Source organism: Schistocerca nitens, chromosome 5 (genome assembly GCF_023898315.1).
Source record: "Schistocerca nitens isolate TAMUIC-IGC-003100 chromosome 5, iqSchNite1.1, whole genome shotgun sequence".
Classification (NCBI taxonomy): Eukaryota; Metazoa; Arthropoda; class Insecta; order Orthoptera; family Acrididae; genus Schistocerca; species Schistocerca nitens.
In genome coordinates, this window is record NC_064618.1 from 776,734,564 (window position 1) to 776,878,742 (window position 144,179).

Here is a 144,179-nt window from a genome sequence, read left to right on the forward strand (position 1 = left end):
ACACGGGACATTGCGAGAGCCGGTGGACTGAGTCAAAGTAGTGTCATGCGCATACTGCATCGCCACCGCTTTCACCCGTTTCATGTGTCGCTACATCAGCAATTACATGGTGATGACTTTAATCATCGAGTGCAATTCTGTCAGTGGGCATTAACAGAGAATGCGTTGCAGTTCTACCTGTTTACCGATGAAGCGGGTTTCACAAACCACGGGGCAGTGAATCTACGGAACATGCAATACTGGTCCGTGGACAGTCCTCGCTGGCTCAGACAGTTAGAGCGACCTCATTGGTCCTCACTTCATTGCAGGGACCCAAACAGCTGCAACATACATCGGGTTTCTACAGAATGATCTGCCAACGTTGCTCGAAAATGTCGCACTGGAAACGCGTCGACGTATGTGGTATCAGCATGATGGTGCCCCTGCACATTCCGCAATTAACACTAGGCTGACCCTTGACAGGATGTTCGGCGGGCGTTTCATAGGACGTGGAGGACGCATAAATTGGCCAGCCCGTTCTCGTGATCTTACACCTCTGGACTTGTTTCTGTGGGGTACCTTAAAGGAGAATGTGTACCGTGATGTGCCTACAACCCCAGAGGATATGAAACAACGTATTGTGGCAGCCTGCGGCGACATTACACCAGATGTACTGCGGCGTGTATGACATTCATCACGCCAGAGATTGCAATTGTGTGTAGCAAATGATGGCCACCACATTGAACATCTATTGGCCTGACATGTCGGGACACACTCTATTCCACTCCGTAATTGAAAACGGAAACCACGTGTGTACGTGTACCTCACCCCTCACGGTAATGTACATGTGCGTGAGTGAAAAAGACCAATGAAAAGGTGTTAGCATGTGGACGTAATGTGCTGTTCCAGTCTCTTCTTTACCTAAGGCCCATCACCGTTCCCTTTGGATGCCTACGTAAATCGGTGCTCTCCGATACACACGATCGAACTGTGTTTGTTTATACGTTCAGATGTGCTAACAAAACTAACGAGGTTCCATTTAAAAAACGTAGGTTTGTGTTAAAAAAAATACTTCCGTGCATTTTTTTATGGTTTGTATTAACCAATTACACTAGCCCCTCTCCTCACGTTCGGTCTGTGGAATCGATTCGTCGGTATTTGATGTGGTTTACGAACTATATCCAGCGGTAATGTTAGGTGACTCACCCTGTATATTATTGCATTTTCAGCTGTTTTCAATATTTAGATTATTGTTCAAAATGGCTCTGAGCACTATGGGACTCAACTGCTGAGGTCATAAGTCACCTAGAACTTAGAACTACTTAAACCTAACTAACTTAAGGACAACACACACATCCATGCCCAAGGCAGGATTCGAACCTGCGACCGTAGCGGTCGCAGCGGTTCCAAACTGTAGCGCCAGAACCGCTCGGCCACCAGCGGCCGGCTCGATTATTGTTGACAGTCGGAAAGGTTGTACGTGTTTTGGAGTGCTCGACGAATTTTCGCTTTCGAAAAAGATGGATCAAAGATTTTGTATTAAATTTGGTAGAAAAATGGAATGAAGTGCAGCATCGCATTCGAAATTTTGACTGTGGCTTTTGGCGAATATACTATGAGGAACACGGGTTTACGAGTGGTATAAACGTTTCAGAGGGGGTCGAGAAGACGTTGAAGGCAACGTACGCTCGTGGACGCCTTAGCATATCAATATGGAAGAAGTACAGAAAATGTTTCACCCAAATCGCCATCAGAGAGGTTGATGATGATGTCGGCATATCCTTTGCTCTTGCCAAACAATTTTTTGCCTATTTTGGGTATGAAACGTGTAGCAGATTTTGTTTGAAATTGTTGAACTTTCTACCAAAACCGATGTCACGTACACATCGCTTAGGAATTGCCGAATAAAGTCGACAACGGTCCAGAAATTCTTAAGAAGGCTATAGAAGGTGACGAGACCAGGGTTCAATCGTTCCAATGGAAATATGCCTGAAGATCCAAGACCGAAAAATATTCGACGAGTTCGATTACATGTGAAAATTCTTGTCACAATGTTCTTCGATTACTATGGGGTAGTGCAATACGAGGTACTGTCTTGTGGTCGTACGGTCAATGAGGAACACTACCTGAAGCTATGCGCCATTTCCTCGATGCAGTCCGAAGAAAAGGAGAATTGTGGCAAAACCACTCGTGGATATCGCGTCACGATAATATTCCCGCTCATACCTCAGTGTCTGTTCCTGATTACTTTGTCAAAAAACAAAGCCGTTATGTTTCCTTAACCAACGTATTTGCCGGACATGACCCCATGCGACGTCTTTCTTTACCTGAATCTGAAGAGAACTATGAAAGGACGTCTTTTTGCCACCGTTGATGACTCGCTGAAGGAGTTGAACACAATAAATGAGTTGCGGAAGTGCTTCCAAGATTGGAAAAAGCGCTGTCACTAGTGCTTTATTTCCGAGAGGGATTACTTTCAATGGATCAGAGTTGCTATTGATGAATAAATTAAGATGTTTTTAAGAAAAACAAAAATTCCTGTTACATTTTGATCACAACTCGTAGATTTATCTTTTCATTGTGTCTGTCTTCACACGCCGTGGTAAGTGGTAAGGGCGACGGCCAGCAGTGCGTAACGGCTGTTCAGCAAATGTACACTGGTAAGCGGGGACAGAGCCGGCCGTGGCTCTGAATGCGCCCCAAATTAAAATTTAGCACCGGCCGTATTGTTGATTGTCGGGTCTATTAGCAGCGCTAATAGGAGCACCTCATTTGTCCGTATTGACGAGGCTGCAGCTGTTAGCTCCGCGCCGGCTGCTAGCTGCCTGTGACGTCACTGAACTCAGCCAGTAGCAGCCGCCTGGCGGTACAGTACGTAAGCACTGGAGGCGAAGTCGGCTTAATGCTGTGTAACCGTGCGCGTTGCCACCTGCAAACGACATGGACTTACTGTGCGGGTCTGTGAACCACTTAATGATGCTCAAACTACTAGACTGCGTATCTGGCAGAATAAAAAAGGAAAAGAAATTAGAAAAGTTATAAGATCGCTGGGAGTGTGCTTTGAAACGAGAACCTCCTTTATCCAGACTAGGTAGGACAGCACATAATCCGGATTACCGAAAATTCAGATAATCCAGGAATATTCTGCTAAATGCAAAATTTCCAATACACACTAAAACAAACAAATCTTTTATTTTAGCACTAACTAGAAACACTTTTATGGCACATAAACTCTGTGTTTACTGTTGTCTACTAATGTTTATTGAATGAAACAACATATTGAGCAGCCCCAAGATAGCCAATAATATTGACAATATTTCCATTTTGCACAATAATATTGACCGTCTAGGAATGTGACTGAGAGAGGTTGCTCTATAATACAAAGAACATCAGAAACTTGGGAAATATATGGTGCTGCCTGGAACTATGGTTTCTGTGGAAAGTGCTGGCAGTATCTTCGACAGTGTCTGAGGTGCTACACGGACCAAAGACGTTAGGTGAAGAAAATTTTGCAACATTGTCCCTGGGAACAAGGTTAGGTTTACTGTTGTGTCGAAAATGAGTTCTAATCAAGCTGAAAGAACGGTATTCACTGTGTTATGTATTCTCGTCTTAGTATTCGCTGATAATGTTTTAAGATGTGCACCTCACTGAGGGAATATGTGCATTTCCTTCCCACTGCTGTTCTTTCCTTGACGTCCTTTTGTATACTACTGTCGCTGGTCTCATGTATTTGACATGGTGAACTCTCTTGAACCTCATGACATCCATCTCAATAAATTCTTCCTGCTATTGTCTTCTTCCTAACAGCATGAATTCCGTTTTGTCTTCATTTACCTTTAGAACAGTCTTCTGTGAGTAGCCAACCATTTTCTGCTATATTTCTTTCATATCATCGTTTGATTCACTCACATGCGAGACGACTGAAGTTACCATCATGTGTACTCGTGTCCATTCCTGTTGCCTACATTCCCTTATTACTTTCTCTCAGATCATGTTGGATAGAACACATGAGACAGCATCCCCCTATCTCAGGCCTGTCTCAATCACGAACACTTCTCATATGACGGCTCGAAAATGCATTGCTGCCCTTGATCCATCCAAACTAGTTTTCACCCTTCTCATTAGCTTCTCAGGGATTCTCAAGCCTCGCAGTGCGATGCATAGGCTATTCCTGCGAATACTGTCCTTATTGTTGTTGTGGACTTCAGTCAATAGACTGGTTTGATGCAGCTCTTCATGCTACTCTGTCCTGTGCAAGCCTCTTCATATCCTAATAATTACTACAAATTACATCCTTCTGAATCTAATTAGTGTATTCATCTCTTGGTCTCCCTCCAACATTTTTAACCTCCACGCTTTTCTCCAATAGTAAATTGGTGATCCCTTGATGCCTCATAACTTGTCGCACCAACAGATCCCTTCTTTCTAGTCAGGCTGTACCACAAATTCCTGTTCTCCCAGATTCTATTAAGTACCTCCACATTTGTTGCGTCATCTACCTATCTATTCTTCAGTATTCTTCTGTAGCACAACATTTCGAAAGCTTCTATTCTGTTCTTGTCTACACTGTTCATCGTCCATGTTTCACTTCCATACAAATACTTTCAGAAAAGACTTCCTGACACTTAAATCTACACTCGATATTATCAAATTTCTCTTCTTCAGAAATACTTTCCATGCCGTAGTCGTCTACATTTTATATCTTTCCTACTTCGAGAGTCGTAAGTTACTTTGCTCGCCAAATAGCAAAACTCATTTACTACTTTAAGGGTTTCATTTCCTAATCGAATACTCACAGCATCACCTGATTTAATTCGACTACATTACATTATCCTCGTTACGCTTTTGTTGATATTCATCTTGTATCCTCCTTTCAAGACACTGCCCATTCCGCTCAACTGCTCTTCCAGGTCCTTTGCTGTATCTGACAGAATTATTACGTCGTCGGCAAACCTCAAAGATTTTATTTCTTCTCCGTGGATTTTAATTCCTACTCCAATTTTTCTTTTGTTTCCTTCTGCTTGCTCAATATACAAACTGAATAATAGCAGGGACAGTCTACAACCTTGCCTCACTCCCCTCTCAATCACTGTTTCCCTTTCATTCCCTTTCGTGCCCCTCGGCTCTTATAACTGCCAACTGGTTTCTGTACAAATAGTAAACAGCCTTCCGCTCCCTGTATTTTACCCCTGCCACCTTCAGAATTTGAAAGAGAGTATTACAGTCAACATTGTCAAAAATTTTCTCTAAGTCTACAAATGTTAGGATATTTGCCTTTCCTTAACCTATCTTCTAAGATAAGTCGTAGGGTCAGTATTGCCTCGCGTGTTCCAACATTTCTAAGGAATCCAAACTGATCTTCCTCGAGGTCGGCTTCTACCAGTTCTTCCACTCGTCTGTAAAGAATTCCTGTTAGTATTTTGCAACTATGATCAGAGTTAGGTTATTTCACTCCAGTTGGAGTTACTATATTCTTCTTGGAGTCAGAACGTATTTAATCTGTATGAAACATCTTGCTGACCAGATGGAAGAGTTTTTCACGGCTGTCCCTCCCAAGGCTATCAGTAGTTCTAATGAAATGTTGTCTACTCTCGGGACCTTGTTTCGACTTAGGTCTTTCAGTGCTCTGTCAAACTCTTCATGCAATAGCACATCTCCTATTTCATCTACACTTACGTCTTCTTCCATTTCCATAACATTGCCCTCAAGTACATCGCCCTTGTATAGACCTTCTATATACTCCTTCCACCTTTCTGGATTCCACTCTGTGCTTAGAACTAGCTTTCCATCTGAGTTCTTGATACTCATACAAGGCCCGCATCTCGTGGTCGTGCGGTAGCGTTCTCGCTTCCCACGCCCGGGTTCCCGGGTTCGATTCCCGGCGGGGTCAGGGATTTTCTCTGCCTCGTGATGGCTGGGTGTTGTGTGCTGTCCTTAGGTTAGTTAGGTTTAAGTAGTTCTAAGTTCTAGGGGACTTATGACCACAGCAGTTGAGTCCCATAGTGCTCAGAGCCATTTGAACCATTTTTTTTACTCATACAAGTGGTTCCATTTCCTGCAAAGGTCTCTTCAATTTCCCTAGTGGTAAGTGCATCTAAGTTTTACCCTGATCAGGATATAAGACGTAATTGAAAGATAATGTTAATCATAAATAGAGAATTTCGAGTCAAAACAACTTTCAGCCGTCTAATAGTTATTTTAATGAGCAACCTGTTTCGGCTATATATTACGCGCAATTCAGGCCCCCTGACCGACGTGCAGGAAGTTTCCATCCTCTGGTCCAGTCAAAATAGTAAATGTTCATGATAACAACAGTGGCTCCTGCGACCGCCGTCACATTCATACCACTTGCAGAGACAGTGACAGTAATAATGCTAGGCATCATCTACAAGGAGAAACACAATGAAAATCAAACAATAAAAATCTGTCACTTCAATCGTCGCATCCGGGGATCTGGAAAGAAACACAAGATGCACAGCGAACACCGATGTGGGCAGGCTGAAACAGCTTCTGTAAGCGGTACAGACGACACAAACAGAGGATCCAAACTTCCAGGAAAGAACAATTTCTCAACTCAGGGAAGAATCTCATAGGGCACGGCCGTAAGAACAGAGCCCGAAACGCCGCCAAACTAGATCGCACGCCACGGCTCGTACACAGGAAAGAGGTGCCCTTTTATCGCACCGAAGTCAGCTAGTTGTAATCAACGTTGTTCTCTGCATCTACATCTACATCAACATCTACATAGACATTCCGCAAGCCACAATACGCTGCGTTGCCGAGAGTAGCCTGTACTACTATTAGCCATATCCTTTCCTGCCCCACTTACAGAGTGAGAGAAAAATTATTGTCTGTATGCCTCTGTATGAGCCCAAATTTCTCGTACCTTATCGTCGTAGAATATATGTTGGCGGTAGTCAACTTCAAAGGTCGGATAACATACTGGGATCTATTACTTAAAAAGTCTACGAGCCACTCACATATGTGTGAACTTAATACATATCCTCGAACCTTCGACAACGGCCTACAATGGGGCACCGTGTCAAATGCTTTCTGAAAATTTAGAAATAGGAGATCTGCCTGGTTGCCCTTCGTTTATAGTTCGCAGTATGTCATGAGAGAAAAATCCAAGCTGAGTTTCGCACGAGCGATGCTTTCTAAAACTATGCTGATTCGTGGACAAAAGCTTCTGTCTCAAGAATTTTTTTTATGTTTGAACTGAGAATGATTCTGCAGCAAACCGAAGTTAGGGATGTTGGTCTGTAACTCAACGGGTCCGTTATTTTACCCTTCTGACCTATAGGAGTCACCTGCGGTTCTTTCCAGTCGCTTCGGACTTTGTGCTGGGGGAGAGATCTGCGATACATACAAACTAGGTGAAAGGTCTCTGTTGGATTCCTTTCATGTTAATTTCTTAAATCTGTTGTCATTTACGGCATAAATTCCTCGTCTAAATTTACTGTGGCTTTTCTGACTATCTGGGAGGAGACTGAGTAGTGGAACGTGTTACTTTTACACATAAACAAGAACGATCTGTCACACTACTACACTTTAAAACACAGTTTATACGTAATTCATGTCACACAGTCTCATACGGAACCTACATCCGCTTTCTTTTATATACTGTATATGATAAGATGCTGTCATCCCCCTTCCCTTCTGTGTGAGAGGATGAATGAGCAAATGTATTTCTAGCTGCATGCTTGAGGGTAGCAGACAAGCCTGTCTGCTAGAGAACAGTAGTACCAACGTCGGAACAGGTAGCTACGCTTTCTAAAAGCAGAGAGGTTTCTATTCTTAGTATGGTCCTGTCCGTCCCTTGTCATGTTGGTATAGGGAGCTGCCTCTCTGACCACTTCCGTTAGTATTTGTAAAGCACGCTCGGTAGGAGCCCAGCAGGTCAGTCGGTCCGTGGCGAGCGTCTGAAGTGGTAAGACCTCCGGCTAAGCGCGTGTCTGCTAAGGTCGTAGGACAATGGATTTCTTAAGTTCAGCCTAACTGAAAATTTAATCACCTTTATTTCAGGTTTAGCTATAAAATATCTAATGTTATCTTAAATTGCTACGCAGTGTGATTCGAGTGTACAGTTCAGAATATTCCAGTAGTTGCTTTGTCACTACTTTGTGAGTAAAGTGGAACCACGTGTTGATCAGTAACTCTAACTAAGATCATCAATCTTAAATGCGAATTGTGCGTGAGATTATAACGTCTCGTCTTGACAATATTTTTCAATAAAGCAACTTTTTTTTTATGTTCAACCCACGTGGGGTGTACTTTGTGAGACCAGTACCACGTGCTTATACAATTGTTTGACCCATTAGGTTAATAGTAAGACGATAGTAACCAGTTCGAGGTTTTTCTTTTGTAAATTGAGTTTCGATGTAATTTATTTTAATTATCAAAATTATTGTGGAGTTACACTCTTTGTGTAAACCAAGTTGACCACGTGAAGCATGTGGTGTAAGCATCAAAGTAGCCCTCAGCTATTCTTTTGGGGAAGATTTCACAGAGAGTTAGTATGAATTTAGTATACCAGTGTGTGGTAATTTCATGACGGACAGGATTGCGCTACGAACGTAACTTCTTTGGGTGAAAATTGAATCGGTTGGTTGTGGTTAATTTCCTCTTGCATATGTTTCAACGTTCTTCGTGTGTTATTTTATGAATGCAGTTTTGTATGTAGTCTCCCAATCTTGGCTCCCTATTTGATGTTTTCCGTAAGATTACAAACTCACATTTACACAATCCTAAATAAGGCACCAGTTTAGTTATGAATCAAGTTTAATATGCTGAAATTTCAATGATCAATGTTAAAATAAATCTCCAAATATAAACTGATTTATTTATTTTTATTTAAATTCTCTTTTATATATATATATATCACCGGTTATCGTATGACTATTAAAAGATTATAATTAATGTTAGTATGGTTGGGAATTTGGTAAGCTAGACTGGATAACTGGTGGAACAGTTGCGCGGTAATGCAAGGTTAATTTCCTCAGATAGCTCACAGCTTTTAACCCACTTTTCTGGTATTGAATATCAGCACCGCTTTCATAGCAAATTAAAGCAACAACGTTACATAGGTAAGGGGCCAATGCGCTAGAGTACTGTTTGTAAGACGTATGTGATCACTTATTTGCTTTTAAATCTTTCAGTTGTTTCACTGCGCCAGGGATCCTTATTACTATGTCGCCCATACTGTATGTTTGTACGATTTTCCTGCGTGAACGATTTCCTGAATGCAAAATTTAAAACTTCGGACTTCTTTTTACTGTCTTTAACTGCCACAACAGCCTGGTCAACAAGGGACTGAATGGAAGCCTGAGACCCTCATAGCAATTTTATGTAGAACCAGATATTTCTCTGTTTTTCTGTCAGATCTTTTTCTGAGGTATGGCGATGGTACTTGCTGCATACTTCGCGCGTAGATATTTTCTCAGATGCACGAATCTTTACTAACTTTTGCTTGTCGTTATTTGTGCGTTATTTTTTAAACCTAAAGTGCAATAGCCCCTGTATCCTCAGGATCTTCCGAATTTCGCTGTGAAATCATGGTGGGTCTCTTCCATCCGTTATCCACTTCTAGGCACAGAACTCTCCAGACCACAATTTTTAGTCTGCTTGAGTTTTGCTCATAATCCCCCAACCTCCATCTTACTGGAACTAAGTAACGTCAGTTCACTCTCTACAACTTAACTGCTCTGTCTGGCAGAAACACTTTCCTATCCTTCTTGACTGATTTATTAACTTTCGTAACCTTAATGACATCATGATCGCTAATCCCCGTTTCTATACTGACAATGTTGATAATATACGGCCTAATGGTAGCTGCAATATCTAAGATATTTCCATTGCGTGTGGGCTGTCGAGCTAACTGCTCTAGACAGTTTTAAGAAACTGTGTTCGAAAGTATTCCCGTATTGAACCCTCCACAATGAAGCCACAGACATACCACTCTATCCCTCGTAGGTTAAAGTCACCTTCAACTCGTACTACCTGATGTATGTATTTACACGCTACTGACCGTAGAATGACTCGAAAACTGTCACAGCGGAATCAGGTGTCCGGTAAAAACATCCAACAATTAACTTGGTTTCACCTACACTTGTTCTACGCGATCAGATAACTTCAATGTCGCGCTTCACTTCGACCTCAGCTGGTTGCAACGATTCCCTCAGAAAGAATCGATCGAAACACCGACCAACGGCACGTGTCAACACACGTTTCCTCCTACCCATTTCCTTCCTCCTCGTTCCAGGTGACTGTCCGTTCCACGCTCGCACACCTCGCAATCATTTCAAACCCGGCGGCCAGAGGGAAAACCAACGAGAGATTTGATCTACAGACCACAATCGATACGAGCCGAAACAGCCCTTATCTGAGGCCTGTCTCAATCTCGGACGTTTCTGATGTGACCAATCCATACAAGTTTGCAAACTTCTGACTAGCTTCTCAGGAATTCTGAATTGTATAGGCTAATCCTGTGAATGCTGTCTCATGCACGTTGAAAATCAAATAACAGACTGTAGATGTTGTTGTTGTTGTGGTCTTCAGTCCTGAGACTGGTTTGATGCAGCTCTCCATGCTACTCTATCCTGTGCAAGCTTCTTCATCTCCCAGTACATACTGCAACCTACATCCTTCTGAATCTGCTTAGTGTATTGATCTCTTGGTCTCCCTCTACGATTTTTACCCTCCACGCTGTCCTCTAATGCTAAATTTGTGATCCCTTGATGCCTCAAAACATGTCCTACCAACCGATCCCTTCTTCTAGTCAAGTTGTGCCACAAACTTCTCTTCTCCCCAATCCTATTCAATACCTCCTCATTAGTTACGTGATCTACCCACCTTATCTTCAGCATTCTTCTGTAGCACCACATTTCGAAAGCTTCTATTCTCTTCTTGTCCAAACTGGTTATCGTAGATATCTTTAACATAATCCCGGTGCTTTCGATAAAATTGTCTTAGAGTGAAATTGTTACCTGTTGTCGATCGGTTTGTTCGAAAGTTAGGTTAGTATTCCTGTATGTTGTTCTTTATCAATGGTTCGAAGATAATGATAGTACTTTGTAGGTCACATTCGGCAAGCTGACGCCTCTGTAGTTAACACATCCCATTTTGTTCCCCATCTTGTATACCTGGCATATTGTGACCAGTTTCCAGTGTTTTGGCTGTGTCCCATTCTTCCGTATCAACTGGATCAATTCAAATATCTCTTGGTGCTAGCTCTCACGTCCCTCTTTGATACATTCTCCTTATATTCTGTCCCACTCTGGACCTGTGTCTTTTAACTGCAGTCTTAACAACTTCTTCAGTCACTTCTTCAGTCACTTCCCGTTCTTCCTTTTTTTTTTTTCTCCCCGCCGTGGTGTCTGCAGGTAGCGTATCACCTGGATCTGGGCGATTCAGGATTACTGAGAGGTAGTCTCTCCGCCTTTTCACAATTATTTCCTTGTGACTTGATAAATGCCATTGTCAATCCACAATTTTTTTTGTTGATTTGTAGACAATTGGCGAACCGGACCGATTAAGGTATTACAGTACAGGCGGACGTTTTTATTTTCTATCAACTAGAGAGGGAATTTTGCGTCTCCTGAATGGATTGCTACAGGTCATAACTGAACCTTGATGTCGCTTCTTATAACTCATTCTTTTGCTTCGCCGCGACGGGTTAACCGAGCGGTCTAGGGCGCTGCAGTCATGGACTGTGCGGCTGATCCCGGCGGATGTTCGAGTCCTCTCTCGGGGAATGGGTGTGTGTGTTTGTCCTTAGGATAATTTAGGTTACGTAGTGCGTAAGCTTAGGGACTGATGACCTTAGCAGTTAAGTCCCATAAGATTTCACACACATTTGAACATTTCTTCGAATCCGTTTCACTCACGCACACTCAACACGAGGGCACAAAAGAACAATATCGGTATAGCTTCTTAACTCTCTAAGGAAGAGATCCACTTTGACCGTAGTAACAGAAACTGGAAGCGCGCGACAGGCGATATCTATGCTACCTGTGATGCCAACATAACAGCTGCACGTATACCATACCGTACCAATTGTAGACCCCACGTTTTCCTGGAAAGGAAAAAAAAAGAATCCGGATAAATTGGTTTAATGAGTGCTGGATAAACGAGTTCCTTGTCTAGTCGCCAAATTGATCACACTCTGCGGACACAACTTGAGAAATGACACCGGTGAGGCAGAGCGTCCGTCTGGAGGCTTTCTACCTTTTCTGCGCCCGCGAGCGCAGCGGGCATACCGAAGAAAGTAATTCGAGCGCGCGCCCTTCAGAGAGCGTTCCAACAGGCCCCATGCGAACGGCGCCGCGTGCTTTGTTAGCGCAACAGCCGTAAGTTCCCTCCTCTCGGGCGAAATCCGCCGAGCCACTTCTCCCTCGGCCTCCTTTCGTCGTCGTTTTATCCCGACTTGCTTTACGACCGGAGATAAAACCGCCGATGCAGATGAAATTCTTGCGTGCTCGCGGCAGCCGATGGCCTGGGGTGGTACCGGGAGGGGCGGCCCGGCTCATTTCGCCGCAGGTGGCAAGTGGCAGCCCTGACAGCGGGGAAACCCCGCCAGAATTATGCACCCTTCTCACGTCCCCAGTGCGCCGGGAGGGGGCGGAGAAAACCACGGAGGGCTGGGGCCTCTGGAGTGAGAACGGAGGCCGGCCGCGCCTGCGCTAATTGCGTGCACGTTAAGAAAGCTCGCCGCTGCAGAGTTGGCCGCCACTCGGTTCGCCGGTTCTTCCGACTCTTGTCTGCTCCCCGGCCACGCAGGCCTCGTTCCCACCCCTCGCGCGGAAGACGGGAACACTGCAACAGGAATACCAAATTATCTCCGGTGCAGTAAAATAGCTGGCGCGGCGGAGACGGAGTTCACAAATTAAGGTTTCTGAGTGGCGGACTACCGCGTAAAAGGAGGAGAGTTTTTACGGGAATGTCAATCACTTGCAGTGGCAATACATACAAACCAGCAACGGGAGCAGTGAGTTTGATATGTTAGCGGGAGCGCAACAGATATCTGCGTAATGGAGAAGAGCTATTCAATAACGGGCTTGGGACACTTGGGAGGAGATCCGGCCGAACAGGTAGCGGGCGGTCTACAGGGACACCAAACAGATGGCGCACCGCAGTTAAGTACTGCAGCTGTAAAGATGGAATTACCCGGTGTGCGGACATTTGCCACGCCGTACATTTGCCACGATTTTACCTGCTCCGAACGGTTGGGTCCCCCCTCCCCCCCCCCTCCTCCTCCTCCTCCTCCTCCTCGTCACCCACCACCCGGCCAGCAGTAAAGGCGCTTGCTGAGCATTTCCGCTGGTTTACTTAACATAGGACCAGAATCTCTATGGATTTTCCGCCACATTTCTAGAGAGAGTTTCGTTGTGGAAACTATTAAATGCATCTCGCATTGAAATCCGCACCAAATTTCGAGCCTCAGTAAAACTTCGCCAGTCTTCGACATTTTGCGCTCATCTAAATTATACGTGCCGTTTTCGGTGCTCCTGCAGCAGCTTTCTGTCGTGTTTTGTGTACCGTGGAGAATTAATTCCGTCTGTTATTAATTTATTTGGTATGAATCTCTCGAGTGCTGTTGATACGATTTCTTTGAACTTCAACCACATATGGTCTTCACTTAAATAGTTTGGAGGGATAGGAGACTGTCTCTTAGAAAGACGTCAACCGAATTTTTAGTTGCTTTTATAGGTAGATATATTTCGCATTTAGTTTTGGTGAATTGCTTTGTTACGAAATTGAGCCTCGCTACGACTGTGTGTTCACTAATCCCTGTATCCGTCGTGATGCTCAGGATTATTTGTGGCTAAGAAGTCAAGTGTGTTTTCGTAACCATTTACAGTTTGAATGGCCTCGTGAACTAATTACTCAAAATAATTGAAAAAAAACAAACATTTAGAACAATTACAGAAGTTGTTTTCTATCTGCAATAGGGTCTGAAAACATATTTTTGTCAACATACGGAAGGTAGATTGACGTCTATGCCAACTATAATTGTATGAGTAGGGTACCTATTTGCGATGAAACTCCAGTTTTCTTTGAAATGTTCAGCAACTGTTTCATCTGAGACGGGGGGTCGGTAAAAGGAGCCAGTCATTAATTTACTCCCGTTGTCGAAGATAACCTCTGCCATACTAAGTCACAGGACCTATCTGCTTCAATGTCGCTTGTGAGCTGGAACACACATTACATTATTTTTCCTGAAGTTGTGCTTCTTGTTTCTGTTGTAGTGGAGATCATTACGATTACGGCTTTTCCCTCCAAAACCTCGGATGCTTGCTCTGTGACCCTGTAAATACCAGAGCTAAACAATGTAGAACAACAACATACGTTACAAGCATATCATTCCGTATTACTTCATTTCCTTATTTCTAACATTTTCAAATTTTACGTCGACTTTAGATGACATTTCAATCATAGAAGTTCTTATCTCTGTTTATGAACGTACTTTCAGTCATGTTTTGAACATTGTACCACTACACTTTATTAACTAATGTCTCGCCGCAAGGGACATAGGATTTTAGAGAGTAAATTAACATGGAGTATATCGTTCTTCTTCTCAAACATTCACTTACCCATTTCTTCTTTCCTTATTGTCTTTTGGGCATGCAGTTGTAGTAATTAAAGTAGGCACAAATGCAGTGATCAAAAAGAAATAGAGTACATTCGCATTCTCTTTGCATCGTTCCTTTCTTGTTGCTCCCAGGGTGATGGACTGTTTCTATCGCAATCAGTAAGCGTGAAAGGAAGCTACCGTACAGACAGTGCATGATACTTGCTTTCCGCACCCTCGGCAGGCCTCCTCAATTTTATAAATGGCACCTGTACTATAGAAGACGCCGGCGGCCATTTGCAGCAACAAGCATCAATACTCAACTAAAGATTTATTCGGTGGTTTTGATCAAGTTAGAATTAGAATATTATTATAATGAAGTTTTAATACCACCTTACAGAGTTTATTAAATGAAATATGCCCATGAGTGGGACATAGACAGGTGATTAACTGAAATACGCATACCAAATATTCTGTGAAATGATAAGGGAATATGGTGTGGCTGGGAGAAGTCACTGTAACATATTTATATAATAACACAATCACATTTATTCAATAAATATTACCATCTCAAATATTCCAACTCTCTTATCACGGAATGCTGACGTGATACAAATAGTATAATATCTACGTAAACTTAGTTAAACATCCGGCTAACATGTGCCGTGAATCGGCAATGACTTCCGCCTGCACATTTCTATCATCATTTAGCCACACACACACACACACACTCACATTCACTCTATTCATTTTATCTAACAGATAAAAGAGGAAGGTTCCCATACACCAAGTGGGACAACATTGGGAGAGAGCACGTGGTTCCCACTGTAACGTTAATTCGGGCAAGTCCCGTCTTCACGTTTAACTAACTCCGCGAGTTTTACTGGATATTATGAAGGAACAATTAAATCACACGCGTGAATTTACACAGAAGATCCAGCTCGATCACGAAATGTGATTACGCCGAGCTGAAGCTTCTCACCAAGAAATGCACGGGGTCTGCGGACCACGTGTTACCAATCTCTCCACAATCAGTAGTCAATAAACACATTTAAATAAAATACACTTTGCATATATACTTCACACTCACACTGAAATTCAAATTGAGCAGTTGTGAGTATTACTCGGCAATAAGCGCCTGTTCACTCCCAAGTGCAGTGAACACAATTCCCATGAAATTATTTGGGAAAAGAAATCATCTCCCTATCTCTCCTAACCGAGATGATTCTAGGAAATACCATAGTGGCTTTCCTCGGCAGGGAAGCTGCTTCCAAGTTCAAAGTGAACATGGAATTCTAAATCTTCACTAACTATCGGAGCGATAGAGCAGAGCGTGCTTACTCACCCAGGTCTTCCCAGCAACAACCCCGATACTGTATCCCTCATCCGGGTCCACACATCGTGGCCGCAAGAGCTCAAAGATACCGCACACGGTTATTTGCCATCCTAACGAGCGCTAATGACGCGCGTGGATCTTATGCCTCTCTGGTCCAGTGCAGTCGCACTCTACTAGATTCGAGGTTGGCTACACTTCCACTATGCCTATAGCACACCCACAGCCGATATCTCACGCATACCTCATCACACGTTCGCATTCACACTTTGCAGTCAATTACCATATTTAATGTTAAAATGATCGTCTATATTTAAATAAACCTATCTTACTAATTATCATCAGGCTCTTCCCTGAGTGTCGGAAGGGCACTCAGGTGTCTTTAGTTGTGGGGTCGAGCCATGTAGCGGCTTACATGGAGCCGTTACATAACCCTCCCCTTCTGACGAATAAATGGGCAGCAAGTGTCCTTGCTTTTGGAAGGGTACTTTCAAGCATTTTTTTTTCTTAAACCTAGTGGTTTGAGGTGTGTCATTTATCTATCTGATTCTTTACTGAGTTTATTACACATCCTCCTCATCTGTTCCGTAGAACATAGTATTCAAATTCAAAACTCAGACTTCAAAATTTAACATTCAAAACTCTCACACATGGTTATCTCATTCTGAGAGCATTATGCAGCTATTAACACATAAACATATGGGCCTATGCCCCTCTTAAACATCATCATTGAAACATATACAATTTACCATTAATATTTCAATTTAACACAAATTTTACCTATCATCTAGGCCAAGCATCCGTTTTTCAAATGTAACATGAGTGAAAACTTTAAATTTTTCGACAAACATAATCAGTTCTTATATACTAGACATTTAAATCTTTGTGGGTACTTAAATTATTAAAGTCTTGTTGCCAGTGTGTCCCACTTTGAAATATTTCACAAGATCTATCAAAACACATAAATTCTTGAAATTGCACAATTTAAACAAATTATATACTGAATTGAATTTCATACAACATATAGATATGTTGGTATTAAGCTTGTGGGCATTCAAATTCTTAGCGTCTTTTCGCATTTGTATCCCACACTGAAACATTTGCGAAGCATAGAAGACATACCAAATCTATTAGTTAGAGAAATTTTCAGTAAATCACATTACATCTTTAAGCAATTTCGTTCGTTCACTTCTGGTTTGATGTGTCAAAGTTTTTTCTTTATCTCTTTCCGTATTTACTTTAGGAACTAGCAATAATATATGCAAAATCAGTTCTGCTGAAAAGTGAACACACGCGCTACATATTGAATGTACGTGGCACTTTCAAACACCTTGCACTTCACTATGGGATCGGGGCACTTGTAGGACCACAGTTTTGGGCTCCTTGGAGGACAGGGGAGGAAGTTATTCTGCAGGTGTCAGCGACTGCAGGCTCTCCGTCGATCATGTCGGCCGCCTCCTTGCATCAGGCCGCTCCCTCACCTTTGTCAGCTCCGCAGGACCCATGTTGCCTCGCGTTGATGGCTGCCTCAGGACGTGGTGGCACGCGTTTCCGCGTCAGGTGGGCGTCGACCTCCAGGGCAGATTAGCATCCCCCTAGCAGTCGTCGCCACGTGCCGCATCGTGAGCGCCCGGACCCGATATGTGAGCATATCCGCAAATATTGCCGACAGCCACACTCCTGGCGTCACCCCCTCGGTAACGCCACTCGCCTCTCTCTTCCGTCTGCAGTCCCGGCATGTCCGACTCAAGTGGTGAGTTTGACATGCCTCTTGAATCGGTACTGCGGACGTTGTAGGTGTGGTGGTGACGTTGTTGACACGCCGCCACTGGTGCCACGCCCCTGGCGCGCACCGGTTCTCCTTCCTTGATTTGCTGCACCGCGACGCCTGACCTGGATACGCCAAGCTCGCCTCTTGCGGGTGCTGCAGTTTCCATCCCGGGTTTGTTTGTGACGATGTCTACCAGGCGTGGCAGCGCGTCACCTCACGGGTCGTCCATACGGACTGCCCGTTACTATCTGCTGCTGTGCGGCGCCCTCAGAGTGGGGGGCGTGTCACCTGCTGGCGCGGGCGCTCGGCATATGTAGGTCACCGCCGCTCGTTATTCGTCTGTTTCGTGATTGCGGCCGGCTACCTGAGTAGCCACCACTTTGTTCCTGCATGTGGGAGGCCCGGTAATCGCCTCCGGCGCGTGTTGACACAGTCGCGGACAACGGCCGTCACTTAAGGAATCCCATGTGCCGTGCGCTCGCCCGACGTCTAGCCGCTAATTGTTCAAATGGCTCTGAGCACTATGGGACTCAACATCTTAGGTCATAAGTCCCCTAGAACTTAGAACTACTTAAACCTAACCTAACTAACCTAAGGACATCACACACACCCATGCGCGAGGCAGGATTCGAACCTGCGACCGTATCAGTCCCGCGGTTCCGCTAATTGTTGCATCGGCGACCCGGTCTCCTCGGCTGCATTCTCCCCTGGTTGCTAATCTAAACTCAGGGAAGTTTCGCTATACCGATACATTTCAGACCAATTTCCCATCACAGTCCCCGACTGTTCTCAGCAACCCATAAGGTCTTCCTACATTACTCAGATTCTATTTCTCTCTCACCTTCTCCTACTGTGCCTTATGGGCGTTATCCTTCCAATGGTATTTTAACATGGCTTTTAATTTAGCCGCCTTTTCATACCTGAATCATTATCCTATCAATTTACAACAAGTTTTTATTCCTTATTTGATCCCTCAGTGGCTTTATAATAGGGATATTTTAATCAACATTAACCTACGATATTTTCTTTACTGATGGACAAGAAATGGATGGAACTAGAATTCCATTTGTTTTAGATTATGATCTATAGTATTCTTAAGACTAACTTATCACACTTCCACGTCCTTCAGTCATTCATTTCTCACTCTTCTCACATAAATGCAACATACACACATAGGCACTCTTTACTAGCTACATAGCAAGCATTCCTTGTGACGTCACACATTTCGCATCCACAATTTCTCATGTAGGGCAACCTTCCCCTCTAGTTTACAGTACATGCGCTACTGTAACAGGTATAACCGAGAATTAACTACAAAACATGCACTATTGTAACAACTACGACACTTATAATTAACAACCAAAACATGCCTTTTAGTAACAAAATCCTACACACACAATTACCGCTACTCCCACTACAACGGGTTTCTACGATAACTTACACCCTTTTTCATTTGTACACCTCATTTGAGGTTTTTGCATCGTTCCTCTTCATTCTGGTTACCGCTCCTTCCTGTAACACAACTTCTGGATACGGATTAATCTTTCTCCTTATATATTTATCTCCTTCTGGACTAATTTCGTCGTTACTCTCCTTACTTTCATGTGCGACTTGTCTGCTCATTGATCACTTGGTACATCTTATTGCTCGGAATACAATTTATCCTAATCCATTTTACAAACAACATATACAATATACTCTAAATCTATTTTACCTTTCTTCTGTAGTACCACAGTTTTTATTCAATTAGGGGTTTCACGTTTGATACGTGATGAAGCCCTCTCGATTTTCTCGTCCTCAGTGTCTGTACTTCTATTGCGTTCGGATGAGGGATACGGCACACACGGTACGGACCATTGTACAGGCTTAGGAACTACTTGCAGATTCCCTTACCTCTGTTTGACAGTTTGTGTGACCGAACCCACACCTTCTGTCCAATGAAGAATTTTATTTTTCTCGTTTTCTTTTGGTACGCCTTTGGCCTCCGGTCTGCCGCACTCCTGATATTTTCCAGCGCGAGATCAACGACCTCCTTGTGTCTTGGTTGTCTTTCCTTTGGCGAAGGTATGACTTCCCTGATTCGATTAGGGGGCTCCTTATTCTTTAGCACTAACACTGGTGGCAACATCGTGGAGGCATTTGGCAATTCATTTAAGATCTCCTGAAACGCCTTTAGGTGTATGTCCCACGTGTTATGCTTCCTATGACAGTACAGCCTGCACAGCCGCACTAATTCCTTCATTATTCTCTCGGCGGGGTTAGACGATGGGTGGAACAAGGATATAAAATTCGGCTTTATTTTCCTCTGCCTCAACATCCGCAGCCAATGTTTAGATCGGAACTGCGGTCCGTTATCCGATATCACTCGTTTCACCGGCCCGACCTCGCGCACGAAATCGTTCGCGAATCCCGCCGCCACCGTTTTCCCCGTTGCTTTCCTCAGTGGAGTAAGGCAAACGAACTTTGACGTCAATTCCACGGCTACAAGAATGAACGCATAGCCAGATTTCGTTCGAGTTATTGGCCCGAACAAGTCCACCGCGGCGACCTCTCGCAACCTGCTTGGAATGATCGGGTACATCGGTGCAGCAAAAGATGTGGTGGGCGGTTTCGTCCTTTGGCATGGTTTACACACTCTAATTACTCGCTGTATCCTCTTTAGCATGTTATTGAAGTAACAGGCCTCTCGTAACTTCTGGAAGCACTTCCGTGCTCCGAAGTGTCCGTAACTTACAAGGGGACCTCCCCATCGCACCCCCCTCGGATTTAGTTGTAAGTTGGCAGAGTGGATAGGCCTTGAAAAACTGAACACAGATCAATTGAGAAAACAGGAAGAAGTTGTGTCGAACTATGAAAAAAATTAGCAAAATATACGAACTGAGTAGTTCACGTGCAATATGTAACTTTAAGGGTAATGTGCAGTCAGGAGCGCCGTGGTCCTGTGGTTAGTGTGAGCAACTGCGGATTGAGAGGTCCTTGGTTCAAGTCTTCCCTCGACTGAAAATTTTAATTTTTTTGTTTTCAGACAATTATTATCTGCCCGTCTGTCCGTCCGATGCGATCACTTTTTTGTGAGTGATAATCACATCCACAAGAAAACCTAAATCGGGCAAGGTAGAAGAATCTTTTTACCCATTCCCCAAGTGTACAAGTTAGGTGGGTCGACAACATATTACTGTCGTGTGACGCACATGCCGTCACCAGTGTCGTACAGAATATATCAGACGTGTTTTCCTGTGGAGGAATCGGTTGACCTATGACCTTGCGATGGATTGTTTTCAGTTCCCATTGGAGAGGCACCTCCTTTCGTCTACTAATCGCACGGTTTTGCGGTGCGGTCGCAAAACACAGACACTAAACTTATTACAGTGAACAGAGACGTCAATGAACGAACGGATAGATCATAACTTTGCGAAAATAAAGAAAACAAATTTTTCACTCGGGGGAGGACTTGAACATGGACCTTTCATTCCGCAGCTGCTCACACGAACCACAGGACCACAGCGCTCCTGACTGCACATCATCTTTAAAGTTGCATATGTTGCACGTGGACTACTCAGTTCGTATATTTTGCAAATTTTTTTCATAGTTCCACACAACTTCTTCCTGTTTTCTCGATTGATCTGCGTTCAGTTTTTCAAGGCCTATCCACTGTTCCAACTTATAGCTAAATCTGAGGGGGATGCGATGGGGAGGTTCCCTTGTTAGGTGCATATACCACACTAGCTTATTTATTAGCTCCTCAGGTATTACCACCAGCCATCGCGGATCTTCTATGCTCCGTTTCCGGAAGAAGATTCCGTTCTCTATTCGGTAGTACTGCATAATAGCAGCTTGGGACCTGTCCTTCCACTTCTCTTTCACCTCCTTTAGTATCGGGACCTTCTCTTGTTCGCGCCCGACATTCATTAGTGACATCGTCACAAAGTTTTCGAACGTGACGTTTTTCAGGTAGAGAATACTGAAATTATTCTCACCCGGGTCACCGTCTATGACGTGTTTTAGGCCTATCGGAGCCCGAGACAACGCATCTGCTATCAGGTTTTTTTTCTCCTGGAATGTATTTAATTGTGAAATCGAAACCCTGTAGATACAGCGCCCAGCGAGCTAACCTGCCGTGGGCCAACTTTGCCGACATCAGAAATTGTAATGCCCGATGGTCGGTGAACACTTTAGTATTTCTCCTATACAGGAAGTACCGAAATTTGCTAAACGCAAAGACGACAGCGAGTCCCTCGAGTTCCGTCACCGAGTAATTTCTCTCTGCCCTCGACAGCACTCTACTCGCGAAAGATACGGGCTTCCATGTCAACATATCCTTCTCGTCTTCCCCTTGGAAGAGAACCGCGCCGAGGCCGTTTAACGAGCTATCCGTCATCAGATAAAATTCCCTACTCAAATCTGGATGCGCGAGAATCGGTGCATTCACCAATGCTTTCTTTAACCTCACGAACTCATTCTGTGCTTGCTCGTCCCAGTACCAGATCGTGTTCTTGCCAGTAGGCGCGCAAAGACGTGGCGTGGACAGCACACTTAGGTTTACAAATTTCTTAAAGAAATTCGCGACTCCTAAGAATCCTCTTAGTTGTCGCTTGGTCGTGGGTCTTGGGAACTCCGCAATTGCCTTGATTTTGTCCGGGAACGTTTGTATCCCGTCCACCGTAACTATATGTCCAAGGAACTTTATCTTCTGGCACCCGAACTGCGACTTTTCCAGGTTTACGGTTATTCCTGCTCGTTCGAAGGCGTCTAATAATCGATTTAATACTTCATTATGTTCTTCCCAGGAACTTTCCGAGATTAATACGTCGTCGACGTAGACCGTAATTCTTTCACGCAGGTCTTCCGGAAGGATGCTGTTCAAGCCTCGTATGAACGCTGCCGCCGAAACATTCGACCCGAACAGAAGCCGTTTCAATTGGTAGCAGTTACTGTAGCATAAAAACGCGGTATATTGCCTACACTCTTGCTGCAGCACGATTTGCCAGTAACTAGCTCGCAGGTCTATGGAGGATAACACCTTCACTCCACGAAACCATTGCCTTCCGGTCTGTCTGTTTCTGCCTTTATTACCGTATTTATTTGCCGAGAATCCAGCACCAACCTCACCGATCCGTCCCTTTTCGGTGCTACTAGGAGTGGTGAGTTGTATGTACTCACGGCGCGTTCTATAACGTCTTGTTCTAATATCTTCGCAATCTCCTTCTTGACCTTTTCTTTATGCGGTAGTGGAATCGGGTATGGCCTGACGAAGAACATTTTATGTTCTCGTATTTGGAATTTGTACTCGAAGTTCCTTATCGCACCCGGTGCGTCTGAGAATATTTTCTCATGGTTCCTCAGAACTTCTAATAATAGTACACGGGCATCCTCTGGCATGTCTCGTACATTGCGCATGCTTTCCTCAATTATTCGCTTGAAGACCTCATCCTTTCCATGCGTGGAGGACGGTAAACTCACGCCATTTACACAGTTTATGAGGATCTCCGGCTCAGGGCGCAATTCCGGGTAGGTGAGAATTCGTAGGCAGCTAGTTTCTGCTCCATCCCGTAGGACCCAATTATTGAACTTTAATTCTACAGGGTTTCCGTCTCTGTTCAGAGACATGCTGCCTCCACCCAGGTCTACAATTGCCTGGTGAGCGCTCATAAAATCCATCCCGAGAATCATTTCTGTGTTCATTAGGGGCACAATGAAGAAGTTTGCCTCGAACTCTTCGCCCTGGCATTGGAACGTAATCCTAGTCTGCCACTTGACTTCTACACTTTTCCTGTATATCGCTCCCTTCACCTCTGTACCTCTCAACGGCAAAGTCGGCAAAGTTCCCGCCTCCTCGCATTTCTGGAATGCGGCCTCACTAACGATCGACTATGCAGTCCAGTGAAATTCCTTTCACCGAGATCGCAATTACTGGGCTGACGGCCGAAATCCGGTTATCCGTCTGCTCCTCCAGTAATGTTTCCCTAATGTCGTCCTGACCAATGTACCTTATCTCGCGGTTATTCGTTATCGGGGGTCGACTAAGGTTGTCTCCCTCGATTGGCACAGGTCATAATGTTTGATTTCCTCCTGGTTCTGGAGCATTCCTCCGTGGATCGGCCGATCTGATTTCTACGTCGTCGGTGATATTTTCCCTTCTCTTTCTCCCTGTGGCCTGTTCGCTTCCTTCACCCCTATTTTGTGGTGAATTCGCACGATTCCCGTGGTTGTTCCTACCTTTATCCCGGTTATCGTGCCCGTCGGGCCGGCCATTGTGTCCCTGAGGTTTGTAGTAGCCATGCTTGTTACCATTTTTCCAATTCTCCTTGTATGGCTGGAAACTGAGAGCTGCATCAAACCAGTCTCAGGACTGAAGACCACAACAACAACAATGGCTGGAAACTGGTATTCACATGCTCCGCTACATGTGAGCTTGTACGCTTCCGCGTTTTACTGCGGCCGCGACTCACTCTCCTATTTCTTCCTACGTCCTCTCCTACTGCGGTCTGTACCCTTTTCGGTATACATTGTCCTATATCATACTCCAATTGTTGTAGGAGTAATTTAAACGACTCTGAATCGTCCTTACAACGCCCGGCTAATATGATATGGCGAAGCTGCGCTGGAAGCTTCATTATACACAGCCTTATCAATTCACCCGGACTGTAAGGGTTGTACAAGAATTGGTTATTCTGCAACATGTTTTCAAACAGTCTTGCAGGACTCGCGAAACCAGATTGACCAAGACTCGGCAGCATCATTATCTAATGTTTCACCCGATCTTGCGCAGCTTCGGACCAATATGCCGAGATAAATTCACGCTGAAATTCCTTCACCGTTTTACAATTTCTCGCTATGGCTCTCATCCGTACTGCGGGTTCAGCCTCAAGATGCCCGCACATGAACTCGATTTTATACTCATCCGGCCAACTGGGCGGAAGACAGAATTGGTACTGTTCCAAGAAGGCCCGTGGGTGGATACCGTTCACAGAATTTCTAAAGACTTCGAACTTCCGTACGGAGAGAAAGTGCTTATAGTCGAAGCCCTCCACTTCCCTTCGGTATGGATCTGCGCACGGTTTTAGGTGTCGTTCCCGACACCTCCCTACATTTCTGCGTTCGCTAGCCTCCTCGTAATCATCCTCGTGTCCGGAATCGCGTCCCTCGCTTTCGCACGCGCCCTTGCGCACATGGTTCTCCCTCTCGTCACCGCGAGTGAGGAGATTTTCCACGTGGGCCATGCGTTCACATATGTCATTGGTAACTATCCGTTGCCGCCTATTGACTTCGCATTGGCCTTCTTGAAATTTCCGCAATGCCTGTATCTCCTCGTTATCCCTCGAGTTCAGAATTGCAGCACTCTCGCTTCCCTCTGATATTGTTAAGTCCGCAACCTTCTCCGTGAGTTTTACTAACTCCTCCTTTACTTTCTTTGTCTCCTCGCTATTTAATGTCTTAACCGTATCTATCTTTTCCTCAAGATCCACAATTGCTCTACTGGTTTCGTGAACCTTTTCTTGCGTTGCTTCTACTGCTTTTACTCGCGCTATTACCTCTTTCTTTTCGGTAATGCACCGTTCCCTTAAAGTTTGGAGCCCCTTTTCTAATTTTTCATTTCGATCCTAACTTTTTTTTGTTCCTTTTCGAGGGCGTTTAGTTTACTGCCAACCACTTCGAATATCTCATTAACGTCCTTTCGAACCCCTTCGATTCCGGACATCGTGCCCTCGAATTTCGCTTCCTGCCTTTTATTATATTCTTCCTGCCTTTTGTTATTTTCTTCTAATCTGGAATTTACTCCGCTTAAGATCGTTCTCGCGTTCTTTTCCATCATTTTGACCAATTCGGTCATCCACGTGTTACTATTTGTGTCTGCATTGGTCGGCGCATTTCCGCTACTCGTTGCATTCTGTAATTCATCTGCGGTCGCGCTCGGGTTCGAAGTCCCGCTATTTGGTGTGGAATTGGCCTGCTCGTTTTCCAAGTTCAACATTGCCGTAGCGCCGCTGAAATCTTGCTAATTCCCATTGCCTGCCTTGTCTCTCTCCGCGGCTACCAGATTGAGGATAACTTCCTCCTCACCCGGCCGGTTTTCCCTAGCACCGCTCCTCGACCGAGCGCACGTGTCTCCATTCTGGACACTAGGCTTACGTTTCGGGCTAAGTGCCTAAGTAACGGCTTCGCTCGCGGAAAACAAACTTCCTACTTTCGCTGCACGAATCGCGACAAATTCTCGCAGCTTAACGTAAGTTAATTTCACATGCAAACTAGTACATTTATTTGGTCACACGCAAACTAACACATTTATTTAGTCACACGCAGCCTAACACGTTTGAAATTCCCCCAAACTACATGGATAAATACACACAAGAAAATTGCCCCCAAAATCACACAAATAATATCACAAGCAACGCAATATATTCAACGCCGTATTCTCAACGCTGGTTCTATTCACAAATAGGAATTGTGAATCTTGTGGAAATTTAATTTTCTTAGCACATCCTAGCAATCTCCCAGCATCACAAAGAGTTCCTAAACTGAACGAGATCCTAGGCTAAAGAGTCGCCATTATGCATGATGCTTTCCGCACACTCGGCAGGCATCCTCAATTTTATAAATGGCACCTGTACTATAGAAGACGCTGGCGGCCATTTGCAGCAACAAGCATCAATACTCAACTAAAGTTTTATTCGGTGGTTTTGATCAAGTTAGAATTAGAATATTATTATAATGAAGTTTTAATACCACCTTACAGAGTTTATTAAATGAAATATGCCCATGAGTGGGACATAGACAGGTGATTAACTGAAAGCCGGCCGCGGTGGTCTCGCGGTTAAGGCGCTCAGTCCGGAACCGCGCGACTGCTACGGTCGCAGGTTCGAATCCTGCCTCGGGCATGGATGTGTTTGATGCGCTTAGGTTAGTTAGGTTTAAGTAGTTCTAAGTTCTAGGGGACTGATGACCACAGTTGTTACGTCCCATAGTGCTCAGAGCCATTTGAACCATTTTTTTGATTAACTGAAATACGCATACCAAATATTCTGTGAAATGATAAGGGAATATGGTCTGGCTGGGAGAAGTCACTGTAACATATTTATATAATAACACAATCACATTTATTCAATAAATATTACCATCTCAAATATTCCCTCTCACTTATCACAGAATGCTGGCGTGATACAAATAGTATAATATCTACGTAAACTTAGTTAAACATCCGGCTAACATGTGCCGTGAATCGACAATGACTGCCGCCTGCACATTTCTATCATCATTTAGCCACACACACACACACTAACATTCACTCTATCCATTTTATCTAACAGATAAAAGAGGAAGGTTCCCATACACCAAGTGGGACAACATTGGGAGAGAGCACGTGTTCCCACTGTAACTTTAATTCGGGCAAGTCCCGTCTTCACGTTTAACTAACTCCGCGAGTTTTACTGGATATTATGAAGGAACAATTAAATCACGCGCGTGAATTTACGCAGAAGATCCAGCTCGATCACGAAATGTGATTACGTCGAGCTGAAGCTTCTCACCAAGAAATGCACGGGGTCTGCGGACCACGTGTTACCAATCTCTCCACAATCAGTAGTCAATAAACACATTTATATAAAATACACTTTGCATATATACTTCACACTCACACTGAAATGCAAATTGAGCATTTCTGAGTATTACTCGGCAATGAGCGCCTGTTCACTCCCAAGTGCAGTGAACACAATTCCCATGAAATTATTTGGGAAAAGAAATCATCTCCCTGTCTCTCCTAACCGAGATGATTCTAGGAAATACCATAGTGGCTTTCCTCAGCAGGGAAGCTGCTTCCAAGTTCAAAGTGAACATGGAATTCTAAATCTTCGCTAACTATCGGAGCGATAGAGCAGAGCGTGCTTACTCACCCAGGTCTTCCCAGCAACAACCCCGATACGGCCTCCCTCGTCCGGGTCCACACATCGTGGCCGCAAGGACTCAGAGATACCGCACACGGTTATTTGCCAACCTAACGAGCGCTAATGACGCGCGTGGAGCTTATGCCTCTCTGGTCCAGTGCAGTCGCGCTCTACTAGATTCGAGGTTGGCTACACTTCCACTATGCCTATAGCACATCCACAGCCGACATCTCACGCATACCTCATCATACGTTCGCATTCACACTTTGCAGACAATTACCATATCTAATATTAAAATGATCGTCTATATTTAAATAACCCTATCTTACTAATTATCATCAGGCTCTTCCCTGAGTGTCAGAAGGGCACTCAGGTGTCTTTAGTTGTGGGGTCGAGCCATGTAGCGGCTTACATGGAGCCGTTACGACAGAGGGATCTGTATTTATACTTGGCAGAACTAATTACATAGTGACATAATCGTCTGAATTGCTTCCGTTTCCCAAAACTTATAAATATTTCCATTTCGGAAAAGAATCTCTGTATTTGGCCAAGATCTCGGAGAAGAAGGTCCCTTACGTACTGGTTGTATCGAGTAAGATGTGGAGACGGCGGTTTGAAAGCGGACAGAAGTTGTACGAGGAAGGGCGTCCCATACCTGAGGGATCGCTACTCAAGCTAGCTGCCGAAGGGGCAAGTGTGGCAAATGTCCGGCGTGGCAAATGTCCTGCGTGGCAAATGTCCGGCATTCGAATTCCCCAGAAACAACTTAGTTTTAGGCGAAGACAGCCATACATGGATTCCGGACGTCGCGGCTAATTAAGTGCGAAAACACGTGCCAAACGACAAAAGGCGTGCAAAAGGAACGGACACTCCAATTTCTTCTGTTTACGCCAAAGAAGTAGGACCGCTGTTCAGTGAAGGATACGACATACGCACATCACTGCCGTCACACGGGAGTGCAAAACGATCGCTGCAACGCATCAGGCAAAAAAGCATGGGATCTACACAAGATCCGACCGATGCTACAGGAATATTTCCGCAAGAACATCATTTACTGATGAATGATGGGAGCAAATTTTTACTTGCAGATGACGACAGAAGTTCAAATGATAGGATATTGGTGTTCGCCAGCGAAAGGGGAAAATCCTGTTTAACCGACTGCAATTCGTTCTTTGTCGATGGAACGTTCAAAAGCCCCAGTACGCAGTTTGGACAGTTATTTATTGTTCATGCCGATATTTCTAGTTCTGAGGAAGATACAAACACAGTTCCAACCGTGTACGCCTTGCTACCCAATAAACAGCGAGAAACGTACGATCGCTTTTTTACAGCTGTTAAGAATAACGTACCTGGAGGGAATCCTGTAGCTATCATTATGGAATCTGAAGCTGTTTCCTGATGCAAAGATTAATGGCTGCAACTATCATTTCAATCAGTGCTTGTGGAGGCAAGTGCAGAATAGTGGCCTTGTTGCTGCCTACAAGGAAAACAAAGAAATTCGTTTTCACATAAGACTGTGTTCCGCTTTGTCTCACATTCCCCTGGACATGTTAGATGATGGGTGGCTATGCATTCAGGAGAGCATGCCAGATAATGAAAAACTGCAGTTTTTTTACTACTACTTTGTTGAACAATGGCTGTATAATGAAGACATGCCAAGTGATATATGGAACTGCGAAAGAAGGTGTCACCGCACCAACAATGTTTCATAAGAATGGAATCGGAGGATAAATACATTAATTTCGAAGGATCTTCGAAACTTTTACTGCTTAGTAAAATTCTCAGAGAGGAAGCAGAATATCGTGGGCACCAATTTGACCGACTAGTTTAAATGTAGATGGGAAAAGAAGAAAGAAGTCCGTAATTAAGACAGATGAGATAGTTTCTAAGGCCCTTACAAGACTCCTAGTTGACGGCATTATAAAATAATATCTTACTTGCGTGGCCTATGCACAGAAATTACAATGAAAAGGAAATGGCTGAAGCTACAGCAACACCTGTAAATACTGAAAAGGAATTCAGTTCACGCCGATCGCCCTGTTGTAAAAATTGTAAATAAATAATCATCCTGTAAATATTGTAAATAAATATAATGGGGGACGAAGAGAGACTACCTCCTCGTGGTGTTCCTTGGAAACGACACAAAACCAGCTAAATGTCTCTTGCAAATTGTAAAAGATTCACTAATGAAGTCGGAAAAGTCATAGCATTTCTATCACAATCAGCATTTTTGTGTAGAGAATTTTAGAAACAATTCTGTTTGAGTGGACAATGAATACATCCTGTTTCAATACATAAATTGCATACCTTAACGCTAATTGCTAGCGTGACTCACATTAGACCTCAGTACACTTCCGTGCGAGGTACGGGAAAATTAAGGTTTATTTTGAAATGATTACAGAAAAAATTTTCTACCTAGAACCAAATTCTTTAGTTGGCTCCTCTTAATATATGGTAAAAGGTTGCCACTCCTATCATATCAAATTTTGGGTGAGGGTTGAGAGATGGAAAATATTTTCGGTTTATATAGTTTCTGTAAAATACATCGTTAAGTATGAGGCTGAGCGAAAATTATACCCTATGTAAGATTAATCAGAAAAAAGATCCAATTAAAAAGGTCTTACGCAACACTGGGCTGCAACTAATGGTTGACATGATATCGTGGGGGAAAAATCAGCTCCGATTTCTAATTTGACTAAGGCCACTCTTCCTTGCCCAAAAAAATTCTGAAATAGTCAAACCTGGCTGCACTGGAGGAGTGTGAATGTCCCTCGGCAGTTGCCCGGGCCGGCAGAAGCCGAGCCCTCAGTCACACCAAGCGGCAGCAGGTAGTGGCCGAGCAGGTAGTGGCACAGCATTTTCGACACACCCTATGCCGGTCCCTCAGCATCCCGGATTTCTCACAAGTGTCGCCACATTCCAGTTTCTCACAAGTGTCTACAACTCTTCAGTAATATGACTGTATTAACAAACATGGTGTTTCACAATTCTTGTTGCACACTTCTAAAGATTGTTGAAGGGACTTCATCTCAAAAAGTAGCCTAGCTTACAATCTTAACAACAACAGTGCAAGTAAATGTATTCCTCTGTCAGAGGTATCAGAACGGTTTTCGCTTATAACTGTAAAGGATGAGCCAGACAATAAGGGATTTTACTTTATTATATGAGCCTCAAACCGGTAACTTCATTTTTCCATTACGGCCAAGCCACGGCCGGCAGTGTTAGCTGCCTGTAAATTCTTTCGTCCCACGGTCTAGTAACAGGAAGTCAGCACCGAGGAAGGGCACCTTGATCACGCGCCTCTCTCGTGTGCTTACGAGGTAACGCCGCCCCAGGCGTCGCTTAGCAGGCAACGCTCTGGAAAGTTCCATGCCGCTCGCACGGTTTGCTCGGTCCTGACCAATCAGGGTGGAGGAAGCCGCGTGGTGCGTCGAATATACCCGGCCGCCTGTCGCCGGGCCCGCTCTCTTGCATTCTTGCTCACCCGCGAGTCGGATGCGCGCCCTGTAGCAGTGAACATCCCCCGCTTCTCCCGGTGCTACGGCACTGTGGACTTAGTTTTGGCAGACGACCAATTTCGGTAGCTTCGCGAACAATGTTCGCCAAATTGTAAGCTCTGGCTCACCCTCACCTCCCTAGGCCTATGTAGCCCCTTTCATCATGCTTTAGCCAATAAATGGCCTTTCTCTAAAATTTACACTATTATTCCACAACGCCCACCGCCTGCCCATACCCGCCATCCTGTACAATTGGTGTCAGAAGTGGGATTGCGTTCCCGTAGTGACTTTGTCGCTACACTAAATTTCTCCCGGCAAAACGTCGTACACATCGCGCATGGAATGCGCCAACCGGTCGCCACGTTTGCTCCACGTGGGCCGTGGCTGCTCCACTAAACACGCACAGGGCGCGCGCTGCAGCGAGGCAGCCCACGCTAGTCAGCCACGTGAGCCGGACACCGCCGCGCTGCCTGAGTTGGAGGGGCCTGCGCTGCGCGACCGGCCGGGCCACCGTCATCCGCCGCCGCACCAGCCGCCGCCGCCGCGCCGCCCACCGTCGCCCGCCGCTGTCACCGACGCGCCAGGGGCCTGCCGCCATCGCCGACCGGCCGAGCCAGCGCCGTCCGCCGCCAATACATCTGCCGCCGCCCGAGGGTCCGGACACCGCCGCCACCGCCCGCTGCCGCCCGCCGACCACCGACCACCGCCGCCGTAGCCACTGCACCACGCCGTCGCCGCCACCACTGCGTCGCACCGCCTCTATCGCCATGTAAGTCGCCGCGATGCTTACAACTATAGCTTCGACGATCTTCCGCCGCTGGATTGAGAATCTTTGTGGCCGTCCTTTTTTTGTAACGATCATTACTTTTTTCTGGTCACTAGCGTCCCATAAAATTGTAAACATGCCGATGGGAACACGAGCGACGGAACGGGATACCCCCGTAGAGGCACCTGCCTCGCAAGACCCGCTCGAGGCCATAAATGCGCAAATGCGCCAGTTATTCGCACAAAATCAGGAGCTACTTGAGCAAAACCGCGTCTTGAAACAGACGCTGGAAGCTAGTGCGCGAACTTCCATACCTGTGGCTAGCTCCACCCCTGTAACAAATGCTCAAACAGAGGCAACTAACACTAATTCTGTCTCTAATACAAACGCCACAATTTCTGCTAACATGGCGACTGTAAGCAATTTTCCTGCGGCTGATTTCATTCCCACCTTTTCTGGGAAGTCCCACGAAAATGTGGCTATGTTTTTACAAAATATTCGTGATGTGGGTCGCACGTGTGCCTGGCCGGACGATCTATTGGTCAATGTAGCCAGACTGAAGTTGACAGGGGAAGCCCGAATGTTCATAGAAACGGTGGACGAATTGCGTGACACGCACGAATTCGAAGTATTGGCCCGCGGATTGACTACGCGTTATTCCGATACCAGAGGTACCGCATATTACAGAGATCAATTATCAACCCTTAGGCAGAAGCCTAATGAGGATTTTGATGCATTTGCAGATCGCATACGAGCAGTGTCTTGTCGTACCTACAAGCTAGGTGAAAATGCCAGTGAAAACAGAATTTTGCGCTCAGAAGCCGAAGCGCGTGCAATTGATGCATTTGTTCGCGGTATTGACCCCCGCATCGGAGGAGAAGTCAAAGCAGCCTCCCCCACTTCTCTGTTTGAAGCTGTTCGTTTGGCAATGCTTCGCGAAGAGGTATTGCGTTTTTGCGCTGCCGCCCCGTGCCCATCGGACCCAGTACCGGTCCCAGCAAAAGAAGTATTTTGTCAGCGTTGTGGGAAGCCCAACCATACGGCAATGCGCTGTCGCGCGCCGTATTGCACTATTTGCCAGACAGTAGGTCATGCTAATAATGTTTGCCCCACAAAGTCACCATTTTCAAATCAGATGCGCGGCCACCGCCGCAACGTGGGGTCGAATCAGGGAAACGCTTGGGGGGCAGGTTCCGCCACCCACCCGCGCCCCCGACAAAAATAATACACCCGGTTAGGACCGAAAAATGTAAAGAGGTGGAACACGTTAGTCTATTTGGCGTACTCGGGAACAAATTAATTAGAATTTTAGTTGATACTGGTGCTCAAGTTAGTGTACTGTTTGTGGAGAAAAATGATCGGAGGGTGTTACAGCCACCCCGGTACCATATCAGTGGTCTTGGAGAGGAAGTAATTGTCCCTGCAGGTTCGTGTGTAGTGAATCTGCAAATCGACGAGGGTAAATATAGTCAGAGGATGGAGGTAGTAAGGCTAAAGAAGGGTGAATTTGACATCATACTAGGGAATGACTTCCTGCACCGTTATCAGGGGATAGTGGATTATCGAACGCGAACTGTGCAGTTCGGCGAAGCAATTCACCGATTTGCCAGTGCGCACCCCCGTCAGACGCGAGGGAGCTGCGAAAGGCGCCGTTCGCAGTCTCCCATAAAACCGCAGATGTGGGCGATAAAAACCACTGACCCTGTGAAGATAAAAGGCGGAAGTGGAAAGATTACTGGATAGATGTCAAAAATCAAGAACAGCCCGAGACAGACATTCTGGTTGACCCGCTCACCCAGAACGATGTTTTAGATCGTCAGTCAGTACATATAAAGAGAAGTATCTTTCGACCGGAGAGGAGACAGAAGGGTTTTGCGATACCAGTAAGTATAGATAATTTTGGTGTAGAAGATGATGTGATACCGAAGGGTACTATTGTTGCCAGTGGTCAGGAAATTTTTGAGGAAATAAGAGGAGCTGAGAAGCAGCGAAATAAAGATGAGAAAGGAAGGAGAAGAAAGAAATGTTCAGTTAGAGAAGTGCGATATGTCGCGTCGACGTTAAGGAGTCAGTTAGCAGAGATGTTAGGTCATTTAAACAGTGAGGAGAAAAGGATGTTGCAGCCAGTATTAGAGGAATTCTCGTGGTTGTTTGAAGAGAGGCAGTTTCTACCGGCTACGGATTTGGTTCAGCACGAAATTCCGACCGGAGAAGCTCGGCCAATTGCACAAAAACCTTACCGTATACCATATCATTTGCAGTCTGTAGTTGAAGATACGATTCAGCAGCAATTATCTGCAGGAATCATACAACCCTCCTCGAGTGCGTGGGCGTCCCCCGTGGTCGTTGTGCCAAAGAAATCAGTAAATGGGGAGAAAGCCTATCGCTTATGTGTCGATATGCGGGCAGTAAATCGGGTAACGACACCAGACACATATCCGTTACCGCGCATTGATGAAACATTGGACCGATTGGGCAATTGTAAGTATTTTACCACCCTTGATTTGCGTTCTGGGTACCATCAAATCCCTGTTGCACCCCAGGACCGCCATAAAACTGCTTTTGTTGTACCTACAGGATTGTATGAATTTGTAAGGATGCCATTTGGATTGAGAAACGCCCCTGCCACTTTTCAAAGATTTGCAGACTTGCTGCTGCGTGGGTTGAAACCTACAACATGCTTGGTGTATTTAGATGACATTATTATTTTTTCTAAAACGATAAAAGAACATGCAGAAAGACTGAGGGATGTTTTGCAAAGGTTAAAAGAAGCTCATTTGAGTGTAAAATTAGAAAAGTGTGCTTTCGCCCAGTCACAAGTACAATATTTAGGTCATATAATAAGTGGAGAAGGTGTCAAACCGGACCCCCGTTTGACCACCGCAGTAAAGGAATTTCCAACACCGACAAATGTCAAAGAACTACAGTCATTTTTAGGCCTTGCAAACTACTACAGACGTTTCGTGAATAATTATGCCACCCTTGCTAAGCCCCTGACTAATTTATTGAAAAAAGGAGTTAGTTTTATTTGGACCAAAGAATGTGATAAAGCTATGCAACAAATTCAACATGTTTTAACTAGAGCCCCTGTACTAGCGTAGCCGGATTTTGAGAAATCATTCATACTGTCAGTGGACGCCTCAGATTATGCTGTAGGAGCCATCCTGTCACAAGAGATAGATGGCGAAGAACGACCAATTGGTTATGCGTCTCGACAGCTTAATAAAGCAGAGTCAAATTACAGCACAACTGAGAAGGAACTACTAGCACTCATGTTTGGTGCAACTTATTTCCGATGTTATTCGTATGGGAGAAAATTCACTGTCATCACTGATCACGCCGCGTTACAGTGGATGTTGAGCTTAAAAGACCCTAGTAGTAGGCTAACTCGTTGGGCTTTGAAATTGAGCGAATTTGAGTATGAAGTGAAACACAAACCGGGCAAGTTACATCAGAACGCCGACGCATTAAGCCGAAAAGTCAGAGTGATCGTAGCTAATGACGTTTCTATTGAAGAATTAAGGGAGGCTCAGCAAAGAGACGTCGAATGTCAGAAATATGTGGCTTTGCCTGAGTTTTCTGTTGAAGATGGAATTTTATATCGAAAGACCCACTTGAGTAAACAGGCAGTAATCACGAAAGAATTACGTTCCAAGATTATCGCACAATGTCACGATAGCCTGCAGGCATGTCATAACGGCCTTCGAGCCAAAAATTGCCGAATAGCCGCCCGTTATTTCTGGGCAGGAAGACGGAAAGACGTGCAAAAGTATATACAAAATTGTCTACCTTGCGTTAAGAGATCATTACCACCTCGAACGAAAGTGCCTTTACAGCAGGTACCAGAAGCCACTTTTCCCTGGGCAGTAGTAGCAGCAGATATTGTCGGTCCTTTCCCTGTGAGCCCCCAAAATAATCGGTATATTCTGTCCCTTATAGATCATTTCTCTAGGTTCTTGATTCTCATTCCTATACCAGATATGTCCGCTGAAACAGTAGCGCGTGCTTTTGTCACCCATTTGGTGTTACCATACGGAAGCCCTGAAGCTGTACTCACAGACCAGGGTACGAATTTCATGTCTGCGGTATTTACCGAAGTTTGTCAGTTATTGCGAATTAAAAAGTGGCGAACGACACCGTTCCACCCAAAAGCAAACGGTCGCCTGGAGCGAGTCCACCGCACCGTTATGCGCATGCTGTCTTACTATGTTAATAAACATCACTCTGACTGGGACAAGTATGTTCAATACGTTACGTCAGCATATAACAGCCGTGTCCATGAAGCTACAGGGTACTCACCTTATGAAGCAGTATATGGCCGCCCTATGAATTCGCCTTTTGAAATTGACAAACTGCCCCCTGGAATTAAATCCAAAGATGTGAAAGGTCTAGCTCGACGTCTAAAATCCATTTGGAAAAAAGTAAGAGGGAACAATGCCCGAGCCACCGCCCAACAGTTAAAGAGAAGTAATCAAAAAGCAAAAATGCCAGAGTACAAAGTAGGAGACCTAGTATTGTTGAGCAATCCAGTCGTAAAAAAGGGAAGAACCAAAAAGTTTACACCTACTTATGAAGGACCGTACCGTATCATCCGGCTTACTTCACCAGTAAATGCGGAAATTCAGTTAGCGGAACGGACAGTGATCGTTCATTTTGACAGATTGAAACTGTATAAAGGACCCGAGCCACCCCCACCTAACAGTGAAACCGGGCCTATTACGCCAGTAGTTCCACCCAAAAAAGCAAGAAAGAAGGTAATACAACCGCCTAGACAGCAACGTAGATGTGCTCTAAGGTCAAACCCCTATGATTTGCGTTCCAGAAAGTAGGTCTGAAATGGTATGTAAACAGTTGGAAAAGTCCTGCATGCAACAAGAGAATTAATTGACGGAAAACACCGTAGTTACTATACATTTAATTAAATTGTGCATGTTAGTTATAAGTAGACTTACGAATTGGCAACCATTGGTAACTGGTATTAGAATTTATGACGTCACATGCTAATGGAAGTGATGGAAGTTATGTAATCATTTTGTCTTGTTTTTTAATGTCTCCAGTAATGTTATCGTAGCAGTCGAGAATTAAAAACACAACCATTTTTTAATCATGGAATTAAGGGGAAAGTTTTCCTTGTCAAAAGAACACGTAGAGAAAGAATCAGTTAATCTTGTGTATTTCAAAGGGATTCACATTTCACTTATTAATTTAGTGAATAGTGCACGAACACAGGTATTAAAGCTTTACCATAAAAACATGATACTAATACGCCTTCGTAACTGCCAGTAGATCAGTGACTACATGCAGCCGTCTACCTGTACTTTGAAAGACGCCCTATTACATGTATGTTTTGCTAAATGATCACACCACGATAAAAACATGAATAAATACGTCCAAGTTAAACAACCAATATGTTACTCTAAAGTAAGTCTTCCTCAAGTGCTATTTTATTGTTTTCATGATGCGATGTGAACTGACGAGGTAAGTTTTCTTGGTACCACGTATTTCTGTATATTAAATGCCACGGAAGGAGTCGCGTAAATACCGCCGCTGTTGTCTACAGCTGTTCACATGCGGCGAGTCCCGCCCCTCCCTGTCAGCTGGCGACGCGGCCCCCTTCCCTTCCCTCTCACCAGCCTGCCGAGAGAGCGGCCATTGCAGTTCCCCCTTCCCCACCCACCGCCTCTGTCTTTGGCGCGTACAGTATCTGCACCTTTCCCCTCGCCCCTCCTCTCCACCCACCAATCGCCCTGCACGCCGCGTGCGTCAGCCACGCTACACCTTCGTACGTTGCAGTTTAAACAGCAAACCTAAAGTGATAGTTATAGAAATAAACTCGCCAGCTTAATATCGCCCTGCAGATTTTACTAGTCTGATCTAAAGATGGGGATCTACTTGTGTTGTCGGAGAGAGAACTTTTTCTGGAGAACATTGACTAAACCATCAGGATTAGTAAACGTTGGAATTTCAGATCGATCTCCGGCTATGTTGGATCACCACCACGGTTAATAAACGGATCTATATGGCGTCAAGAAAGCCGGCACTTGCCGCTATATCTGTCCTGTAAACGACCGCTGTGTGGGAAACGCGTTAGCCAAGGAGTTGGGTTTGGAATGCCATCGCAAAATACAGTTTATCTAGAAGCCTAACACCTGCCAGTTACCTAAATTTTAGAAGAACAGAGTGTTTAAGTAAAATAATTGGAACCCGATAGTTTTGTGACTTCTAGCGATTTAAGTTATTAGAGTTCCTTAGAAAAGAACATTCTCCATGCATAACTGTCGTGAACAACATAAGATAACTCTGGAAGGAAATTTTGTGACAGTACCGAGAGACTAAGCTCCACGTGTAGTAAGAGGACGGACCAAGCGTGAACGCCAGTTATGCTGCCTAGCCAGTGAAACCGGACGCAGCCCTACTGTCAGCTGTGCTGTCAGCAACTTACAATCTCACGAGCGCGACGCGTGTCGCACCTTAGCACCTCAAGCTGCACTGAATCTCAACACAGAAACTCTTAACCAATATATAACGAACCCTCTGAATACCTTTATGCACATTTTCAATAGTCAGGAACTTACTTTGCTCCCTACACACTTTTTGTATGACAAATGAACTCTAATTTTATTAAAAACCAAAGCACCGACAGGTAAGTCATATCGACGTCTTCGAGATGCAACCAGCTTCGTCGAGCCGCCAATTTTGATTATATGGAAGCAGGTAAGTGAGAGAATTAACAAAAGGAACAACAATCATATCCCTGAACGATTGACTGGGTGACCGATAATCACAAATATTTGCAAAAACAAATCAACACAGCAAACAGCATATCACATGTTTAATAATTATTGGTCTGTTCATTGAAGGCGACACAAAATCATTTTTCATCAGAATCCTCTTGAAGGAAGTATTAACGTGACATTACACTACGCCACAGCATTACACATTACTTAATGACAGTTTTCTTGTGGGTAGAAGTACCAAAGATCAGTTGGTATGGAAATGCAAACGAGAGCATAAAGGAATACCAAGGGATACGTACACTCATTTTGCTACGAAATGTAACTGAAGGATAAGGAAGTTTTGTTTGAAGGAAATATTATTTTAAACTTTTGCTTTTGTTGCGGTTTTGCCATGTCTTGGATCACTATGACGAGTTGCCAATTGCTTATGTCAAATTGCTTTTGTCTAATTACTTATGTCTAATTACTTGTGTCCAATTACTTAAGTTCATGTATTATCTTATTGTTGTTCATTTTGACTGTTTTATTACTACCTATTTAGAGAATTTTGCTAAAGTTTTGCCAGCACCAGTAATTTAGTGTTTGTATCAACCTAGTGTTTCCATGTGTCACTGTGTTACTAGATTGATGAGGATAATCATTTTGTAGGATTTCAAGTATGCTAGAGTAAGTTCCCGAGTACTGCCAATTATTTTTTTAATAATAATGATGTCGTAAGTGATAAATTGTTTTGGAAGAGTAGTTTAGGATGTAACCATGCTTTATTTTGATTTGTATTTGAATGTTTATCTGTAGGGACATACCAAATGCCTACCCCGTGATAGATAACGTAAACAGAGTGAATCACACCCACAGAACGAGCAAGCTTTGGCCATATACCTAGTCTGTTGGATGAACAAGAGAACCACCCGCGAGGGCACGTACCTGACGTGACGCGGTTGGCACCCGCGCGGTCCCTCAGCTGTCTGTGTCGTTTCTTCACTTTTCCGTTTCGCGACATAGTCTGTTCTACCCACTTTCATCTTTCCACTATCAACAGAACAACCCTTGAAGAGTCATGCACCACCCGCAAGGGCACGTACCTTACGTGACGCGGCTGGCACCCGCGCGGTCCCTTAGCTGTCTGTGTCGTTTCTTCACTTTTCCGTTTCGCGACACAGTCCATCCTACCCACTTTGAGCTGTCAACTTTCAACAGACACAAAACTATTCAGCCCAGACTTTGATCTTCCATCTCTAAGAAGAGTTCACGAGAACAGTGTTCCGTGCTCTCTGACGACAGCTGATCAGGCAACATCAGACGCTAACCGCGTCTAGCCCGCAGCTAAACGCCAGTAAGCGGAAATCTCTGTTCAAAACCTTGAGCCTTCTTTGTTTCCCCATTGTATTTTCCGAAGGAATACCGACTATTGAAGTAGTAGCATTTAACTGTATGACGTGTCCCAGGACACTGCGATACAAGCAAGGATAGACGGAGTTTTAAGCAACCAGCTGGGCCCGAGGAGGCCAGCACTACGGAGTTACAGAGACGGCGAGTTGAGTCGCAAAATGTTGAGAGGATGAAGACGGCGAATTTGGTCGCAAAGGAAAGTTAGTCGCAAGATGTTGAGAGGATAAAGACGGCGAATTTTGTCGCACAGTTAAGTTTTTTTTTTATGTGATGGAAGTCGAGTTTGAAGAAGTATGAAGTAGCTATCTTGGAGTCGCAGCATTGTCATGTACACAGTTAAGTAGGCGATAACGTCGTGTCAACGATGCGCCGTGCACTAAACCTTCATAATGGAAAAGTCCTTCAGAAATTACGCTCAAATTATATTCTAATTCAATTCCTTACACTTTCCGTTTCCAATGTGGAAATCTCTAAATTCTCGTCGAGTTTTGTTCTTCTCTCATTAGCAACAGCCTTGACATCCAACAACACAATCTACACCCCACCTGCACAAAACTGGTGTCACTTTTCTTTGTCAATTTTACTTGATATGTTCAGCAGAAATGTTGATGCATGAGAAACTTCTCATAATGTGAACGTTATTACACGTAGAGAGTCAGCCCAAAGAGGAACTTAACTTACTTTGTTTAGCGATATGGAATATGCAGCAAAATAATATGATATTTGAGTTCTTCAATTTTATATTTTCATGTATATGTAACAATTATGTTTGAGCTCAAATGGACTTCATAGGAACTTTGTTATGAACCAATTTACTAATGCATAAAGTAATTTTAAACAGTAGCCGCTGTAACAACGCATCTAACATGATGTCACGCGTAATCCCACTTCTATTTTGTTTGTCATCGGTGAATAAACCATATCGATTATGCATATCTATTTCCCTGTGAAGAGAGCGTAAAATACAGACAGCGCAGTGAACAGCGTCGGTGGGCTTCATCGCTCTCTCTCGCTCTTACATCTGACGCATGCTTCCTGCGCCGCGCAGGTGCGCACTTCGCTTCTCAGCTGCCGCGTGCAGCTCTGACGCGGCGCTGCCTTTTGAAGTTATCTGCCGCGCACCTTTCTGACGTAGCGCGAGATTGGCCTTGCAGTCAGGTGCTACTCTGACGTAGCCTCCGCGCAGATCTTCAGCAAACGGTTCCTGTCGGAATGCCATTAATAACCTTTCATGCCACTACGCCTTACTTAGTATTCGCACCCCATTATGTTTCTTATACCTGGGAGCATTTTCGTGATTCCCTGCTTTATCTAATAAATCAAATCATCACCTATCGTCAATTGATGACTTGCTAAAACATAAAAAAAGGACAAATTTCTTACGTTCGCCTGTTGGCACACTTAAATGAATGGCAAACAGCCACAAACTAAACTAAACAAAAAAGAGAAAACATGAACCTATCAGGCATGTGCCCTCCCTTAGTTTTAAGAGTGCAATGGTAATATCACCTAATGTGGAAAAACTAGTGTAGTGTAGTGAAGTGTTCCCTTAGTGATAACTCCCTTTTCAACTGTGTTTCGAGCGTGTGAACCTCCCCTCATACCCCTCCTGCGCTGAGTTGCAGTGCACGGACCTGGCCACGGCCACGCCCCCTTCCCGCCGGCAGCATGCGCGCTGCCCGCTGAGGACAACACACCACGCCGCCTCGTGCCACTCGCCCTCGCCGAGACTCATCAGTGGTGATATGTTTAAATTTTCAACTTATTTTAACAAAAGCAAAAAAAAGACATTTTCACTTCAACTTAGCAACAAGAACACTTGGCATGTTTACCTAATTCACACTGCTATGTTTTGTTCTAATTTTGATTTGACTTTTTATGATGTTATGATGTTTTATGATGGTTCTTGTATGCAAACAATATTGTTGATGTAAGTCCCCTTGCGACCCTTAGGAGGTCTTTAGAGTCTCTATACCCTCCCATAGATTAAGACCCCTGCCGTCTTCTGTGAGGGCCGTTCTTAATCAAGTGATGTTCACTTTCTTTTGCAAGATAAATTTGTTTACATTCAAATAATAATTGCATTGAGCGATTTCACATACGTTCTCCGCTCCCACGGAAGGGGGAGGAATGTAAAGGATGAGCCAGACAATAAGGGATTTTACTTTATTATATGAGCCTCAAACCGGTAACTTCATTTTTCCATTACGGCCAAGCCACGGCCGGCAGTGTTAGCTGCCTGTAAATTCTTTCGTCCCACGGTCTAGTAACAGGAAGTCAGCACCGAGGAAGGGCACCTTGATCACGCGCCTCTCTCGTGTGCTTACGAGGTAACGCCGCCCCAGGCGTCGCTTAGCAGGCAACGCTCTGGAAAGTTCCATGCCGCTCGCACGGTTTGCTCGGTCCTGACCAATCAGGGTGGAGGAAGCCGCGTGGTGCGTCGAATATACCCGGCCGCCTGTCGCCGGGCCCGCTCTCTTGCATTCTTGCTCACCCGCGAGTCGGATGCGCGCCCTGTAGCAGTGAACATCCCCCGCTTCTCCCGGTGCTACGGCACTGTGGACTTAGTTTTGGCAGACGACCAATTTCGGTAGCTTCGCGAACAATGTTCGCCAAATTGTAAGCTCTGGCTCACCCTCACCTCCCTAGGCCTATGTAGCCCCTTTCATCATGCTTTAGCCAATAAATGGCCTTTCTCTAAAATTTACACTATTATTCCACAACGCCCACCGCCTGCCCATACCCGCCATCCTGTACATAACTTTCGATTCATTCGTTTCCGATGCAGGGACCCTCACCTCAAATTGATATACTTATCCTTCTCCAATCTCCTTGAAAGTCTGTAAAATCATCACGGAAGCACCCTGTATATACTCGTACATACATTTACAGGCGCCGGCGCCTATGACGTTGACGCACTTAGCGTTGTTGGACGACGTTACCGTACATGCTTTCCTATGTAAAACTTGATCTACTAAGTCGCCTCTACAACCTCCAGAAGTGCGTAACATGAATTGCATAACACACTGTATATATTTCGCAACCGACTGCATAATGCACGGCGAAGAGTAGGTCCTATCAGCGTTTCCGACGTCCTTTACTACTTCAAATGGGCAATAGCCGACGAAAAGCTACTGCCACCATAAAATCGACGAAAAGTAATCTATTAAAAAAAAAAAAACAGTAATATATGCTTGGAGCCTTTCTAAGAGCCGAGGTCCAGTATTTCCGATCTGATTGTGAAAGCGTGTAGACCTGACGTGGTTTAAATGCAAAGATTTAACACCGACGCCTTTTAGAGGACATTGGGTTGTTGCATAAGCTCGTAGTGTTTCGTTCTGCATGTTGGTATTCCGTTTGACACTGGTCCATTTATCGACTTTAATTTTTTGTTTGTGGTTCAGTGTTGGAAATTTGTGTTACGGTCGTACGGGACCAAACTTCTGAGGTCATCGGTCCCTAAGCTTACGTACTACTTAATCTAACTTAAAGTAACTTACGCTAAGGACAACACACACCCATGCCGGATGGAGGATTCGAACCTCCGACGGAGGGAGCCGCGCGGGCCGTGACAAGACGCCTCAGACTGCGCGGCTACCACGCGCGTCCTCAGTGTTGCTATTTGAGTTTACATGTATGTCATTTTGAGGTAGTGCGTGGAGGTGTGGACGGTAGAAACTGGTTTGTCGAGTGGAGAAATCAGAAAATTTCCGACGTATTCTTCTCTTCGATTTAAAAATGGTTCAAATGGCTCTGAGCACTATGGGACTCAACTTCTGAGGTCAGCAGTCCCCTAGAACTTATACTTAAACCTAACTAACCTAAGGACATCACACACATCCATTCCCGAGGCAGGATTCGAACCTGCGGCCGTAGTGGTCGCGCGGTTCCAGACTGTAGCGCCTAGAACCGCTCGACCACCCCGGCCGGCTTCTAGGTATGTTCTGAGGAAAATAGGGGTAAGCTATAGGGAGAGCGGCATAAAATGTAACATGTAAAAGAGCCCAGAGATGAAGTCCTCTGAGTAAAAAGGGTGTACGTCATGTCCTTAGTCGTTCGCCCATATTGTTAAATCTACACAAAGAAGCAATGAAGGAAATATAAAAAGCTCAAGAGTGGGATTAAAATTAAGAGTGAAAATATATTAATGATTAATTCGCTGATGACTTAAACATCGTGATAGCGAAGAAGAAGTACTGGGTCTGTTAAACTGAATGAACAGTCTGATGAGTACACAATATGGACTGAGAGAAAATCCCAAGAAACACGAAAGTAATTGGATGTGATAGAAAAGAGAACAGCGAAAAACTTAACATCAGGATTGATGGTCACGAAGTAGATGAAGTTAAGTTATTCGGTTACCTAGGCGGGAAAATAACCCATGACGGACGGAGCAAGGAGGACATGAAAAGCAGACTAGAACTGTCGAAAACGGCATTCCCAACCAATCTAAGTGTACTAATATCAAACACAGGCCTTTATTTGAGGAAGCAATTTCTGAGAATGTAAGTGTGGATCACAGATGTGTATAGTCTATAGTAGTGGAACACGGACTGTGGGAAAATCAGAACTGAAGAGAATCGACATATTTGACATGTGGTGCTACTGACGGATTTTGAAAATTAGAAGAAGTGATAAGGTAATGAATGAGGAGGTTGTACGCAGAATCGGAAAGGGAAGGAATATATGGAAAACACTGACAAGAAGAAGGGACAGGATGATAGACCATCTGTTAAAACAGCACTGTGGCATTCGATTCCGGCGCCAGCAGCCGCCACCTTGAATTCCCACCGAATGACGCCATCGTCAGCCTTAATGGTGTCTTTATGTTAACATAAGAAAAAAAAACCGCAACTCCCTGTACAAAGACTTGCGCCCATCCACAAAAGATAGTGTTATGCATCTTATGCAGTAGTGATGCTGTTGCTTTCCCGAGGCTACTGGTTACACTGGTGGCATTATTGATAACAACGTAAACGTCTTAGAGATGCCATCCAAGAACAACGACCAGGAATACATCATGAAGTTAGGCTACTCCACGATAAGCCTACTCGCATTCTGCTAGACTAACAGAAAACACTGTACAGGAGTTAGTTTAAGAAGATATTCCACATTCACCTTCTTCACCTGATCTCGTGCCCTCATATTTTCATCTTTTCGACTCTTCATTGAACAACCTTCACGGAACTTCCTTTTCAGATGAAAATGGGCTCCTAACATGGCTCGGTGAGTTCTTTGCCTCAACACCACATTATTTGTACAGTCGCGAAAAAAAAGCTACTCCAGCATTGGCAGACTTTTGAAAATACTGAAGGTAAATACATTATTGATGATGAAAGTCTCTGATATGAGTACTGTAGTTTGTGTGAAACATATGATAAAAAGCTGCGAACTTACGCACCAATCCAATATAGGCCAAATAAATTAATAGTAGGTATACTGATTGCCCATGCTACACAAAACAGGTTAAAATACAGTTGCAAAAACAACGAAAAAAGCATAACAGTTTAAAAGAACGCAATATCTCCAATTTAAGCGCACGTTTACAGAAGGTTGAAATTTAGCGCGAACTTCAGCGCCAGATGCATTTTGTACAACGAAACTCTGCCTCGAAATATGGAAGAAAAACCACAGCTGTTTTTGGCATGTGTGAAGTACAGCGCTGGCAAGATGCAATCAATACGTTCACTGTGCGATAGCAGTGCTAATATTATGGATGATGGTACCACTAGTGCAGAAATTCCTTCTCAAAAGAAGTCGAAGTAAATATTCCAGAATTCGAATCAAGAACAACTGCCAACATGAATAACTTAAACGTAGATATCCTTGTATTGCGAAGCAGCTTACACCACTTAATAAACGAAAGTCCTCTATTAAAGATCTTATACGAGTTAGGTTCCTTTCAGAATATGCCGTCACAATAGCTCCATACTTAGCAGTCACATACAACCGTCGCTCGTCGAAAGATTCGCACTTAAAGACTGGAAAATTGCGAAGGTCACACCTAAACTCAACAATGGAAATAGGAGTAATTTGCTGAATTACAAACCCATATCACTAACCTCGATTTGCAGTACTATTTTGGACGATATATTGTGTTCGAACACTATGAACTACCTCGAAAGAAAGATCTATTAAGAGACAGCCAGTATGGATTCAGGAAATATCGTTCTTGTGAAACACAACTAGCTCTTTATTCTCAGGAAGTAATTAGTGCTGTCAACGGGAGACGTCAAATTAGTTCCATATTCTTAGATTTCCGGTAGGCTTTTGACACCTTCACTCACAAGCGACTTCGAATTGAACTGCGTAGTTCTAAAGTATCGTCTCAGTTGCGTGACTGGATTCGTGATTTCCTCTCAGAAAGTTCACAGTTCGTAATAGCTGACGGAAAGTCGTCGAGTAAAACATAGGAACAATCTGGCGTTTCTCAAGGAAGTGTTATAGCCATCTCTTGTTCCTGACCTAAATAAACCATTTAAGAGGTTCGAGTCCTCCCACGGTGTGTGTGTTTGTCCTTAGGATAATTTGGGTTAAGTAGTGTGTAAGCTTAGGGGCTGATGACCTTAGCAGTTAAGTCCCATAACATTTCACACACATTTGAGCAAGTCATTACTCAAAGGCGCTATTCGCCGGGGCAAGATCTTCTCGTTAAATTTCAATCACCAGCTTTCTCCTCAGAGTGTGAAAATACTTTGTTGGTGACCATCTACGTAGGAAGAAATGATCATCGTAACAAAATAAGAGAAATCAGAGCTCCTAAGGAGAGATATAATCGTTTATTCTTCCCGCGTGTTGCTCGAGAGTGCAACGGAAGAGAAACACGGTAAAGGTGGTTCAATGAACCCTTTAGCAGGCACATAAATATGAATGGTAGAGTAATCATGCAGATATGTAGATATGCCTCTGCATATTTGTTTATATACGTCTTTCTGTTGCTGATTAATAGTTACAGCTTTGTCACTGCGAGTTTTCCACAAAAACGTGAATTTCTCTTCCTCTGACGCAGATGTACTGGTACCAGAAATCCAGATGTTAGCCCATTATTAAGAAGCATTCTACTGGAAGTTTAGTTATATTTTTAATTATCAATATGTCGTTTCCATACATTCGATTACGAAGCTAAGCCTTATGGCATGGTTGGCTGAGAAACTCAGTAGGTAAGGTTCAGCAGCCTAGATTTTTCGTTTACTTCACACATAATGGCTCCTTTCTTTCGCGAAGTATGAGAGATGCGAATTCACGTATGTGCGAGGAATGTAGGTGGCTATAGCGGGTGCGTGTGTAGTGTGGTATCGTGTTTGTGTTGGATGATCATGAGAGAAGGGAGAGGGTGAAACCCATAGCTGCCACTCAGGCTGCTCCTCTCGAATAACACAAAGGGGGCCTCCGAGCTTAACTTCCCCATGCGATGGACAATGGACAGATCACCACCAACAGTGTTACATGTCCTCACTCCATGAAGCACTGCGGAGAAGGCTGAAATTTAATCCAGGACATTGGCGTAACGTCAGGCGGTCATTAACACTATGCTTCTTCCCTCCTCCACGTTGCCATAAAGGCAAAGGTAAAGTTGCCAAGAGCGAGTGACAGACCCGGTTGGTTACCCATCAAAGTGCCGGGCAAGCCCGGCGTTGATTAACTTCGTAGCTTTTATGTGCAGACAAAAGTCTCTGTTAGTATTTACAGTAGCTCGATCACAGTTAACTGAGGCGATTCTCACTGTTATTTTAGAGCGAAGAAAACAACTAAATCTTCCTGCAACGTTAAACTGTGTGTCGAAAGAAACTCGAATCTAGTGTCTATGGGGGTTATGCGAACTTTCTTTTTCTTTTTATATGAGATATCAAAGCACGACTCACCATCCGCCCTAAAGCTATTCGTCGCAGTCTTAACATATGTGCTATCAATCTGTTCCTGTCAGTGTTGTCCATTTTTCAAATGTGCCTTCCACAACTAATTCTGTGGAGAACCTCCTCACCTTTTCAGTCCACCAAAGTTTCAGCTTACTTCTGTAGCACCACATCTAAACGCTTCAGTTTCCTTCTTCCCTGTTTTACCCATAATCGATGACTCGCTTCCATGCCATTCGGTGCAAAGATGCTTATATGGCCGTCGGCTGATTTCTGTGATTTTGGTTTAGAGCATGCGGTATCGCAGTACATCTTGTTTTTGGTTCCCAATTGCATACAAATGTCGCACGATCTTAACTTCAAGCCAGATGACTAACGGACGTCTGTCAACCCTTAGGAAATTCTGGGTTAAAGTAGGACTTACGTGTGTCGCCAGTACACTCTTTTTGGACAGGACCGCCCTGTTTACCTGTACTCATTCTTTTCACGTTCATCTTATAACACTACTGTCCGCTACTGTTCTACCATAACATTTAAGTTGGAGTCAGATGGTATAGTGAAACTATCTTGTAAAAGCAATTATGGTATAAAGAAACAGTGCAGTGTTACCCTCTGAAAGGAATTTTGTTATGTTGACCGTGATGTACCTAACGGAGGTGGCTCATCGGAAATGAAAGTCAGAATTACGTAAATATTTAAACAGTAACAAACAATAATTTACCTATGCACACTGTCCAAATGATAATAAAAACGATCGCAAGCCTGATTAGACATAACAATGAGTTACATTCTTGTTCAGGAAAATAGATATAAATAACTTTAATGGACAGACACAGCCTATACTTTATCACACGAAAGTGCAATGAACTCTGTCACTAGCAGATGTTACCGCTAAAGAAAGTGCTAACAGCTATAGATGAACAATGCTAATTGCGTAAGTACAACAGTTAATGATATCCACATTTTGCTTTCAAGGCTTGGTCAAACTGAAAGATTTCAATAATATTACCATTAAAGTGCACTTTAGAATCATAAATTGGACATAGATTTAGTATCACTTTTCAAAGACTTTCCTATCTAACAAGACATGTTAATAAAGTTCACTGTAAAATTTTAAACTGAGAATAGGTTTAGTGTGTCTTTTACCAATTACTTTTCTAACTGACATGAAAAAAAAGGGTTTCACTAGCAAACTATTTCTCACTGTCCTTTGAATGAAGGATTTACAGTTTTCATAGATAGTGGCCTTTCTATTAATTGCTATACATCATGAGCATAAAGGACAAACTGTGGATACTGTTACACTATTAATATGCACTTTCAGTACGCAAGAGAAACAAGTACTTAGCAAGTATGAGTATATAACTTTCCACAATTGCAGTTTTCAACTTTTACTACAGTGAGACACAAAATTGACATATTTCTAAGATACTGACTCACCTTTTGCGATTTACAACAGGCAGCAATATGATCATTTACTAAGCAAAACTTCATAAGCCTCAGTTTTAAGGGCTTTTAATTTTGAAGTTCACAGCAAAGTGTTATAATACCTGTTTGTACTAATTTATTACTTCAATTTCTATTTTTCACTTTAGTTTTTTAGCAAGCCGACAAAATGTAACAAGCAGTTTTAATTGCAAAATTACTTTCAGCAAACATATTTACTTTAGCTCACTCTTTTGCCACATTAGCTTTAAATTCTTTTTACTATTGTAAGCAGGCTGTTTAGGTTTTTATATTGGTAACGCCACGTAGCGCTCTGTATTAAAATCACAAGCTGTGCTGTGTGCAGTCTGTGGCCAGTTTGCATTGTTGTCTGCCATTGTAGTGTTGGGCAGCTGGATATTAACAGCGCGTAGCATTGTGCAGTTGGAGGTGAGCCGCCAGCAGTGGTCGATGTGGGGAAGTGAGATGGCGGATTTTTTGAGAATGGATAATCTGGAGGTGTGTCCATCAGAAACAGTACATTTGTAAGAATGGATGTCATGAACTGCTATATATATTATGACTATTAAGGTAAATACATTGTTTGTTCTCTATTAAAATCTTTCATTTGCTAACTATGCCTATCAGTAGATAGTGCCTTCCGTAGTTTGAATCTTTTATTTAGCTGGCAGTAGTGGCGCTCGCTGTATTGCAGTAGTTCGAGTAACGAAGATTTTTGTGAGGTAAGTAATTTGTGAAAGGTATTCGTTAATGTTAGTCAGTGCCATTCTTTTGTAGGGATTATTGAAAGTCAGATTGCGTTGCGCTAAAAAATATTGTGAGCCAATTTAGTGTTGATCAGAATAGGTAAAGAGCAAAATGTCTGAGTGCGTTCAGTTCTGCTCAGCTGTTTGAAAATCAAATAATGTAAGAGGTATATCAGCAGAGTAATTAATTAATTTTTCTAAGGGGACGTTTCACTCTGTTCAAGAGGCATTAATTAATAAAACACTAGGCTTTAATGTTCTTTCAATAAGGACACTCGGTAATCACTTTAGCATGGGAAGGATCCTAAGTGGAAATCTGACAGAGGATAATCCAAGGTAAATTTACATAAACAGTCTTTTGGTTTCCCTTATAACTGAAAACAAATAACTCATCCACATGAGCTGATCCCTTCACTGTACATTTCTACAATTCCTTGGTTCCTTTTGAGTGATTGCGCAACGTGGTGGTGAGTGCATGTTGGTGGGTGGATTTGCAGGCGGAAATGCTGGACTCTGTCATTTCTTGGTGGCGATGATAGATACCAGTTCCAGAATAGTTCCAGCTCTTCATCCATCCATCCGAGGCATTGGCACATTGGAAAACGGCACGAAAAGTCTCTCTCGGCACCAGCACAATACACAATTCTTATGTGAGCAGTTGACAGTTTGGTAGCTCGTTCCTGACTGACTCTCCCTTCCACCTTTCTATCCATGCCAACCACATTTTGCGCGCGCCACACTGTCCCGTTCCCAAGGGGAACCACACCACCTTTTACATACAAATTAATTAAAAGCCCTAAATGAATGTCAGCAGTTTACATAACAGCAAACAATCACTTTAAACAAAACATATCGGTTGCACATACTGGTAGTTCTACATAAAATTATTTAAATAAAATTATTCAATTTTGAAGATAATCAATGGGATTATATGAGAAAGACAAAACATATCATTTGCTCATATTGTACATATTACAGAGATTATCCTTCCAACAATCTAAAAGACATCAAAGTTTTCAGCTGAGAAAAGCTTATACATGTTTTATACAGTATTGAATTAATAATAATTACAAAAGCTCAGCTATATAATCTTGAATTAACAGAAAACAAAAATCAATCAGTAAACAGTTAGGTAGGGTCTGAGTTGTGGTGTTACAACCTTGCTTCGTCCGTCATGTTCCGTCGGCTTACAGAACTAAACTTCATTTTTACGGTCCACATTTAGCTAAACGTAATTAGTTAAACGTATTAATCGACGACAGTAATATATCAGTCCAGTCATATTAATACGATCGGCTAAGAACACATGGTGCGAACAGCTCGATCGATGTGGTCCCACGGATTCTCGATCGGGATTGCATCCGAGGAGTTCGGTGGCCAGGAGTGTATGGTAGACCTATGCTGGTGCTTTTCAAATCACATACGTGCACTGTCTTGCTGCAAGATGCCATCGTACCGAGGAAAAAAAACTAGATGTTGGTCTGGACCGTACCGAGGACTGTTGGGGGTGTTTGCTTTCAGACGTTCCACAACGTTCACGCCAGCGGTCTTACATCCGACGGAGCATTGAGCATCATTCATCTGAAAAGCCTGCCTGTCACCACTCAGTCGACATCCAGATGCGTTTGCCGCTGATGAGCAGCAATCAACATGGCTGCATGAACCAGGCGTCTTTTGTGGAGGCCTATACGCAGCAATATTAGCCGAACGGTCGTTGAGGACACATTGTTGATAGCCCCCTGTTGCATCACATCCCTGCAGGCCGCCCCCCCCCCCCCCCCCGTCATCCATGGCCCATGGTCCACATCTGCATCGGCGCTGATTTCGAAAGCGCCATTTTGCCATGCATGATGCCACCATGGCGACTTAGCCGTTTCAGAAATGCTTACAAACTTGGTCCGAAAGCCAATTATCATGTCCTTTTGGAGGTCAGATGAATCGCTTCGTTCCCACATTACGACAGTGTCCTCCCAACACGCCTTACACTGAAGTGACAAAACTCATGTTATAGTGATATGCAAGTATACGGATGGCGATAGTACATAAAGTATAAAATGGCAGTGCATTCGCGGAGCTGTAAAAGATGATTCACGTAGAAAGGTTTCCGAAGTGATTATGGTCGCACGACGGCGGTTAGCAGATTTTGAACGCGGAATGGTAGTTGAAGCTCGACAGGTGGGATATTCCATTTCAAAGATCTTTTGGGAATTCAGTATTCCGAGATCCACAATGTCAAGAGTGTTCCAAGAACAACAAATTTCAGGCATTACTTCTCACCACGCGCAACACAGTGGCCGACGGCCTTCGCGTAACAACAGCGATCACTGGTGTTTGCGTAGAGTTTCAGTTCTGACAGACGAACAATACTGAGTGAAATAACAGCAGAAATCAGCGTGGGACGTACGACGAACGTATCCGTTAGGAAAGTGCGGCAAAATGTGGCGTTAATGGGTTACGGCAGCAGGCGACTGACAGGATTGCTTTTGGTAACAGCACGACATCTCCTGCAGCGCCCGGCCCTAGGCAACTGCAACAACGTCGCCTGGTCAGATGAGTCCCGATTTCAGATGGTAAGAACTGGTGGTACAGTTCGAGTGTAGCACAGCCCACACGAAGCCAAGGACCCAAGTGGTCAACAAGGCACTGTGCAAACTAGTAGCTCATCCATAATGGTGTGGGCTTTGTTTACATGAGATGGACAGCGTCCTCTGGTCCAACTAAAGCGGTGAAGCGTCCCCTTAGGAACATTATGAATGACAGTGCTGGAAAAACTCTTACGTTATTTGATTTTCAAACAGCTGAGGAAAACTAAACGTACTCAGACCGTTATCTCTTTAGTTATTCTGATCATCACTAAACTGACACAAAATATTTTTTAGCGAAACGCAATCTTACTTTCAATAATCCCTACAAAAGAATGGCCCTGACTAACAATAACGTATGTTGTTGTTGTTGTTGTGGTCTTCAGTCCTGAGGCTGGTTTGATGCAGCTCTCCATGCTACTCTATCCTGTGCAAACTTCTTCATCTCCCAGTACCTACTGCAACCTACAACCTTCTGAATCTGCTTAGTGTATTCATCTCTTGGTCTCCCCCTACGACTTTTACCCTCCACGCTGCCCTCCAATACTAAATTGGTGATCCCTTGATGCCTCAGAACATGTCCTACCAACCGATCCCTTCTTCTAGTCAAGTTGTGCCACAAACTCCTCTTCTCCCCAATCCTATTCAGTACCTCCTCTTTAGTTATGTCATCTACCCATCTAATCTTCAGCATTCTTCTGTAGCACCACATTTCGAAAGCTTCTATTCTCTTCTTGTCCAAACTATTTACCGTCCATGTTTCACTTCCATACATGGCTACACTCCATACAAATACTTTCAGAAATGACTTCCTGACACTTAAATCTATACTCGATGTTAACAAATTTCTCTTCTTCAGAAACGCTTTCCTTGCCATTGCCAGTCTACATTTTATATCCTCTCTACTTCGACCATCATCAGTTATTTTGCTCCCCAAATAGCATAACTCCTTTACTACTTTAAGTGTCTCATTTCCCAATCTAATACCCTCAACATCACCCGACTTAATTCGACTACATTCCATTATCCTCGTTTTGCTTTTGTTGATGTTCATCTTATATCCTCCCTTCAAGACACCATCCATTCCGTTCAACTGCTCTTCCAAGTCCTTTGCTGTCTCTGACAGAATTACAATGTCATCAGCGAACCTCAAAATTTTTATTTCTTCTCCATGAATTTTAATACCTACTCCGAATTTTTCTTTTCTTTCCTTTACTGCTTGCTCAATAAACAGATTGAATAACATCGGGGAGAGACCACAACCCTGTCTCACTCCCCTCCCAACCACTGCTCCCCTTTCATGTCCCTCAACTCTTATATACTTTTCATGAATCACTTACCTCACAAAAATCTTCGTTACTCGAACTACTGCAATATAGCGCGCGCCAATACTGCCAGCTAAATAAAAGATTCTAACTACTGAACGCACTAGCTACTGATAGGCATAGTTACCAAATGACAGATTTTGATATAGAACAAACAATGTGTTTACCTTAATAGCGTTCAAATGTCATAAGATATATATAATTTTGTGACATCCAATTAAACAAATTCCCTTTTTCTGACGGACACACGTCCAGATCGTCCGCTCAAAACTCTGGCATCTTCCTCCCTACTTCCACCACTGCTGGCGGCTCACCTCAAACTGCGCAACGCTATGCGCTGTTCACATCCAACTGCCCAACGCTACACATGCGAATATTCCAACAATGTGTCCACCCAGGCACAGACTGCACACAACACAGTCAGCGATTTTCATACACAGCACTACATGACATTACCAACATAAAAACCTAAACAGCCTACTTACACCGTTCATTAACCGAAAATGGTTATGATCGGTACTTCGAGACTATTTGCAGCCAGCCATGGAATTAATGTTCGCTAACAATGAAGGAATTTTTGTCGATGAACAACTGTTTACGACTGGTTGGTAGAACGTTCTGGACAGTTCGAGTGAATGATTTGATTACCCAGATCCACCGCCAACACTTTCGCAATTATGAACGAATACAGAGGCAGCATGGCTCAATATTTCTGCGTAGGACTTCCAGCAACATGTTGAGGCCATGCGATTTTGAGCTGCTGCACTACGCCGGCCAAAAGAAGGCCCTACACGATATTACGAGATATTCCATGACTTTTTTCGCCTCCTTTGCTAGTGCTGCCACCTGCTGAGTGTGAGTGGTTATTGAACGTTGACCTCAAACATAATTGGTGATTACATGAATGTGACTGGTCTGCGTACGTTGAGCGCTTGGCAGAGGGCGGAGTTGCTTACGTAGTATTGGCGAGGCATCGTCTGTATTCAATTGCTAAAGGCAGGTCGGTACCGAGGTGGAGAACAGTGGGTCCGCGGAAGCATTCGGCTCCAAAGGCTCGGAGGGTAAACACCTGACCACTAATTCCCCGCGGCTGCCGGATTCCGCCCACATCGGCCCGTCTCGCTAGTGAGCTGCGGCGTTGATTAGGCCCTCGGCAGCGTCGGGTTCCTCGGCTGATTCTGCAGACCGCCGCCAGGGGGTGGGCGCCCGCACTCGCCGGTCCAGCTCCCTTCCCACCCCCCCCCCCACTCCACCCTCACCACCCTCTTGTCCCTGGATAATCAAATCGGAATGGGCCCGTTGTTTCGGCGGCCGCATTCTGTGCACCTCGCAGGGCTGAATCGGCCATTGTCTGTGGCTCTGAGCCGCGCTTTGTATCGGCGCCCGCTTACTGCGCTGATCTAGCCGGGCCTTCTTCCTACGGCTTCCTATAAATTAGTAGCGGTCGGCGCTGATTGATCTGCTCCACCTCCTCCCCCCTCCACCCTTCCTGCTTCAGCCTGAATACGCCTGCGTGCGCGCCTGCGGTGCCCGCTCACGCAATGCCGTGCGTGGAACAACAGGAGATACCGGTTCCGGGGTGGAATAATTCAGAGAGCAGTCGTACCGAGTATACTGTGTGTGGCTCACCTTTCAACCACAAACCTTTGTTCCGTGAACACACTTAAGGCGACTCTAGTAGCACTACAAAATACACTGACAAAAATGGAAATTGTTACACTTTCGACCGAACATTTCCAAACAGATACACCTTTATTTTGGGATGCTTGTATTAAAACTTCATCCACCTCCTCCATGACTGACCGCGGCTGGGAGATCTCTGTTGTGACCGAGCGATAATTCTGTCGTCAGCTGGAGCTCCTGGCAGGTTCATCGATGTCGTAATAGACTGTACGGCAGGAATCAGAAGAAGAGCAGTCAATAACATATCGGAGCAGTGGGGACTCTTAGACATATAGAAGCTGACTCCCCCAGAGGAGAGAAACTTAATGGGAAACTGGGGACAACACCATTCAAAACCAGCTACAATATCCACAGGCTGGTATCCTGTAATAGGGGAACTGTAAGGGATGATCAAAAATGAATCCCAGCATTGAGGCCGTCATCGCACTGACGCAGCAGACTCAAGATACTCATTTGGTAAAACAATGTCCAGCTGTGTGAGCAAGTCCCCAACTGCCTGCGGCACATCCTCATCCGACAGGAGTCATCAATCCTTGAAGGCAAATTTTTAAGGGAGCGAACGCGTGGCAGCCGCATTGGAAGAGATCAAAACGACAGGGTGGGTGCTCAAGTGCCTCCTACTTCCGTTGGCCTTACTTCTGCGTTACGACACACAGGGTAACGAACTGCGCGGGGTCCCTACAGTGGCCACGCGAAGAGGTGGCAAAGTCTCCTTAACGCCGAGCGCGACTGCTGCAGCCGTCATTCGACATGTACTCATAACAGGTGCTGCTTGGTCTAAATTGGTTGGTCTAAACTGTCAAGCGGCAGTTGGTGCTTCGAGTGGCTTGCACCCAGAGATTATACCGAAATTGAGATGGGGTGTTTTCTTGACATGGAGTTTGCATAAAAGGAGGCGATAGCTGTAGTGATACGGTTTTGCTCTTAGCCGTAATCGTTCCATCTACGTGCTGCGTGACCATCCGACGGAAGTTTGTCGCCGGCCGTAGTGGCCGAGCGGTTCTAGGCGCTTCAGTCTGGAACCGCGCGACCGCTACTGTCACAGTTTCGAATCCTGCCTCGGGCATGGATGTGTGTGATGTCCTTAGGTTAGTTAGGTGTAAGTAGTTCTAAGTTCTAGGGGACTGATGACCTCAGATGTCAAGTCCCATAGTGCTCAGAGCCATTTGAACCATTTAGAAGTTTTCCGACGAGTGAATCTCGGACTCTGGGCCTCGGGCTATGAAGGAATGTACTTTGGTGCTCGGCTTGCCATGCGGCGATTGGTGAAGAGCATTTCATTTCACTGTAAGCGTCATACGAATTTCACCAACACAGTGGAACTCTATCGAATCTGGTGAGAGTGGATTTTTTTAAACTTCAACAAGTTGTAAGTGACTCGGTAAGGACTCATTTCCTTGTAAAGCACCTGATCGTGCTTCGGGGGAAGTTAAAAGTGAAATTAGTTGCATGTTGTGGTTAGTTGAAACGTCTGCCACGTAGCCGTTTGTATTGCTTTGCCAATTAGTCAAATTTTGAGAGCAGCAGCGCTAGAGGCCGTTAACATGTTGCCCCTCTATATCTAATATGCTGACAATAATCATTTCGTGGAAGCTGTTCTAAGGTGTACTTCTATGGAACCTCATGGCTTTTGACGACTGTGGGCAAAGTGTGTTGTTGATCATTGAAGTAAGTCTTTGTTTTATACTACATGAATAATTTAATGTGCACCTTTTAATGTCCTGTTGTATACCGAGTACTGATTATTCATGTAAGTGTGCATCGCGCTTCTATATCGAGCGTGAAAGTTCGCTACTGTTTGGAGAACGAAAAAAAAAAAAAATGGTTCAAATGGCTCTGAGCACTATGGGACTTAACATCTATGGTCATCAGTCCCCTAGAACTTAGAACTACTTAAACCTAACTAACCTAAGGACAGCACACAACACCCAGCCATCACGAGGCAGAGAAAATCCCTGACCCCGCCGGGAATCGAACCCGGGAACCCGGGCGTGGGAAGCGAGAACGCTACCGCACGACCACGAGATGCGGGCTTGGAGAACGAATTTCATTTTTACTGCTAAAAGATATTTGCTCCAACTGTATGTGTTTCCTTTTATGTATTGATTTATACTGATTGTTAGTAACTCTGATATATTATGCTATAGTAAATTGGCTGCTGGCGTGGGTTGCTTTCGTAACTGAATTATGAAATTACATCATCATTTTTTGGAAGCCGTTATGTCAGTGATGTACCATTCCACTAGATCGGCGTGCTTACTTCAGAAATTCATATGGTTCTTTAATAATTTCATTTTTCTGTTATTTGTTGACTGTAAAGATCATGAAGTATAATTCGAAGGCAGTGTCACGAGATTTCTTGGAAGTCAAACATTGATTCTGATCTTCTTTAACGTTTAATACTGAATCTCATTAAAGGTAATATGTTAAGATTAAACACGTTTGTCAGAATGTTATACCTCTGGGAATGAAATAACAGTAGTGAAAGACTTTTGTTTCGTGCCCTAGCACCTTCCACTCTCCACTTCATGCAATAGCGTCAACTCAAAATGACTTGACCAGTTGTGCAGGAGACGGAGTGGGCCAAAATCCTGAAAGCTGATGTAGATGAAGATGATGAAGTTAGTAATGAAAATTTCATCCTGATGCGACCGTTTCTCAATACAGAATGAAAGCCATTCCTGTATAAAATGTTCGGAATGAGTTGCCTGCATGATAGGTGTCGGGTATGTACGACGGCGTGATGAAAACCACTGCTTATGAATATTTTATTTGACACGTCTTAAGGCTTTTTACCTAAAACAAACTTCTAACGTCCTACATCCATACTCATCTTGACGACGAGCACATTTCTCGCGGTGACAGATCTATTTATTTATATCGTCACTCTAGTGTATCTGAGCGTCCGCAGCTCGTGGTCTTGCGGTAGCGTTCTCGCTTCTCACGCACGGGGTCCCGGGTTCGATTCCTGGTGGGATCAGGGATTTTCTCTGCCTCGAGATGACTGGGTGTCCTTCAACATCATTTCATAGTCATTGACTCGCATGTCGCCTAAGTGGCGTCAACTAAAAAGGAGCTGCAATACGGCGGTCTAACTCCCCCGCATGAGACCTCCCGGCCAACAATGCCATACGATCATTTCATTTCAGTATATTTGAGTTTGTTGACGCTTTCACCGCTTCATCACTAACAAAGTTAAGTCCTCGGACGGGTCCTTTAAATTTTGGTAACAGCAGAAAACCCGTTGGGGCCAAGCAGGGCCTGAATGGAAGAGATCGCTGACAGTGAACCCCAGGCGCGGGATCTTTCGGACGTCACAGCGCTCTTGTGTGGTCTGGCATTGTCATGCTCAAGGGACAGGAGGCCCCGAGTGTGGACGAACTTTCGAATCCGCACCTCAATTACAGCACGCTGTTACCCACCAATTGACGTAGTTACGTTATGCACCCGAATGTTACACGCGACAGTTCGGAACCCTCTAGCGGTAAACGGTTGCAAATATATACACGAATAATAAAGCTGTATTAGGTTAATAACAGTTGTTTTATCTGAAAAAGCCTTAAGGGGCTCCGGAACGACCTATACTTGCAATGTTAAAATAACGCTTATAAATTACATCTTTCCTCACAAAGTATTTGAGGTAGGAAGTTGAACTTTTTACAGATTATCTATTGGAATATGGGCTACAACTTAACACAGGGATTTTACAAAATTTTAGTTCAGTTATTAAAGATGATTTTTTTCAATTGTAATGAAAATTCACAACATTTTTTCCAATTTTTTATTTATATATTCAAAAATATACAGTTTTTTGGAAAAAGGCTGTGTTAAATTATGCAGAAGGTACTGTGTAACATTTACTGAAAGTTTGAAACAAATATGTTTGGAAGATCCTTAGAAAACATGTAATTAGTATGAGAAAATACAAGTTTTCGGAATCGAGCGACAAAGATTGGTTCAAAAATGGCTCTGAGCACTATGGGACTCAACTGCTGTGGTCATAAGTCCCCTAGAACTTAGAACTACTTAAACCTAACTAACCTAAGGACAGCACACAACACCCAGCCATCACGAGGCAGAGAAAATCCCTGACCCCGCCGGGAATCGAACCCGGGAACCCGGGCGTGGGAAGCGAGAACGCTACCGCACGACCACGAGATGCGGGCGACAAAGATTGGATTAACTTTTTAGTGCATTCCAGGTCCATAGGATGGATTATCTTCATCCTCTGCAAACTCCTCCTCCAGCTTCCTCTTGTTCCTCCTCCTGTTTACTCTTGCTTGTATTTCTAGACTCTTTACAGCCCTGTCTGCAGCCCGAAGGCGTTCCTTGTCTAAAGCAAGCATCGCTCGTACCGTGTTAGAACCTATCTTCATTCCCATATTTCTAAATACCTTGCACCTTACAATGTTGCCATCATTAAAAGTCGCAACAGCATCATACACACCAAAGTGAAGTGTTTCTATTCCAACAAATACAATCTTGGGGATTCTCGACCATATAACACTATTTACACTTTCATTGGGGTTTTGAGTTTTTCCGTGAATACACTTTTTCAACAGTTCAGGTGCTGCTAAGTCTCTGAAAATAGGTTTTATCACCTCCATTATTGCATGAGGCAGACTATGCTTATGAGTGTACACTTCACCAGTTAGCAATCCTTTGTTATATTTACACCAACTGTCTTCTTCTTTGGGACACAAGCTATGTTGGGGATTTTCATCGTCTTTATTGTTTACAGTAATAACACATACCTTTGGCTTTCTAACATTTCTCCTTTTCTTAAAAGCCTTCAGAGGATTTCTAATAACTTTACTTTTACTCATTATTATACTTCAACAAAACAGAGACTCAAGAAACAGAATTAATTACGAATATTTTCGAGATAACGACAGAGTAAATAAACATGAAACAATCGACAATCACACCAGCGATATATATTGAACCATCACAGGTTAGCCACAACACATACTTTATCTCACATCACTAAAATGTACAACACGGACGTTAATAATAACACCATTTGACAGCAGTTTAACAGCGCCACAGTTGGTCACGCCCATGTAGAACACATTTCAAAAAAAATTTAAAAATAGTTGTTGTCTTCGGAATTGAATAAATTATATATCTATTAAAAGGTAATAGTCTGCAGATTCAGAAAACGCAAAAAAAGTAAAAATTGAACTTTTCATGATTTAGAGCCTTTCCGGAGCCCCTTAAGAGTTTTCACGTAGAAAATTCGAAGGCACTACTGTTCAGCATAGTCTCGTACAACATTAGTGAAACCTTCCAGATGGAAATCATACGCTCACAGGACGTCTACCTGCACCTTATCACCACCCGTCGAACATTGAAAACGGTCGTATCAGTGGCTTGGGAGCCTTCAGAGAGTATGATACCGTCGTATGTAAGGATTTGCATTTCGCATCTGACCTCTGTTCAGGACTGTTAGCAGTGGTGTGGAGTGTGTGCAGTTGGAATGATGTTGGACCCCTGATAAGACTAGATACGACTCAGACAGGTGATACGTACGTAAGCATACTGTCTGAATACCTGCATCCATTCATATCCATTGTGCATTTCGGTGGACTTGGATAATGCCAGCAAGACAATGCGACAACCCACACGTCCATAACTGCTGCAGAGTGGCTCCAGGAACATTCTCCTGAGTTTAAACACTTCCGCTGGCCACCAAACTCCACAGCCACGAACATTATTAAGCATATATGGGATGCCTTGCAGTGTGCTGTTCAGAAGAGATTTCCGCCCCCTCGTACTCTTACGGATTTATGGACAGCCCTAAATGATTCATGGTGTAGTTTCCTCTAGCACTACTTCAGACATTGAAAGGGTACATTACAGCCTGACATTGAAAATAGGTACAACACTTTTCGTTCTTCTTGTCAGAACAACACATTTTTTGTAATAATATCTCAATTTCATTTAATACACCGAAGCCGGATACCAGCGTAGGAAAGAAGGACAATTTATTTATTTAATTGATCACATGTGCACTCCCACAAGATAAATCCCTACATCAAATTTGGTGAGATCTGTGAAATGAATGAATGTATGGTCGTCTGCTAACCGCAGCTAGTGAATGTGCAATGTATGATCATGTTTGAGACGGTCCCTAGGTCACCTTTGGTGGAACCAAAGAGATGAAATTTACCTGTGCTTTGAGCGCCTGAAATGTGGCTGACCAATACGGTAGCATGGTGCTCCCCTACCTCAGCGGAGGTGCGAGATGACCTGAAGAACAGCCATGTTTCAGCACTCTGGGGCTGGATCTTGTGTTGGTAAGACCTGTCTTAGGTGTGCTCTGTAAAGACAAAAGAGTGGAGAGAATGGTACACATGTAAAATACTTAAGAGTAGTTTGGAATAATTATTTCTCTATTTCAGGAACTTTTTTTTTGGGGGGGGGGGGAGAATTAAATGACAGGCAGGTAATATTAAGGTGATGGTAGTAATCTTAGGAAGTGACCAACGGTCACAATGAAACCATGTGTAGCATTAAGCTCAAATACTTGTGAGTGCTAGTACTAAGTTGAAATACTTGCGAGTGCCACTACTAAGTATAAATACTTCCGAGTGCTAAAGTTAAGCTGAATTACTGGCGTGTGTACTATAAGTAGGAAATATTTAAGAAACGGCGCGTGCAGGACTTGAAATTAGAGACGAGCACTTCCACGTGGTGAGTACTGTGTGAGTCTCAATCTGTGTATGAGACAAAGGATGAAGTGAAGTACTCGTCCAAGGTATCAGTTGAGTACTTGCGTGTGTGACGAATATGATCTTAATATTACTTTGCCTGTTATGTTTCCGCGTGACGCTAGATTCAAACTCTAATACTCTGAGAGAGAAGCAAGGTGAGTCAGCCGGTTATCCAGCAACGCCACTTGGCTTGCATTGCACAGGAAGACGTGCATATACAGGGTGACTCACCTAACGTTACCGCTGGATATATTTCGTAAACTGCATCAAATACTGATGAACCGATTACACAGACCGAACGAGAGGAGAGGGGCTTGTGTAATTGTTTAATACAAACCATACAAAAATGCACGGAAGTATGTTTTTTAACACAAACCTACGTTTTTTTAAATGGAACCACGTTAGTTTTGTTAGCACATCTGAACATATAAACAAATACGTAAACAGTGCCGTATGTTGCATTGTAAAATGTTAATTACATCCGGAGATATTGTAACCTAAAGTTGACGCTTGAAACCTCCGACGTTCAGTTGCGTGTTGTAATAAACACAGGCCACGGTCGGCGAGCAGCATCTGCAGGTACATGTTTACGATGACGACCGTGTTTACGAGTGTGACTGTAGTGCAGTGTTGTGGTTTGGTCTAGCTGTCGCAGTGTCCGCATGTAGCGCTTGCTGCTACTGTTATTCTGCATTCGTCTCCGCACGCAGACCAACTGTAGCACACCGTGTTACCAGACTTCTGTGATAGTGTAGTGTTGTAGGAACTGTGACCATGGTGTATTCGAACTCTGAAAAGGCGGAGATGATACTCATCTATGGCGAATGTCGACGAAATGCAGCTGAAGCCTGCAGGGTGTATGCAGAACGGTACCCGGACAGAGAGCATCCAACGTGCCGCACATTGCAAAACATCTACCGCCAACTGTATGCAACAGGTATGGTCGTAGCACGCAAACGGGTCCGTAACATGCTTGTCACAGGAGAAGCGGGTGCAGTTGGTGTGTTAGCTGCTGTTGCCACGAACCCACACATGAGTACACGGGACATTGCGAGAGCCGGTGGACTGAGTCAAAGTAGTGTCATGCGCATACTGCATCGTCACCGCTTTCACCCGTTTCATGTGTCGCTACATCAGCAATTACATGGTGATGACTTTAATCATCGAGTGCAATTCTGTCAATGGGCATTAACAGAGAATGCGTTGCAGTTCTACCTGTTTACCGATGAAGCGGGTTTCACGAACCACGGGGCAGTGAATCTATGGAACATGCATTACTGGTCCGTGGACAATCCTCGCTGGCTCACACAGGTAGAGCGACAGCGACCGTGGACTGTAAATGTATGGTGCGGAATCATTGGCGACCACCTTATTGGTCCTCACTTCATTGCAGGGGCCCAAACAGCTGCAACATACATCGCGTTTCTACAGAATGATCTGCCAACGTTGCTCGAAAATGTCCCACTGGAAACGCGTCGACGTATGTGGTATCAGCATGATGGTGCACCTGCACATTCCGCAATTAACACTAGGCTGACCCTTGACAGGACGTTCGACGGGCGTTTCATAGGACGTGGAGGACGCATAAATTGGCCAGCCCGTTCTCCTGATCTTACACCTGTGGACTTTTCTCTGTGGGATACGTTAAAGGAGAATGTGTACCGTGATGTGCCTACAACCCCAGAGGATATGAAACAACGTATTGTGGCAGACTGCGGCGACATTACACCAGATGTACTGCGGCGTGTACGACATTCATTACGCCAGAGATTGCCATTGTGTGCAGCAAATGATGGCTACCACATTGAACATCTATTGGCCTGACATGTCGGGACACACTCTATTCCACTCCGTAATTGAAAACGGAAACCACGTGTGTACGTGTACCTCACCCCTCATGGTAATGTACATGTTCGTCAGTGAAAAAGACCAATAAAAAGGTGTTAGCATGTGGACGTATGTGCTGTTCCAGTCTCTTCTGTACCTAAGGTCCATCACCGTTCCCTTTGGATCCCTACGTAATTCGGTGCTCTCCGATACACACGATCGAACAGCGGAGGAGTGGTACTCAAGCGTCAACTTTAGGTTACAATATCTCCGGATGTAATTAACATTTTACAATGCAACAAACGGCACTGATTACGTATTTGTTTATATGTTCAGATGTGCTAACAAAACTAACGGGGTTCCATTTAAAAAAAAAACCGTGACAACACCGTCCTACATCACGCTCCGTCCAAGAGTCACGCCAGCTGCCATTCCCTGGGGTCATTTTCTTCTACAACCAGCACGACATGCCTCTAAATGCGCTTCTCACTAGCCACCACTGCCCTCCTCCGGTATAAGTCACACACGCTCCACACATTTAAAGAAAAGAGTACGTGAGGGAAGTGTAGATATCGAACTGGCGCCAATTGGTTGTTACACGTGCACGAGACACTAACTATTGATATCAATTTTCACGTTTATTGAATTTCTGGGCTTGTGGCTTTTTTAATATGACCATCTTCCCCTAATTAACGTTGCCAGCCGCTGTGGACGAGTGGTTCTAGGTGCTTCAGTCGCAGGTTCGGATCCTTCCTCGGGCATGGATATGTGTGCTGTCCTTTGTTTAGTTAGGTTAAAGTAGTTCTAAGTTCTACGGTACTGATGACCTCAGATGTTAAGTCCCATAGTGCTCAGAGCCATCTGAACCTAATTAAAGTTTGCCTGTTAAAGAGAAATTAATTAAGTCAATGTCCCTGTAATAGTTAAAGCCCTGGATACCAGAATACATTTTCAGTTATTTTAACACTTTGGCGCCCTAAGTGATTCTGAAAGCCATCAACGTAATAAATAAACGACACAAAATGTGGGGAATCGATGTTGCAGTCATATGCAAATGCATTCTATAGATCTGCATGCAAAAAACAACATCAAATGAAGCGTACATCTACGCAGCTGACAGAAATGCTGAAGCACCGAGAAACTTGAATTGGTGTCAATGTAAGCTCGTACTGGTCCACACGATTGGTGGATATGAAAACGGTTAGAATTACAATTTCCTCTGACAGTTAGAACAGCCACCAAAGTGCATTCCCTGTGTTCACGTTTAGCGCTGTTACTACTCCTGATAGTGTAACCAGAACCTTACAGAGTTTGAATGGGGAATCACTGTGGGACCCCATATGGCCGGCTGGTGGAACTGTACAGTATCCACATTTGTTGGACCCTTGGAAGTGGTCCAATGTTGGAATGCATGGGAACGTGATAGCAGGCATATCCGTCATCAGTCGACGTCATCTGACCACCACAAGCAAAGGTAACCGATTAAGCACCAATCTCATTCTAACTCCTTCACATTTTCGCCTGCCATACAGAAACAAGTAATGACCTCCCTGCAACATTCAGTGTCATCGTGCACCATTGACTGGACACGAGCAACAGCCGGACAAGGAAATAAGTGACCCTAGGGTGGACTGCTGTTAACAAAAAATGGCTCAAATGGCTCTGAGCACTATGCGACTTAACTTCTGCGGTCATGAGTCGCCTAGAACTTAGAACTAAGTAAACCTAACTAACCTAAGGACATCACACACATCCATGCCCGAGGCAGGATTCGAACCTGCGACCGTAGCGGCCGCGCGGTTCCAGACTGTAGCACCTTTAACCGCTTGGCCACAAAGGCCGGCTGCTGTTAACACTATGACACAAATGCTTGCGTTTGGAGTGGTGCCGAGAATGGGAATGTTGGATTGCTGATGAGTGGCGTCGCTTTGTGTTCTGTGATGAATCGCAGTTCTGCGCCACTCTGCCTGAATATCGACATCGAGTATGACGGCGAGCTCGGGAGATGTCCCGGTGTTCCGTAGATTAGGAGAGACAAAGCGGTGCTACTCCTGGTCTCATGGTGTGGGAAGCCATCGGGTATAAGTTCAGGTCGCGGCTGGTAATGATGGAGGGAACTATGATGGCACAGTCTACGTCCACGGTTATCCTGCGTGTCCATGTGCCATCCCCCGTGAGGCAATATCATGGTGCATTTCTCAACAGGACAATAATGGCGACGTTTCTATAAGAAATCTGCGCCATCTTGAAGTACTCCACGCCCAGTAAGATCCCCCGATTGGTCGTAGACGGAAACCGAATAATTGCACGCATCGAAGTCAGAGAGATGCAACATCAGACTGATTACTCAGGTCACACAGCCATCTTCTTTGCAAATTAGACTTTATTCTGCAGTAACTGCAGTTACATCACATACTCCATCAACTCGTAAGCTTCATTTCGTTTTCCCCTCTCTTTCTGCGCACTTCATCTCGTATATTATCACGTTTACCTACTTTCTGCTGTTTAACATATTCTTGTGCGTGTGCCGAGCATCACAGGTATCGCAAATTCGAAACAATAGTACCATATATGTTCACTAAATCGCAATAAATATTTTTCTGGTGCTCAATAAATTATGAAAAGAGAGACGTGTTATGAGATAACAAGCAGGCAATGATATACACACATCAAAAAAAGTTCTGCATCAGCCCAGTTCGCAGAACCCCTGAAGGCAGACGTTGACTGTGGATATTGTAACACAGAGACAGTCTATTTGACGGTTCAGAAACGTCACTAAACCCACCCAAAGATGTAAACAACCATGTATGAGCAGTGCCTATTGGACTGAGGGGTCCGACAGCCGATCAGTTCCACTCAGTCCACGGAAGGAGGTACACGGCTCGTGTTGTCTGTAGTTCAACCATGCCTAGACGGTCAATACCGCGGTTCAATCGCGCCCGAATTGTTACTTTGTGCCGGGAAGGACTGTCAACGAGGGAAGTGTCCAGGCGTCTGGGAGTGAACCTAAGCGATGTTGTTCGGACACGGGAGGAGATACAGAAAGACAGGAACCGTCGATAACATGCGTCGCTCAGGCCGCCCAAGGGCTACTACTGCCGTGGATGACCACTATCTACGGATTAAAGCTCGGAGGAACCCTGACAGCAACGCCACTATGTTGAAAAATGCTTTTTGTGCAGCCACAGGACGTCATGTTACGACTCAGACTGTGCGAAATCAGCTTCATGATGCGCAACTAAGCCCCCGACGTCCATGGTGAGGTCCATTTTTGCAACCACGACACCATGCAGCCGGCCGAAGTGGCCGTGCGGTTAAAGGCGCTGCAGTCTGGAACCGCAAGACCGCTACGGTCGCAGGTTCGAATCCTGCCTCGGGCATGGATGTTTGTGATGTCCTTAGGTTAGTTAGGTTTAACTAGTTCTAAGTTCTAGGGGACTAATGACCTCAGCAGTTGAGTCCCATAGTGCTCAGAGCCATTTGAACCATTTTTTTGACACCATGCAGCGTGGTACAAATGGGCCGAACAACATGCAGAATGGACCGCTCATGGCTATCACATTCTCTTCAGCGATGAGTGTAGCATATGCCTTCAACCAGACAATCGTCGGAGGTATGTTTGAAGGCATCACTGTCAGGCCGAACACCTTACACACACTGTCCAGCGAGTGCAACAAGGTGGAGCTTCCCTGCTGTTTTGGGGTGGTATTACGTGGGGCCGACGTACGCCGCGGGTGGTCATGGAAGGCGCCGTAACGGCTGTACGCTACGTGAATGCCTCCCTCCGACCGATAGTTTAACCATATCGGCAGCATACTGGAGGCATTCGTCTTCTTGGACGACAATTCGCGCCACCATCGTGCATATCTTGTGAATGACTTCCTTCAGGACAACGACATGGCTCGACTAGAGTGGCTAGCATGTTCCACAGACATGAACCCTATCGACCTTGCCTGGGATAGATTGAGAAACGCTGTTTATGGACGACATGACCCACCAACCACTCTGAAGGATCTACGCCGAATCGCCGTTGAGTAGTGGGACAATATGGACCAACAGTTCCTTGATGAACTTGTGGACATTATGCCACGACGAATACAGGCATGCATCAGTGCAAGAGGACGGGCTACTGGGTATTAGAGGAACCGGTGTGTACAGCAATCTGGACCACCAGCTCCGAAGATCTCGCTGTATGGTCGTACAACACGCAATATGTGGTTTTCATGAACAATAAAATGGACAGAAATGATGTTTATGTTTATCTCTGTTCCAATTTCCTGCACAGGTTCTGGAAATCTCGGAACTGAGGTGATGCAAAATTTTTTGGTGTGTGTAGTTCGTTGCCTATGGTGATGTCAAGAATCGTTGAATCGTCTATAACACTGTTAATCGCCAAATTCGCGGTAGAATGGAAGTACATTATTCTGGTCACAAGATGGTTTCGGACCGAGATCCCCACTACTAGCATCAATTTACAAGCTACCAAGCTATTTCTTCTAAAGAGGAGTATAGACTGCGGTTCTGAGGCACAGTGCATTAAAGTCAAGGGGTGTTTGTTATGCGGAAGGACGAGTATATTCCACTGCTAACCTGTTCAAGAATACTATAAATCGATCTCTGTGGGGAAATTCACTGGGCTGAATGCTAGACACCAGCACACAAACAAGCACTGGGAATGGAAATGAATATGTTGCACTGACGATGCATATTACATGGGTGGGCGAAACTGAAAACCAATATGAGGCCAGGGAATGGATAAGTATAACAACATTTACCAACAAATTGAGGGAAACAGGCTTCAGGTAGTATCGGCGCATCACACGAAGCGGTGAGAAACCAGTGACTAAGGCTAGTATCCGCTACAGTTCAGGAAGGTTTGGAGTCCATGAGTATCCGAAGAAGTGATGGTTAGACAAGGTCACGCAAACCCGAGGATGCACTCGCGGGAGGTTTGCTGCACTATGCGAACAAGGAAGTGCATCTTGCATCATTGTAGTACACACGACAGGTAAAAAGTACTTGTCCATGACATGGTACGGATTTGATTCCTACCTCACATCAAAATATTTACATATCACGAACGTAGCTTAAACTGCTAACCTTTTGCTAGTTCACTTTAGGGGAATGTAGTGATACCTTTAAGGATGTACCAGTCGCTTTTTTGCTGCTGCCTTTTGTCATCTGAGCCAGCTTTCGATCTAGACCGTACACAAGTAATAATTGGCCTACGGAATGGTTATTATTTGCACTAAACGAAAAGGTGAATGATTAAAGACAAATAGATTACATTAATTTATCTATTCTTTGAAACTCTTATGATTTACAAAACTACACTACCGTGCGCTGGTCAAACGTAATTCTTCATACTGACTGTCATACCGAGAGAAACAGACATGGAGTGGATTTCACATATCAGTGAAGGCTCTATTAACTGTGATGCTTTGCTGTGAACAATTGATATGAATCTTGCTAAAGAGATGGAAGATCCATTAAAGCGTAAATTAGGTTATTAATTACTTATTTTAAGTTATGTCTGGTAGCTGATCAAAATGTCGATTACCATGATGGCGACAGCACATTATTATATTCTCCAATTTTCTAGCAGACGAGTGTGAACGCCATGAAACGTGATGTGTCCCAGGAAATGCTGACAGGTTTCCGGCGGACTGCTTTTTCAATAGCTGCTGCAAAGAGACAGTGATGAATTAATTAGTAAAATAATTAATCTCTGATGGTTTCCTATGTAACGCATTATGACTCATCTGTCACTTCAGGCTTTACACGGACAGACCAACGTAATTTTGCGTAAATTTATAGTTGCAAAAACCAAGGAAAGCACAAAAATCTGCTCTTATCTACTTATTTACGGTAAATAAATTCAGATCTAAGTAACTTATGTCAATTAATTTTGTGAAATGTAATTATTATTTCAAAAATAATGTTTCAAAGAAATAGCAGCAGTCAGCCTGACTGCGATCGATTGGAATACGTCTTTTTCTTTTTCTTTTTTTGTTTTAGAAGGTAAGTGGCGGAATTCAGAAATGCAGATGATAAACGGGTAGTCATTCGCCAAATATATTATACTAGAACTGACATGTGATTACATTTTCACGCAACTTGGGTGCATAGATCCTGAGATATCAGTACCCAGAACAACCACCTCTGGCCGTAATAACGGCCTTGATACGCCTGGGCATTGAGCCAAACAGATCTTGGATGACGTATACAGGTACAGCTGGCCATGCAGCTTCAACACGATACCACAGTTCACAAGAGTAGTGACTGGCGTATTGTGACGAGCCAGTTGCTCGGCCACCATTGACCAGGCGTTTTCAATTGGTGAGAGATCTGGAGAATGTGCTGGCCAGGGCAGCTGTCGAACATTTTCTGTATCCAGAAAGGCCCGTACAAGACCTGCAACTTGCGGTCGCGCATCATCCTGCTGAAATGTAGGGTTTCACAGGTATCGAATGAAGGGTAGAGCCACGGGTCGTAACACATTTGAAATGTAACGTCCACTGTTCAAACTGCCGTCAATGCGAACAAGAGGTGACCCAGACGTGTAACCAGTGGCACCCCATACCATCACGCTGGGTGATACGCCAGTATGACGATGACGAATACGCGCTTCCAATGTGCATTCACCGCGATGTCGCCAAACACGGATGAGACCATCATGATGCTGTAAACAGAACCTGGATTCATCCGAAAAAATGACGTTTTGCCATTCGTGCACCGAGGTTCGTCGTTGAGTACACCATCGCAGGCGCTCCTGTCTGTGATGCAGCGTCATGGGTAACAGCAGCCAAGGTCTCCGAGCTGATAGTCCATGCTGCTACAAACATCATCGAACTGTTCGTGCAGATGGTTGTTGTCTTGTAAATGTCCCCATCTGTTGACTCAGGGATCGAGACGTGGCAGCATCCCAACGTGCTGGACCCCAACGGCCTCGTGTCACTAGCAGTCGAGATGACAGGCATCTTATCCGCATGGCTGTAACGCATCGAGTCGTGGCTGCACGATCCGTGATACGAGGCCGTTGGGATCCAGAACGGCGTTCCGTATTACCCCCCTGAACCCACCGATTCCATATTCTGCCAACAGTCATTGGATCTCGACGAACGCGAGCAGCAGTGTCGCGGTACGATAAACCGCAATCGCGATAGGCTACAATCCGACCTTTATCAAAGTCGGAAACGTGATGGTACGCATTTCTCCTCCTTACACGAGGCATCACAAGAACTTTTCACCAGGCAACGCCGGTCAACTGCTGTTTGTGTATGAGAAATCGGTTGGAAACTTTCCTCATGTCAGCACGTTGTAGGTGTCGCCTCCGGCGCCAACCTTATGTGAACGTTCTGAAACGCTAATCATTTGCATATCACAACATCTTCTTCCTGTCGTTTAAATTTCACGTGTGTAGCACGTCGTGTTCGTGGTGTAGCAATTTTAATGTCCAGTAATGTATTTATTTAGTGGGAGAGAAAGAAAGAGGTTACTCAAAAAGTTTATATATTTCTGTTGTATTACAGAAGGATTAGTCCCTATTGTGAACAGATACGTGAAGCAAACACCAATCGATGCATTACACTCAAACTGTCTCTGTCTTATCCGTACTTACGTTGTGGCTAAAGTACAGTCTCTTGTAATGTCATGATGACGTTGCTTGGTTCCTGATGTGGAATATAGTATCGTCGAACTCTGCAGGAGATGGTTGTCCCATCGGCTTTGAATGTATACACGAGGGCTATCTTTTTCTCAACCCCCAATCGCTCCCAAAATCTAAACCACAGTGAAAAGTAAAAAGAAAAATGCTTTTCTTGCAACATTTAGCTGTGCCTCCCAGCTTATTCTCTGCGTAGTCGCTCCTTAGATTCTGTCGCGGCGTCGTAACATTTTTCTAAAATCCATGTCATAGAAAGCTCCCATCTTCCTTAACTTCATCTACTTCATGACCATTAAACGTGATGTTAAGATTCTCGCTGTTCTCCTTTTTACTACTTCTCATTACCTTCGTCTTTCTCCGATTTACTCTCAGTCCATACTGTGTACTCATTAGACTATTCATTCCATTCAGCAGATCATGTAATTCTTCTTCACTTTCACACAGGATAGCATCGTCATCAGCGAATCGTATCATTGATATCCTTTCACCTGGAATTTTAAATCCACTCCTGAACGTTTCTTTTATTTCCATCATTGCTTCCTCGATGAACAGATTGAACAGTAGGGTGAAAGGCTACAAGGAATTTAAATAGCACGGAATACACACTTAATAACTGCAGATACACAGTTACATAATTACCTACTTCTAATCATGTAAGTGTTACAACCGGACATCACTAAATGTCAGCGCTTCTCGTGGCCTCTCCGTGGACACAGAAACCTGGCGGAGCAGAGGACAGCGATTCCAGTAGGTGTGGAGAAAGAGGCTTCTGTAAGTCAAGAGGAACACTATTTGAGTCCCTGAGCAGCTTACGCTTGCACCTGCTGGTTTGCTGCTTCGTGTGTGTGTGAGAGAGAGAGAGAGTGTGTGTGTGTATGTGTGTGTTGTGCGATAGGGGTTCCGAAAGACGAGATTATCAGCGATCTTACTAAATTAGTAGAAACGAATGGGATTAAAATGGAAAAAAATGTGAGAAAAGAGATAAGGAAACAATTTAAAATAAAATCACACTCACCGTCATTCACTGCCACCTTGCACGATAGATCGTAATGATGTGGAACGAGTCATTTTACATTCACTTAGCAAATCAATTTGTACATACGGACACTTTCTGAACATTTCTAAGTCTTTTTCTTTACAAAAAGAAAAAAGATACACGGATCTTAATTAATAATTCGTACCCACCATGTTTTACACATTACAATAATAGAAATGCTTCTAGGGAATAGAAGTATTTGTCAAGCAGAAAATTTCTCAGTTTGTTATCAAATTTTACTTTGCTGTCTGTCAGACACTTTATACCTCTGCGTAAGTAATAAAAAAACTTTTTTGCAGCGTTGTGCACCCTTTTTGAGCTAAAGACAGCCTTATTTGGTATAATGAACCTAATGTTTCCTTTCGATATTGTAACTATGTACATCATCGCTGTTGCTGAACTGTATTGGATTATGTACAACAAACTTCATAAGGCAATAAAGATACTGTGAAACAGTAGTCAGAATGCCCAGCTGTTTAAACTGGTGTCTACAAGATGATCGTGGGTGAGTGTCACATATTTTTCTTACAACACGTTTTCTCGCAATGAAGACATTCTTTCTTCAAGATGATTTACCCAAGAACATTGTTCCATATGACATTATTGAACGAAAACTTGAAAAATATGTCGACTTCCTGACTTGTCCCTCTCCAAGATTTGCAATGATTCCAAGCACAAATGTGCCTGAACTAAGTTGTTTCAGGGGTTCCAAAATGTGTTTCTTCCAATTTAAATTCTCATCAATATGGACCCCCAAGAATTCTGAAGTTTCCACCCTATTTATTATTTCCTCAATGTATGGTTTCCTTATCATGGGTGTAGTACCTCTAGACGTAAAGAAATGAGTATGGAGTGTCTTTTTCAAATTGAGAGTGAGACCATTCGCAGAAAACCAGCCAATGATACTTTCAAGAACTTTGTTTACTATTTCCTCTGTTTCTGTACGTGGTTTGGGTTGTTTACAATACTAGTGTCATCTGCAAAAAGAACTAATTCTGCTTGTTGGATACTAGACGAAAGATCGTTTACATATATGAGAAATAATACTTGGCCTAAGATTGAACCTTGGGAAAACCCATATATAATTTCTCCCCAACCATAATTATGTCCCCAGACTATATTGCTTGAATTACTAAGTACAAATTTCTGCAGCCTTTTGGTTCGATATGACATTATGCATTGTTTGGTTATACCACCAGTCCCATGAAACGTCAACTTCTCTAGGAGAATACTGCGATTCACACAGTGAAATGCCTTAGAGAGGTCGTAGAAAATACCTACCGGAGTTACTTCATTCTTTATTGCTTGTAAAGTCTGGTGAGTGAACGTGTAAATGGTATTCTGAGTAGGGCAACCCTTATGAAACTCAAACTATGATTTGTTAAGGATACTATTATTGCTAAGGTGAAATACTATTCTAGACACCATCATCTTCTAAAAAATGTAGGAGAATGCTGCCAACAGTGAAACTTGACAGTAGTTATTGACACCTCTCTTATCACATTTCTTAAGGAGGAGTTAAACAACGGCGTATTTCAGTTTCTCTGAAAAAATGCCCTGAGTTAGTGATGCCACACAAGACTGAGTTTATACATGGGAACAAACTTTTATTTCGCTTTTGGAAACACCGTCTAAATCAGATGAGCTTTTGTTTCTAAATAGAATTTCAGAAGGAGAAGCTGGTAATACACTCATATGACTGAATTTTATGAAAGTTACATTTTTCAACATACTGCTGTGATTTCGCTCTTGAACTGTTTTTCTCTATGCTTTCTACTACATTTAAGAAATAATTATTAAAGGCATTTGTTACCTGTGACTCATCATTTACAGCCCTTCCATTCAGTTCAGCAGTGATGTTAACTCGTTCTGTGGCTTTACGGGCGATAGTTTTCTAGGCATCTTTGCGTGCCCAGTGTGCACTTACAACTGAAAAGAGCGACGTGACGCTGTCAATGAGCTTTCTAGAGATACTGACGAACACATCTGTGCAAATCGTAGTCGGAGTTTTGCTGCGGTTTCAATTTCCGCGCCGATGGGACTTTACTTTCCGAACAGGCTTCGTTAAATAGATTCACTGGTACACGTGGGCTGGCTGATCACTTTCCAAAAACATGATTGATCCAGCCACCCGAAAAAAAAACGCCTCCTTATATTTTAGAGAACAAGGCTGACAATTCACAAAACACATTCGTTCGATTCTCAGTTAAAACAGAGTTCAAATGTAGCGGAAAATGAGTTGCCACCCTTTGGTCTGAAAATCAAACACGGTCTGCTAAAATATGGCGTATTGCGATCTGTAAGCCACAGGTATCATACATTGGAGAGTCCCTTCCCTGGTACGAGAAGGCATGTCTCATAGGAGATATGCCATGGCCACGTTGTGGACTTTACTACCAGCAGATTTGTCTGTTGGTGGCTGACACACACTCCATGGCTGCTACCTCCGCCCTTCTGTTCCCCCAAAATACCCGTGTGCCCTGTTACACAGCACAAAGATACCTCGTTCCCCAGCCTTTGTAGGTGGAGGAGGACGTCGTGGATATCCTGAACTACTTCATCTAGTCGGGAAAAGCGTTGTAGAAAGAGAAGGGCACTCAGGGATTCTGTATAGTGTTCAATGCTATCGACAAAGATTTCAAATGGATTCTTTATTTCTGGATTTCCAGAAGGCTTTCCATACCGTTACACACAAGCTGCTTGTAATCAAATATCGTGCTTATGAAATACCGACACAGTTATGATACTGGATTCGCGATTTCCTGTCACAGAGATCATACATATCTTAGTAATTGACGGAAAGTCATCCAGAAATACAGAAGTGATTTCTGGCGTTCCCCAAGGCAGTATTACAGGCTCTCTGTTGTTCCTTATCTACACTGAAGAATAAAATAAACTGATACACTTGCCTAGTATCGTGTGTTGTCACCGTGAGCACGCATACGTGCCGCAACACGACGTGGCATGTCTGAAGTGGTGCTGGAGGGAACTGACATCATGAATCCCGCAGTGCTGTCCGTAAATCGGTGACTGTACGAGGGGGTGGAGATGGCTCCTGAACAGTATGTTGCAAGGCAGCCCATATATGCTCAATAATGTTCATGTTTGGGGACTCTGATGCCCAACGGAAGCGCCTACACTCAGAAGAGGGTTACTGGAGGCACGCTGTAGCTATTCTGGACATGTGAGGTGCCGCACTGTCCTGCTGGAATTGTCCAAGTCCTTCGGAATGCACAATGGACATGAAAAGCTGCAGGTGATCAGACAGGATCTTCAAGTACGCGTCACCTGTCAGAATCGTATCTAGACGTATTAGGGGCCCCATATCACTCCAACTGCACGCACAACACACCGCTACAAAGCCTCCATCAGCTTACTGACATGCAGGGTCCATGGATTCATGAGGTTGCCTGCATACACCTCCATCCACTCGATACAATTTGAAACGAGACACGTCCGACCAGGCAATATGTTTCTAGTCATCAACAGTCCAATGTCATTGTTGATGGGCCCAGGTGAGGCGTAAAGCTTTGTGTCGTGCAGTCAACAAGAGTACACGAGTGGGCCCTCGGCTCCGAAAGCCCATGTCGATCATGTTTCGTTGAATGGTGTTCACGCTGACAATTACTGATGGCCCAGCAAGGATATCTGCAGCACTTCTCTGCAGCCATCTTGGTCCCATTGTAGCAGAATCTTCTTCCGGCCGCAGCGATGTCGGATATTTGATGTTTTACTGGATTCCTAAAATTCACGGTTCACTTGTGCAATGGTCGTACGCAAAATACCCCACTACCCCTGTGTCCCATCGCTTGTGCGCCGACTGTAACATCACGCTCAAACTCACTTAAATCTTGATAACCTGCCATTGTAGGTGCAGTAACCGATCTACCAATTGCGCCAGACGCTTGTTGTCTTATATAGGCGTTGCCGACCATAGTGTCATATTATGCCTGTTTACATATCTCTGTATTTGACTACCCATGCCTATACCTGTTTCTTTGGCGCTTGAGTGTGTATAAAATATTTAGGTGACAATCTGAGTAAGAGTCTAAGTTTTTTTTTTTGCAGATGACGTCTAGTCAAGTCGTCAGGAGGTCAAAACAAATTGCAAAATGACTTAGAAAATATATCTATATGGTGCGAAAATTGGCAGTTGAACATAAATAATGAAAAGTGTGAGGTTATCCATGTGAGTGCTAAAAGGAATCCTTTAAATTTCGGTTACATGGTAAATCAATCCAATCTAAAGGCCACAAATTCAACTAAATACCTAGGAACTACAATTACAAATAACTTGAATTTGGAAGAACACATAGAGAAGGTTGTGGGTAAGGCAAACCAAAGACCGCATTTTATTGAAAGAACACTTAGAAGATGCAACACATTTACTAACGAGAGTGCCTACACAATGCTTGTCCGTCCTCTTTGGAGTATTGCTGCGCGATGTGAAATCCTTACTAGACAGGGTTAACGGAGTAGTCGAGAAAGTCCAAGGTACGGCAAAACATTTAGTATTATGGAGAAAGAAGGGAGAGAGTGTAACTGATATGATACAGGATATGGCGTGGTTATAATTTAAATAAAGGCGATTCTCGTTGCAGCGGGATCTTCTCAAGAAATTTCTATCACCAACTTTCTCCTACGAATGCGAAAGTATGTTGTCGATGCCAATCTACAAAGGGATTACCCTAATAAAATAAGTAAAATCAGAGCTCGCACTGAAATATATGGGGGTTCGCTTGTTCCGCGAGCTCTTCGAGAGTAAGATAATAGAGAATTATTGTGATAGTGGTTCGATGAACCCTCTTTCAAGCACTTAAGTGTGATTTGCAGAGCATCCATGTAAATGTAGTTGTAGATGTAGATGTGTACAAGCGAGGCAATGAGTCTACTGGCCAGCAATGAACACTGTGCAGAGAGATCAGCGGTATCTTGTGATGCTTTGTGGTTAGTGACTGATGGAAGACTGGGAGTGTGGATGTGTTCTGTTAAAGAGAGTTATTTTATATGGTAAATTACGCCCCACGTACGTGATAAACTGTGTTACACAGAAAGTGATACATCGTGAGAGCAACCGATATAACACGTTTTGCACTAAGAAAAATCACCGTGTTATTTGATCTGAGCGATGATCGGTGCGTATATGTTATTGTTGGAGTTTATTGATGTAGTAACCAAAACCAACCGCGGGAACGCCTTGGGCTGCGGATCGGAGCCGCCAAGCGGGGAAGCCGACGGCGGTGGAGCACGCACCACCGGGTAAACACAAGGACGAGTGGGACGACAGACCAACGACAACAGACAACAACTGACAACGACCGACTATGACCGACACGACAAGGAAGAGATAAACAACGGAGGCTTGTAGAAACTACAACGCCAAACACCAACAGTAAATCCACTCGGAACCAGAGCCAGGCAAATGTCAACAACGAGCTACGACCAGAGCGCAGTACCGCCGAGATAGAGACGCAATCCAGAGCGAGTACCAGACTGACTGGACTAGGGCAGAGAGGGTCCCTATATACGAAACCGGAGGGAGCGGCTATTGACAACAGTCTGCACATGGTGTAACGGGGGCGCCCTCGCTGCGCGAGATCCGCTGCGCGGAAGAGTCACAGCAGACGCAGAGCCCTCTATGGGCTGGCCACGTCCATTTGTTCTGGTGCGTGTTCAACTTCTGCGGCGGGAGGCACTAGATTCCCCCCCCCCCCCCCCAAATTGGTGCATAGGGGCGTAAATGCCCCGGACGATGCAGAGGCGGGTGGAACGAGGGCACGGGTTGTGATACGTCCGGTGGGACCACTGGGGTGGGGAGGGCTGACTGTCTGCAGCATTCATCCAGGTGTCACCAGAGGACAGGGGGTCAGAGGGCGTCTCTATACCCTGGCGAGGTGGCAGGGGTGTCTGCAGAGCCGGCGCGGAGATGGAGGTTGAAGGTAAGGGCTCCGCCTCGAGGGACATTTCCGCACCAGGAAGCAGGGAAGGCGGTGGGGGAGGAATCAATGTGGGGGCCTAAGGGCGGAGTTGGTTATGGTGGCGACGCCCGAGCCCCCTGTGTGTCTGTACGGTCGTCACACGCCACCCAAGAGCCGCCGTCACCGTAGCGGGCGTCCATGCAGGTGTGCTGCCATAGGAGCGGGCCCACACGGCCATGCCCGGGGCGTAGCACTGGGAGGGGCGAGAGCGGGGCCCAGAAGAGGATGGTGTCAGCAGGTGGAGGAGGGTCCGACGTTGTCGCCCGTGAAGGAGTTCGTCAGGACTATGACCGGCCACCGGCGTAATGCGGGAGGTGCTTAGAAACAAGTTGAGGGCTGATATGGTGGCCGACGGCTCCACTGATTTCATTAGCTGCTATTTGAAAGTGCAGACCAGGCATTCCGCCGCGCAATTGGATGAAGGATGGAAGGGGGGAGAGCGAACGTGTTTGATACCGTTAGCTGAGCAGAAGTTGTGGTACGAGGACGCCGTGAATTGGGGCCCGTTATCTGTGACCAACGTGTGAGGAGGGCCTTCAATGGCCAACACCTGGGCCAAGGCGGTGAGGGTGGCGTCAGTGGTGATGGACCCAATGCGGACCACATATGGGTATTTGGAATAGGCATCAACGATGAGGAGCAACATGGAGCCTAAGAAGGGGCCTGCAAAATCTAGATGGATCCTGTACTAGGGTTGGCTGGGTGTTGGCCTGGGCGCGAAAGATTGTGGAGGACTAGCCTGATGACGCGCACACACTGTGCAACCACGGACCAAGTACTCAATGTCTCCATCGATCCCTGGCCAATAGACATGTCGTCGAGCCAACGCCTTCATGCGAGACATCCCCCAGTGTCTGCGGTGTAATAAGTGCAGGACTCGGTGGCGTAAGTCCGGAGGGATGACCACTCGATGGTCGTCCGAGTCCGTGGACAACAGGAGGACGTCCTCCATTACGGAAAGTCTGTGGGGGACGTGACACCACGGGCTGAAGTAAGATTTCAAAAGTCGGGTAAGGTAGAGAGGCCAACCATGGGTCACATAGCGGAGGACTTGCCGCAGAATGGGGTCCCTGCCCATGGAAGCGGCGATTTGCGCAGCCGTTAGAGGAAATCCGTCGAGAGTCTCCCGGTGGGCAGAGTCGATGTGGAAGCACAGGACTTCCTGCTGGTCAAACGCCGGAAGGGGTCCTGCTGGGAGACATGACAAGGCATCTGCATTAGTGTGTTGACTGGTGGGCTTATAGCGGATGGTGTAAGTATAATTACGCAAAAACAACGCCCAGCGCTGAAGACGCTGAGCCGTCCGTTCTGAGAGGTGCGAATGGGGCCCGAAAAGCGACACTAAGGGCTTGTGATCCGTGAGGAGGGTCAACTACGCCCCAAACAGGTATATGTGAAATTTCTGAACTGCAAAAATAATGGCAAGAGCCTCCTTTTCGATCTGAGAGTAATGCCTTTGCGCAGGGGTTAACGTCTTGGATGCATATGCCACAGATTGTTCTGACCCATCCTCATTCCTGTATGCCAGGACTGCCCCAATCCCGTACGCTGAGGCATCAGCCGCCACCACCAAGGGACGATCCGGCGAGAAAGATGTAAGGCAAGAGGCCGTTTTCAGCATCGTCTTCAGGCAGGTGAAAGCCTGATCGCAGGTAGAAGTCCACGTTTAAAGAACCCCTTTGCGACACAGGCGATTAAGGGGATGCGCGATGTGGGCGGCTTGGGGTAAGAACTTTAAGTAATAATTGACTTTCCCCAAAAATACCTGGAGTTCGGATAAGGTTTGTGGACGGGGGAGGGCATCGATGGCCGCGACATTGCGGTCCGAAGGGGGAATGCCATCTTTACTGAGCCAGTGTCCTAAGTACTCCACTTCTGGTTGAAAAAAAAACTGCACTTCTCCAGTTGACAGCATAAACCCGCAGCCTGCAGGGCGTGAAATAAGTTACTGAGGTTCCACAGATGTTCCTGGCATGTGCGCCCCGTGACTAAGATATCGTCGAGGTAATTGACACAAGCTGGTATTGGTTGCGTAAGTTGCTCGAGATTCCGCTGGAAAATCTCAGTGGCAGAGTAAATGCCAAACGGAAGATGCTTGTTTGTTTAGAGACCGAAAGGCGTGTTGATGACGACGATGGCCTGTGATTCCTCATCCAACGGCAATTGGTGATAGGCTTCTGCCAGATCAATCTTAGAAAAGTACTCGCCACCTGCCAGTTTAGCGAGACGGTGTTCCTGTCGAGGAATGCGATAAGTTTCGACCAAAGACTGAGCATTGACCGTAGCTCCATAATCACCACAAAGCCGAAGCGATCCATTGGGTTTCTTGATGACCACTAAGGGCGTTGCCCAGGCACTCGATTGTACTGGCTCGATAACCCCCGCAGCCTGGAGCCGATCGAGTTCCTGCTTGACGGCCGCAAGCAAGGCTACCGGAATAGGACGAGCCCGACAAAAGCGAGGCCGTGCATTCGGCAGTAAAGTCATGTGTGCCTGTAAATCGGAAGCGCAGCCCAGGTCTGCCGAAAACAGGGAGGAAAAGAACGTGCACAGATCGTCTAGGTCCTGAAACGGAACCGTAGTTGAAACGAACTGCACTTGGTCTTGAGTGGAAAAGACGAACCGTGTAAACGCATCTACTTAAAAAATCTAGTTCAAAAATGTCTTAAGTTGACGGGTGGGCCACCAAAAAGAGGGTAAGTGGCTGGGGAACGTTTTTGTAGATGGTCATTACAGAAAACTGTCCACGGAGAGGGATGGAACCGTCGCCGTAGGCGACCAACCTCCGAGAGTGTGGGGACAATGCTGGAGACCCGAGACGTGCATACATCGTTAGATTGACCAAAGAAATGGTGGTCCCCGTATCGACCTGGAAACGGACGTCCTCGTTAAAGATGCGTAGGGTGAGGAATAACTTTTGAGGCAATGTGTCGGTCCGAGGGGCGACTGCGTGTAAAGCATGGACGGCCTCCTCTTGGCCTGCACGGAAGGGACGGGGCCGGGTCGAGCGGCTACGACAGACTGATCGAAGGTGGCCTTCTTTCTCACAGAGCGAACAGGTCTTCCAGCGATGGGGACATGCAGCTCGAGTGTGGGCCGGTAAGCACTGGGGGCATGACGGGAGGGGGCCACGCGGCCGACGTCGAGGAGCGACCGGTGGTTCGGACGCCATAGAGACGTCAGACAGCGTGGAATCTCGCCGGCGGTGCCCTCTGGAGACTGCGCCCCGTCGACGGCGGGAAGGAGTGGATCAGCAAGTGGACTCGACCGCTGCCACCTGGGGCCGCGCCATGAGACGTTCGTTCGCCGCTTGAGCAATTTCGAAGGAATGGGCAATACGCAGAATGTCTTCTAACGAGGAGTTGTCCAACTTCAACGCCGCAGTGCGGACCTCTGGATCGGGCGCCAGTTGAACGACCACAACCCCGAATTAACGAATCTGCATATGACGCCTTGCATTGCTGAATGGTGCACGTGAAGTTGCATTTGCAGCTGAGGCCTTGCAAATCCGCCACCCAATAACGGTAGGACTGACCCAGCTGCTTGTGGTATTGATGGACTTCCAAGCGAGACGCCAACCCGTGGTATCGCTGGGAATAATAGTTAGCAACACACAGATCTCGTGAAAGGAGAGAGCCACGGGGTCAGCCAACGTCCGGTGAGGCCCAAGACAAGAATAACGACCGCTGCAGAGAGTCATCCGACACCTGAAAGGCCGTGAAATGTTGTTTCAGACGATGCAGGTACGTTTCCCAATCCTCATTTGCGTCGTTGAACGATGAGAACGACGGCGGACGTGGGAACGTGTCCTAAAGCGGAGCACCTGGAAGATGAGGTGGGAGGGAATCCCGCTTATTGACCCTGTCCGAGAGCAACTGCACCGACGTCTGTAAGACCTCCATCTGCTGCTGCTGCTGTCGCATGAGCTGCTGCTGCAGCTCTAAGAGAGTGAGTAATTTCTCTTCCACACTCCTATGTTCCGTTTACCTCGCCGCCAATGTAGTAACCAAAACCATCTGCGGGAACGCCTCGGGCTTCGGATCGGAGACGCCAGGCGGGGAAGCCGCCGCCGGTGGAGCACGCACCACCTGGTAAACACAAGGACGAGTCGTATGACAGACCAATGACAACCGACAACAACCGGCTATGACCGACACAACAAGGAAGAGATAAAGAACGGAGGCTTGTAGAAACGACAACACCAAACACCAACAGTAAATCCACTCGGAACCAGAGCCAGGCAAATGTCAACAACAAGCAACGACCAGAACGCAGTACCGCCGAGATAGAGGCGCAATCCAGAGCGAGTAACAGACTGACTGGACTAGGGTTTTCTTTTTCTTTTCTTTATTGTGATTTTCAACACCTTGTGCAAAGGTGGGCTGTCAGCAGCATAATACGCTGCTCTTCAGCCGAGAGTAATAGAATATAAGACATAATGGAGATAGAGATAATACAAGACAAATGGCGGGTAAAAAACTGTAGACACTGATAAACAATATACACGAAGTCGTTCACGTTGGACAAGAAAAAACACTAAAACCTGTAGACACGGCGCACAAAACACGGACGACTGCGACGGCACAGGTGAACAGTGGTGGCGTGATGGTGAAAGAACACTAAACACAAAACGAAGGCACACACACTAGACACTGATGGCGAAGATCTCCTGTGCGCGAATGTCCACTGAGCGTGTACAAGTCTGGGGACCTGCCAAAAGAGGAGGACGGGGGGTGGGAGAGGGAGAGGGGAGAGCAGAGATGCCACGGACAGGGGAGATAGGGGGAAGGGAGGAAGGGAGGAAGGGGGAGGGGAAGCCTGGTGGTGGAGGAAGGGGCATGGGGGGAGAGAAGGTAGGGAGGGTGCCCAAAGGAAAAGACACAGGAAGTGGGAGGGGAGGATCAAAGTTGATAGGAGGGGAAGATGGAGGGGAGGAGGACATCATCAGGGAGAGGGAGCTGGCGGAAGCCACCTTGGGAGAGGGTAAGGTGGGTGGAGAGATGGAGACCGGGTGGGACGTGGGAATACAGGTGCGGCAGCAGGCAGGGGTGGGAGAGGATGGGTGACACAAGCGGGTGAGGAGGATCGAGTTTACGAGAGGTGTACTGGATCTGTATTCTCTCAAGGAAAAGGAGGAAGTGGGGGAACGGAATGACGTCATATAGGATCCACGTGGGGGAGGGGAGACGGATGCGATAGGCGAGGTGGAGAGCATGGTGTTCAAGGATCTGAAGGGATTTATAAAAGGTAGGGGGGGGCGGAGATCCAGGCCAGATGGGCATAACAAAGGATAGGGCAGATGAGGGATGTATAGGTGTAGAGTATTGTGTAGGGGTCCAGACCCCACGTACAGCCAGAAAGGAGCTTGAGGAGACGGAGTTGGGAGTGTGCCTTGGCTTGGATTGTCCGGATATGGGGGGTCCAGGAGAGGCGACGGTCGAGGGTGACTTCAAGGTACTTAAGGGTGGGGGTGAGGGCGATAGGATGGCCATAGATTGTTAGATAGAAATGGAGGAGGCGGAAGGAAGGGGTGGTTCTGCCTACAATGATCGCCTGGGTTTTGGAGGGGTTCACCTTGAGCAACCACTGGTTGCACCAAGCAGTGAACCGGTCAAGATGGGATTGGAGAAGGTGTTGGGAGCGCAAGGGCAAGGAAGGCGGTGTCATCGGCAAACTGGAGAAGGTGGACGGTGGGTGACGGCGGCGGCATGTCCACCGTATACAAAAGATACAGAAGGGGGGAGAGGATGGAGCCTTGGGGCACACTGACGGAGGGAAAAAAGGTGTAGGAGTCCGTGATATGGATGGTGACATAGGAAGGACGGTGGGAGAGAAAGGAACCGATCAGACGGACGTAGTTAATGGGAAGGGCGAAGGTTTGGAGCTTGAAGAGGAGACCGGAATGCCATATGCTGTCATAGGCACGTTCGAGGTCCAGGGAGAGGAAGATTGCGGAGCAACGGATTAAGCTGTTTGGAAAGGAGATGAGTGAGGTGAAGGAGAAGATCATCAGAAGAGAAGGACAGCCGAAAGCCACACTGGGTAACGGGAAGGAGGCGGTGCTGGCGGAGATGCTGGTGGATGTGTCAGGTGAGGATGGATTCCAGGACCTTGCTTTAGACCGAGATAAGGCTCATGGGGCGGTAGGAGGAGATGGCGGATGGTGGTTTACCAGGTTTAAGGAACATCATGATACGGGAGGTTTTCCACTGGTCGGGGCAGTAGCCGGTGGAGGAGGAGGAGGATATTAGTGTTTAACGTCCCGTCGACAACGAGGTCATTAGAGACGGAGCGCAAGCTCGGGTGAGGGAAGGATGGGGAAGGAAATCGGCCGTGCCCTTTCAAAGGAACCACCCCGGCATTTACCTGAAGCGATTTAGGGAAATCACGGAAAACCTAAATCAGGATGGCCGGAGACAGGATTGAACCGTCGTCCTCCCGAATGCGAGTCCAGTGTGCTAACAACTGCGCCACCTCGCTCGGTAGCCGGTGGACAGGACTACATTGTAGAGCCTGGCCAGGGTGGAGAGGAAAGAGACAGGAGCTTCACGAAGATGGCAGTAGGTGACACGATCGTGACGAGGAGTGGTGTTGCGTTTTGTGCGGAGTGTAGCAACGAGATCCTGTGTAGTGATAGGGGCATTGAGTTCCGTGTGTGCAATGTTGTCCAAGTACTGGAAACCAGACGGGAGGGGAGGGACAGAGGTGTCAGTTCGATCGCAGACATCCGGGAAGAGGGAGTAATTGAACTGGGGATCATCGGGGATGGAAAAGATATCAGAGAGCTAGGTGGCAAAGTGATTGGCCTTACTAAGGGTGTCAGGGAAGGGCTGATCATCTTGGAGAAGAGGATAGTAGGGGGAGGGTTTAGTTCCGGTAAGGCGACGGAAGGCTGACCAGAACTTGGACGAGTTTATAGGTAGGGTAGTATTTAAATGGCAGCTTGTCTGTCGCCAGCCCCGGCGTTTCTTAGCTGCGAGCAAATTTCGAATGTGTCGCTGGAGTTGCCAGTGACTATGTAGTGTGTCTGGGTCACGCGAATGGAGGAAGGCATGGTAGAGACGGCGGGATTCACGGAGGAGGAGGACGGCCTGTGGCGGTAAGGTAGGACGGTGGTGGTTGATGGCGACAAAGGGACATGGGCCTCCACGATCTCAGACAAGGTCTGCTGGAGAAAGGAGGCAGCATGGGTAGCATCGTCAGGGTGGTGGTAGGTGAAGGGGTGGCTATTGACCTTGGTGGAAAGGGTATCCCGGTAGGCAATCCAGTTGGCACGGGAATAGTCATGGACGTACTTTGGGGGAGGGTCATTACGAGTGTCGGGGTGGGGACGACGATCGTCTGATATGGTGAGGAGGACAGGGAGATGGACGCTACCAATAGGCTCCAGGACATCCACCGTTATGCGGCCAAGGAGGTTAGGGGAGGAAAGGATAACATCGGGAGTGGAGTTGGATTCGGGACGGGTGAGCTGGGGAATGGGGATGAGGTCGCCTTGAAGGGAGGAGAGGAACCGATGCCACCACCGTAACTGGGCGGCGGAACGACTATGGATGTTGAGGTCTGCAGCAATCACATAGGAGGAGAAGGTGTGGTCAATGTGGGAGAGGAAGTCGAAGGGAATAGGGGCGTTGGGCGGACATAGATGGTGGCACAGGCGACGGTATGGCTGGGGAAGAAGAGACTAAGGATCAGGTGTTCGGTGGGGTCGGGAAGAACAGCTTGCAGCCGAACTGGGATCTGCCGGTGGTAACCAATGGCAACTCCACCACGCGTAATCGGGAGGGGATTATCGGAGTGGTGAAGGAGGTAGGGCGAAGTGTGGACGTTGTGGTGGAGTTGAAGGAAGGTTTCATTGAGGAAGAAGGCATCCACGCGGTGGGTGGCAAGGGTGTGCAGGATGAGGTTCTTATTGGCGGGAAGGGAGTGGATGTTGTTGAAAAGGATATGGTGCTGTTGCACCATGACAGGCATTTAGACAAATGTGTCAAGACGGGAGAAGGTGAAATGGGCCTGGTTGTTGGAGTAAGTGGCATACATTTTGAAGTGGAAAATGGAACAGGCGGCAAGTGATATCTGTTGGAGGGTGTGGGGGGCTGTAATGGGTGAACATTTTGGAGGACAATGGTGAGGAATCTGTTGATGTCCTCAGCAGTAGGGGGTAGGCAAAGGTAATTTCCAGGAGGGGTGGGGGCGCCCAGAGGGTGGACAGGAAATGTGAGTTCAGGAGTTGTAGGTGGGGGTCAGGCCTAACATTTCTGGGAATAAGTAGGATGAGGGAGGTTACAGGTATTACAGGAGGGGGGAGACTGGAGATTGGGGCACTGCTGCAAGAAGTGGGCGTTCTTACAGTGCGGGCAGGTGGGGGCCTGGCGGCACTCAGATGTCGGGTGTGCATTATATCGCAAGCACCTTTGGCAGCAGAGGGACTGAGGAGGGGAACGGGAAGGGTCAACTTGGTAGCGCTGCTGAAAGAGAAGGGCACCCTCCATCAGGAGACGGTCTATGGAGGGGGTGTGTTCGGAAAAGACCCGCATAAGGCAGGTGGGGCCGGCTGAGTTAAGGATGCGGCGAACCGCACGCAACTCCAGATGATGGGGATGCGCCTTGAGCTCCGCCAACACCTCCTCCTTCATGATCGCCGGACTAAGCCGAGTGATCACAGCGGTGAGGGTCGGTGGGCGACGCCGGGGTTGGGGTTGGCAGGAGGGAGGCGGGGAAGGAGCAGGGGTGAGGGAGGCATTAGATCCAAAGCAGGTGACAGGGATGCGGGAAAGGAGATCTGTGTGGAGGGTAGGGCTGGGGGAAAAGGTGAAGACTGAATCACGGTGAGGAGTGAGGAGGGAGATGGGGGCACCGGGAAAATTCTGGTGAAGGAAGAGGGTGAGGTTCCGGGCCTCAAGAAGGGAGGAATCAATACGGGAGAGGAGGTAGCGGTAAGAGGAGGGGGAGGAGGAGGAGGAGGAGGAGTGGGAGGGAGCAGGGACAGGCAGGGAGACATCCATGGCATCATGGGCTGGGGAAGGCGGACGAGGTGGAGCCTTTTTGGGAGTAGAAGAGGCAGGGGTGCCACTGGGGCGCTTGACGGCGTTGGAGGAGTTTTGGGGGATGGGATCGACTGGAATGTGGCGGGGAGTGGCAGGTACCGGTGCTGGAGACGGCGCCAGAGATGGTGAGGGCGATGGCGAACGCGACGGTGATGATGAAGGCGAAGGGGAGAGTTGAGCGTGGGCTGAAGCCCTCCGGGCGACCACCCTAGTGGGGGGCCAATGAAACGGAAAGAGCAGAGGGACGGAGTGGAGGGAACGGATCAGAGGAGGCGCGGGAGGGAGGAGCCGGGGAAGGGGCGACAAATAGTGAGGGAGATGGGATAGTGAGGAGTGGGGAGATGGACTGAGGGGGGGGGTGAGGGGGCACATCATGTGATAGTGGTGGCGGCGGCGGAGGGGGAGGTGTATATGATGGCAGTGGTGGTGGCAGTAGTGGTGGTGGTGGGGGTCGACATTACGATATGGGGAAAAACAGAGGACAGGACAAATAAGGGATGGGCAAGGCGACGAGAGAGACAGAGTAAAAGGGATGGAGAACGATGAAGGAGACTGGGGCCGAAGCCCCACTCTGTTGCTGCTGGCAGGCGGGGTGACCCGACTGGCTGGCCGATGAAGACGCCGCCGCTGCTGCTGCTGCTGCTGGAGGCTGGCTGGGACCGCTGCTGGCTGGGACTGCTGCTGGCTGCTACCTCGGACCACTGCTGGCTGCTGGCTGCTGGCTGCTGGCTGCTGGCTGCTGGCTGCTGGCGGGGACCGCTGGTCGCTGCTGGCTGCTGGCTGGAACCGCAGCTGGCTGCTGGCTGCTGGCTGGGACCGCTGCTCGGTGCCAGCTGCTGGCTGGACTGCTGCAGGGTGTCTGGCACCTGCAATAGACCTATCGCTTCGATTACAACCGGAAAGGCACAATCGAAGGGCGGTATCCTTCCGGATTACCGCCGGAGATGGTGGACTAGGGCAGAGCGGGTCCCTATATACGAAACCGGAGGGAGCGGCTATTGGTCGCTGTCAGCACGCGGGGTAGCGGTGGCGCCCTCGCTGCGCGAGAGCCGCTGCACGGAATAGCCGCCGCGGTCGCGGAGCCCTCTATGGGCTGGCCACGTCCATTTGTTCTAGCGCGTGTTCGACTTCCGCGGCGGGAGATGCTAGAATTGAGGTAGATGCGTAGGTAGTTTGATCGGATCTTGATGGTAGCTTGTAACTACTTGGTTAATGGTCTACATAAATGATCTTCATTAAGACTGGGAGTTATTTGGTTTGTTAAGTCTGTTGTACTCGCTGTATGTGGCAAAGGGTCTTAGGTTGTAATTGTAACTGTTGTTACCTGGCTATGTTTCCCGGAACAAAGTTTTGATTTTGATCCTGTTTATAGTGTGAAAAGTAATTTAGTTGTTTTTTATTGTTTGAGCTATGGTTAAGGGGGGTAGTCATTTTTTTTTAATTTTAAAAACTTGATTTTGTTTGCTTAAAATGTTGTCTGGTAAGTCCACTTTATCGCAGTGTTGATCCCAAGTTCACCAGAAACACTATTACCGAGTTAGAAGGCAATTAGAGAAACAGCGTCTCCGAAAGCAATTCACAGCGCCGAAAAAGTTGGCGACTTGTAATTTCAACGATGGCCTAAAAGGATTGTGGAAATTATGGACACGTTTGAAGTTTTGATCAGATCAGCATTTTACAACTTCTCCACAAAAGCTGTAGAATAGAATACTGAGTAAGCAGAGCAAGAGGTGACAAAAGCTGCGCTAGAGGTATCAAGGACCACCATAGCCACGAATAAAATGGAGGAGGACCTACTTTTGGATCTGGAATTATTGCTTTGTGGTCCAGGTATCGCTGCCTGGAATTACTTTCGGCTTAGCTAGAAAAAGTAATGCAGTACTTTAAACGCCTTGTTCTCGAGACCACATTTTCTCAGACTGAGAACGGCATACGACTTTACTCGGAATTTTCTGCCCACATTCCAGTTTAATTCAGCGAATGTAGAATTTTTGAGATACCTTCAAATGCCTATTTTCGAGTGGACGATTTTGTCTTGATTTTGAGCGCAAAGAAAACGACATTTGTTTCAACACTTTATCACATGATTATAACTTAATATTTTTCAGTTATCTTATGTATGCGGATAGAAAATGTATTGGAAATGACTTATACAAAATTATTTTGTTGCTGGTCCATTGTGCCGGTTGCAAGGGGCCCTTCCACATGATGCAGCGTTTACGGGGAGCATCCGATGTGGACACAAAGATGCCTTCTCAAACACAAAATTTTAACTAAAAAAGCTATATCCTAAGATTTAGCATTAGTTTTTATTTTAGCTGGAAAAAGAGCACGTAATTCACTATTTTCATTGTGATCGAGGAAGGTTACCCCATTAGAAACGGTACAGGATTACAGAATAGCGCAGGGTGTTTCCAGATGGATATATGGGTTTTAAGGCTTTGCAGCATTATAAGTAATACATCAAATGAAAGAGCAACTCAAAGAGTTCCGTTTGTGCGCCTTTCCGTAAAGGGAGGAGTATGGACCAACCAAGAGTGACTGAAGAACGTGTTGATCGAATGAGAGACTTTCATGCGTACCCCCAAGAAATCAGTTCGAAAGGATAGTCGTGAGTTAGTGACTGCTGTGAAGTCTGCGTGTAGACTTTTAAGGGGACGCTTACAACTATGTCCTTATCGTTTGCACTTTTGGTACAACTCCAATGCCTACGGACTATGGTTCACATGCCAACTTTGCAAACGAAATTTTACTGCATTAGCGGTGTAGACTTTCTGGATCGTGTCGTCTTCAGTGACATCTCGACATTTGGCCTGTGTGGAAGAGTGAACACACATAATGTGCGCGTCTGCGGCTCAGAAAATCCCCACGAGATGGTGCATTTGCAAACAGACCACTCTAAATTGAGTATTTTTGTGCATCCTGGCGGAACGTTAATGGGCCTTTCTTCTTCGGTGAAGCAGCTGTAAAGTGTTTCTTTTCTTCATGCGATCAACTATGATCCCTTCCTCAGCTGGAACAAGCTGAACCACTGCTCTTTATTTGGCAGCAAGATGATGGATGATGGGCCACTTCAAGGTCATAGCTCAGTACGCGATTGGTTAAGCGACGTTGTATCCGACCATTGGATTAGTCGCTAGGGGCCACATGAAAGAGCTTGTTTTGCTAGTCCACCACGTTCACACCCGATCTGACGCTATGGGATTCTTACCTTTGGTGGTTCATAAAAGCTCATTTACCCCACTTTAGAAACAACGCTGTAGCAACAATTACTCTAGACACACAGAGCGAAGTTTTGAAAGAACTCGCAAATCGACTCTACGTGTGGCGAATGGTGCTCACAAAGAATACTGTTTCAGACGCTATTTAATTTTCTGTATTATTTATAAATGTAAGTTGAATGTAATAAATGCTACAAAGGCTTAGAACCTGTATATTCATAATGAAACGCCCTGTATTGCATATGAATTTTAATGAATTTTTACTTTGCTATCCACAAATATTATAAGTTTCTTGAAGCAAGTGTTAAATTGGGCCCCTCGGTTCCACAAGCGCCAACCCGAACCTCTCACCACTCAAACCCTACGTAGCAGTTTGGAAACAGAGCAACATTAATGTAAGGCAGGGATAATGGTGGTGGGAATTGTAACGTGCAGCGTAAAGATGTCGGTGAGAGTTAACAGTGACTGACGCAAAGCCCACAATGTCTGTGATGGAGTACTGCTGTGGTTGTGCTAGAAGACTCAATCCCGCAAACAGGTGGGCTATCCTAATAGAGTGCTGCGATGTCATTATTGCTGAATACTGGTATATAAAATTCATGAGCAGTGAGTTGGTTTCCACAGTGTGAGAGTTGACAGTATGATCGCCAGTAATTTTCTTATTAAAACATCACACAAACACCTGAGGAATACTATCCTATAAAAGCAAACTCTTTTCTTTTACGTAACATTCCCCTCTTCCCCCATGAACCATGGACCTTGCCGTTGGTGGGGAGGCTTGCGTGCCTCAGCGATACAGATGGCCGTACCGTAGGTGCAACCACAACGAAGGGGTATCTGTTGAGAGGCCAGACAAACATGTGGTTCCTGAAGAGGGGCAGCAGCCTTTTCAGTAGTTGCAGGGGCAACAGTCTGGATGATTGGCTGATCGGGCCCTGTAACATTAACCAAAACGGCCTTGCTGTGCTGGTACTGCGAACGGCTGAAAGCAAGGGGAAACTACAGCCGTAATTTTTCCCGAGGACATGCAGCTTTACTGTATGATTAAATGATGATGGCGTCCTCTTGGGTAAAATATTCCGGAGGTAAAATAGTCCCCCATTCGGATCTCCGGGCGGGGACTACTCAAGAGGACGTCGTTACCAGGAGAAAGAAAACTGGTATTCTACGGATCGGAGCGTGGAATGTCAGATCCCTTAATCGGGCAGGTAGGTTAGAAAATTTAAGAAGGGAAATGGATAGGTTAAAGTTAGATATAGTGGGAATTAGTGAAGTTCGGTGGCAGGAGGAACAAGACCTTCGGTCAGGTGATTACAGGGTTATAAATACAAAATCAAATAGGGGTAATGCAGGAGTAGGTTTAATAATGAATAAAAAAATAGGAGTGCGGGTTAGCTACTACAAACAGCATAGTGAACGCATTATTGTGGCCAAGACAGACACAAAGCCCATGCCTACTACGGTAGTACGAGTTTATATGCCAACTAGCTCTGCAGATGATGAAGAAATTGATGAAATGTATGACGAGATAAAAGAAATTATTCAGGTAGTGAAGGGAGACGAAAATTTAATAGTCATGGGTGACTGGAATTCGTCAGTAGGAAAACGGAGAGAAGGAAACATAGTAGGTGAATATGGATTGGGGGGAAGAAATGAAAGAGGAAGCCGCCTTGTAGAATTTTGCACAGAGCATAACTTAATCATAGCTAACGCTTGGTTCAAGAATCATAAAAGAAGGTTGTATACCTGGAAGAATCCTGGAGATACTAATAGGTATCAGATAGATTATATAATGGTAAGACAGAGATTTAGGAACCAGGTTTTAAATTGTAAGACATTTCCAAGGGCAGATGTGGATTCTGACCGCAATCTATTGGTTATGAACTGCAGATTGAAACTGAAGAAACTGCAAAAAGGTGGGAATTTAAGGATATGGGACCTGGATGAACTGAAAGAACCAGAGGTTGTAGAGAGTTTCAGGGAGAGCATAAGGGAACAATTGACAGGAATCGGGGAAAGAAATACAGTAGAAGAAGAATGGGTAGCTCTAAGGGTTGAAGTAGTGAAGGCAGCAGAGTATCAAGTAGGTAAAAAGACGAGGTCTAATAGAAATCCTTGGGTAACAGAAGAAATATTGAATTTAATTGATGAAAGGAGAAAATATAAAAATGCAGAAAATGAAGCAGGCAAAAGGGAATACAAACGTCTCAAAAATGAGATCGACAGAGAGTGCAAAATGGCTAAGCAGGGATGGCTAGAGGACAAATGTAAGGATGTAGAGGCTTTTCTCACTAGGGGTAAGATAGATACTGCCTACATGTAAATTAAAGAGACATTTGGAGAGAAGAGAACAGCTTGTATGAATATCAAGACCTCAGATGGCAACCCAGTTCTAAGCAAAGAAGGGAAGGCAGAAAGGTGGAAGGAGTATATAGAGGGTTTATACAAGGGCGATGTACTTGAGGCCAATATTATGGAAATGGAAGAGGATGTAGATGAAGATGAAATGGGAGATAAGATACTGCGTGAAGAGTTTGACAGAGCACTGAAAGACCTGAGTCGAAACAAGGCCCCGGGAGTAGACAACACTCCATTAGAACTACTGATGGCCTTGGGAGAGCCAGTCATGACAAAACTCTACCATCTGGTGAGCAAGATGTATGAGACAGGCGAAATACCCACAGACTTCAAGAAGAATATAATAATTCCAATACCAAAGAAAGCAGGTGTTGACAGATGTGAAAATTACCGAACTATCAGTTTAATAAGTCACAGCTGCAAAATACTAACGCGAATTCTTTACAGACGAATGGAAAAACTGGTAGAAGCGGACGTCGGGGAAGATCAGTTTGGAATCCGTAGAAATGTTGGAACACGTGAGGCAATACTAACCTTACGACTTATCTTAGAAGAAAGATTAAGAAAAGGCAAACCTACGTTTCTAGCATTTTTAGACTTAGAGAAAGCTTTTGACAACGTTAACTGGAATATTCTCTTTCAAATTCTGAAGGTGGCGGGGGTAAAATACAGGGAGCGAAAGGCTATTTACAATTTGTACAGAAACCAGATGGCAGTTATAAGAGTCGAGGGGCATGAAAGGGAAGCAGTGGTTGGGAAAGGAGTGAGACAGGGTTGTAGCCTCTCCCCGATGTTATTCAATCTGTATATTGAGCAAGCAGTAAAGGAAAGAAAAGAAAAATTCGGAGTAGGTATTAAAATTCATGGAGAAGAAGTAAAAACTTTGAGGTTCGCCGATGACATTGTAATTCTGTCAGAGACAGCAAAGGACTTGGAAGAGCAGTTGAACGGAATGGACAGTGTCTTGAAAGGAGGATATAAGATGTACATCAACAAAAGCAAAACGAGGATAATGGAATGTAGTCAAATTAAATCTGGTGATGCTGAGGGGATTAGATTAGGAAATGAGACACTTAAAGTAGTAAAGGAGTTTTGCTATTTAGGGAGTAAAATAACTGATGATGGTCGAAGTAGAGAGGATATAAAATGTAGACTGGCAGTGGCAAGGAAATCGTTTCTGAAGAAGAGAAATTTGTTAACATCGAGTATAGATTTAAGTGTCAGGAAGTCGTTTCTGAAAGTATTTGTATGGAGTGTAGCCATGTATGGAAGTGAAACATGGACGATAACCAGTTTGGACAAGAAGAGAATAGAAGATTTCGAAATGTGGTGCTACAGAAGAATGCTGAAGATAACGTGGGTAGGTCACGTAACTAATGAGGAGGTATTGAATAGGATTGGGGAGAAAAGTTTGTGGCACAACTTGACTAGAAGAAGGGATCGGTTGGTAGGAAATGTTTTGAGGCATCAAGGGATCACAAATTTAGCATTGGAGGGCAGCGTGGAGGGTAAAAATCGTAGAGGGAGACCAAGAGATCAATACACTAAGCAGATTCAGAAGGATGTAGGTTGCAGTAGGTACTGGGAGATGAAGAAGCTTGCACAGGATAGAGTAGCATGGAGAGCTGCATCAAACCAGTCTCAGGACTGAAGACCACAACAACAACAACATTCCCCTTTTCTGCCTCTGAATAGTTGATAATTCATCATAAAAAAGTCAAATTAAGCTGGAAAAAGAAGTGTGATGAGGATTTCTTAGATATTTCGCAGCACATGTGATAAGCCAGTTATGTTGAGAGAATTTGCTGCAGCTTGTACCATCAAAGCTTCTGTCACATTTATAAACTGTCGTATTTCGCCATGGCCGTTCAATACTACGGACTGTAGCTGTAATCGTAGTAACAAAGGCAGAACGGCTGCTATTCAGTTCAGATTTTCGAAACTTTTGAGTTCCAGTGACTGTACGAAGTTGACAACCTACAACATACGACTCCTGTTATTCCCGATGTGCTACAAGGAAGTGTAATTCTCTCCTGTCACAAACAGTATTCTGAAATTATTAGTGTCGGCCATGGTCCGGCTATCTATGCCTAGTTGGGAAGTTCTGAAAAATCAAGATAACCTTACAACTTTTTCTTTCCCTCGCTTACCTTCAGTTCTATGAAAGCTAGACGCAGACGTAAAATATCACTTTCGGATACTCAATGACCTTTCCTGTCTCAAAATGTAACCGAGCAGCGGCACACCAGTGAAACAAACACTACGGTGCCACTTAAGACATCACATTTTGCATATACAGTATTTTTGAAAACTTGTCACCGCAGATCTGGTGGGTGTATGTAGCCAGAACGGCTTTTTTCATATTTCTGAGGAAATAATGAGCGGTTGTACTCCTATCTGTGAGCTTCTTCTTCATATTCTCAAAAACTCTTTTTTGAAATGTGATAGGTGTATCGTGTATCTTTGAACAGGTAGTGCTCGCATATCCAGGAGAGCAAAAATGGACATCCGCATAAAGTGTTGTATATTTAAGAGCATTTAGCGTTCATAACATTCCACGTTCTCTGTGTGCCTTCACGGAAATTGGACCGTCTCATTGTTTTGATGTACGCGATGTGTCGTCCACTGTTTCGGTACACCTGACTTTATAGCAAGGAACTCCTGTATAGAACACATTAGCCTATAAATTCTCACTAAATTTCCGCAAAATTGCCGTGCTAATAGCGGAAGTTACGGCATTAATCTGCCTAACGTATTGTCAACATGCGTACCGAGCAGCTTAATTAATTGACCTCTCTGCTATCTGCGCGAAGATCTAATTGACTCGTCTTCAACAGGTCTCCGTTTATCTAACCACTACCGTGCAAATACACTGTGTACACACCTAAACACGCTCGTGAGCACGAACTCGCACACCTACGCACGCAGGCACACACACACACACACACACACACACACACACACACACACACACACACCTATTTACAACATACTGCACTTGTAAGGTAGAGGAAGCCATTACAGTATATCACAAATACTACATTATATTTAGTACGAGAGTCCCTAAACATTTCCTCGGACAGAACACTTTGAGAATTCTGGTACTTTTGATGAAACAGCCTGTTTATTCTGAAGTGAAATTAAAAAAAAAATTTGACAAACGTGTTTTATTCAGCGGTTACTCCAATTTTAAACTATGACTAATATCACTGAAATCATAATGAAATGTTAAAAAATAGTGTCGCCATAACGGCGCTGGTAAAATCCATGTTACTAATAGTTTTTCGATGAAGACATGTTCACCTCCTGTAGAACACTGGTGTTCCTCGGAACACAGTTTGGGAAACTCTTACTTAGTATCAACAACTACTTGTAACTAAGGAAAATACTTCTTTGTTTGTTTGCGTTCTCTCTAAATGGCAGTTTGCTAGTGTAGTTATTACTTTCGTTTCGTTGGATCACGATAAAATTCCTTCTGTTGTAAGACTTGTTCACAAGCATCGGATCTTTCCGTTTCAGCTTCATTTACTAATCGTAAGTAATTTTGTATGTCGTGGATATAAGAATTTCAGTTAATGAAGTCTCAGTTGATATGGTCCAGTCATGTACTTGTGTTTGACTTGCGTCTATTGTGAGAAAGTTAAATTAGTTTCAAATTTTCCATGAGAAAATTACTATATGAAAATCTTACTTACACCAGAATCATACAAGGAAAGTCGCAACGTACTTGAAAATGCCTTATTAAAGCATCTAAGTACTCCGCATAGACACTAGCTTCTTCACCAAAAGTGTAGAAGAGTTCGACAAAAGTAATGCATCCGATGTCGGGTTATGGTGTTGTACCTGACCACGAACGGTACCTGAGCGGTGACCTTAATGTGTTGCAAATGTCAGTAGTCGTCAGAGCAATATTCTGTATAGTTTTTAATGCATTACCTCGGAGCTAAGTGACTTCCAAAGTGGCAAATTCTTTGGGTCCGTATGGTGGGTGCTTCCGTGATCAAGGTAGCCAAAGAGTTTGGAAATTTAGGAGCCACCATATCGAAGACTTATACTGCGTACAGGGAAAGAAGGAAAACATGATCCGCTAAGTCACAACGCCAAAGAAACTGAGTGTAGAGCGAGCGTGGCAGACTTATAACTGAAGAGGACTGTGACGAAAATGAGAGGGCGACAGCAGAAGATGTAAGTGCAGAATTGAGTGTCGCACTTACAAATACTGTCAGCACCAAAACAACATCTACATCTACATCTACATGGATACTCTGCAAATCACATTTAAGTGCCTGGCAGAGGGTTCATCGAACCACCTTCATAATTCTCTATTATTCCGATCTCGTATAGTGCGTGGAAAGAATGAACATGTATATCTTTCCGTACGAACTCTGATTTCCCTTATTTTATCTTGGTTATCGTTCCTCCCTATGTAGGCCGGCGTCAAGAAAAATATTTTCTTCTTCGGAGGAGAAAGCTGTTGATTGGAATTTCGTGAGAAGATTCCGTCGCGACGAAAAACGCGTTTTAATGATGTCCAGCCCTTATCCTGTATCAATTCTGTGAGACTCTCTCCCATATTTCGCGATATACAAAACGTGATGCATTTCTTTGAACTTTTTCGATGTACTCCATCAGTCCTATCTGGTAAGGATCCCACACCGCGCAGCAGTATTCTAAAAGACGGACACGCGTAGTGTAGGCAGTCTCCTTCGTAGGTCTGTTGCATTTCCTAAGTGTCCTGCTAATAAAACGCAGTGAAGAGACCTCCATTAGAAGCAAATTACATGGTGAGTTTGAATTCCTAAACCACTCATTAATGGTACGAATGCTCATGAGAAGAAAACATTGGGCCGAAACCACAAAACCAGGACTACGGAGCGCTGAAAGAAGTCTTCTGGTCGGACGAGTCTTGTTTCACACTATTTACAAACATTGGGCGAATTTCCGTCACAAGGCTGAAACAGGACTGGGATTCATTGACGAAGTGGGCACTTTACCGTGGTAGTCGAAGGACCCCCATAAGTACTCTGCAGCGTTGCTGTACTGACAATGTTTATGAGTCTGGTTTTTGGACACGAGCACATCCCCTGGCCACCACAGCCGCCAGACATCAGTTTTTGAGCCTTTGTAGCCTGTTTTAAGGAGAAGGATACTGGAACTTGTCCCTATTTGGAAGCAAGAATGGTATAACATTCCAGTGAGAACTATACAGGGCCTGTGTTTCCCATTCCGAGAGAACTGGAAGCTGTTTTAAGTACCAACAGTTTTCCTGCACCGTATTAGGCATGGTAACTGTTTTTTTTTTTTTTCGTGCACCTTCTCTAACTCGAAGTGTTACATAGTACGACAAACGAGGAAAGATTAATATGACTACTTGCGGCAACAGGCAGCTACTTGGCAATGATATTTAGGGGAAAAAACTTAATTTGTTTGAGGGTGGTTAGGATATACATCTTTGACTGGGTCTCTACACGGAATTGACAAAAAGTCATACAAAAGCGATGTGCGATAGTATCACGTATACAAGATACAAAAAGGGCAGTGCGTTGGTGCAGTTATCATCGGTACTCAGATGAGTAATGTGAGAGGTTATGCGACGTGATTATGGCCGCATGATGGGAAGTAACCAATTTTGAACACAGAATGGAAGTTGGAGTTAGACGGATGGGACATTCCGATCCGGAAACGGTTAGAGAATTAAATATGCCGAGATCCAAAGCGTCGAGAGTGTGACGATAATACCATATTTCCGGCACTACCCTCTCCGTGGACAACGCTGTAGCCTACGGCCTTCACTTAACTACCGAGAACTGCAGCATCTACGTGGGTTTGTCACTGCTAACAGACAAGCAACACTGCGTAAAATAACCGCATAAGTCGACGCCAGGCGTACGACGAACATATCCACTAGGATAGTGTCGCGAAATTTAGCGTCAATAGGCTATGGCAGTAGACGATCAACGCGAAAGGCAAAGGTCCCGAGTTCGAGTCTCGGTCGGGCACACAGTTTTAAACTGCCAGGAAGTTTCAACGCGAATGAGTTTGCTAATATCACGATATCGCCTGCAGCGTCTCTCCTAGGCTCGTGACTAAATCGGAATGAGGTCTAATGATTCCAGCTTTCTGTGGGTGCAACCATGGTCTAGGGGTAGCGTCTTTCGATTGTGTCATCGGTTCCGGGTTCGAAACACACCACCGCTTAAATTTTGATTAATAATCAATATTGGTGGCCGCGGACTTCTGGCATAAGAAGTCACCTTCATTCAGCAAAGGGCTTCGTCAAAGAGGATGCAAGAGTGGACAGACGTCAGGGATACGCTCTTGTCTTTGGGATGGGAAACTGTCCCTACAGGCCGAAAAGTCAGCGATGATCAACGGCATGAGGATGCAGGAGGCAATATAAATCACTGAATTAAAGCCACATAACGTGTGTTCACAAGGCATGTGGCCTGTAATCGAGAAAGTGTCATGATGATCTCTCCATTGGCTAAAAATTCTGGAATAGTCCCCCATTCCGATCTCCGGGAGAGGACTGCCGAAGGGGAGGTGACTATGAGAAAAATATTTGATAATAAATGAAAGGGCAACGTTCTACGAGTCGGCACATGAAATCTCAGAAGCTTGAATTTGGTAGGGAAGCTATAAAATCCGTATGGGGGAATGAGGAGACTCCATCGAGATATAGTAGTAGTTGTAGGCGAAGTGAAACGGAAAGAAGATAAGGATTTTTAGTTAATGAGTATAGGGTACTATCAACAACAGCAGAAAATGGTATAACGAGAGTAGGGTTCATTATGAATAGAAAGGTAGGGCAAAGAGTGCGTCACAATGAACAGTTCAGCGATAGGTTTGTTCTCGTCAGAACAGACAGCAAAACAAGACAGACGATGATAGTTCAGGCGTACATGCTAATGTCACGAGCTGAAGATGAGGGGTCAGAGGAACTATATGAGGATATTCGAAGGGTAGTACGGTACATAAAGGGTGGTAAAAATCTGATAGTCTTGGAGCACTGGAATGCAACTGCAGGAGAAGGAATAGAAGAAAAGTTTACAGGAGAACACGGGCATGGGTCAAGGAATGAGAGAGAAGAAAAGCAATTGAGCTCTGTGCTAAATTTCCGCTAGGAATAGCGAATAATTTGTTAAAGAATCAGAAGAGGAGGAGGTATACTTGCAAACACCGGGTGACACAGGAAGATTACAGTGAGATTGCATCATGGTCAGACAGAGATTCCGAAATCAAATACTGCATTATAATGCATACCCAGGAGTTGATGCAGTCTCCCATCACAAAGGGTGTAGTAGTGATGATGAGTAGGCTGAAGTTCAAGAGATTATTCACGCGGAATCAATATGCAAAGTAGTGGGATCCAGAAGTACTAAGAGACGATGAGACAGGCTTGAAGTTCTCTACGGCTATAGGTACAGCAATAAGGAATAGCTCAAAAAGCAGTACAGTTGAAGAGGAATGGACATCTCCAAAAAGGGAAATCACGGAATTTTGAAAAAAAAATAGGTACACAGAAGGTTGCTATTATGAAACTGTGGGTAACAAAAGAAATTCTTCAGTTGATCGGTGAAAGAAGGAAGTACAAAAATGTTCAGGGGAATTCAGGAATACTGAAATAAAAGTCTCTGAGGGATGAAATAAATAGGAAGTGCAGGTAGCTGCGACGAAATTACTGCATGAAAAATGTGAAGGAATAGAAAAGAAATGATTGTTGGAAGGTCTGTCTCAGCATACAGAAAAGTCAAAACAACCTTCAGTAAAATTAAAAGCAAGGGCGGTAACATTAAGAGTGCAATGAGAATTCCTCTGTTAAATGCAGAGGAGAGAGCGAATAGGTGGAAACAGTACATCAAGGCCTCTATGAGGCGGAAGATTTTTCTGATGTGATAGAAAAAGAAACAGGAGATGATTTAGATGAAACAGAGAATACAGTATTACAATTTAAGAGAACTTTGGAAGACTTAAGATCAAATGAGGCAGACGGGATAGATAACATTCCCTCAGAATTTCTAAAATCATTGGGGGAAGTGGCAACGAAAAGACAGTTCACGTTAGAGTGTAGAATGGATGAATCTGGCAACATAACATCTGACTTTCGGAAAAATATCATCCACACAATTTCAAAGACTGCAAGAGCTGACAAGTGCGAAAATTATCGCACAATCTGCTTAACAGCTCATGCATCCAAGCTGCTAACTAAGATAATATACAGAAGAATGGAAAAGAAAATTGAGGATGTACTAGATGACGATCAGTTTGGCTTTAGGAAAGGTAAACGCACCAGAAAGGAAATTCTGACGTCGTGGTTTATAATGGAATCAAGACTAAAGACAAATCAAGACATGTTCATTGGATTTGACGACCAGGGAAAAGCGTCGTCAATGTAAATTGGTACAAGATGTTCGAAATTTTGATAAAAATAGGCGCATTCTATACGTAATGACGGGTAATGTACAATATGTACAGGAGCCAAGAGGAAATGATAAGAGTGGACAAGCATGAACGAAGCGCCCAGATTCAAAAGCGTGTAAGACAGGGATGCTGTTCTACATCGAAGACGCAATGATAGAAATAAAGGAAAGATTCAGGAGTCGAATTAGAAAACAAGGTGAAAGGACATCAGTGATACGATTCGCTGATGACATTGCTGTCCTCAGTGAAAGTGAATAAGCATTACATGACATGCTGAACGGAATACAGAATCGAATGAATTCAGAATATGGACCGAGAGTAAATCGAAGAAAGACGAAAGAAATGAGAAGTAGCAGAAATGAGAACAGAGCGAAGCTTAATATCAGGATTTATGATTACGAAGCAGATGAAGTTAAGGAATTCGGCTAACTAGACAGCGCCCGCATCTCGTGGTCGTGCGGTAGCGTTCTCGCTTCCCACGCCCGGGTTCCCGGGTTCGATTCCCGGCGGGGTCAGGGATTTTCTCTGCCTCGTGATGGCTGGGTGTTGTGTGCTGTCCTTAAATTAGTTAGGTTTAAGTAGTTCTAAGTTCTAGGGGACTTATGACCACAGCAGTTGAGTCCCATAGTGCTCAGAGCCATTTGAACCATTTTTTAACTAGACAGCAAAGTAACCAATGACGGACGGAGCAAGGAGGACATCAAATGCAGACTAGCATTGGCAGGAAGGGCATTCCTTGCCAAGAGAATTCTACTAGTATCAAACTAGGCCTTAAACTAAGGAAGGAAATTTCTGAGAATGTATGGCTGGAGCACAGCATTGTTTGGTAGTGAAACATGGACTGTGGGGATACCGGAACACAAGAGAATCGAAGTATTTGAGATGTGGTGCTACAGGAGAATGTTGAATTTTAGGTAGACTGATACGGTAAGGGATGACGAGGTTTTGTGCAGAATCGGAGAGAAAAGAAATGTGTTGGAAATACTGTCAACGAGAAGAGTCAGGTTGATAGGACATACGCTAACATGAGGGAATGTCTTCCAGGGTACTAGAGGGAGCTACAGAGGGCAAAAACTGCAGAGGAAGACAGAGACTGGAATACATGAAACATATAATTGAGGACGTAGGTTGAAAGTGCTTCTATGAGATGTAGAGTTTGGCACAGGAGAGGGATTCGTGGTGGGCCGCGTCAAACCAATCAGAAGGCTCGTGCCTAAAAAAAGAAAAAAAACAAAAAGAGCCGATGGTACGGACGAGGTGTACCATAGAGCCAAGTAGTCAACAAGGCACTGTAGAAGCTGGCAGTGGATCCATAATGGTGTTGGTTGTATTTACTTGGCTTGTTCTGGGTCCTCCGGCCAAAATGAGTGAAAATGGTTAATTTGTGCTACTTGGAGAACATTTGTAGCCATTCATCGACCTAATGCTCCCAAATAACGACGAAATTATGATGGATGATAATGCATCATGTCACTGGATCACGAATATTCGCGCCTGATCTGAAGAGCTTTCTGGACAATTCGAGGTAATGATTTGGCCGCCCACATCGACCGACATGTATCCCATGGAAGACTTATGGAACATAATGGAGAGGTCACATCGTGCACAGAATACTGCGCAGGCAACAATATTACAATTATGGACGGCTATAGAGGCAGTACGGCTTTTTTTTTTTTTCAGGGGTGTTCCAACGACTTGTTGAACCCATGCCACGTCGTGTTGCAGAATAACGCAGGGAAAGAGGAGTCCAGACACAGTATTAGGAGGTATCCAATAACTTATGTCACCTCAGTGTTTAAGAGCTAATAGTAACAGAAGTAGCAAATGCGTTTTATAAAACGAGAAGTTTATTGTTGCAGGTAGCATCACAGCCGAAGCGCTGAGCTGTACCTCATTATGAGTGATAGATGGATTCATAACAAGTCCTTCAGACTTCCTCCTGTGTATATCTTGCGATATGGTCATGACGGTGCAGTAAGCCAGATCAGTGCTCACTGGCACTCTTGCCAACACTCACCCTGTCCGCTTACCAGATACGACTAGAGCATGTAAGAAAGGCAAGTGACAGCGAAACACAAAGTATCCTCTGTCACATGTGTTAAGGTGTAGGTGGACGCATAAGGATCATGGTGGACAGAATACAGCGTCCGTCCGAGAAGTGTAGGGACTGACTTTATTCCTTGCGACGATGGCCGCTTGAACTAATAGCTATAGGCAGCAGATTGGGATTCGATCAGTCATGTGTGAGCAAGTACGTGAATAACGAACGTGCGAACATAATGTGTCGAAGTTGCTGGATTACATATCGCTTTGGGACTACTCATCTATGTTAACCGTTAAAGAAATTTTCAAAATGCATTGAAAAAGAGATGCGTATGCAATGTGCGTCCAACGCACCTTGAGTCTAAAGTGATAGGAATCTTTACGCAACTTGACAGAAATGTAAAACTAGGGCAGTTATATCCGGGAAGACGTCATCGTAGGTGAGGGGACTTATCGACACAGCCTGCCGGTGTGGCCGAGTGGTTCTAGGCGCTTCAGTCAGGACCGCGCGACTGATACGGTCGCAAGTTCGAACCCTACATCTGGCATGGATGTGTGTGATGTCCTTAGGTTAGTTAGGTTTAAGTAGTTCTAAGTTCTAGGGGACTGATGACCTCAGATGTTAAGTCCCATAGCGCTCAGAGCCATTTGAACTTATCGACACGAACCAACCACACAATGACAAAGAGCAGAAGTTCGTGTGGAAAATCAACGTTTTGACGACATAAACAACATTCAAGCCAATGTGATGTGCGATTGTTATACACTGCACAACTGAATTAAAGGATCACTTTCTCGAAAAGCCCCAATTGTCTCCCAAGAAACTGGGCTGAAAGGTGATACAGGATGGCGCGAAACACGATGGTTGAAAAAGCATAAGCACCATTCGCTACTTCGGATCACGTTTAAATGTCATCGAATTGTTTTTGAACGGTCCCTGGTGGTTCCAACCCGTGGTCGAAGCAACAATTGCGGTGACGCTGCTCTCAAAGAGAGGTGTAATCATGTTTAATGGGGATGCAGCCCCAAAATGTCCTTAGAGAAGGGTGGAAACGTCCGGAAACGTTAGCAGTGTAAAGGTTTTCACTAATGTCGTACTGTTAACTGAGGTTAGCGACTGCGAAATGTGTGTTAATCTATCGCCCGAGGAAAGAGTTGGTTTCATTGACGCTATGTGTCACACTGTGACCTTTTCGTGTCGCTTCTGAGACCCAGTGTGTCAGAAATTATTTTGTCGACCATTCGTAACAAAATCTCGTGGTATCATCGCTGGGCGTTGCGGTTATGGCCTCCCGTGCAGGAGATTTAAAAGAAGAGATGGAAAGAGGAATACTCTCTTTCAAATTCTGAAGGTGGCAGGGGTAAAATACAGGGAGCGAAAGGCTATTTACAATTTGCACAGAAACCAGATGGCAGTTATTAGAGGCGAGGGGCACGAAAGGGAAGCAGTGGTTGGAAAGGGAGTGACACAGGGTTGTAGCCTCTCCCCGATGTTATTCAATCCGTATATTGAGCAAGCAATAAAGAAAAAAAAAAAAGAAAAAATCGTAGTTGGAATTAAAATCCATGGAGAAGAAATAAAATCTTTGAGGTTCGCCGATGACATTGTAATTCTGTCAGAGACAGTAAAGGCCCTGGAAGAGCAGCTGATCGGAATGGACCGTGTCTTCAAAGGAGAATATAAGATGAACATCAACAAAAGCTAAACGAGGATAATGGAATGAAGTCGAATTAAATCGGGTGATCCTGCGGGAATTAGTTTGGGAAATGAGACGCTTAAAGTAGTAAAGGAGTTTTGCTATTTGGGGAGCAAAATAACTGATGATGGTCGAAGTAGAGAGGATATAAAATGTAGACTGGCAATGGCAGTTAAAGCGTTTCTGAAGAAGAGAAATTTGTTAACATTGAGAATAGATTTAAGTGTCAGGAAGTCTTTTCTGAAAGTATTTGCATGGAGTGTAACCATGTATGGAAGTGAAACGTGGACGATAAATAGTTTAGACGAGAAGAGAATAGAAGCTTTCGAAAGGTGGTGCTACAGAAGAATGCTGAAGATTAGATGGGTAGATCACATAACTAATGAGGAGGTACTGAACAGAACTGGGGAGAAATTTGTGGTACAACCTGACCAAAAGAAGGGACTGGTCGGTAGGAAATGTTCTGAGGCATCAAGGGATCACCAATTTAGTATTGGAGGGCAGCGTGGAGGGTAAAAATCGTAGAGGGAGACCAAGAGAGGAATACACTAAACAGATTCAGAAGGATATAGGTTGCAGTAGGTACTGGGAGATGAAGAACCTTGCACAGGATAGAGTAACATGGAGAGCTGCATCAAACCAGTCTCTGGACTGAAGACCACAACAACAACAACAATCAAAGAGGGGCTTTGATGACCCTCCCGTCGCTTAATATGTCTACTGTGGCACTGTGCAGAATTGTGGTAGAACTTGCTGCCAATATCACATCGTTCACCTACCTTACACGTCAGATAAACTTCTCATTACTGACCTATTTCTTGCATGGGTCGACACCTTGCTGTCTGAAGTGTCATCGAGCCCTATGACGACGTCACACTTTTGTACCATTACAGAAGAAGACTGTGGCACTTCTGAGCCAAATTTCACACTTCATTCCCAGTGGGAGACAATTACGGATTTTTGAAAAAGTGCTCCTTTAATTCTGTTGGGCAGTGCACATCTCTAAAGAAGGACTTTTCTTACAGTCTCACACGATTATATGAACGCTCTGTGAATTTTTCTCAGGTGGAGGCTAACTATATACACTGAAGCGCTAAAGAAACTGGTCTAGGCATACGTATCCAAATACAGAGACATATCAGGCAGAATACGGCGGTGCAGTCAGCAACGCCTATATAAGACAAAAGGGCTGCCACACATGTTAGATCGGTTGATGTTGCTACAACTGCGGGCTATCAAGATTTAAGTGAGTTTGAACGTGCAGTTATAGTCCCCTCACGAACGATGGGACACAGCATCTCCGAGGTAGCAGTGAAGTGGGGAATTTCCCGTACCACCATTTCACGAGTGTACCGTGAAAGTCAGGAATCTGATAAAACATCAAATCTCTGACATCACTGCGGCCGGAAAGAGATCCTGCAGTAACGGGACCAACAACGACTGAAGAGAATCGTTCAACGTGACGCACATTGCTGCAGATTTCAATGCTCTGCCATCAACAGGAGTTAGCATGCGTACCATTCAACGAAACTTCATCGATATGGGCTTTCGGATCCGAAGGCCACTCGTGTACCCTTGATGATTGCACAACACAAAGCTTTACGCCTCGCCTGGACCCATCAACACCGATATTGGACTGTGAATGACTGGAAAAATGTTGACAGGTCGGACTTGTGTCGTTTCAAATTGTATCGAGCTGATGGACGTGTAGGGATATGAGGGCAACCTCATGAATCCATTGGCCCTGGATGTCCGCGGGGGACTGCTCAAGCTGGTGGAGACTGTATTGGTATGGTCGAGTGAGCAGTTGGAGACATATGGGACCACTGATACGCCTAGATACGACTCTGACAGGTGACCGTACGTAAGCATCCATTCATGTCCATTGTGCATTTCGGCGACCTGGGCAATCCCAGCAACTCAATGCGACGCCCCACACGTGCTGAATTGCTACAGAGTGGCTGCAGGAACACTCTTCTGAGTTTAAACACTTCCACTCGCCACCATACTCCCCAGACATGAAAACTGTTGAGCATATCTGGGATGCTTTGCAACGTGCTTTTCAGAAGAGATCTCTATCCCCTCATACGGATTTATGGACACCCTGCAGGATTCATAGTATCAGTTCCGTCCAGCACTACTTCAGACATTAGTTTAATCCATGCCATGTCGTGCTGCGCCACTTTGCGTCCTTGCAGGGGCCCTACACGATATTAGACAGGTGTTCCAGTTTCCTTGGCTGTTCAGTGTAGAAACCTGAAGCATTAAAACCACCATCTTAACGTTTCTCTACTGTTATTAATCCATTCTCGAAACTCTCTGATGTGCCTGGGTAAACCTGATGCGGAAAATATTCCTTGCACCAAAGATATGCAATCCATCACACACCACTCACTCTGGGAGCAGATGATTTAGTTGTGTTATCTATCTGAAGGCGCATAAGCTATTTTCAACGACAGTTTTGTTTTATCTAAGAAGTATATAATTTTTGCCCCTTTCTCAATACATGAGTGAAATAGGACAGGAAAACGCTAATATTGGTGTGACACACCCTGCTTTATTCATACTGTGTTTTAAAGTAACTTATATATGTATGTATGTAGATATGAATGTTGCCAATACATAAGAAATTTATTACCAAAATTGCCTGCTTCTAATGAGATGTAGTAATAACAATTGGCAAAATGTGACGTTGAGCTTTGTGGCATTAAACTAGTTACAAGTTCGTTGTCGATTGTAAGATAAACCTTTTAGTTTAGTTACAACAATGAATAGTATTATCATTGACGTCGAAAGCAACGCAAGCGATGGAGTAACCTTCAGACACATGAAGCTGAATTCGTCCTTTATGAAATAGTACGTTCCTTCAGTATGTGCTTAGACGTATGTAGTTCTGAAGCAGCTACTTACACAGCCGATTGTAGTGACTGTTTGCAGCAGTTACGGCTTGCTCCTAACGAGCAGAATTACGGGAACACTACACCTAGTATTTACACGGAATAGGTTGCAGAGCAAACACGTTGAATAGAGCTGACGTGGTAGCATGCTCTGCTGGGAAGAGAAGCCATTTATTCTCGTTGCGTTGGCACTCGCATGTGGGAACAGGAAGCCGGATTTCGTCTCTGACTGGAAGATTCTAGATGCGCGCGCCACCTGAGTGCTATACAAAAATAACAGATAAAGAATTACATTTACGTATTCTAGTTCCTAGTGTAAAACCAGGAATCATTGTCAGCGCTAGATGTAGCATGGCAACTGATTCTGTGATACCTGAGTGCTATACAAAAATAACAGATAAGGAATTAACCTTACGTTTTGCAGTTCCTAGTGTACAACCAGGAAACATAGTCAGCGCTAGATGTTGCAGGACAACACATAAAGAATTACATTTACGTATTCTAGTTCCTAGTGTAAAACCAGGAATCATTGTCAGCGCTAGATGTTGCAGGACAACTGATTCTACCAACAATCGATTTAATGATATCTTAGGTTTGATAACAATGTTCTTCTTTATGTATCTCTAATTTTTCAGCACAAATACTATAGTGGGAAAGTGGAAAAATTGGCGGTACTCAGTGAAGACAATCGTTTTGAGCTATTTGTAGTTAGTTTAAGACGGCAGTCAGGTGGTAGCTTGTACAACAAAGGAGCATAGTGCTAAATTAAAAACGTAAGGAACGCTCTCAAAAATGAGCATCAAAGTAAGCACCCAAATTAGTGTTTAGACTAAAAATAATTACGTAGCAAACTGCATTGGAGAAATGCACGGCAGAGGGTATATTTTATTGTACTGTATAGTAATTGTTTGTTCCTTCCATTCACGGAGAGAGCTTGGAAATAATGACTACTTTTCCGTTTCAGTCTATCAACGTGAAAGGATATCAATGATACCTTTAGCCAGTGAAATTATCTTTTGTTACTGTGAGGAAGAATTGCAAAATCCTTTGAATGGAATGAAAATTGTAACGAATACGGGCTATAACATGAGGGAAAATAGAAGAAAGCAGAGACATCAGTAGCGATAAACTTAACATTAAAGTTGGGGATCACGAAGCCGGTGAAGAGAAGGAATTCTTCCACTTGGGAGGCAAAGCAACGCATTACAGACGGAGTAGGAGGAAACGGAGAGCAGAGTAGTACAAACATAGAGGGCTTTTTCAGCTGAAATAGGTCTTCTAGTACCAAATGTCTTTCTTGACAAAGAAATTTCTGAGATTGTACGTTCGAAAATGAATCGTGGACTATTGGAAAACGGAAAAAAATATAACTGAAACGATCAGTGCGTTTTAGGTGGATCTAGGAAATTAGGTAGACTTGATATGAAATGAGGAGTTCCACTGCCGAATCAGAGAAGAAAGGAATTTGCAGGAAACACTGACAAGAAGAAAGGACTGGCCGGTAAGATATTAAGACATCAGGGAATAACATTCAAGGTACTAGAGAGAGCTGTAGGGGATGTTGGAGAAGTCCGAGATTGCAATACCACTATATACAACAAATAACTGAGGCTGTGTGAGATGAAAATGAAACGTCGTGTGACGAGGGCCTCCCGTCGGGTAGACCGCTCGCCTAGTGCAAGTCTTTCAATTTGACGCCCCTTCGGCGACTTGCACGTCGATGGGGATGAAATGATGATGATTAGGACAACACAACACCCAGTCCCTGAGCGGAGAAAATCTCCGACCCAGCCGGGAATCGAACCCGGGCCCTTAGGAGTGACAGTCTATCGCGCTGACCACTTTTTTTATTTTATTTTTTTTACATCCGACGAGTTTTAAAATAGAGCACGAATATATTCCCAAAATATATTTTTTTATTCATACGTCCAAAAACGTGTGGATAGGATACTGAAGACAAGAGCTCTCAAATAGAGAAAAATGTAATTCATTAAAGAAATCGTATCGGATTTCCTTTTTTTTCTTATTTTGTTCGTTGCATTTGTTCGGTGCGGATGTCCCATGACACCCGTTTTTTTTTTTTTTTTTTTTTTTTTTTAAACTGTGTGCCCGACCGAGACTCGAACTCGGGACCTTTGCCTTTCACGGGCAAGTGCTCAACCATCTTTTTTTGTGTTACATTCTTTTTTTTGTGTTTTTATTTGGATACAAAATTAGGCAGTTCACAAACACTAAATGAAATGCATCCTCTGTAAAAACAAAAAAAAACAAAAAAAATCATTGTAAAACAAATCACAAATGTAAAGGAACAGGGATGTTGTTTTTATTTATTTATTTATTTATTTTCCATGAAGATCACTCTGTTAAAAGGGAGATGTAGATCATTTCATGGTATAGTATGTGCATTATATATGGAGCGGTGAGAGAAACGTGAGGTTCATTATCAGCTGTCAAATGTGCACACCGACTGCACCCGGCACATCCCAACTGCGTGGGGGGGGGGGGGGGTCGAGGAAGACTGCCTGAAGATAGTTGGCAAAGGTTTTCCGATAGTGTGACCATCTATGAACCTCATTGTGGGCTTGCTGCAAGAAATACCAAAAGTCGAGTCGCGACTTGGCAGCATCCCCATAGAGGTACGCGATCGTCCAACCTTTGACCCAGATGATCGAGTGTGATTTAGTCGCCGGAAAGTAGTCACTTTCCGGATGTAAGAAGGAAGCAGGTGTAACATGTTGCGGGGTCACACGGAGGTAGCAAGCCACCATCTGTCTTCCTAGGAGCCATACGTCCTCCACTGTGATACAAGTTAAGCGGTGATGGTCTTCATCCACTTGGCGACGTTTCGGGCATAGTGGAGTGTCCACTAGTCCAACTGCATGGAGTCGTTGGTTGGTGTTGAACTTGCCACAGGTGACAGAGAACCACAGTGCCCGAACGAAGGTAGGAAGGAATTTTTGGTGCACATGTCTCCAAATCTTCGGCCAATGCAACTTGGGGTGTTTGAGTTCAATGACATTACGACTTATCCGTCGTAGCAGCCAAACATAAAAATCCTTCGCGCATGGTGGTCTCGTGCGCGGAAGCTCGTCTCTGATATAACTAAGTTCCACGATAAATGTTGATACATGCGCAAAATGTGACGTAATGTTGCCCACCGCCATCGGCGGTGTGAGGGACGGTGGAACTAGGAGATCCAGTAGGCGGGATGTAAGGGAATCACGCCCGCTACGCCATTGCTGGTACATCGTGGCTAGAAGGAGCGCCGTCGCTCGGTAGTGAACATTCGTAAGTCCGAGTCCCCCCTTGTCCGTAGGGAGCGTGAGCGTTGCCTATCGCACCTTGAGGGGCGACCCAATCATCACAAAATAGCCTAGTGCTGATTGAAGTCGATGTCCGAGCGTGAGTGGTAGGGGCAGGATCTGCGAAATATGCACCATTCGAGACACCACATAAGTGTTCAGATATCTGACTCGCTGCAAAGGATCAAGGCGCCGTAGGAGATGTTGTCGGACCATGGTACGTGTTGTCTGTAAAATACGTCGGTAGTTAACTGCCGCAGTATGTTTTACAGATGAGGTGAAGTCTATGCCGAGATAGCGGAATTGTTGCACATAAGGAAACGGACTGATTTCTTCCGGCGTGAGGCCCCTTCCTACCGGCATTGCTGCCGATTTTTTCATGTTCACTGCACCACCCGCCGTCACACTGTGGTCCAACAACAGTTCAAGGACCATCTTCACCTCTTCCTCAGAACGAACGAGCAGCAGGAGGTCGTCCGCATAGGCACGACATTTGAAGGTGTAGCCCCGCAGTTCCATCCCAGAAAGAGAATTTGTTAGCCTCCCAATTAATGGTTCCAACGCTATCGCGAACAGCAGCATCGAAAGAGGGCAGCCCTGGCGAATGGATCGTCGAATTTGAATGGGCCCTGCTATACGCCCATTAACCTGTACCAAGGATTGTGCGCTACGAGTTAACATACGACATCGGGACGCTAGCAACCGTGCAAAGATCTTATAGTCGGCATTAAGCAGGGTGATGGGGTGATAATATGTGACCGTAATTCCTGGCTTCGGTTTATGTACTGGCACCAAGAGGCCCTCCATTAAAACCGGTGGAATAGGCGCATCGGAATTTAACATCTCGTTGTACATTTCCGTCCGTCGCGGTGCCATTTCGTTGCGAAATTCTCGATAAAATTCAGCAGGAAGTCCATCAATGCCTGGGGACCGATTCAACGCACACTTCGCGATCGCATCATGTACTTCCTCACAACTAATGGCTTCCAGTAAGGTTCCCGCGGCTTCCACCGTCAGTGTACGGGAGACGTACGTGGCTATATGTTCGAGGTCATCGACAGGGACTGCTTCTTCCCGATAGATGTGTTGGTAATGGTCTACGAATGCAGAGACAATGTGTGCTTGACGCGTCACTCTTCGGTCTTCGCGGGTAATTAATTCCCGTACCAAAACGCGTCGTCGGTGCTTTCGTTCATTCACGACGTGGTGAATAGAAGGAATCTCGTGCATTATCGTATCGTGACATCTGGCGCGCACCATGGTTCCCTTAAGATGTTTCCGAGCTAAAGCCATTACTTTAGCTTTTATCGTTTTGCGTTCGATCCAGACGTCCTGTCCCGGCGGACCATCGACCAGGTCGCGCAGCGCTGCAAAATAAAAGTCGGTCGTACGGCGGAGCCATTCTGCCATCTCCCTGCTACATGAGATGAACGTACGGCGAAGCGCCGGTTTAGCACAATTCAGCCACCAATCAAGCTTCGTCGCATACCTTCCAACCCTTCGCTCGCACATCGTCCATGTCTCAAGGATCCGGTGACGGCATTCAGGATCATGTAGATGTTGAATGTTAAATTTCCACGGGGCCTTACTGTTCCACACCTCTCTACGGGGAAGAAGAACCGTACAGATGTAAGCGCTGTGATCGGAAAATGCCAATGGCCAGCGTTCCGCGTCCTGGACATCACTTTCATGAGCCCGTGAGATATAAATGCGATCTAACCTGCTCGCCGAATGACTTGTCACATAGGTGTATCCCGGTGCATCTCCATGTCGTAATTCCCACGTGTCACTAAGTACAAGGTCGTTGACAATGATTCGCAACTCCTGGCTGATGTTTGCTTGCGGCCATTGGTCTTTCTGGCTGAGAACACAGTTGAAATCTCCACCAGTTATTACACATTCATAACGTCCATGGAAAAGTGGGTCAATGTCTTCTGCATAAAATCGCGCCCTTTCCCGCCGCCGATTGTTTCCACGACGGTGCATAAAGATTGATGATGCGTGTCCCAAACGTCGTGAAAGCCATTCCCCTGGCCGACGGAAGGTAACACACGTTTTCCACTGGGAAGCCATCTCGCACGTAAACTGCCACCCCACTCCCATTGTGATCTCCATGTGACGAATAGGATTAGTAGCCTGCGATGTATGGGAGTGCAGCTATGTGGACTTCCTGCAGCAAAGCAATATCCACATCAGATGCCCAAATCGTTTCCTTTAGTAGGTGTATTTTGGCCGGTGAACGCACGTCATTTATTTTTAATGTCGCAATACGGTTCGCATGGCGTTGAATCCCACTCTGTCGATGCGTAACAACATCTCCCTGCATCGGCGCTGGGGGCTGAGTTAGAAGACGTTCTCTCACCCCTCTCCCTTCACCTTCAGCAATTATTAGGCTGTCTTCGTGAGTGCCGGCTGCCTCTGTATGACGTCCGGTGCCTCCTCAATATCGTCATACCACATCTTTGCAGGCAGTGATATATTCGTGTCCATTGCCACATCACTGCGTCTGGAGAGCCAACTGGTTGTGATTCCTCTTCAGCATCACCACGTCCCGGTACCGTCAATTTGACAGACCACTGCGGGTCTGATCGAACAGTTTCCATTGGCTCATCCTGTTTCGTAGAGGCTGTTGTGTCGTCTTGGTCCACAGGCACATCGTCGTCGGGGCAAGGAGAGTCATCCTGAGGAGATGTCGTGCGACGACGCCCTTTCCTCCTTTTCGGGGAACGTTGTTTGCGTGATCTTCCTTCCGTGTCCTCAGATTTCAGGGAATCACGGCTGCCCGACAGAAAAGCATCCGTAGGAACCGGAAGTGTTTCGAGTCCCATCGTTGTACTTGGCGGGAGTTCGGTCGAAACTGATGTTGTCGTCACAGAGTGCGTTCCAGACGGAACAGCATCCGTAGTGGCTGGAACTGCTTCGTGTACTATCGGTGTGCTTGGTGGGAGTTCGGTCTCATCTGATGTTGTCGCCGTAGATTGTATGCTCGATGGAGCAGCATCCTCTGTCATCCCGACGTCTATTACAAGGTTTCGGAGAGTGCCATCTTGATCTTCCACCGGGGCTGTGTCTTTTCGGTCATCAGCGGACGCAGTGAGGGCTTTGGCATAGGTGATCGGTAGGACTGTCATCGCCGGCGACGGCTCCCGCACATCTGAAGGCAGTTGCGTAATCCGCCGTTGCATACAGTTCGACCTGAGGTGTCCCTCCTGGCCACAGCCAGAACATGTACGTGGTTGACCATCGTAAATCACCACCGCCCGAGAACCACCAATTGTCAGATAGGACGGTACATGCTTCTGAAGATCAATAGTGATCTGTCGCACTCCGTTAAGAACGGGGTACGTGGCGAATTGTGTCCAGCGTTCTGCTGTGTGACCATGTACCATGCCGTATGGCTTAAAAGCCTCGATAACTTCGTCAGCCGGGAGCTCAAATGGCAGCTGAAAAACACGTATTGTCCGTACACCCAGACCAGCATGTTCTACAGTTACCGTGCCGACATTCCCGTCACTATGGCAAAATCGGAGACCTGCTTTTGTCGCCTGTAGAATTCTCTCACACGCCGCGTCATTTACCATCTTAACATACACCGTGGGACTAACGATGGACAGGTGAATTCCGACAATATCGTTTGGCGGTATCTTGACGTCCTCTCGAATGAATCGTTCCACTGCTAAAGCCTTTGGTCGTTCGTAGTCTTTGCAGAACTTGAATCGTAATGTAGTTCTCCTGTACTTGTTCGCCATGATAGTTGTTACTAGCCCGCGCGCAGACTACGTCCACAAGTAAACGAACACTCGCACACGCCGCCCAGGCGGAAGTATCGGACCTCCGCTTCGCACGGCCGCTAGCGCCGAACTACGCCACTCAGCCACCGGGGGCGGACCGAGATAAAGTTTGTACATCGTTGGATACATCGTATCTGTCAGCAGACAGATTAAGAACTACAGTGACGGCAGCCTGTGAGTGAACGTTACAAACGTTAAAACCAGATTCCAGACTTACGCACCCACCGTAACGACTCGAACGATGATATGGGACAGGACTGGTATCGAGTGGATCAGCTTCGTTCGGGCTGTGTGTTCACGAAAGTGACATTACTATATAGTGATGAATTTTCAGTTTTCGACTTCAATAAATCGCTTTCATGGGAAGGTCAAAAATCGAGCGACTGCTGCAAAGTAGCAAATCTGCTTCTTTTTTTATTTGCATAATTTTTCGGTTAAATTGTAGCTGCACATAACAGATAGCAGCACTTTTGTGAGTTATCAGTCTGCTGACTGGTTTGATACCGCCCCCGAACCCCTTCACCTCGGAGCACCACTTCCAACCTATGTCCTTAGTTATTTGCTGAATGTATTGCATCCTCTGTTTTCCTCCACAATTTTTACACTCTATAGCTCCCTCTGGTACCATGGGAGGTATTCCTTGATGTCTTAACAGATGTCCTAAAGCCTTGTTCCTTCTTCTTTTCTGCGTTTTACATATATTCCTGAACTCGCTGATTCTCCAGAGAACCTCCTCACTTCTTATCCTGTCATTCCATCTTATTTTTAACATTCTTCTGTAACTCTGAAATGCTTCAGTTCCCTTATTTTGTGGTTTTCCACAGTCCATGTTTCCCTACCATAAAATGCGTACATTCTCAGAAATTTCATCCTCACTTTAAGGCCTACGTTTGATACTAGTACAGTTCTCGTGGTCAGAAATGCCCTTCTTGCCAGTGTTAGTCTGATTTCTATATCCGCTTTGCTCTGTCCGTCATGTATTATTTTGTTGCCTAAGTAGCCGAATTCCTTAAATTTATCTACATCGTGACGATCAGTCCTGATGTTAAGTTTCTCGCTGTTCTCTTTTCTGCCAGCATTCGTTATTTTCGTCTTTCTTCGATTTCTCGGTCCAGATTCTGTACTTACAGGGTAACAGTCCACACTCCGTACCAATAAGACTGGGCAATCCATTCAGCAGATCATGTAGTTCTTCTTCATATTCACTGAGGGTAACAAATCCATCAGCGAATCTTGTCACTGATATCCTTTTAAATTGAATTTCAATTCCACCCTTGAATCTTTCTTCTATTTCTCATTGCTTCTTCAATGTATAGTGTGAACATCAGGGGCATAAAAAGTCATCCGAAATTGTACTGAATGCTTTCTCAGAAAAATATTTCTAACAATTAGTTCATGAGCGTACTCAGAGCATAAATGGTTGCGAAAGCATACTTGAACTCCTAGCAACAAATAATCCTGGACAAACAGGGAGTATCATGAAGAATACAGGGATTAGTGACCACAAGGCAGTTACTGCTAGGCTGAATACCGTAGCTCTCAAAACCATGAAAAAGAACCGCGAAGTACATCTATTTAAAACAGCTGATAAAAATGCTCGTAACGCCTGTTAAGAGACAGTCTCCACTCCTTCCGATCTGATCATGTAAGCACTGAAAAGATGTGGAATGATTTCAGAGAGATAGTACCGACAGTAATTGATTTAATAATCATAAATTAATAAGTGATGGTACTGACCCCCCATGGTATACAAAACGGGTCAGATCGCTGTTGCAGAAGCAACGAAAAGAGCATGCCAAATTTAATAGAACGCAAAATCACCAAGATTGGCCAAGTTTTGCTGAAGTTCGAAATACAGAGCGTACTTCAATGCGAGATGCTTTTCATAATTTCCACAATGAAACTCTGGCTCGGAATCTGGGAGAAAACCTAGTCATACGTAAAGCACACCAGTGGCAAGACGCAATCAGTACATTGCTTGTGCGATAATAACGGTGAAGTCACTGGCGACAGTTCGACTAAAGCAGAGTTATTAAACGCCGTTTTCCGAAACTCCTTCACCACAAAAGACTAAGTAAATATTCCTGAACTCCAATGAAGAACAACTGCCAAGATGAGGAACATAGAAGTAGACATCCTCGGTGTAGCAAAGCAGCTGATCATTGAATTAAGGCAAGGCCTCCTGTCCAGTCGTATACCAGTCAGGTTCCTTTGAGAGTATGCTGATACAATAGCTCCATATTTAGTAATGACACACAACCGCCCGCTCACAGAAATATCCGTACCTAAAGACTGGAAAATTACTCACACCAATACTCAAAAAGGGAAATAGGAGTAACTCGCTGAATTACAGGCCCATATCACTAACGTCGATTTGCCGTAGGGTTTTGAACATATAGTGTGTTCGAACGTTATGAATTACCTCGAAGGAAACAATTTATTGACATATAGTCAACACGGACTCAAAAAATATCGTTATTGTGAAACACAACTAGCTCTTTATACTCATGAAGTAATGAGTGCTATCGACAGGGAATGTCAAATTGATTCCATTTTTTAGACTTCTAGGCTTTCTACACCGTTCCTCACAAGCGTCTTCTAATCGAACTGCGTGCCTGTGGAATAGTGCCTCAGTTGTGCGACTGGATTCGTGATTTCCTATCAGAAAGGTCACAGTTCGTACTAATAGATTGAAAATCATCGAGTGGAATAATATGAGGCGTACCCAAGGAAGTCTTATTGGCCCTCAATTGTTCCTGATATATATTAACTGTGGTGTCACCGCCAGACACCACACTTGCTAAGTGGTAGCCTTTAAATCGGCCGCGGTCCGTTAGTATACGTCGGACCCGCGTGTCGCCACTATTAGTGATTACAGACCGAGCGCCGCCACACGGCAGGTCTAGAGCGACTTCCTAGCACTCGCCCCAGTTGTACAGCCGACTTTGCTAGCGATGGTTCACTGACAAATTACGCTCTCATTTGCCGAGACGATAGTTAGCATAGCCTTCAGCTACGTCATTTGCTACGACCTAGCAAGGCGCCATTATCATTTGCTATTTATCTTGTGATGCATGTACCGTCAGACCGATGTTCACCAATTATGGATTAAAGTTAAGTATTCCAGAAGCTACGTACCTTTTTTGCTAGTTTCTATTCCTTTTAACTGTTCCAGACCTCACGCCAGCCTGCGTGAGCTTAAACGCGTGCCTTTCGGCTTCCTCTCATAGTGGCTTGGCTGTCTTGCCAAGTCACAACATTAGCGGCATAGGAGACAATCTGAGTAGCCATCTTAGATTAGATTGCTTGCAGATGATGCTGCCATTTACCATCCTGTAAAGTTAGTAGATGACAAAAACGAATTGCAAAAGATTTAGATAAGACATCAGTATGATGCGAAAAGTGGGAATAGGCCCTGAACAAAGAAAAGTGTGAAATTATTCACATGATTACTAACAGAAATGCGCTAAATTTCGATTACGCGATAAGATACACAAATCTGAAGACCACATAGGGAGAAATGATCATCACGATAAAATAAGAGAAATCAGGGCTCGCATAGAAAAATTTAAGTTCTCGTTTTTCCCACGCACCGATCGAGAGTGGAACGGTAGAGAGACAGCGTGAAGGTTGTTCGTTGAACCCTGTGCCAGGCGCTTTACTGTGAATAGCGGAGTAGACGTAGACGTAGACGAGGCGAAAGACTGCATCTCTGTCTTACACCCTTCTTAATTGAAGCACTTCGTTCTTGGTTTTTACTCTTATTACTCCCTGTTGGCACTTGTACATATTGTATGTCACCTTTCTTTCCCTGAAGCTTACCCCAGTTTTCCTTAGAATTTCGAACGTCTTTCACCATTTGACATGGTAAAATGCTTTTCCCACGTCGAAAAATCCTATGAACGCGTCTGGGTTTCTCTTTAGTCTTGCTTCCTGTATCAACCGCCATGTCAGAAATGCCTCTCTGGCGCCCATCCCTTTCTTAAAGCCCAACTGATAGTTATCTAACAGATCCTCAATTTCCTCTTCCACTCATCTGTATATTATTCATGTCAGAAACTTTAATGCAGGAATCGTTAAGCTGATTGTGCGATGATTCTGGCAATTGTCGGTTCTTACAATCTTCGGAAGCGTGCCGACGATGTTTCGCCGCAAGTCAGGTGGTATAACACCAGACCAAACATTCTACACACAAACGTGAATTATCGTTGTGAGTCCAATTTCAGAAATTCTGATGGAATGTTATCTACCCCTTCTGCCTTATTCGGTTGTATGTCTTCCAAACTTCTTTTGAAGACTGATTCTATTACTGGATCCCTGTATCTCTTCAGTATGAACTCCTGTTTTCTTTTTTTTTTTTTTTTTTTCACCTGTCACATCGGACAAGCCCTCATTGTTCAACAGGAGAAATCCCATTCCATTCTTAATGTTACCATCCTTGCATTTAATTTCACCGATGGTTGTTTTGGCTTTCCTATACGTTGAGTTAGTCCTTCCTACAATCCCTTCTTTTTCGATTTCTTCACATTTTTCTCCCAGCCATTTCGCCTTAGGTTCCTTGTACTTCCTACTTATTTCGTTCCTAAGTGACTTGTATTTCTCTGTTCCTGAATTTCCCTGAACACTTTTGTATTTATTCCTTTAATCGATCAACTGAAGTATTTTCTCTGTTATCCACGACTTTCTTTGATGTACCTTGTTTGCGCCTATGGTTTTCTATCCAATCTAATTGTTTGCCATTTTTGGAGATGTCCATTCCTCTTCAACTGAACTGCCTACTGACCTATTCATTATTGCATTAACAATAGCTTCAGAGGACTTCAAGCGTATCTCTTCATCCCTTAGCACTTCCGGATTCCACTCCTTTCAGCATTGATTGTTCCTGACTAGTCTCTCAAACTTCAGCCTGCTTGTCACCATTTTTAAACTGTGATCTGAGTCTGCTCCTGGATATGCCTTACAATCCAGTACCCAATTTCGGAATCTCTATCTGGTGTAATCTAAGCGAGATCTTGCCGTATCTCCTCGCTTTTCGAAGAGCACCGCCTCCTCCTGTGATTCTTGAACAGGATTTTTGCTATTACTAGCTGAAATTTATTGCAGAACTCTCCCCTATCATTCCTAGTACCAAGCCCACATCCTCCCGTAACATTTCCTCTGCTCCTTCTACTACAGCCGAATTCCAGTCTTCCATGACTATTACAGTTTCATCTACCTGTATGTTCTGATTAACGCAGTAGTGTGTGTTAGAGCTGCACCTTTTTTAGATTGAAGTCAGCTGATAGGTATTCCTGCTTAAGGGAAGTCTCTCTAACAAGGGAATCACTTTTGACAAAGCTTAGGTATCCGAGTAATGAGGGAATTAGTATATTTCATCAAAATATACAAGGTATTAGGGATAAAGTTAGTGAACTGCTTATAGATGTTGACTCTGAAATTATTGGTATGTCTGAACACTTCTTAAATAAGGAGATAATTCAGAGGCTTCCTTTACCAGGATACAGGTTGGCTGGCTGCTTTTCGCGGAGCTCTTTGCGGTGTGGGGGAGTAGCCATGTATGTGAAAAACGGCATCGCATTTGAGTCAATTGATGTTTCAAAGTACTGCACTGAAAAGGTGTTTGAATGTTGTGCAGGTGTGGTTAAATTTAACGGAGTTAAACTTGTAACTGTTGTTATTTATAGATCCCCAGACTCCGATTTCACAGCATTTTTGCTAAAGCTAGAGGAGGTTCTTGGTTCACTTTATAGGAAATACAAAAAGTTAGTTATATGTGGTGACTTCAATATTAATTGTATAAGTGATTGTGCAAGGAAGAGGATGCTGGTAGACCTCTTTAATTCATATAATCTTATGCAAACCGTATTCTTTCCAACGAGAGTGCAAGGGAACAGTAGAACAACCATAGACAACATTTTTGTTCATTCCTCATTACTAGAAGGGCATTCTGTTAGAAAAAAGGTGAATGGCCTTTCAGATCATGATGCGCAAATTTTAACTTTAAAAGATTTTTATGCTGCAACTCGTGTTAAATATAGTCATCAGCTGTTCAGGAAAGCTGATCCGGTTGCTGTAGAGACCTTTGTAAACCTTATAAAGGAACAAGAGTGGCAAGATGTTTATAGCGCTGAGACAGTAAACGATAAATATAATGCTTTTCTAAAGACCTTTCTCATGCTCTTTGAAAGTTGCTTTCCGTTACAACGTTTAAAACAGGGTACTAGCACAAACAGGCAGCCTGGGTGGCTGACTAGAGGGATAAGAATATCTTGTAGAACAAAGTGGCAATTATATCAAAACGTTAGAAACAGTCAAAATCTAAATGCAGCAGCCCATTACAAACAGTATTGTAAGGTGCTTAAAAATGTTATTAGGAAGGCAAAAAGTATGTGGTATGCAGATAGAATAGCTAAGTCTCAGGATAAAATTAAAACCATATGGTCAGTCGTAAAGGAAGTTGCTGGTCTGCAGAGACAGGTCGAGGATATAGAATCAGTGCGTAGTGGGAATGTCCGTGTTACTGATAAGTCGCATATATGTACAGTATTTAATAATCACTTTCTGAATATAGCAGGTGAACTAAATAGAAACCTAATTCCAACAGGGAATCATATAGCGCTCTTAGAAAAAAGTGTTCCGAGACTGTTACCTGAAATGCTCCTCCATGATACTGACAAGAGGGAGATTGAGTTAATAATTAAATCACTAAAGACCAAGAACTCTCATGGATATGACGGGGTATCTAGCAGAATACTGAAGTATTGTTCTATGTATGTTAGCCCAGTACTTAGCCATATCTGTAACTTTTCCTTTAGGAGTGGTCGGTTTCCTGATCGATTAAAATACTCCGTAGTGAAGCCACTTTATAAAAAGGGAGACATTGATAATGTTGACAATTTTAGACCTATTTCTATGCCATCGGTGTTTGCTAAAGTTATCGAGAAGGTTGTATATACAAGGTTACTGGAGCATTTAAATTCACATAATTTGCTGTCAAATGTTCAGTTTGGTTTTAGAAATGGTTTAACAACTGAAAATGCTATATTCTCTTTTCTCTGTGAGGTTTTGGACGGATTAAATAAAAGGTTGCGAACGCTAGGTGTTTTCTTTGATTTAACGAAGGCTTTTGACTGTGTTGACCACAAAATATTACTGCAGAAGTTGGACCATTATGGAGTAAGGGGAGTAGCTTACAATTGGTTCGCCTCTTACTTTAAGAACAGAAAGCAGAGGGTAATTCTCCGCAATATTGAGAGTGGTAGTGATGTTCAGTCCCAATGGGGCACTGTTAAGTGGGGCGTTCCCCAAGGGTCGGTGCTGGGGCCACTGCTGTTTCTTATTTATATAAATGATATGCCTTCTAGTATTACAGGTGATTCAAAGATATTTCTGTTTGATGATGACACCAGCTTGATAGTGAAGGATCTTGTGTGTAATATTGAAACAGTAACAAATAATTTAGTTCATGAAATAAGTTCGTGGCTTGTGGAAAATAATTTGATGCTAAATCACAGTAAGACTCAGTTTTTACAGTTTCTAACTCACAATTCAACAAGAACTGACATTTTAATCAGACAGAATGGGCATGTTATAAGCGAGACGGAACAGTTCAAGTTCCTAGGCGTACGGATAGATAGTAAGCTGTTGTGGAAAGCCCATGTTCAGGATCTTGTTCAGAAACTAAATGCTGCTTTATTTACCATTAGAACAGTATCTGAAATAAGTGACACTTCAACACGAAAAGTAGTCTACTTCGCATATTTTCATACGCTTATGTCGTATGGTATTATTTTTTGGGGTAATTCTTCTGATTCAAAAAGGGTATTTTTGGCTCAAAAACGGGCTGTTCGAGCTATATGTGGTGTAAGTTCGAGAACCTCTTGTCGACCCCTATTCAAAAATCTGGGAATTCTGACATTGCCCTCACAGTATATATTTTCTTTAATGTCGTTTGTTGTTAGCAATATTAGCCTATTCCCAAGAGTTAGCAGCTTTCACTCAGTTAATACTAGGCAGAAATCAAATCTGCATGTAGAATGCAGTTCCTTGACTCTTGTGCAGAAAGGAGTGCAGTATTCTGCTGCATCCATTTTCAATAAGCTACCACAATAACTCAAAAATCTTAGCAGTAGCCCAAACTCTTTTAAGTCTAAACTGAAGAGTTTCCTCATGGCTCACTCCTTCTATTCTGTCGAGGAGCTCCTGGAAGAGCTAAAAAATTAAGCAAATTCCAGTGTTACATTGTTGATTGTCTTCATTTAAACTTATGACTTGTCACCTGAATATGTTTTTTTCTTTTCTATATTTCATTTTATCTGTTTCTAATATCGTGTTATAATTTCATGTATTGACTCGTTCCATGACCATGGAGATTTCTCCTTAATTTGGTCCCACGGAACAATAAATAAATAAATAAATAAATAAATAAACGCGCTTAATTTCCTCATATAATCCGTCTTTTCATCTTCGTCTTGGTCGTCGGCATGTATGCATGAACTAATGTCGTCAGTGTTGGTTTTCTGTCGATTGTGATGAGAACAACCCTATCACTGAAATGGTAACGGTAACAAACTCTCTTCCCTTCCTTCCTATTCTTAAAGAGTGCTACCCCATTCATCCCATATTTGCTGCTTTTGATATTATCCTTTCTCGTCTGACCAGAAGTAGTTGTCTTCTTCCCATTTCACTTCACTCACCCCCACTACATCTAGACTGAGCGTTAGCTTTTTCTTTCAGATTTCCGACATTTCACTTCTCGACTAGCAAAATGTGATGGTTCCTTTAGATAATCAATCTTTTTTCTCACGGACACCTACTCTTGGAAAATGATACTAACAACGCATTAAATTAGCTTGTCATTCTCAAATGATTTTATATCAGACCCACTAAATACACTGTACATAAAAAAAAGAAAGAAGAAGAAAAAAAAAAGAAATCGACACCCAACGAAGGGGGTATTCTAATGCAACGGATATCGCAATTTATGACATACATGTACAGAGAAACAAACGATTACAGCTTCAGAATAATTTGATGATTTAGTCATGAGAAGCAGTCTTACAAACTGAGCGAGTAAATAACGCTTTTGTCCACCTCAGGTCCATACGCCAGCGCGGTGGCCGTGCGGTTCTAGCGCTGCAGTCTGGAACCGCGGGACTGCTACGGTCGCAGGTTCGAATCCTGCCTTGGGCATGGATGTGTGTGATGTCCTTAGGTTAGTTAGGTTTAAGTAGTTCTAAGTTCTAGGGGACTGATGACCTAAGATGTTCAGTCCCATAGTGCTCAGAGCCATTTAAACCATTTTCCATACGCCAGCAGTTATTTGGCATGGCATTAATTGAGAGAGTTGGATATCTTGCTGTGGGATATCGTACCAAATTATGTCCAATTGCAGCGTTAGATCACTAAAAACCCGAGATCTTTTGGGCTATACTCATAACGCTACAAACGTTCTCAGTTGGGGAGAGATTTGGTGATCTTGCTGGCCAAGGTTGGGTTTGGCAGAAAGGATGTAGAAACTCTCGCCGTTTGCGCGCATGCATTGTCTTGTTGAAATGCAAGCCCAGTATGGCCTGCCAAGAAGGGCAACAAAACGGGATGTATAATATCGTCGCGGTACGGCTGTGCTGTAAGGGTGCTGTGGATGACAACCAAACAGCTTCTCATATAAAGTAGAACGCGTCCCCAGGCAAATGCTCACGGTTGTCAGGCGGTGCGGCGGGCGACAGGTCGGTTAGTATCCCGCCGTTCTCTGGGTCTCTTCACACACGCCTTCGATGATCATAGAGGCTCAGTTAGAAACTCTACTACAGTCAGTGAGATTCAAGGCCGAATGTGTCCGACACAACTTAGCTTCATGGCGTACAGAGGTCAATAACAGTCGGAACAAGGGGAGCCATGAGTTCAAACGCCATTCTGTGAACCGTCTGTTATTCGTCCTTTTGTTCACTGGAGCACTATCTTTACGTCGGATCGATGATAATGATGAATCCGGCGCTCTGAGTGCCTCTCTGATAATTGCTCGGTCCTTACTTTCTGTCATGTCTTTCCGTCGACCGCACTCTTCTTAGCTCTGTGTTCGATCATGGTTCATCCATTCATGCTGACATCGCCGAATAGTGGTATCGCTCCTGTTTATACGTCGAGGAATTCGCTGATTACTCCAGCCTTCTTCTCCCAACTCATTTATGCGTCCTCTCTCCAAACTGTCATCTGCGTATATTGTTCATGCTTCTGTCTGCGAGGCATAGTTACTGTCCAGTCGAGTGCACGGAATTAAATTTCCAAAGACTTTATGCTCTGGTATCACCCCAGTTTAGTAACCTTGGCACCAGCGCGGAGAAACTGCGTTGTAGTGCCACAAATTCACCCATTGGCCGCCAAAGATTTCAATTTTCGCATTTTCCGTCGATACCTGTATGAATACCTATTTGTGACGAATTTGTGTAACTTCTATGTGGCGTGTCTTTTTTTTTATCTTAGTGTGTGCATCTGGTAGTAACTGTGTCTAAGTGGATCAATATGGAAGTTCACTTCTCATTTATATGTGTATAATAAATTATACGCATGTATGAGACAGGCAAAATACCCTCGGACTTAAGGAAGATTATAATAGCTCGAGTCCCAAAGAAAGCAGGTGTTGACAGTTTTGAAAATTACCGGACTATCAGTCAAATAAGTCAAGGTTACAAAATACGAACGCGAACACTTTACATAAAAATAAAAAAAAAAAACAGGTACAAACCGACTTCGGGGAAGATCAGTTTGGATTCCGTAGAAATGTTGGATCACGCGAGGTAGTACTGGTACTACAACTGATCTTAGAAAATAGGATAAGGAAAGGCAAACCTACGTTTCTGGCATTCGTAGGCTTAGAGAAAGCTTTTGACAGTGTTGACTGGAATACTCTGTTTCAAATTATGAAGGTCTCAGAGGGAAAATACAGGGAGCGAAAGGTTGTTTACAATTTGTACAGAAACCAGATGGCAGTCGTAAGAGTCGAGGGGCATGAAAGGGAAGCAGTGGCTGAGAAGGGTGTGAGACAGGGTTGTAGCTTAGCCCCGATGTTATTCAATTTGTATATTGAGCGAACAGTAAAGGCAACAAAAGGAAAATTTGGAGTAGGAATTCAAATCCATTGAGAAGAAATAAAAACTTTGAGGTTTGCCTACGACATTGTAATTCTGTCGGAAACAGTAAGGGAACTTGAAGAGCAGCTGACCGGATTGGATAGTGTCTTCAAAGGGTGTTATAAGATGAACATCAACAAAAGAAAAACGAGGATAATAGAATGTAGTCGAATTAAATCAGGTGATGTTGAGGGTAGTAGATTAGGAAATGAGACAGTTAAAGCAGTAAATGACTTTTGCTATTTGGGGAGCGAAATAACTGATGCTGGTTGGAGTAGAGAGGATATGAAATTGTAAGTAGGCTGTTTATGTTTTCTTATTGGCAACGTTACGTAGCGCTCTGTATGAAAATCACTGGCTGTGCTGTGTGCAGTCTGTGGCTAGTTTGCATTGTTGTCTGCCATTGTAGTGTTGGGCAGCTGGATGTGAACAGCGCGTAGCGTTGCGCAGTTGGAGGTGAGCCGTCAGCAGTGGTGGATGTGGGGAGAGAAATGGCGGAGTTTTGAAATTTGTAAGACTGGATGTCATGAACTGCTATGTATATTATGATTTTTCAACACTATTAGGGTAAATACATTGTTTGTTCTCTATTAAAATCTTTCATTTGCTAACTATGCCTATCAGTAGTTAGTGCCTTCCGTAGTTTGAATCTTTTATTTAGCTGGCAGTAGTGGCGCTCGCTGTATTGCAGTAGTTCGAGTAACGAAGATTTTTGTGAGGTAAGTGATTTGTGAAAGGTATAGGTTAATGTTAGTCAGGGCCATTCTTTTCTAGGCATTATTGAAAGTCAGATTGCGTTGCGCTAAAAATATTGTGTGTCAGTTTAAGGACAGTCTTGTATAATTGTTCAAAGGGGGCGTTTCAAAATGTAGACTGGAAATGGCAAGAAATTTGTTAACATTGAGTATAGATGTAAGTGTCAGGAAGTCTTTTCTGAAAGTATTAGTCTGGTGTGTAGCCATGTACGGAAGTGAAACATGGACAGCAGCCGCGCGGAGTGGCCTTGCGGTTCTAGGCGCTACAGTCTGGAACCGCGAGACCGCTACGGTCGCAGGTTCGAATCTTGCCTCGGGCATGGATGTGTGTGATGTCCTTAGGTTAGTTAGGTTTAAGTAGTTCTAAGTTCTAGGGGACTGATGACCTCAGATGTTAAGTTCCATAGTGCTCAGAGCAAATTGAACCATGACACTTACGTCAGATGTTTCTTCACAAAAGAAACATTAGTTCCTGATACGCAGGAAACGAGGCTATAGTGCGTTCTATCAGTATAAGAGTTAGCAGACAAGGGGGAGACATCCGAGCAGGAACGCTCTTCACTTACCTTCTAAAACAGTGGACAATAAACAGCTTAGACAAGAAAAGAATAGAAGCATTCGAACTGTGGTGCTACAGAAGAAAGCTGAAGATTAGATGGGTAGACCATGTAAGTAATGAGGATGAGCTGAAGAGAACTGGGGAGAAAAGGAATTTGTGAAACAACTTGACTATAAGAAGGGATCAGTTGCTAGGACACGTTCTGAGGTATCAAGGGATCACCAAATTAGTACTGGAGGGAAGCGAGGGGGGGGGGGGGGGGGGGGGGGGTTAAAATCATAGAGGGAGACCAAGAGATGAATACGCTAAGCAGATACAGAAGGATGTGGGTTGCAGACGCTTGCACTGGATAGAGTAGCATGGGGAGCTGCATCAAACTAGCTCTGGACTGAAGACCACAACAACAAAAATTAATTATAGTAACACTTATTTGAAGACTGTAGAACAAAGAGGAAGACTAGAATTTTATGTTCCGTTGACAATGAAGCAATTAGATACGGAGCACAAGCTAGGACTGGGGAAGGAGGGAAAGCCAACGAGCCTTGTCATTTGAAAGGAATCTTCCAGGTATTTTCCTTAATTGACTCAGGAAAATGTTGGAAATTCTAAGTCTAGATCGCAGGATGGGGATCCGAACCGTTGTCTCAAATGCGAGCCCACTGTGGTAAACATTGCGCATCCTGGTGCCTACCGGAGTAAACGCTATTCATGTAGTTCATAGTGACACAGTGGGGTCTGTATCGGATGATTTATTAATACGACACACCACATGCGACGTATGGTGAATTCGATCAGCTACGGCTAATGAGTTCAGTTTTTTAGGGGTGGGGAATGTGTTCATAGGTTTTCACTGTTTACTCTCCCCCAACCCTCCATCGGTGGCAAATACAATTCCCTATCACTATCTCAATAATTATTTATTTTGATGTTCCATTGATCATTCGTACGATTATTCGGTATGAGGCTGAACGAGGCGTTTTACATTCATCGTAGATGTGATTTAAGGTACTAAGAGAGGAGTGCGACCATTTTAATCTCAGAGACGAAAACTGCTTTAAAAAAGCTGGTCCTTCGCAAAATAACGAACACATGGTTTTTCTGGACCCATTTATTATTCATTTTGCATTACAGGCTCTGCTCTTCTTCAGCTAAGTAGTACAGTATTAGACAGAATAAATATACAACTCCGACAGGAATGTCAATTTACATTCAAAGAAACGTGAAGTTTACTCTTTCACTCAGAAAATAACTTTATGACCAAACTAGTGCATGACCAACATTGTACTCGGCTGAAAGTAGCACAAACATGAGTCATAAAGTTATTTTCTGAGTTAAAAAATTAACTTCAAGTTCCTTTCAACACTAATTGACATCCTTGTCAAAGTTTTATATTCGCTCTGTACTAAATGGTCATATATCGATGGGAAAAGCCCGATACGCGTAATGGATAACAAAAGCGCCCTTAAACTTTGTGTGACTATTATTTTGCGACCAACCAGTTATTTAAAGCCGTTTCCATTTGTGTGATTTTACATTCATGTCCTTGTCTAGATATGGCTACATTCAGACAATTCATATATATATATATATATATATATATATATATATATATATATATATATATATATATATATATATATAAAGTAAGGAAGTGACATGTGACTTAGTAACTAATACCTACCACCATATTGCACAGCAAAATATTTAAAAAATTTTACGAAATAGAATTTGCTCTCAACGAATAATTGCTTCAGTTTGTTTTCAAATCTTAATTTGTTCACTGTCACACCTTCTACATAACTGAATAACCATGCACCCTTTTTGTGCTACTAAAGACAACCTTAATGATGAATAATGAATGTCACTTTTACCTTGTAGTTTTATAGCTTTGGGCACCTTGTCCATTTTTAACTACAGTGAATTATTTACAGTAACCTGCATGAAGAAATAAATATAATGTGGAATAGTACTGAGAGTGCCTAACTCCTTGAACAGTTATTTCTAAGATGATCGTCGGTGAGCGCCACATATTGCTCTTACAGCACGACTCTGAATAATGAAGACTTTCTGTCTATAAGATGAGTTACCTCGGAACATTATTCCATATGACATTACTGAATGAAAATACCCAAAATACCCAAAATACGCCAACCTACAAATAGCTCTCTATCTCTGAGATTTGGAGTGATTTGAAGTGCAAATGTAGGTGATCTAAGATGTCTTAGCATCATTCCATGGTTACAGTGGCAACGTTTGTACCGTATGCATTGAAGTGCTAACACGAAACTAAACAAGAAATAGAGCTGAATATGACAGTATATACAGTGAAGGTATAATGATTTCAGCTATGTTGATCTGCTAATAAAAAAGGTGCACAAACTGTTAAAGAAGCAACAAAATCTTCATTTTTCCTGGAATGACATTTAAGTAGTTCCAAAATGAGCTTTTCTGCTTTTAAATTCCAATCAATATGGGAAACTAAAAATATGAAGTTCTTCACTAGGTGTTATTTACTCACCATGTGCTACATTATCACTAGTGCAGTACTGTTAGATGTGCAGATCTGAATATAATGTCTCTTTGAAATTGAAAATGAACCAACCTCAATAATACCTAATAGAGCTTTATTTACTATTTCTTCTGTTGCTGTAAGTATGTTAGGATTGATTACAAAACTAACTTCATTCCCGAAAAGAACATTTATTCTTATTCTATATCAGATGGACGATCTTTTCCATAAACGAGAAACAATAATGGACCTAAGATAGAGCCTTGTGGAGTGCCATAGATGATTTTTTTTCCCGCTAAGAAGAATATCTTCTGCTTACATTGATGGAATTATTGGGAACAACTAAGTGCATTATTTTGGTTAGGTATGACATTACCCATTGATTGGTTGCATCATCAATCAAATAATGTGCTGCAGATAGCTAGGATCTTAATAACAAGAACAACAAAATATGGTTAGTTGAGTGCTCGTAGCATTCGGTTGGTGGTGGTAGGGGGGGGGGAGGGGGCGGATCGCGTTAGCATTGTTACTTTGTGCCAAGAAGGGCTCTCAGCGAGGGAGGTGGCCAGGTGTCTCGGAGTGAATCAAAGCGAAGTTGTTCTGACATTGAGGAGATACGGAGAGAGAGGAACTGTCGATGGCACGCCCCCCTCAGGCCGCCCAAGGGCTAGTAATGCAGTGGATGACCGCTACCTACGGATTATGGCTCGGAGGAACCCTGATAGCAACGCCACCATGTTCAATGATGCTTTTCGTGCAGCCAAAGGATATCTTGTTACTACTCAAACTGTGCGCAATAGGCTGCATGATGCTCAACTTCACTCCCGACGTCCATGGTGAGGTTCGTCTTTGCCACCACGACACCATGCAGTGCGGTACAGATGGACCAAACAACATCCGAATGGACCGCTCGGTAAGGCATCACGTTCTCTTCTCCGGTGAGTATCACATATGCCTTCAGCTAGACGATTGCCGGAGACGCGTTTGGAGGCAACCCGGTCAGGCTGAGTTCCTTAGACATACTGTCCAGCGAGTGAAGCAAGGTGACGGTTCCCTGCTGATTTGGGGTGGCATTATGTTGGGCCGACGTACGGCGCTGGTGGTCATGGAAGGCGCCATAACGGTTGTACGATACGTGAATGCCACCCTCCGATTGATTGTGCAGGGCGAAGCATTCGTCTTCATGGACGTCAATTCACGCCCTCATCGTGCACATCTTGGGAATGACTTCCTTCAGTATAATGACATCGCTCGACTAAAGGACCAGCATGTTCTCCAGACATGAACCCCATCGAACATGCCTGGGATAGATTGGAAAGTGCTGTTTATGGACGACATGACCAACCAACCACTCTGAGGGATCTACAGCGTATCGCCATTGAGGAGTGGGACAATCTGGACCAACAATGCATTGATGAACTAGTGGATAGTATGCTACGACGAATACAGGCATGCATCAATGCAATAGGACGTGCTACTATTAGAGGTACCGGTGTGTGCAGCAATGAAACCTGTGAAGGCCTCGCTCTATGGTGGTGCAACAAGCAATGTCTGGTTTCCATGAGCAATAAAAATGGTGGGAAGGATGTTTATGTTGATCTCTGTTCCAGTTTTCTGTACAGGTTCCGGAACTCTGGGAACCGAGGTGATGCCAAACCTTTTTTGACGTATGTATGTAAAAAAGATAATTTGCCATTTACCGTTTCTGGAAAAATCTAGATCTTCAGTTTGTAATACATCGTCTGTCACACATGCCAGAGCCGGCCGGAGTGGCCGAACGGTTAAAGGCGCTACAGTCTGGAACCGCACGACAGCTACGGTCGCAGGTTCGAATCCTGCCTCGGGCATGGGTGTGTGTGATGTCCTTAGGTTAGTTAGGTTTAAGTATTTCTAAGTTCTAGGGGACTTATGACCACAGCAGTTGAGTCCCATAGTGCTCAGAGCCATTTGAACTATTTTTGAACACATGCCAGAAATTGTTTTGTCTAAGCTCGAGTGGCAGTCTTTGTTTGGGTACAGAGTTGTAATTTAGTCTTTGCCCCGTGGATCGAATGTGCATCATGTACGATTTTTTAAGTTGGAAACAGTAATTTTTATTGATAATGCGCTGGAAATGTTTTACGAGCTTGTTGAGGACGGCGATTAGTGTGTGATTTGTGTATGGGTGTCAGAAGTATCTCTTCAGCGATGAGCAAAAATGTTGGTGGATAAATTTCGTTGTTTGCCGTGTCTGGAGAGGCAATCACATCCACGATGAGCATTAAAATTTTTTGCTCATTGAATCTGCCATTTTAGAACCGCTTGTTAACTTTCCCATTTCCCGCATTATACAACTAAGCATTTACGTAGCTTTATGGCTAGCTGAACAAATGCCACTGATTAGCATCAAACTACGTAACATTGGCTTTTAAGTGGACATAGGGAGCATGCTGGACATTCATCGTCTTTTACGAGGGCGTGCTGAAAGTAATGCATGGGAATTATTTTATGTGAAAACTCTTAAAGCTTTTCAAATAAAACAAACGTTATTCAATGCAAAAACATAATACTGCAATCAGTACCTTTTTTGAAATAGCTATTTATTCATTCCATGAACTGGTTTTCCAACCTTTTCAGGCTCATTTTCAGACGGTGTGCAGGAAATCACAAAGGTATTTCAAGCATAATGCTACGTGCTGGCTTGCGACAATATGGGCAGCTTTTGTTATCACAGTGTATATGCATACGTATTCTGTAAACGTGAGTGACGTTGTACCTACTGGCCACCACGATGAAAGCTGACAGATGGATATTCACAACAAAAGCCACCCATTCTGCAGCAAGCCAGTGCCCATCATTATGCTTTAAACAGTTACGTAGCTTCATCTGAGGATGAGCCTGAGAAGGTTCGAAAGCCAGAGCATGGAATGAATGAATAACTATTTCAAAAAAGTGACTGGTGGCAGAATTACGTATTTGCACTGAATAAACAGCCACGTGTTCTTAAACATCCGTAATGGATAAGCTTAGTCTTGAAAGTTATTGAGACTCTAAATCTTTATTCTACATGCCTACGTGTTTGCAGCCCTCTGCTGCTAGACAGCATCGAGTTGTAGCTTCTAACATGGCGGTGTGTGGCGTAACTATGTTGTTGCATGAGGAACAGAGTGTTGCAATCGACTTTCGAATTCAATGAGTTCGTCCACACATGGAGCAACTTCTCCTTTAGTGAGAGAATGCCTGAATACACACGACCGCTGCAATATCTGCAACCATCCGACGCTTCGCATTCTCCCTTTCATAGATCATCCTCCATACATTGCCGAAATGACTACATCCGATTTCACGAATTTCCAAAGTTTAAAGAACACTATGGAGGGCTTCACTGTGGTAGTGACGAAGCGGTGCCAAGAAAGATGAGCTTGTAGCTCTTTCATCAAAGTCCAAACTTCTACAGTGACAATATCAACAAACTGGTCTCTCGCTGGGAGAAATCTTTTCCTCGCTAGGATGCCTACGCCGGCTGTTGTGGCCGAGTGGTTCTAGGCGCTTCAGTCTGGAACCGCCCGACCGCTTTGGTCGCAGGTTCGAATCCTGTCTCGGGCATCGATGTGTCTGATGTCCTTAGGTTAGTTAGGTTTAAGTAGTTCTAAGTTCTAGGGGACTGTTGACCTCTGCTGTTAAGTCCCATAGTGCTCAGAACAATTTGAACTCTTTTTAGGATGCCTACGTTGAGAAATAAACATGGGGACATGAAGAATGAAGATGAACAATCCTAATAACTTTGTTTTATTTATGAAGTTTTTTGAGTTTTTAAGTTAGAAATTCAGGATCATTACTTTTCAGTACGCCCTCGTACAATTGGAAGTACCGGAGATTACAAGCGCCAGTGAGGCGAAACGAAGAGAAGTACAAGAAAACAAGAAGAAAAGGCCGCTGTCTGTCGCTCCACACAGAAAACTTCGACTGTGCTGTCAAGGACGGATATGGAAATGTTTGCACTTATAGTCATCGCACCCTGTTCCCTTCATCCAGCGACGATTGAACGGCCAGCACAGTTCGCTTGATGGGGTGGGCTGCGTCATCGCAGGCGCCATGTCTGAATTAAGCACGCCGCTTGGCCGATTAATTGCTCTCCCTCCCCCGGCGCTCCCGCGCATCGCCGCCGCGGTATGACGTGCCATCGAGTCGTCGCCCCCCCTCTTCCCCCTCACCTCCTCCCACCACCACCGCCTCCTGGTCCCACGCCTCGCCCGACCGACCGGCTACTCCCGCGCAGAGTCAATTATTGTCATAATTGAGTGGCGTTGTCTCCGTTGCCAGTGAGGGTGTCGTACGCCGGCGCCAGCTCCCATCGGCCGCCAGATAACGTGCCTGCGGGCTACTGGTGCCAGTCGCAGATCGGGAAGCTCCAACTCGCTCGCCCCTGGAGCTGCGGAAACCCGTCGCTCACATCCATTGTCTCGGTTCGATTGCTTCCCGATCTAGTTAGTTAGCACGCGATGCCCCGTCTGTGAATATATGCGTACATGCATGCACGTATGGGACCTTGACCTTCCGAGAATATATTGTATCTCCAGATTCTATTGGAACTGAATCCGCAAAAGAATAAGAAGGTGCTATTTATAGTGAGAATTCCGCACTTTTGTGAATGTCTCACGAAGAGGACACGGCAAGTGCCATAACCTGATTTCCCAGAAACTTTGCGCCGTAGGAGAGCAGCCAATATAAGCGAATACGTGTCTCCGCTTATCCGTAGATACCCCATCATTTCTGGGAAAACGACCGTCAAAGTTTACGACGTAAATTAGACACCTTTTAGAGCACGGTAAGCTAAGCCCAACTAGTGACATAATGGCTGGTTTCGCGGTTTTCACTTCCGCGTCTAATGTTCGGAATTTGATTGTTGTTGTGGTCTTCAGTCCTGAGACTGGTTTGATGCAGCTCTCCATGCTAATCTATCCTGTGCAAACTCCTTCATCTCCCAGTACCTACTGCAACCTACATCCCTCTGAATCTGCTTAGTGTATTCATCTCTTGGTCTCCCTCTACGATTTTTACCCTCCACGCTGCCCTCCAATGCTAAATTTGTGATACCTTGATGTCTCAGGACATGTCCTTCCAACCGATCCCTTCTTCTAGTCAAGTTGTGCCACAAACTTCTTTCTCCCCAATCCTATTCAATACCTCCTCATTAGTTACATGATCTACCCACCTTATCTTCAACATTCTTCTGTAGCATCACACTTCGAAAGCTTCTATTCTCTTCTTGTCCAAACTATTTATTGTCCATGTTTCACTTCCATATATGGCTACACTTCATACAAATACTTTCAGAAACGACTTCCTGACACTTAAATCTATACTCGATGTTAACAAATTTCTCGTCTTCAGAAACGCTTTCCTTGCCATTGCCAGTCTACATTTTATTTCCTCTCTACTTCGACCATCATCAGTTATTTAGCTCCCCAAATAGCAAAACTCCTTTACTACTTTAATTGTCTCATTTCCTAATCTAATTCCCTCAGCATCACCCGATATAATTCGACTACATTCCATTATCCATTATTTGCTTTTGTTGATGTTCATCTTATATCCTCCTTTCAAGACACTGTCCATTCCATTCAACTGCTCTTCCTAGTCCTTTGCTGTCTCTGACAGAATTACAATGTCATCGGCGAACCTCAAACTGTTTTCATTTATTCTGCTTTCCATTTACCTACCTGTGCCCATAGAAGGTTACTACATCAATGTTTCTTATTTAGTTATGAGATACAAGGGCGTTATAATAACTAAAATTACAACTGGTTTCACAATAACTGTCATATATTTAGCGTATAGTACAACCTTCCTAAATTTTCATGAGTGATATTTCATTCTTATATCAGTTCTTAGTTCTTATATTTTATTCTTACGTTTATTCTTCGAGAAGATTCGGTGCACTCTCATGGATGACAGAGGAAGTAGAAACGTCCGAAACACAGAAATTTCGAACACCACGAGCTTCGCGCGAAGGCAGTTTGCAACAGAGACATTTCTTCGTATGAATCGCAGTCGGGAAGGAAACATCGTTAACACTGCTGAAGATTTCACACATTGGTAGTAATTTCGCAAAAAAACCATACGTAACTTATCACTTTTACGAAAAATGGCACATGCAATTGGTATGAAAAATATTGCACTACAGGTATTTCAGCGAAAACAATTTCAAATAATTTTCCCGTTCATTAATTTTTTTTGTTTTGTTTCTTAATATATGCACCAGACATAAAATAAGTAGACGTATAAGGACGGTGTTATTTCAATATACACTGGCAAATGTTCGTCTAGTAATCTTCTACACACTTGGGTTGACAAATGTAGAACAAAACTAAAAATAAAAATAATAATCAGGTCTCGAACACCGACGCGAAAGTGTTGAGTCGCGACGTTTCTCTTGGACCTTGTACTTGTGAAAAGGCACGTAAATTATTTCAAAATGTTTGACCGTCGTTTTCTAAGAAACAGTCAAATATCTAGAGATAAGCTTGTTTTGACCCCTGTTCCAGTGAGGGAATTTCTGGGAAATCGCGTTTTGCCACTTGTCGTGTTATCCCCATCAGCGTGAAACTAAAAACTGAAAAAAAACGGAAATGGTAAATACGCTGCTTTTTTTGGAGTTGCAATGAAATCTTAGCAGGTACATTACGATCTTTTGAGCCCTATAATGACGGTTTAAAGGGGTCTCTGTCAAATATATAAAATTTTGGGTGACAAACCGACTCGGGAAAATGAAGCCATCCTCTAATCTCAATGGGATAGTTTTTCTTGGGTTTTGGTGTACTTGCCAGTATAGTATTTCTGGTTTGGTGCTACAATAAGAACGTTATCAACAGGTTGATTTGAATAATTCTAATTTGCGTAATGATATCGGTTGATTAATATGATAGTTAATGAACATTTATTTAAAAAACTTCATTAGCAGTTTTTGGTGATTCTTGCTCACGACTTTCTTGTTACAACCACACCACGAGTGTAGTGCGCAACTAACACACATTACTTCGGAGGAAGACATGATTCTAGGCCAAATCGAAGATTTTGTCTTGACCTGCTGAATGGCTTTGTCATTATTTTTTTGTTTGATCACTGAATAAATACTTTTGACAATTTATTATTAGCACTCTGAAAAACTAATTGTTGGAAGAATTCCATTGTTTGTACAATGTCTTTATTTATCTGAAATTTCTCACACTCAGGACTTAGAAGTGCGATCTATGTTTTCTTTTACCAAAAAATTTCAGTGTCAAGGATCGCTTGAACTAGCCTATATTTTTGACAACCGTTTCCGAGAGTGTAACTGTCATCTGGTCTTCACAAATATTTTGTTATGAACGTGCCTCGTACCTCATGCCATGTTGTCATTATGGTGGATAAAATACAGCACGTTATATCCAGGTTTGTCAAAAACAAACCTTTTTTTTCTTGAGTCATCAGTCTTCTGACTAGTTTGATGAGGTCCGCTACGAATTCCTCTCCTGTGCCAACCATTTCATCGCAGAGTAGCACGTGCAACCTACATCCTCGATTACTTGCTGGATGTATTCCAGTCTCTGTCTTCCTCTACATTTTTAACCCCCTACACCTCCCTCTAGTGCCATGGAAGCTATGCCCTGATGTCTTACCAGATCTTCTATCATGACGTTTCTCCTTCTTGTCAGTGTTTTCCTAATATTCTCCTGCTCTATGATTCTGCACAGAACATCCTGGTTCCTTATCTTATCAGTCTACCTAATCTGAAGCATTCCTTTGTATCACCGCATACTTCAATTCTCTCCGGTTTCGGTTTTCCCACGGTCCATATTTCACTACTATACAACGCTGTGCTCCAAAAGTAAATTCTCAGAAATTTCTTCCTCAAATTAAGGCTTATGTTTCATACTAGCAGATTTCTCTTGGCCATAAAAGACCTTTTTGACAGCTCTAGGCCGCTTTTGGTGTCCTCCTTGCTCCATCCGTAATGGATTATTCTGCTGCCTAGGTAGCAAAATTACTTAACTTCATCTACCTCATAACCATCTATCCTAATGTTGTGATTCTCGCTGTTCTCTTTTATATTACTTCTCATTACTTTTGTGCCATCAGTCTGTTCATTCCATTCAGCAGATCTTATTCATTTTCACTGAGGATAGCATTGCCTAAAGCGAATCTTTTCACTGATATTCTTTCACATTTAATTTTTTATTCCACTCTTGAACCTTTCTTTTATTTCTACCCTTGCTTCTTCGATGTATAAATTGAACAGTGGGGGTTAAAGACTACATCTCTATTTTACAACATTTTTAAACCGAGTGCTTCATTCTTGGCGCTCTGCTCCTATCATTCCCTGATGGCTGTTTCACATGTTATATATTTCCCGTGATTCCCTATAGCTTATCCATATTTTCCGTATAATTTCGAACATCTTGCACCATCTGACATTGTCGTACGCTTTATCCAGGTCCCTATATCCTATGAATGAGTCTTGATTTTTCATTAGCCTTGCTTTTATTGTCAACCGTAACGTCAGAACTTTTGCTTCATTTTTTTATTGACATCTAACTGAAATATTCTCCTATCTCCGGTACATTTTGAAGTACACCTCCTTCTCTTTTTATTCTTGATCAGAGTATTCGTTATTACTGGCTGAAATTTATTGAAGAACTCAATAAGTCTTTCTCCTCTTTCATTCCTGGAACCAAGCCCATATTGTCCCGTAACCCTTTCTTCTACCCCTTCCCCTATAACAGCACTCCAGCCTCCCGTGACTATTACATTTTCATCTCCCATTTAAAGTTAAACTGCATCTCATGCCAAGCCTATGTGAGTGTTACGTATGCAAAAGTGCCCTTGTGCACACGATGCTTTTTAATCGTAAATTGTTTTATTTTTGACAGACCTACGTATAAAGTACTGTAATGTATGTGCCATAATGACATCACGGATTGAGGTACGAACTCACAGTGAACACGTTCTATAACAAAGTTTTTTAAACACCAGAATATAACATTTACAGCTTTCCAAACCTGTTTTCATCAATAAAGATTAATATATGAGATCTTGGTCATTGACAGTTTTTCCAAAGCCCATTTGTTCTTCCTTTATTATTCAGTAACCGATGCAGGTTTCTATTGGACCATCTTCAAGCTATACAGAATATAATCAGCTAAGCATCATACAGACCTCTCCTTAAAATATTAACATCTTTTATGGCTCCATAATTCCTTACATGACGTTATTATTTATCCATTCTTATAGGTCTAACCGTCAAGAGGGCTGAGTTAGTGATGTCGGCTGTGCAATGGACGTGCGGTGTAAGACTTTGGCGGTGGTTGCAAGACAGCAGTTGTTTGCCTCGCCCTAGCCGCGGGCGGATCCTCAACCGTAATCGAAATTACAATGATTAGATGAAAAGGATACGTTTATTAAGAGTGGATACAACGGAGCACTTTGTGGATATTACAAGTGAATGTTATGGCTGTGTTCGCCTCTACCAAGCTAATAATTTTTGGGTAGTAGTGTATCCTGGAATGTGGCATTGGAAATGTTTGGTATTATCAGAATTGGGTGTGACTATTAATACTTTTTTTGACGTGTACCGATCCGTTAGTTTTCCTAACGGAGCCTGACTGCGATGCATATTTAAAGAATACACCAGAATGAAAATTTATGAAGTAATGGCCACACCTGATTTAATGTATGGGAGTGTATCTTCTCGCTAAACAAAAGGAAATAAGATACAAACAGCGGAAATGAGACTTTCGAGAAAGGTAAGAGCGTGCTCAGGATTAGACACACTATGACGTGTGACACGGTCACTTTAAGGATAACAGCGATCCACAAACTGACAATCAGTAAAAACCGTAACCGTCTACGATCGAAGCTATTTGTTTTATTCATTAAAAAAAATAAAGCAGCTAGGTGATAGACTGCTGTGGTTCTTATATATCGTTACACAGAACACATAATTAAGTCATAAGAACAGACCTTAACGTTTATAATACTGGCGGAGGTATGAACGGATGCAGAATAAAACGTAAAGATGAGAATGAACCAAGACAGCTTACAAAAACAGATAAGACTTCGTAAGCCAGAACGAAGAAGAGACCCTTAAGGACATGACGAAGGATGGTAACAACTCTTAATGTTAGATGGGAACAGACATTCTGCAAAAAAAAAAGAAGATACATTTATCTAACTTGAAATTTGATAGTGACGTTGGCTGCAGTGGAACATAAATTTCTGTCGCAGTCAGGATGCAGCTGTGTAGTACCATTCTACCTTCTCCCTTTCTGAGCAGGTCAGCCTTATGCTGTATCCACTGTCATGTATTAACTTACGGCTGTTTTCTTTATTTGAGTTAACAATGCTTGAAATTCAAAATTGGAACTCACACACTTCATGGCATATAAAACCTGCCAAAAGTCACATGTAAAATTTAATATGTAACTACAGTTACTTGGCGGCATGTACACGACATCACCGAAGCGTTTCCTTAATAAAAGTGATACATATGTTTCCTATTCCTCAGGTAATGAGAGAAGATCACATGTGAGTTGTCTGCTGATCGAATGTTACTTAGAGGTATGAATAAAAATAAATACAACTGTTGTATATTCAATGAAATTCTACAGATACCATACAGCTGTCAACTACAGTTAACGGAAAATAAGTAGCTCTGGCCGCTAGTAACAATGTGTTGTACAGTTGACAGAAGTGATCAATGAAACGAAACTGAACTACAGAAGCATTTAAAGAAACTTTTTTGTCTTAAGCTTCCCGCGAAGTGTTAGCAGTAGTGAAATCAGTGGATTCATCGAAATACGCCCCGTCTTGTCTCCGGTGTAGCATCGGACGGGTATTCTCGGCCTTTACTTTCAAGAGGCAGTGGTAAAATAAGAACGTCTAGCATTTTGCTACACACAAGTTGTCTGTAAGATTTCGGTTCGAGGAGCGGATTAGAAGACATTCCGTGCTGCAAGCCGTATATCAGAAGCTGCCGAGAGCGTAAGCCGTCACGGAGATGCTCCACCGACCTTGGAGTCTACAGTAGTAGCAAGAGTCTTTTCCCCACGAGAAGTTTCTTTATCTCCACACGGAGGCTAAGCCGGCGCGCACGGCGGCATCTAAAATCCTAGGTAATTCAATTAACTCGGGACAAAGATTACCGCGCCGGGTCCGCACAACTCGAGCGCGAGTTGGCGTGAGATAAGGCTCGTCGAAACATAATCCAGATTAGTCGCGAAACGCCCGGAGGAGGCTCGCGAGGGTGGTTGCGCAGTAAGGAGACCGACCTCCCTCCACCCTGCCCTGCTGACGAAGTAACCCGGCGAGCCTCTGCCCACTAGAGCAGTGCTTTCGACTGCTGCCGGCAAAACAACTCCGTCAGCTTTCAACGCAAGGACTCGCTGTGCTGCGCCCTCTCACAACGGAGAAGTTCGCTACACGCGGTTTAACTACAGCTGATAACACTCTCCATTCACGATTCTTTACAGAACGGAGCTCACACGTGAAAAACAGCTTCAAATGACTGCATAATTTGCGCTCCCTTTTTATGAATAGCAGTTTCTTCGCCCATCTCAATGTTAATGACGGCATACCTTCTGAACTACAGGGTGTTTCAAAAATGACCGGTATATTTGAAACGGCAATAAAAACTAAACGAGCAGCGATAGAAATACACCGTTTGTTGTAATATGCTTGGGACAACAGTACATTTTCAGGCAGACAAACTTTTGAAATTACAGTAGTTAAAATTTTCAACAACAGATGGCGCTGCGGTCTGGGAAACTCTATAGTACGATATTTTCCACATATCCACCATGCTTAGCAATAATATGGCGTAGTCTCTGAATGAAATTACCCGAAACCTTTGACAACGTGTCTGGCGGAATGGCTTCACATGCAGATGAGATGTACTGCTTCAGCTGTTCAATTGTTTCTGGATTCTGGCGGTACACCTGGTCTTTCAAGTGTCCCCACAGAAAGAAGTCACAGGGGTTCATGTCTGGCGAATAGGGAGGCCAATCCACGCCGACTCCTGTATGTTTCGGATAGCCCAAAGCAATCACACGATCATCGAAATATTCATTCGGGAAATTAAAGACGTCGGCCGTGCGATGTGGCCGGGCACCATCTTGCATAAACCACGAGGTGCTCGCAGTGTCGTCTAAGGCAGTTTGTACCGCCACAAATTCACGAAGAATGTCCAGATAGCGTGATGCAGTAATCGTTTCGGATCTGAAAAATGGGCCAATGATTCCTTTGGAAGAAATGGCGGCCCAGACCAGTACTTTTTGAGGATGCAGGGACGATGGGACTGCAACATGGGGCTTTTCGGTTCCCCATATGCGCCAGTTCTGTTTATTGACGAAGCCGTCCTGGTAAAAATAAGCTTCGTCAGTAAACCAAATGCTGCCCACATGCATATCGCCGTCATCAATCCTGTGCACTATATCGTTAGCGAATGTCTCTCGTGCAGCAATGGTAGCGGCGCTGAGGGGTTGCCGCGTTTGAATTTTGTATAGATAGAGGTGTCAACTCTGGCGCATGAGACGATACGTGGACGTTGGCGTCATTTGGACCGCAGCTGCAACACGGCGAACGGAAACCCGAGGCCGCTGTTGGATCACCTGCTGCACTAGCTGCGCGTTGCCCTCTGTGGTTGCCGTACGCGGTCGCCCTACCTTCCCAGCACGTTCATCCGTCACGTTCCCAGTCCGTTGAAATTTTTCAAACAGATCCTTTATTGTATCGCTTTTCGGTCCTTTGGTTACATTAAACCTCCGTTGAAAACTTCGTCTTGTTGCAACAACACTGTGTTCTAGGCGGTGGAATTCCAACACCAGAAAAATCCTCTGTTCTAAGGAATAAACCATGTTGTCTACAGCACACTTGCACGTTGTGAACAGCACACGCTTACAGCAGAAAGACGACGTACAGAATGGCGCACCCACAGACTCCGTTGTCTTTTATATCTTTCACATCACTTGCAGCGTAATCTGTTGTTGAAAATTGTAACTACTGTAATTTCGAAAGTTTGTCCGCCTGAAAATGTACTGTTGTCCCAAGCATATTGCAACAAACGGTGTATTTCTATCGCTGCTCGTTTAGTTTTTATTGCCGTTTCTAATATACCGGTCACTTTTGAAACACCCTGTATGTGTCGCACGTAGATATAATTTGTGGGTATGTTAAGTGGTAGAGGAGGATTTGTGGAGAGCTCTCCAAATTGTTTTGCGTGTAGAGTCAATAAGAAAAGAGAGAATAAAATCTTGTACATGGCTGCACGTTCAGAGACCGTGAATAGTTAAAATTGGAAGAGAATCAGCCCTCGATCACTGTTTTCAACAAATTAACCTGGTTTCGACACTGTTAGGAGTGTCTTCCTCAGAATTTAAATCAAAGAATGGTCTATATTCTGTAACATGGTCACAGAATTATGACAGTAATGCCCTTTTGGCATATTTATTATTTTATAAATGACATACAAGTACTGCCAGTTTTTCACGACGATTCCGTACTTTATCATACGTTTTTAGTCATAATTCTATGACCATGTTATGGAATATAAACCATTCTTTTATTTAAATTCTGAGGAAGACACTCCTAGCAGTATGAAGTCGCAGGAGAGCTTCTGTAAAGTTTGGAAAGTAGGAGACGAGATAGTGGCAGAA